Source organism: Moschus berezovskii, chromosome 14, assembly GCF_049115385.1.
Source record: "Moschus berezovskii isolate FMDL1 chromosome 14, NW_MosBer_1.0, whole genome shotgun sequence".
Taxonomy (NCBI): domain Eukaryota; kingdom Metazoa; phylum Chordata; class Mammalia; order Artiodactyla; family Moschidae; genus Moschus; species Moschus berezovskii.
In genome coordinates this window covers 62,251,303-62,373,198 of record NC_142473.1, presented here as the reverse complement: position 1 = coordinate 62,373,198, position 121,896 = coordinate 62,251,303, and the positions used below count along the sequence as shown (strand labels likewise).

Below are 121,896 nucleotides of genomic sequence, written 5' to 3'. Positions count from 1 at the left end.
CAGCACATTTTCTGTACCAAACGAACCACAGCAAACAACGTACGGGCCCTCCTGGCTGTGAGCCCGGAGCGGGGACCTCGTCTGCGAGCGAGAGCCCAGCGCGAGGTTAATTCACAAGCAGCAGCGCAGATCCAGGCTTGGAAGGAGGGAGGGCACCCAAAAGACTGCCGGGAGCACGAAGCCACTCTCTGCAGGCCGGGACAAAGCCCAGGAGGCCTCCACGCGTCGCCATGGCAACGCGAAGCCCACGCCTGCCCGGATTGGCCGCGCCGGCGCGCGCAAGGCCTGCTGGGAGAGCACGTCCCCGCCGCCGTTCCGCCGGTTTGAACTTGGCGGGCCAGATGTGGGCCGCGGGGCGGTGGGCGACTGCTTCTCCAGTCCTCGAACCCCGTTTCATGGCCGACTGCAGGTCTGGGTCTCGGCCCTCCTCGGCCTTCTTCTCTGTTCTCATGGCAGGCCCCCGGGGGCCGGGCCCGGAGGCGGTGGAGGTGTGCTCGCTGTCGCCACCGCTGAGCTGCAGCAATTCCACCCTGTCGCTGTTGTCTCCCCTCGGCCACCAGAGCTTCCCGTTTGATCACGGCGATGGTGACGGGGAGGAGGAGGAAGATGTGGACGAAGATGCTTATGACTCAGAGGCCAAGGTGGAGAGCCTGAGAGGAGTGGAGTTACAGGGGTGCACCAGGTAAATCCGAGACACAGCCCCCTCAAGATTGCTTAGACCCCACTAAGTACCTTCGTCTAGCGACCAGATACCCTCCTGTCTTCCCTCTCAAAAGGCAGCGCGGGCACTTGCAGCCGCAGGTGCTGCTCCTTTTGGCCCTGAGTCTTGGGCCGGTTCTTACTCATGACTACAGATTCTTCCGTTGTTCTTAATCCCTTTTCCTGAGTACGTGATGGTTGCTACAGTCTTCCTCCCCAGAGAAATGTACCTAAACACACAAGAAGCGAGCACTAAACACAAAATTGGTACAGTTTTAGGCATTTTACGAACACTCAAAAGTCACAGTGGGGACACTAGAACCCAAATGTGGTTTACTGCATCTTAGTCATATCTGTAGCGATTATGAAAAAATCTGGTTGTCATTCATGAAGTAGGTCGTAGTAAGCAGTATACTTTTTACGTCATAGATTAAAAGCTGAAGCTTTGAGGTTAGCAATGACTTCAGCATCCAGAGACAATGTCAGGTCTGCTCTTAGTAGTTACTAAAAGTAGAAGCCATTGAATGCTGGTATCAAAGGGATTATTAAAGTCATCTTAATTTATTTCTACAATTGTTCTTTCAGCAAACATTTAGTTTGTGCCATATGTGCTTAGTCGCTCAGTCGTCTGCCACTCTTTGCGACCCCATGGACTGTAGCCCACCAGGCTCCTCTACCCATGGGGATTCTCCAGGCAGGAATCCTGGAGTGGGTTGCCATGCCCTAGTCCAGGAGATCTTCCCAACCCAGGGATCGAACCCAGGTCTTCCGCATTGCAGGCAGATTCTTTAGTGTGTGAGCCACCAGGTAAGGGCCTATAAAAAAGACAGGCATGGCCTCTACTCTCTTGGAATTAAAGCCTAGGTCAAGCCATTCATTTTACAGATAACAAAACTGTGGCTCAGAAGACAGATAAAAAGTCTAATTCTAAGGCTTCCACCTAGTCATTAGAGGAGCTGGGCCTAGTACCAAGGTGTACTGATCATGTTTTCTCTTGCCTATGCTACATGCCTGTTGTTGGGTATATAGAAATACGAGCAAAGGGCCTATTCCTGCAGGAATATCTTTTTCTTAGAGAGGTTTGGTGATGCAGGTGCATTTGGAGGTAGACTCATTATGTCAACTTCAGAAAGCATTAACAAGGTTCTGATTGTCAGGCTGCACAAGGCACTGTACAGGAGATCTAAGAAAGACAGACCAGAGAACCCATGCTTTATGTGTAGGCAACTATTTAGCCCCTGTTGCTGTAAGGCATGCATGCCTGGGGTGAGTAAATTGAATATGAAGCCATATGAAGTGACTCACATATACAGTTATAACAGTGAGTCTCTTAAGAAGGAGAAGTAATAGTAAGTACATTGGTAGGAATGGAGATCAGTAACAGTAAGCAAGCAAGCCACTTGTCCACACAGTTTGTAGCAACAAGAAACAGTTTCAAAGGAGTCCATTTTCATGTGGGCCTTTGTACAGATTCTTCAGGACTGAGTTGGTCCCAGTGATTTTTAGGAGGATATTTATTATTTATTTGACTGCCCTGGGTCTTTGTTGTGGCCCAAAGGATCTTTGATTTTAGTTGCAGCATGTGGGATCTAGTTCCCTGATCAGGGATTGAACCTGGGTCCCTCCCCTACATTGGGAGTACAGTTTTAGCCCCTGGACCACCAGGGAAGTCCTGGTCCCAGTGATTTTTAAAATAAATTTTAAGGTTTTGGAAAACCCTGAGCTTAATCAGCAGGACTGCTGCTGCTGCTGCTGCTAAGTCACTTCAGTCGTGTCCGACTTTTTGTGACCCCATAGACGGAAGCCCACCAGGCTCCCCTGTCCCTGGGATTCTCCGGGCAAGAACACTCACTGGAGTGGGTTGCCATTTCCTTCTCCAATGTTTGAAAGTAAAAAGTGAAAGTGAAGTTGCCCAGTCGTGTCTGACCCTTAGCGACCCCACGGACTGCAGCCTACCAGGCTGCTCCATCCATGGGATTTTCCAGGCAAGAGTACTGGAGTGGCTTGCCATTGCCTTCTCCTATCAGCAGGACTAAGGTATGTAAACAATTGAGCAGCCCAGGGAATGATGGCTATCCAGAGGCCATCCACAGCTCTGCTGCTAAGACTTTGCATTAGTTTCCAAGAGCCAAAGCCCTGACCAAATGGAGCTCACTACGGGAGGAGCTAGTTGTATTTATGTCAAACCTAGCCAAAGCCCAGATGAGCTGGTAACACCCCAGGGCTCTAGCTGCCTTCCTTATCACAGTTCATCCCCTCTGATTCAAAGCAGTAGGTAGGATGTGGTCTGGAAAAAATGCAGGAGTTGTCAGGCCTGTGGGTGGCAAGTGTCAGATGCCTGTGAGGTGTTCAATAAACGTCTGCTGAAGGCATGCTTATTTCCCACTTCCTAGAGAACAGATCCATGCGGTGATTGTTCTCCAATGCTTCAGAAAATCCAGCACCTCTTTTCAGGAAAGAGAAGTGTTTAGAACTTTTCCTTATTCCACCTCTCTACCTCTTACCTTTGGTTGGGGCCCTGATAGCTGGGGCCTCCTGAAAAATCTGTATGCAGGTCAAAAAGCAACAGTTAGAACTGGACATGGAACAACAGACTGGTTCCAAATAAGGAAAGGAGTATGGCAAGGCTGTATATTGTCACCCTGCATATTTAACTTATATGCAGAGTATATCATGAGAAACGCTGAGCTGGAAGAAGCACAAGTTGGAATCAAGATTGCCCAGAGAAATAACAATAACCTGAGATACTCAGATGACACCACCCTTATGGCAGAAAGTGAAGAAGAACTAAAGAGCTTCTTAAAAGTGAAAGAGGAGAGTGAAAAAGCTGGCTTAAAGATCAACATTCAGAAAATGAAGATCATGGCCTCTGGTCCCATCACTTCATGGCAAATAGATGGAAAAGCAATGGAAACAGCGACAGACTTTATTTTCTTAGGCTCCAAAATCACTGCAGATGGTGACTGCAGCCATGAAATCAAAAGACATTTGCTCCTTAAAGAAAAGCTATGACCAACCTAAACAGCATATTAAATAGCAGAGACATTACTTTACCAACAAAGGTCCGTCTAGTCAAAACTATGGTTTTTCCAGTAGTCATGTATGGATGTGAGAGTTGGACTACAAAGAAAGCTGAGTGCCTAAGAATTGATGCTTTTGAACTGTGGTGTTGGAGAAGACTCTTGAGAGTCCCTTGGACTGCAAGGAGATCCAACCAGTCCATTCTAAAGGAGATCAATCCTGGGTGTTCATTGGCAGGACTGATGCTAAAGCTGAAACTCAAATATTTTGGCCACCTGATGGGATGGATGAACTGACTCATTGGAAAAGACCCTGATGCTGAGAAAGATTGAAGGCAGGAGGAGAAGGGGATGCCAGAGGATGAGATGGTTGGATGGCTTCACTGACTTGAAGGACATGAGTTTGAATAAGCTCCAGGAGTTAGTGATGGACAGGGAAGCCTGGTGTGCTGCAGTCCATGGGGTCGCAAAGAGTCGGATACAACTGAGTGACTGAACTGAACTGAATTGTATAGGTGTGGGAGGGAGTGGTACCAGATGTGGTAGGGGAGCAGGAGTCAAAGATCTGTGTTTCTGGCTTGGCTGACTGGGTGAGTGTTGGTACTCTTCTCTGAGGTAGGATTATGGGAGGAGGGTAGTGAGTGATTCGTAGGTGACTAGATTTGTTTTGGATTGATTGAGTTTGATATTTAAGTGAAGCCATCTATCTGATGGTAGAAAATAAAAGTTTGGAGTTCAGGAGTAAGGTCTAGCCTGAAATGCCTGGAGTGGGCCTCATCAGCACCTTCATGACCAATGAAGATATGGGAGGATGAGGTAGTGTTCTGCAAGACTGAGAAGGAAAGATATATAGGAAGTAAACAACATACCAACAGTGTTCCTTTCCCACTAGAACACAAATTCCTTAATTGCATGAATGAATGGAAAAATAGGGGGAAAAACCACCACCAACAACAAGTAAATGGAAGTTACAAAGCAGAAGAAGCTGAGCATGGCCATAGGGGAGGCAGTTGGTTACCTGAAGCAAGAATGTTAAGGAGACGAAGAGGGGCTGAATCTGTAATAACCTAGTCTTTCTCTAGCTGCCTCATGTCCTGAACAACCTTTCTTTGCATGGGCGCTAATGGTTCAACTTTTCCTATGGGGGTCTTGTACCTGGCCAAGGCCTTGTGTTCTTTATGTATATATCCACTCACAAATACTTCCCTTTCCCTTTTTCTGTTGAGCTTGAGTGAATGGTTACTTTTCCATGTACCCAGAAGAGACAGACGGACAACTCTGGGGAAACCGTGGCCACTTTGTCTGAGAACTGGCAAAATGGAGTCCACCAAACCATTAAAGAACACAAGGCCATATATTCTATGTACCTTTTTATTTCAAAACAACTTCAAACTTACAGAAAAACCGAGGGTATAAAGAACTCTGTCCACCCTTCACACCAAAACCGTAATTGTTACCACATTGGCATTACCACCCTCACTGTTTAGATATGTATTCTTTCCTTTGTGAACTACTTAAAGGAGGAAAAGGGAAAAGTCTGCACCAGGATTTGGTTAGGATCAAGTGTTGTAATTAGTTGTCCAAGCATAAGATAATAAGAATGAAAAAAATTATTGTAATTGAGGCAAATGGACGGGGTGTGATTTTAGAAGATGAGAGAATTCCGAGGCTGTCTAAAGGATAAACTAAACAATGGACTCTTTTGTTCTTAGTTTCTTAAGTGTACATTTACATATAAGAATCACAGTATTGTCAGTGTATCATGGAATTCTACTTTTATTGTGCTGCTAAATCATTTTGACTGCTAAGTCAAAGAGTTTTGAGTGCAAGGTCTATAGTATCCTCTCTTTTGTAATAGTACTGTTGGATCCGAAGATAACCAAGAAGAACAGAAGCAGGTGCACTTACCAGAAAGCAGCCTGACACCGTGGGAAGTGTGGTTTGTTGGCAAAGAAAAAGTAGAACGTGACCGTCTGCAACAGAAGGCTCTAGAGGTAAAACTAGACAGTCTTCTTTCTATTTAATCCACAAGCTCACAAAGTTGAGCTGCTGTCAAAATCAGAATGTTATTATCAGGATGTTATTATCCCTCCCAACAAAGTTTTAGCATATTTTGGTATCAGTTTGCTATATCCGTATTTATGAGCGACTGAACTGAACTGAGAGAAATGATATGTGTTCCAGATTATACGAACATTTGGAAAATACAGCTAAGCATAATTAGGAAAATTAAAATCTCCAACCTCGTTCCCTGAAAACAACTATTGTTAGTAGTATGGCATGTAGCCTTCCAGATTTTCTTCTCTGTAAATTTTTAAAAAACATATGTGCAAATGTATATTCATACAGAGTGTCACCATATGTATGTTTAAGGTACAGTCAACCTCATATATTAAAATTTTTAAGAGAGGAGAGAAATAAAAACTGAAGTAGAGGCAGGTAGTCTACTCTATACGATTCAGAGCTTGTGCCCCAGAGTGAGCTTATGCTGGGAGAAGGGAGTCTGAGGGGCTTTCAGGTTTTCTTAGTTTCTCTTTACCTCCCTGCCTCGCTTCTGGACATTTTTGTATTTTTAATTCTCTCTGAACTTTCCCTCTCCAAACTCAAAAGAATACATTTTTCCATAAATCCGTCATTCTTTCAACTCTTACTGTTGACTGTTTAGAACCTAGCAGCCAAATAGATTTGGGTAGTTTGAAATCCTCCAGTATCTAGGTTATCTGAATTCTCTCCGTCCAAACACAGAAACCAGGTAGATGCGCATGGTGAGGGATATATCTTGTTTTCAATAAATAGGATCACTCTTTTGTAACCCGTATTTTTCTGCCTGTTACATTATTAATATGTTTCTATATCATTAAATATTTTTGTATCATTTTAAAATGGCTGATTATTAAAATATATTTAAAATGTATCATATATATAATAGAACATAATTAACCAGTTCACTGCTGTTTTGTGTTTAAGTTTATTCTCATCTATTAGGGGCTCCCTGGTGGCTCATCCACCTGCCAATGCAGGAGACATGGGTTCGATTCCTAGGTTGGGAAGATCCCCTGGAGAAGGAAATGGCAATACGCACTCGAATATTATTACCTGGGAAATCCCATGGACAAAAGAACCTGGTGGGCTACAGCCCATGGGGTCGCAAAATAAAAACACAGCGATAAAAACAACAACTAATCTATTAGCATCCCTATTGCTGTAAAAATTCTTGGAATTAAAGCTTTGCCCTCCATGATCGTTTCAGAGTTAATTTCCATCTCAGTTTTGAAACTAGTTGTTCTTCCTGTGATGGCTTTCTAGCCAGGTTCTTGACATGATTCAGATAATTGTAGAAACCAATACATTCTGCTTTTTCCCTATTGCAGTATTCTTTGTATTCTAAATACAAATTTATTCCTGGAAGAGTACACTGTAGTACTTGTTTCTACTCAGAAGGGCTCGGACTTGAGAAAAACCTTATGGTTTGATGTCAGATAGGCTTATTTAAACATTTACACTTCAATTTCCTCATCTGTACAGTAAGGATAAAATAATACTACCCAGTCACAGTTTTTTAGAGAATTAAACGAGAAAAACTATAAGGATAGCTAGTGATTTTATTGGTATTGTTATTGATATCATTGCTAGTCACAGTCTTTTTATTCATCTTTTAAATTGAAATATATTTGATTTATATTGTTGTGTTAATTTCAGAAATATAACAAGCTGATTCAATTTATATATATATGCATGTGTGTGTGCTCAGTTGCTCAGTGGTATTTGACTCTTTGTGACCCCATGAGCTGTAACATACCAGGCTACTCTGTCCATGCGACTTTTCAGGCAAGAATACTGGAGTGAGTTTCCATTTCCTCAGGGTATCTTCCTGACCCAAGGATCAAACCCATGTCTCCTGCATCTCCTGCATCAGCAGACACACACACACACACGCACGCACAGTGGCTCAGTTGTGTCCAACTCTGTGTGACCCCATGGACTGCAGCACGCCAGGCTTCCCTGTCCATCACCAACTCCTGGAGCTTATTCAAACTCACGTCCATTGAGTTGGTGATGCCATCCAACCATCTCATCTGCTGTCATCCCTTTCTCTCCACGCCTTCATTCTTTCCCAGCATCAGGGTCTTTTCCAATGAGTTAGTTCTTTGCATCAGATAGCCAAAGGTTTGGAGTTTCAGCTTCAACATCAGCCCTTCCAAAGAATCTTCAGGATTGATTTCCTTTAGGATTGACTGGTTTGATCTCCTTTCAGTCCAAGGACTCTCAAGAGTCTTCTCTAATACCACAGTTCAAAAGCATCAGTTCTTCAGCTCTCAACTTTCTTTACAGTCCAGCTCTCACATCCATACATGACTCCTGGAAAAACCATAACTTTGACTAGATGAAAATTTGTTAGCAAAGTGATGTCTCTGTTTTTTAATATGCTGTCTAGGTCAGTCATAGCTTTTCTTCCAAGAAGCAAGCATCTTTTAATTTCATGGCTGCAGTCACCATCTACAGTAGGAGTCCAAGAAAATAAAGTCTGTCACTGTTTCCATTGCTTCCCCATCCATTTGCCATGAAGTGATGGGACCAGATGCTATGATCTTAATTTTCTGAATGTTGAGCTTTAAGCCAACTTTTTCAATCTCCTCTTTCACTTTCTCAAGAAGTTCTTGAGTTCTTCTTCACTTTCTGCCATAAAGATGGTGTCATCTACATATCTGTGGTTATTGATATTTCTCCTGGCAATCTTGATTCCAGCTTGTGCTTCGTCCAGCCCAGCATTTGTCATGATGTACTTTGCGTATAAGTTAAATAAACAGGGTGACAATATACAGCCTTGATGTACTTCTTTCCCGATTTGAAACCAGTCTATTGTTCCATGTTCTACCTGTTGCTTTTTGACCTGCATACAGATTTCCCAAGAGGCAGATCAAGTGGTCTGGTATTCCCATCTCTTTAAGAATTTTCCATACTGTCTTGATGCCAGTACCATACCAACCTAGATGTCCATCTGCAGATGAATGGATAAGAAAGCTTTGGTACATATACACAATGGAGTATTTCTCAGCCATCAAAAAGAATGCATTTGAATCAGTTTTAATGAGGTGGATAAAATTGGAGTCAATTATACAGAGTGAAGTAAGCCAGAAAGAAGAAATCAATACCGTATATTAACGCATATATATGGAATTTAGAAAAATGATAACCTGAACCCTGTATAAGAGACTGCAAAAGAGACATAGGCATTTAGAACAGTCTTTGGGACTCTGTGGGAGAGGGTGAAGGTGGAATGATTGGGGAGAATGGAATTATAGCATGTATATTATAAGTGACCACTCCAGGTTCGACGCATAAATTTTCCTCTGTTCAAAAAAAAAAAAAAAAGAATTTTCCACAGTTTGTTGTATTCCACACAGTCAAAGACTTTGGTGTAGTCAGTAAAGCAGAAATAGATGTTTTTCTGGAACAGTCTTCCTTTTTTGATGATCCAACGGATGTTCGCAATTTGATCTCTGGTTCCTCTCCCTTTTCTAAAATCTGCTTGAACATCTGGAAGTTCACAGTTCACAAACAGCTGAAGCCGGGCTTGGAGAATTTTGAGCATTACTTTACTAGCATGTAGGATGAGTGCAATTGTGTGGTAGTTTGAACATTCTTTGACACTGCCTTTCTTTGGGATTGGAATGGAAACTGACCTTTTCCAGTCCTGTGGCCATTGCTGAGTTTTCCAAAGTTGCTGGCATGTTGAGTGCAGCACTTTCATAGCATCATCTTTCAGGATTTGAAATAGCTCAAATGGAATTCCATCACCTACAGTAGCTTTGTTCATAGTGATGCTTTCCTAAGGCCTACTTGACTTTGCATTCCAGGATGTCTGGCTCAAGGTGAGTGATACCATTGTGGTTATCTGGGTCATGAAGATCTTTTATGTATAGTTTTTCTGTGTATTCTTGCCACCTCTTCTTAATATCTTCTGCTTCTGTTAGGTCCATACCATTTCTATCCTTTATTGTGCCCATCTTTGCATGAAATGTTCCCTTGGTATCTCTAATTTTCGTGAAGAGATCTCCAGTCTTTCCCATTCTGTTGTTTTCCTCTATTTCTTTGCATTGATCGCTGAGGAGGGCTTTCTTATTTATCTCTCTTTGCTATTCTTTGGAACTCTGCATTCAAATGCGTGTATCTTTCCCTTTCTCCTTTGCCTTTAGCTTCTCTTCTTTTCTCAGCTATTTTTAAGGCCTCCTCAGACAACCATTTTGCCTTTAGGTTATTATAAGATGTTAACTATAATTGTCTTTGTTATATAGTAAATCCTTGTTGTTTGTATATTTTATATATAGTAGTATGTATCTATTAATATTAAACTTCACATCTTTCCCTCCCCCTGCTTTTCCCTTTGGTAACTATAGATTTGTTTTCTGTGTATTTCTGTTTTGCAAATATTGTGCTGGCCAAAACATTTCATTTGGATTTTTCCATAACATTTTATGGAAAACCTGAATAAACCGTTTAATCAGACCGATACATTCATTTGTATCATTTTTCAAGATTCTGCATATAAGTGGTATCATATGATATTTGTCTTTCTCTGTCTGTCTTCACTTAGTGTAATAATCTCTGGGTCCATCCATGTTGCTAAAATGGCATTATTTCTTTTATTTTTATGACTGAGTAATATCCCTTGGTGTGTGTATATACACACACCCACCACATCTTCTTTTTCCACTCATCTGTTGATGAACAATTTAGGTTGCTTCCATGTCTTGGCTGTTGTAAATAGTGCTGCTGTGAACACTGGGATGCGTTATCTTTTCAAATTTGAGTTTTCATCTTTTCTGGATATATACTCAGGAGCAGAATTGCTGGCAACTCGATTTTTAATTAAGGAACCTCCATACTGTTATCCATAGTGGGGACACCAATTCTATTCTCCCCAACAGTGTAGAAGGTTTCCTTTTTCTCTAGCATTTATGATTTGTAGACTTTTTGATGATGGCCATTCTGATCAGTGTGAGGTTATACCTTATTGTAGTTTCAATTTTCATTTTTCTATAATTTAATGATGTTGAGCATCTTTTCATGTACCTGCTGGCCATCTGTATATCTTTGGAGAATGTCTGTTTAGATTTTCTGCCCATTTTTTGATTTGGTTGTTTCTTTTTATTTTATATTAAACTGTATGAGCTTTTTATATATTTTCGAAATGAATCCCTTATTGATTGTATCAGGTGCAAATATTTTCTCATTCTGTGGGTTGTCTTTTCATTTTGTTTATGATTTCCTTTGATGTACAAAAAGTTTTAAGTTTAAACAATTGTTTTTGCTTATTACTACATTTTGCTTAGTATTTCCATTACTGTAAAAGATGGATCTAAAAAAATATTGCTGCAATTTATATCAAAGAGTGTTCTACCTACATTTTCCTCTAAGAGTTTTTATAGTATCTTGCTTTACATTTAGGTCTTTAATCCATTGTGAGTTAATTTTTGTATATAGTGTCAGAGAATGGTCTAATTTTATTTATCTACAGATAGCTATCCAGTTTTCCCAGCACCATTTATTGAAGAAATGTCTTCTTCATTGTATATTTTTGCCTCTTGTCATAAATTAATTGACCCTAGGTATTTTGGTTTATTCCTCAGCTCTATTCTGTTCTGTTGATCTGAGTCTGTTTTTGTCCCAGTGCAATACTGTTTTGATTACTGTGGCTTTGTAGTATAGTCAGAAATCAGGTGAGCATATTCCTCGAGTGCTGTTCTTTTTTCTCAAGATTGTTTTGGCTATTCAGGGCCTTTTGTGTTTTCATATAAATTTAATTTTGTTGTTGTTCTTTGAAAAAATGCCATTGGTAATTTGATAGGGGTTGCATTGAATCTCTAGATTCCCTAAGGTAATATGGTTGCTGCTGCTGCTGCTGTCACTTCAGTCGTGTCCGACTCTGTGTGACCCCATAGACTGAAGCCCACCAGGCTCCCCCTTCCCTGGGATTCTCCAGGCAAGAACACTGGAGTGGGTTGCCATTTCCTTCTCCAATGTGTGAAAGTGAAAAGTGAAAGTGAAGTCACTCAGTCGTGTCTGACCCTTAGCGACCCCATGGACTGCAGCCTACCAGGCTCCTCCATCCATGGGATTTTCCAGGCAAGAGTACTGGAGTGGCTTGCCATTGCCTTCTCCGAGGTAATATGGTGATTTAACAATATTGATTCTTGCAATCAAAGAACACAGTATATCTTTCAATATGTTTGTGTCATTTTAGTATCTTTCATCAGTGTCGTATACTTTTTAGAATACACGTCTTTTGCCTCCTTAGGTAGGCTTATTCCTAGGTATTTTATTCTTTCTGATGTGATGGAAAGTGAGATTGTTTCCTTAATTCCACTTTCTGATAATTCCTTGTTTGTGTATAGACATGTAACAGATTTTTGTATAATGTTGTGTCCACAACTTTACTGAATTCATTGAGCTCTAGTAGTTTTCTGGTATAATAGCATCTTTAGGGTTTTCTGTGTGTAGTATCTTGTCATTTACAGTGACAGTTTATGTCTTCCTTTCCAATTCATATCCCCCTCCCCTTTTTTCTTTTCATTTTCTTGTGTGATTACTATGTCGAGGACTTCCAAACTGTGTTGAATAAAAGTGGTGAGAATGAACATCCTTGTTTTCTTCCTGATCTTCACCATTTTGTATGATGTTAACTGTGGGTTTGTCATACAGTTCAGTTCCGTCACTCAGTCGTGTCCAGCTCTGTGTGACCCCATGTACTGCAGCACACCAGACTTCCCTGTCCATCACCAACTCTCAGAGCCTGCTCAAACTCATGTCCATTGAGTCAGTGATGCCATCCAACCATCTCATCCTCTGTCGTTCCCTTCTCCTCCCACCTTCATTCTTTCCCAGCATCAGGGTCTTTTCCATTGAGTCAGTTCTTCGCATCAGGTGGCCAAAGTATTGGAGTTTCAGCTTCAGCATCAGTCCTTCCAATGAATATTCAGGACTGATTTCCTTTAGGATGGACTGGTTGGATCTCCTTGCAGTCCAGGAGACACTTGAGAGTCTTCTCCAACACCACAATTCAAAAGCATCAATTCTTTGGCATTCAGCTTTCTTTATAGTCCAACTCTCACATCCATACATGACTACTAGAAAAACCATAGCTTTGACTAGATGGATCTTTGTTGTCAAGGTAATGTCTCTGCTTTTTAATATGCTGTCTAGGTTGGTCATTGCTTTTCTTCCAGGGAGCAAGCGTCTTTTAATTTTATAGGTGCAGTCACCATTTGCAGTGATTTTGAAGCTCCCCAAAATAAAGTCTGTCACTGTTTCCATTGTTTCCCCATCTATTTGCCATGAAGTGATGGGCACAGATGCCGCCATCTTCGTTTTTTGAATGTTGAGTTTTAAGCCAACTTTTTCACTCTCCCCTTTCACTTTCATCAATAGGCTCTTGATGAAAGGGTTTGTCATACATTGCCTTTATTATGTTGAAGGTATGTTCCCTCCATGCCCAGTTTCTAGAGAGTTTTTTTTGTTTTTTTTTTGGTAAAAGGATGTTTTATTTAATCAGAAGCTTTTTCTTCATCTACTGAGATGATCATAAATCTTTTATCATTTAATTTGTTAGTGGGGTGTATCAAATTGATTTCTGGATATTAAAAAGTCCTTGGATAGCTGGGAAAAGTATTACTTGATTATGGTGTATGATCCTTAATTTTTAATTTAATCTTTATTTTTTATGGGGTGTAGTTGATTTACAATGTTGTATTAGTTTCAAGTGTACAGCAAAGTGGTTTAGTTATACTATATATCCATTCTCTTTCTGATTCTTTCCCATATAAATTATTACACAGTTTTGGGTAAATTTCCCTGTGTTATACAGTAGGTGCTTGTTTTAGCTATTTTAAATATTCTAGTGTGTATATGGGGCTTCCCTGGTGGCTCAAATGGTGAAGTGTCTGCCTGCAATGCGGGAGACCCTGGTTCGATCCCTGGGTTAGGAAGATCCCCTGGAATAAATTAGGAGACTGTTAACCCCAGTCTCCTGATTTATCCCTCCCCCTATTCTTTCCCCTTTGGTAACCATAAGTTTGTTTTCAAAAGACCGTGAATCTGTTTCTGTTTTGTAAATAAGTTCATTTGTATCATCTTTTTTATTAGATTACACATATAAGTGATATTATATATTTGTCTTTCTCTAACTTGCTTCACTTGGAGTTGTAATCTCTAGGTTCATCCATGTTGCTTCAAATGGCATTATTTCATTCTTTTATGTAGCTGAGTAATATTGTGTATATGTACTACCTCTTTTTTTAATCCATTCATTTGTCAATGACAGAGAAGGCAATGGCACACCACTCCAGTACTCTTGCCTGGAAAATCCCATGGGTGGAGGAGCCTGGTGGGCTGCAGTCCATGGGGTCACTAAGAGTCAGATACGACTGAGCGACTTCATTTTCACTTTTTCCTTTCATGCATTGGAGAAGGAAATGGCAACCCACTCCAGTGTTCTTGCCTGGAGAATCCCAGGGACGGGGGAGCCTGGTGAGCTGCCGTCTGTGGGGTTGCCCAGAGTCAGACACGACTGAAGCAACGCAGCAGCAGCAGCAGCGGCGGCAGCAGCGTTTGTCAATGGACATTTAGGTTGCTTCCGTGTCTAGGCTATTGTAAATAGTGCTGCAGAGAACATTGGGGTGCAAGTATCGTTGTAAATTATGGTTTTCTCTGATTATATGCCTAACAGTGGGATTGGCAGGTCACATGATTATATTTTTGGTTTTTTAAGAAACCTCCATACTGTTTGTGATAGTAGTTGTACCAACTTACATTTCCACCAGCAGGCTACGAGGGTTTCCTTTTCTCCGCACCCTCTCCAGCATTTACTGATGATGCTTCAGCCTGTTGACGGTGGCCATTCCAACTGGTATTAGGTGATACCTCATTGTAGCTTTGATTTTGCACTTCTCTAATAATCAGTGATGTTGAATATCTTTTCATGTGCTTTTTTGCCCTTCTCTATGTCTTTTTTGGAGAATTGTCTATTGGATCTTCCACTCATTTTTTGATTGGTTTATTTATTTAGTTTTCGTTATTGAGCTACATGAGCTATTTATATATTTTGGCAATTAATCCCTTGTTGGTCAGTTTGCTTGCAAATATTTTCTCTCATTCTGTGTGGTTTTTTGTTGTTCATGATTTCCTTTGCTGTGCAAAAGCTTTTAAGTTTAATTAGGTGCTTTTTGTTTCTTTTTGTTTTTATTTTCATTATTCTAGGACGTAGATTGAAAAAAATCTTGCTGCAGTTTATGTCAGTGAGTGTTCTGCCTTTCTTTTCCTGTAAGAGTTTTATAGTATCCAGTCTTATATTTCGGTCTTGAATCCATTTTGAGTTTATTTTTGTATATGGTGTCAGAGACTGTTGTAATTTCTTTCTTTTACATGTAGCCGTCAAGTTTTCCCACCACCACTTACTGAATAGACTTTTTCTCCATTATATATTAAAGACTTTCTTTGTCATAGATTAATTGACCATAGGTGTGTGGGTTTATTTCTTGGATTTCTGTCCTGTTCCATTAATCTGTAGTTCTATTTTTGTTCCAGTATTATACTGTTTTTATTACTGTGACTTTGTAGTATAGCCTGAAGTCAAGGAGCCTGATTGCTCTAGCCATATGTTTCTTTATCAAAATTTCGTTGACTCTTTGGGGTCTTTTGTATTTCCATACAAATTTTAAAATTATTTGATGTGATTCTGTGAACTGTGTCATTGATAATTTGATAGGGATTGAATCTGTGGATTGCTTTGGATAGTATAATCATTTGGTCAATATTGATTCTTCCAATCCAGCAACATACTTTTGATATATCTTTCCCTCCCTGTGTCATCTTCAGTTTCTTTCATCAGGTTCTTAAAGTTTTCAGAGCAAAGGTCTTTTGCCTCCTTAGGAAAATTTACTCCTAGGTATTTTATTTCATTTTTAATGGTACGGTGAATGGGACTGCTTCCTGAATTTTTCTTTCTGATAGTTCATTGTTAGTGTATAGAAGTTGAAGTGATTTCTGTGTATTAATTTTGTATCCTGCAACTTTGCTGAATTCCTTACTGAGCTCTAGTAGTTTTCTGGTAGCATCTTTAGAGTTTTCTATGTGTAGTCTTGTGTCATCTGCAGTGACAGCTTTACTACTTCTTTTCCAGTTTGGATTCATTTCTTTTTCTTCTCTGATTACTATGGCTGCTGCTGCTGTTGCTGCTAAGTTGCTTCAGTTGTGTCCGACTGTGTGACCCCATAGATGGCAGCCCACCAGGCTCCCCTGTCCCTGGGATTCTCCAGGCAAGAACACTGGAGTGGCTTGCCATTTCCTCCTCCAGTGCATGATAGTGAAAAGTGAAAGTGAAGTCGCTCAATCGTGTCCGATTCTTAGCGACCCCATGAACTGCAGCCCACCAGGCTCCTCCGTCCATGGGATTTATCAGGCAAGAGTCCTGGAATAGGGTGCCATCACCTTCTCCGGATTACTATGGCTAGGACTTCCAAAATTCTGTTTAATAAAAGTGACTAGAGTGCTCATTCTTATCTTGTTCCTAATCTTAGAGGAAATGCTTTCAGCTTTTCACTATTGAGTATGATATTAGTTGTGGGTTTAGCATATATGACCTTTAGTATGTTGAGGTAGGTTCCCTCTAAGCACATTTTCTAGAGTTTTTTTTTTTTATCATAAATGAATGTTGAATTTTATCAAATGATTTTTCTACATCTCTTAAGATGATAATATGGTTGTTAGTTTTCAATTTGTTAATGTAGTGTATCACTATTTGCAGTTATTGAAAAATTCTTGCATATCTGGGATAATCTCACTTGATCATGGTGCATGATCCTTTTAATGTATTGCTGGATTTGGTTTGCTTATATTTTGATGAGGATTTTGCATCTATGTTCATCAGTGATATTGGCCTGTAATTTTTTTTTTTGGTGGTATCTTTGTCTCGTTTTGGTGTTCGGTGGCCTCATAGAATGAGTGGGAGTGTTCCTTCCTCTTCAGTTTTTTTTTTTGGAATAGTTTGAGAAGGATTAGTTTAACTCTTTTTTTACATGTTTGCTCAGTGGTAAAGAATCAGCCTGCCCATGCTGGAGACTTGGATTTGACCCCTGTGTTGGGAAGATCCTCTGGAGAAGGAAATGGCAACCCACTCCAGTATTTTCTTGCCTGAGAAATCCCATGGATAGAGGAGCCTGGTGGACTGCAGTCCATGGGGGTCACAAAAGAGGTGGAGATGACTTAGTGACTAAACAACCACAAATGTTTAATACTAAAGAATTCACCTGTGAATTCATCTTGTCCAGACTTTTGTTTGTTGGGAGTTTTTAAATCATGGTTTCAATTTCAGTACTTGTGATTGACCTGTTCATGTTTTTTATTTCTTCTGGTTCAGACTTGCAAGATTGTACCTAAGAATTTGTCCAGTTCTTCTAGGTTGTCCATTTTATTGACATATAGTTGCTTATAGTAGTCTCCTGTGATCCTTTGTATATCTGTATTGTCAGTTGTGACTTCTTTTTCTTTTCTAATTTTATTGACTTCAGCCCTCTTTTTTTTCTGTTTTTCTTCTTAAAAAATATTTATTTATTTCAGCATCAGTTCAGTTCAGTTCAGCATGCCAGGTCTTTATTTCAGCATATAGAATCTTTACTTGTGGTATGCAGACTTTTTAGTTGTGGCATGTAAACTCGGTGTGTGGGTCCTAGTTCCCTGAGCAAGTCTGCCTGTTTTGGGAGTGCGGAGTCTGCTGCTGGACCACCTGGGAAATCCCTCTCATTTTTCTTGATGAGTCTTGCTAAATCAATTTTGTTATCTTTTCAAAGAACCAACTTTTAGTTTCATTGATCTTTTTTTAAATTGATTTCTTCATGTTTATTTCTATTCTGATCTATTTAATTTCTTTCCTTTGTGTTTTGTTTGTTGTTCTTTCTCCAGTTGCTTTAGGTGTAAGGTTAGGTTGTTTGAGATTTCTCTTGTTTCTAAGGTGCAGTTGTATTGCTATCAACTTTCCTCTTAACAACTGCTTCTGTTCCGGCAGAAAGCTTCAGAGCTTTTGGATCATCATGTTTTTGTTTTCATTTGTCTCTAGGTTTTTTTTTCTCCCTAACTTCCTCTTTTATTTATTCAGTGATTCATTAGTTGTTTAGTAGCATGTTGTTAGGCTTCACGTATTTGTGTTTTTTTACAGTTTCTTTCTTATAGTTGATTTCTAATCTCTTAGTATTGTAGCTGGAAAAAATGCTTGATATGATTTCAGTTTTCTTAAGTTTACTGAGGTTTGCTTTTTGGACTAGCATGTGATCTACCCTGGATAATATTCCGTGTGCCCTTGAGAAGAATGTGTAGTCTGATGCTCTCAATGGAATGTTTTATAATATCAGTTAAGGCTGTCTGGTCTAATATATCTTTAATGGTCTGTGTTTCTTTATTGATTTTCTGTCTGGATGATCTGTCCAGTGATATAGGTGGAGTTTCAAAGTCCCCACTATTATTGTGTTACTGTTGATTTCTCCTTTTATAGCTATTAACAGTTGCCTTATATATTAAGGTGCAACTATTTTGGGTGCATATGTATTTTCCATTGTTATATCTTACTTCTGGGATTGATCCCTTGGTCATAATGTAGTATCCTTCTTTGTCTCTTTAATTTTAAAGCCTGTTTTGTCTGATAAGAGTATTGCTACTCTGGCTCTCTTCTGATTTCCATTTGTATGGAGTATGTTTTTCCATTCCCTCACTTTCAGTCTGTGTGCATCTCTGATTCTGAAATGAGTCTTTTGTAGGCATCATATGTATGCTTCTTGTTTTTGTATCCATTCAGCCACTGTGTGTCTTTTGGTTGAAGCATTTTATCCATTTACATTTAAGGTAACTATTGACATATATGTTCTTATTGCCGTTTTGTTAATTGTTTTTGTTTTTGTAGGTCTTTTTTCCCCTTGTGATTTGATGACAGTTTTTAGTGTTTTGTTTGAATTCTATCTTATTTCTTGCATATATATCTATTATGCATTTTTGGTTTGCAGTTACCATGAAGTTTTTGTATAGCAGTCTTTTTTTAAGTTACTGATTTCTTAATTTCAAATGCATTTAAAAAACCCTGCATTTGTACTCTTCCCTCATGATTTCTGCTTTTGATGTAATATTTTACATCTAATTGTTTTTTGTATCCCTTAACTGCTTATTGTGGATACCGATGACTTTATTACTCCTGTCTTGTAACCTCACTACTGACTTTGTGAATGGATTCTTATCTTTACTGTATGTTTGTCTTTACCAATGAGCCTTTTCATTTTGTAATTTTCTTGATTCTAGTAGTGGCCTTTTTTTTTTTGCCTAGAGAAGTTTCTTTAACATGTGTTGTAATGCTGGTTTGGTAGTGCTGAATTCTCTTAACTTTTGCTTGTCTGAAAAGCTTTTGATTTTTCCATCTAATCTGAATGAGAGCTTTGCTGGGTATAGCATTCTTGGTTGTAGGTTTTCCCCTTTCATTACTTTAAACATATCATGACACTCTCTTCTGGCCTGCAGAATTTCTGCCGAAAATTCAGCTGATAGCCTTATGGGAGTTCCTTTGTATGTTATTTGCTACTTTTAATATTCTATCTTTAATATTTGACATTTTGGTTACAATGTGTTTTGGTGTGTTCCTCTAGGTTTATCCTGTGTGGGACAGCTCTGCACTTTCTGGGCTTGCATGACATTTTTCTTTCTGAGGTTAGGGAAGTTTTCAGCTCTTACATCTTCAAATATTTTCTCTTGCTCTTTCTATCTTATCCTCCAGTGACCCCTATAATATGAGTATTTGTATGCTTGATGTTGCCCAAGATGTCTGTTTAGTGGCAGTGATTTTCACTACTCAGTCTTCTAGATCCTCAGTTCATTTTCCATATCATTTAGTGTACTGTTGATTCCTTCTAGTGTATTTTTTATTTCAGTTATTGTACTCTTCATCTCTGTTCAGCTGTTCTGTATATTTTCTCTTTATTAAAAAAAAATTCTGACTTCTCTCTCTCTCTGCATCCATTTTCTTCCCAATTCTTTCCCTCATCTTTACGATCCTACTGTGAACTTTTTCTCAGGTAGATTGCCTGTCTCCTCTTAACTTAGTTCTTTTGGGGTTTTATCTTTTTCCTTCATCTGGAACATATTCCTGTGGTGTCTCATTTTGTCTGTGTTGGTCTTTGTATTTTTGTGTATGTGGCAGCTTTGTTACCTTTCTGGACTTTGGAGTAGTGACCTTCTGTAGGAGATGTCTTTCATGTTCCAGCAGTGCCCTCTCCTCTTGTTGCCTATGTCATATACCTGCAAAGGCCTTCTGTTGTGGCAGGCTGACTGTGAGTGGTCCGGTAGGCTTGGTTGGCTGCTAGTCTAGTTGGTTGCCAGGCACTGCCTTGTGTGAATGCTGCTGGCTACTCTTTAGTGTCAGCTGGTCATGAGGCAGCTGTTGCAGAACTCTAGGGAGTGCTGGGCATAGTGCTGGCTCACTGGTGGCTAGAGTTAGGATCCTGAAGACTCTGGGGCTATTTCCCACCTATTGGCAGATGAAGCCAGATCCTGGGGTTAGTGCAGGACCACTGGCAGGCAGAGCTGCATCCTAGAGCCTGGTTTCAGAGCCCAGGGATCCCAGAGCTCATTTTAGATGATTGGTGTTGGAGGATGGTTCCTGACACATTTGGATATGGGGCCTGGGTGTCCCAAAGGTTGTTGGCTTGCTAGTGGGCAGGGCCAGTGACCTGCTGTTGCTGGACTCAGTGTGCAAGCTGTGGTATTATAGTTTTTTGCTTCTGGTGTCTGCCCTCCTGGTATGTGGGGTGGTTGAGAGGCTCGTGTGAGCTTCCCAGTGCAAAGGGCCCAGACCCAGCTCTTGACACCCTGGTGAGGAAATCTGTGTTTCGGGCCTTGTCTGGTGGTGACTGAGCTCAGGAAGTCTTCAAGCAGCCTGTTGGTGGGTCAGGCTGTGTCTCTGTTCAGTTACGTGTTTGGCCTAAGGCATCCTACAGACTGTTGGGTGGGTCCAGGTCTTGGTGATAGTGAGCTAAGATGGCAGCTGCCATCAGCTCATGCAGCTGATTGTCCCCACTATGCCTGTCGCCAGTGTCCATGTCCCTCAGGTGAGTCACAGCCACCTCATGCCTGCCTAGAGGACTCTACAAGACCAGTAGGTAGGTCTGGCCCAAGCTAATTTCAGACTACTGCTTTTGCCCTGGGTTCCATTGTATGTGATATTTTATATGTGCCCTTTAAAAATGAAATCTCTTTTCCCCCAGTTCTGTGGGGCTCCTGCAAGTAAGCCCACTGACCTTGAAAGCCAAATACTCCCGGGACTTGTCTTCCTAGTGCTGGACTGCAAGGCTTACATGGGGCTCCGAACTCTCATTCCTCTGAGAGAGCCTCTGAAGTATACTTACTCTCTGCTTTGTGGATTGCCTATCCTTGGGAGTAATATGAGTCTGTCCCTCCTACCTGTCTCATTATAGTTCCTTCTTCGTGTCTTTAGGTTCCAGCCTTTTTCATCTACAGTTGTTCTGTAGATAGTTGTGGTTTTTGGTGTACTCATGAGAAAAGGTGAGCCCAGCACCTTTCTACTCCACCATCTTGGCCACTGTCTTCAGTCATAGCCTTCTTAATGCTTTTTCATTTATTTTCAGAATTCATTTGTTGTTAAGGCCCCAAACACCTAATTTTCTTACTTCAGTCTTAAGTTTTAACATTACTAATTCCATTGTTTAGTTTGTTGTTGTTCAGTTGCTAAGTCCTACTCTTTGTGACCCCATGAACTGAAGCACGCCAGGCTTCTGTCCTCACTCTCCCTGAGTGTGCTCAGACGCATGTCCACTGAGTCACTGATGCCATGCAGCCATCTCAGCCTCTCTTGCCGTCTTCTCTCTTGCCCTCAGTTGTTCCCAGCATCAGGGTCTTTTCCAATGAATTGGCTCTTCACGTCAGGTGGCCAAAGTATTGGAGTTTCAGCTTCAGCATCAGTCCTTGCAGTGAATATTTAGGACTTGATTCCCTTTGGAATTGACTAGTTTGATATCCTTGCTGTCCGAGGGACTCTCAAAAGTCTTCTCCAGCACCACAGTTCAAAAGCATCAATTCTTTGGCTCTCAGCCTTCTTTATGGTCCAACTCTCACATCCATACATCGCTACTGGAATTATTTAATTTTGTACCTTTCAAAATACTTGCTCACACTGAGAAATCTGCTTTTCTTCATTTCACACAAGTGCATACATGTATACACACTTAGGTGCATATCTGCTGCTGCTGCTGCTGCTGCTGCTGCTGCTAAGTCACTTCAGTCTTGTCCGACTCTGTGTGACCCCATAGACGGAAGCCCACCAGGCTCCCCCTTCTCTGGGATTCTCCAGGCAAGAACACTGGAGTGGGTTGCCATTTCCTTCTCCAATGTGTGAAAGTGAAAAGGGAAAGTGAAGTCGCTCAGTCGTGTCCAACCCTTAGTGACCCCACGGACTGCAGCCTACCAGGCTCCTCCATCCATGGGATTTTCTAGGCAAGAGTACTGGAGTGGCTTGCCATTGCCTTCTCCGGTACATATCTGAAATATCTTAATTTTGTGGAGAACTTGGAAACGCTCTAATTATTTTTAAAGCTAGTCATAACCCATGCATTGATTGTAGAATCACAGTTTTGCAAAACACTGATCTAGTGAATCAGTGGTATTGTGGAGCTCAGTTTATGTTATTTAGCTTTATCTCCAGCCTCACTAGAAGTCACTTATTATCCTAAGAAAAGGAGGGTCACTTCAAGCCATTTTTAGAGTCAGCATATCATAAATGAATGTAATTAAATTACAGAAATTATAAGAAACTCTGAGCTTTGGAGTAACATGGAACTAGGCTGAAATTCTAGTCTTGCTGTTCTAAATCTGTGATCTTGGAAAAGTTACTTCTCTGAGCCTCAGTCTCTTCATCTATAAGCCAGATGTTAGACAATATTAGAGTGGTTAAAAGCATAAATTCTTGAGTCGTACATCTTGGATTCAAAACTAAGATCTTGGATCTTTAGCCTCTCTCTTCTGGATTATCAGTGAAAGGAGGGAGTGACATTTACCTCATAGTGTTTTGGGAACTAAGTGAATATCAGGATGTGGCCTAACATATAGGAATCACTTTGTAAAAGTTAGTTGTTATGTGTTAAAAGAGATGATAATAACTGCTGAAGATATGAGAACAGTTTAGAATAATGAATAAAAAAAGTTCCTACCTCAGTGATTAAGCATGTAGCAGAGTATAATTGGTTGAAAGATTAAAGCCTTTTCATATATTTAGTAGCTGGACATTTCTTATGGCTACATCATTACTTAATTTTGAAGTAGTTAGAGTATGTTAGCATGAGTCTTAACTGTATCAGTCATCCCAGAGACATCATGACATACAGATAAATTACTCACTTTGGTATCAACTTATTTTGAGCTATTGTGGTATTCACATTTTTTTTCATGCCTTTCCTTTTGTTTTAATTTTCTAAGTCATGCTTTCCTTACTTTTCTGTTCTTATTTACTGTATTCTGTGATTTATTTATAAATCATATCATTAAAATCTCAGATTTTTAACCACAAGGAACAATTCATCTCCGATCCCTAGTAAAAGATGAAGGCCAGAGAGTAGCTTTGCCAACGTTTCAGTTAGTGACAAAGCTGGGACTGGATCCTGGTTCTTTTGACTTCCAACTTAATAAGTGTTTTTTCCATAATACCAAGGCACATTTTAGAATAAATGGGTCAGACTCAATATTTAATTTTAAATGTACACTGGCTTTCATATATTCTTCCTTGAAATCTTAAAATTTAAAGGTAGTTAAATCATTAAAAAGTTCATTGCCTTTCATAAATTTGATTTTAGCAACATTTTTATTTGTTTCACATGTCCCTGTAAGATTGAGTTAACGCATCAAAATTATGTTTACAGTTTTTTTTTATATTTGTAACTGTTGAAGTGATAAAAAATAGTAAATATTTAACGTTAGTATTGTGAAAAACTAGTATATTGTTTTTGTAGGGCATATAAATTTTACTTAAATTTTTATTAAAAAATTCTTTAGCAGACTGACCTAAATTCTCTATGGCCTTTGGATAATTTTTGTTTTTAACATTTGCTTTAACATTTTAGTACAAATCTATTCTAAACTATAAAAGTTATCTAATTTGTGAATAATCCAGGTTTGGTCTTTTTTTCACCATCTTGCTTTTGCCCTTTTTATTCATCAGTGCTTAATGAAGGAAAAGAGCAGGATATAGAGTTGGTGAGACTCAGAAACTCAGTTTTTCTGATTGTTACCTTAGTCGGCAAAAGTTATTGAAATAAAATCCATGTTTCGGATCCTCTTTGGATTTTGGTTTCCTGTAATCAAGTGTTTACTCTGTGGGAAGATGTATAATTCTGTTGAAATTCAGTGGTGTACCAGAAGACGACATAGGGCCTTATGAGAGAAGGCTTCAGCAGTATCTGGTAGAGACTTGCTTTGGTGGTAAACAGATGAAGGCATTTAGGGTGGGAAATTCTGAGAGGGGCCAGCCTTGGAAGGAGGGTTGTTTCTCAGAATGTGATGTGTATTCTGAGGTGGCAGATTACTTGACCAGACACCCTGAGATTAGAGTACTGTTTGAGTGAATGGCAGCATTTTCTAGATACTTTTGACCCATCCTTCATCTTTAACTCTTCTATCAGCATTAGAATTTGTGAACCATAAAATCAGAATACAAAGTCTGATTTCTTTTTCCTTAGTTTTGAGCTTAATTATATGAAGAATCTGAAAAGGTTCATAAAAGTAATCAATCCTATTTTTAGTTGTATAATAAAAATCATTACTTTTCTTGATGATAAAATTTAAGACTTTTTTTGGAAAATGTGGTTGTCAAATCTATATCTGGCCTATCATACACATAGAAGTATATCCCTCCCTTATTTTCTGACCCAAGTCCAGACTCATATATATCTCCTTCCGACTCATGTACTGTGGCAACCTCCTAAACTGTCTCCCTCAGAATAGTTCTGATCCCTTCAAATGCAGCTTTCAGCCTTCATCGTTGAGAGTTCTGAATCATTCCCTTTGCCAAGTATTCCTGCTCCACAGTGTTTACTTTACTCTGCCTGTCTCAAAAGACCTTTTCCTGTCTAGTTAGTATTAATACCACACTCTGATTTTCTAGTCTTCACTCCTCCCCCTTGTAGTCAAGCTGTTTCCTCATTGCTCCTCTCATGGTGCTTTTTTTTTTCTTTTGCTACTTTGGACCATACTCTCTCCTCTCATCTTCCTTTTCCTTTTCTGAGCTCTTCTTCTCCACAGTACCTCACAACACAGCACTTAAGTCTTTTGTGTTTACAGAATCAGATTAGGTCAGAGACTTCTGGAATTTCATCCCTGCTGTCTTTATAGTAGGTGCTCCATTAAAAAAATAATAATAAGTGCAAATAATAAATGCGTAAGATGTGTTCTTGGTGTCAGGTTTTATCTTCATTTCATTTAACACACTGGAATTGCCTGAGAGTTGAAAAATTGTCCTTCCCACTGCCACCCATTGCTGAGGTAGGTAGGTCCTTGGGAAAGGGACGCTCGGGGACAGGGAGCGGGGTCCAGTGGAAGACATGTAAAAGTATCCGATTGCTGCTATCTAAGGAGAGAGGAGAAAAATAACCGGTAATTGTGGTAGTAGAGTCCTAGGAGTCTAGTTTGAACAGCATTCTCAACTAATGCAGTAATTTAACTGATGAGTGACGGAGTGGTGGCGTTCAGCTTGTAGTTTCATTTGGCTATACTTCCCACATTCTTTCTCCTGAGGAAATGCCCAAACGTGTAGATTCGAGTGACAGCAAGGCAGTTAAATAATCTAGGATATGAATGTGGTTTTGTTTTACGCTCCAACAGCTATAAAATCAGTGAACGAAAATCTGGATCCTTTTTTTTTTTTTTTACTCCCTTTAAAAAATTGAATGGCTTCTTTACATTTCTTCTTTGGTATAACTCTGAATTAAAAGTTTAATTTAGGGATTATTTAATTCCTATCCTTTATCTTCATCAAGAATCTAGAAGCTTTTTATAACTGTAAAAAAGTTGCAATTCTCTTGAGCTTCTGCCAGTAGCATACAGTGATGCCAAAATTTATGTGTGGGAAAGTTGATTTCAATGAGGGTAATTTAGCTGAAGTTTAGTCTAAGAAACTAGTGTTTTGCTGCCAAGCAATTATTTGCATTTCTAAAAAATGACTTATACTTTTTACCAGTGCTTTCCTTTCATCATAAACTGGTTACTTAAGTAAGTTATTGTCACTAATGGCGTATCTCTATAAAGGAAACTATATTCTTGTTTAATTCGGTTAACCTCAGACTTTTATTTTTAATATGCAAGGTTGAATACTTCTATTACATGTTGCCTTTTGTTTGAATAAAATCTATAGGAATTAAATCAACAGCTGGAAAGAAAGAAAGAAGTGGAAGACCGTGAAAAGAGGAAGATAATCGCTGAAGAAAAGCACAAGGAATGGGTTCAGAAAAAGAACGAACAGGTAAGGAGGAAAGAGGGCACACACGTACTGCGTCTCATTTATGGTCTTCATCCTCTTACGCCTAGTCATTACCTACGTGTTTCTCATTTCCGCTTAGATTCTTTCTTTTCTGACCTAGTTTCTGCCCCACCCCACCCCTCTCCCCGCCAGGGACATCTGTCAGATCTTTTGTCCCTTGCTCTCTGCTCTCTCCCTTTTCAGTCATGTGGCTTCCATTTGGATGTGGTTGCAGGTAGTCATGAAGTCTGTTATCTCCAGACCTGACCTCCTAGAGCCTTGGATTTTCATCTCGTCAGTAGATAGGCACCTCTGGGCCTGCAAATCTAAAACAACCAATTTTTATCCATTCTCCTCTGATAGAACCACCTTCCTGACTCCTTAATTTCTGATCTTAGTGTAACTTCTCAGTCACCAAGACATCACTGGAATTCTCTTGTTTCTAATTGTCCATGCCTTTCCTTTATGATCGCTTCTCTCCTGTTTGTGCTTTCTTCTTGTCTGGACTCATTACATTTTTCAGCTTATTGTTTATTTGCTTCCCTGGTGGGTCAGATGGTAAAGAGTCTGCCTGCAATGCAAGAGACCTGGGTTGGATCCCTGGGTCAGGAAGATCCCCTGGAGAAGGGAACAGCTACCCACTCCAGTATTCTTGCCTGAAGATTCCATGGACAGAGGAGCCTGTGGGCTACAGTCCATGGTGTCTCAGATTCGGATATAACTGAGAGACTTTCACTTCACTTCATTGTTTATTTCCCATACTTGAATGTAAGCCCCATAAGGGCAGGGATTTGTGCCTCTTTGTTCAGTTATCCAGCAGATAAACCAGTATCTTGATGCTTAAAAGCCACCCAAGATTTGACTTCATCCTCTGTATCCTTGCCAGAGGAATCTTGCCAAAAAGCCAAATGTTAATTCCTCAGTTCAAAAATACATCTTTTGTCGTTCCCTACTCTCCTCTGAATAACATTTGAACTGTTCTGGCCTGGCTGGTTAAATACCTTCTGCTCTCTGAACCGTGTCTCCTTCACCTGTGCTATTGTTCATTCCACACTATCAGCCTCTGACTGGCATCTTTGGCGAGCACATTCAGGATAACCATGGCCCATCTTCTTGGCATATTAGTTTTGCTGGAAAATATTGAGAAGAAAAATGTTATTTTTAAGTTAAAGTAAGCACAGATATTTAATAGTCTAGAACATAAATTTTATAGTATTTTTAAAATACACAATAGAATTCAAAGAAATATTGGGCTTTGGATTGTGCTCCCAGCCCCTAGGAATATATGTGCACAAGAACTTTTGAGAACATTTCTGTTCTATTTCTCACCTTTTTTAATAATTATCTCCTCAATGTGGGATCTCATCACATTTCTCCCCCACCTTTGGTGGCTCAGATGGTAAAGAATCTGCCTGCAGTGCAGGAGACCTGTGTTCAATCCCTGGGTTGGGAAGATCCCCTGTAGAAGGAAGTGGCAACCCACTCCAGTATTCTTGCCTGGAGAATTCTGTGGACAGAGGAGCCTGGTCCATGAGGCCACAAACAGTTGGAAACGACTGAGTGATTTTCACTCACCTCCCTTTGTTATCCAACTCAAAGTATTTCCTACATAAAATATTCTCTGATCATGTGCTGGAAATTCTTTTCTTCTTGAATCCTTGTTTAATTGACATCACTTTATCATATACTGCCATGTATTATGTATATATTTTGTGGCTGCTTTGTATTATGCATATGTCTTCACTTCTCATGTAATTTTAAGACTCTTCAGGATAGGAGTTATTTTTTAGGTGGTTCCCTCTCTTTTTAACTTTCTGTTTTGTATTAGGGTATAGCTGATTAACAATGTTGTGGTAGTTTCTGGTGAACAGCGAAGGGACTCAACCATACATATTTATGTATCCATTCTCCCCCAAACTCCCCTCACATCCAGTCTGCCACATAACATTGAGCAGAGTTCCCTGTTCCCTATACAGTAGGTCCTTGTTGGCTATCCATTTAAAATATAGCAGTGTGTACATGTCCATCCCAAACTTCCTAACATCCCTTCCCCCCATTCTTCCCCTCCGGCAACCATAAGTTCGTTCTCTGTCTGTGAGTCTCTGTTTTGTAACTAAGGAGTTATTTTTGTATTACTTTTTATCTATTATAGGATCTGACATAGTGCTTTTTCTGCCATACATCAACATGAATCAGCCACAGGTATACATATGTCACCTCCCTCGTGAACCTCCCTCCCATTTCCTACCCCATCCCACCCCTCTAGGTTGTCACAGAGCACTGGGTTGAGCTCCCTGTGTCACATAGCAAATTCCCACTGTCTGTCTAATATATAGAGAACAGACTTGTGGACACAGTTGGGGAAGGGCAGGGTGGGTCGAATTGAGAGAGTACCACGCAAACATACACATAGCATTTTATAGGTGATAAATTATAGAATGAATAAGTGTATCATTTTCCTTTGGATTTTAATACATTCTTGTATTGGATCACAAGTTAGAAATTTAAAAAATGTTTATCTTGTCACTTTGTTTCCTGTTGTGAGTTTTGTCATATTTGTAATGGTACTGCTTTTTTTTTATTAATGTCCAGCTTCATGAATGCAGTTAGATGTTGAAATTGTAAACCAAAAGTTTTAAATTATTTCTAATTTTTGGTTCCTAGCTATTGTTGAATGTAATGCCTAGTGGTATTAATAAGAGTCCCTAGTAAATACTTCCCCAGTAAATTGAAGGTTGCATAGCTTTCTTCATCCAAATATTGTAAGAAGAAATTGGCTAGACATGTGTGTGTTATAACCATAAATATATTTGTTATTTACTTAAGTAAATTATTTTTTAAAGTTTGCTACATCCCATAATACAGTAAGAGAGTTCTTTGTAAATAAATGCCAAAATCAAAATAAGCCTGTGTGACCACTACTAAGCCTTGAGTGATACTTTTTTGAAGTGTATAATTATAAAACAGTTTTGGGTGTATTGTATAAGTATATTCTCTCCTCTAAAAAGCTTCTCTTATCTTCTGACTCCATTAAGCTCCTTTTACCATGCCAGTCAAACATAGTTGTTGTTTGTCTAAGAATGTAGAGATGATACATTCCCTGTTTTAATTAGTGGTGGTAGAGCTAATCTAATTATTTGAGAAAAAAATTTCTTTCTTTTGGAGGAAAGTGGCTTGTCCTGACATAAATCACTAATTAGCAAAAGCAAGATTCCATAAGGTTGAGAAGAGTTTAAAAATGAACCTTAAGAAATTAAAATTAAATTTACTTATTCTGCAGAATTCTTTTGCATGCTAAGGAATAGTTAGGATACTCGTGTTTTTTTTCTTTAAGAACTCTCAGATTTCTTATTTCAGTCTTGGTTACATATACCTCTATTTGTAAAGACTGCTCTTCTGGTTCTTCTCTTCCTGTCTGGCATCTAGCTTTTTCCTCCTCTGTTTACATTTCATGGTGTGTGGTCCTCTGCTGCCTCCAGCCTCATTCACATTTTAGCTATATCTGTGGCATTATTTTCTCTAAGTCATTTTCACTGTGTTCTATCAAAAAATCAGACAAAAAGAATTTATGTATCCATTAGCAAAGCTGGTTTCTTTTGTTGTGACTGGTTTCTTTTATTGTAAATCTTTTTTCAAATAAAGGACTTATCTCATCTGGTACTCTGATATTTGTGTTACCATACTAATTTGTTTTTTAGATTGTTTTTTACTGTGTGTTACCACATATTTTGTAAAAGGGTATTTGCTTTCATTGAGAATTAAAAGTAAATTTATTTTTAAAGTTTTATTTAAACCAAGGAACTGCTTTTTAATGTAAAAAATTAATTGAAGCCAACAAGCATATGATTGATAACTGTCATCAGTTCTCATTCATGCCTTCAACACTTTTATTATGTACCAGGTACTATTGAAGGAATCAAATTAGAAATTCAGGTTTGTTATTTTCCTTTAGTTGGAAGAAACAGACGTTCTCTCAAGGCACCATCTTAAAAAAAAAAAAAGATTTATTGTCATTCTCTGTGTGGTATAGAACTGGAGTGCCAGAAAATCTGAAGCCACTTAGTGGCTGGCTGTTCCCTCTCTGTACTTCTCTCTGAGTGCCTGTTCTGGTATCCTTTTGCTAACTAAAGACATTCCATCCCCTCTTCTGTAGTTTAAATGCTGCAGAGAGCCTGTCTGATGTTTTAAAATCTACTTCATTGAGCTATAATTTACATACAATAAAATATACCTATTTTAAGTTTGATGAGGTGTGACAAGATATATACCTGTAAAACCGGCACCTCAGTCAAAAGAGAGAACTCTTATCTTCACTCCAGAAAGCTCCCTTGTGCTCTTTTGCATTTAACCCCTGCTTCCTAACCCCCCAGCTAACCCCCACTCCAAGGAAGCCATCGGTCTGCTTTCTGTTCCTATAGATAAGATTTGCCTTTTCTAGAATTTCAGATAGAATCACTAAATGTATATTCCTTAGCCATTAGGCTACTTAAAAAAAAATTTTTTTTTTTGGTTGTGTTCTGTCACCGTTGCTGTGCACAAGCTTTCTCTAGTTGTGGCAAGCAGGGGCTACTGTCTGTTGCAGTGCATGAGCTTCTTGATTGTGGTGGCTTCTCTTATTGCAGAGCATGAGCTTTAGGGCGAGGGGGCTCAGTAGTTGTGGCTCATGGGCCTTAGAGCTCAGGCTCGGCAGTTGTGGCACATGGGCTTAGTTACTTCTCTGCAAGTGGAATCCTCCTGGACCAGGGATCAAACCTGTGTCCCCTGCATTGGCAGGTAGATTCTTATCCACCGTACCACCAGGGTAGTCCCAGGCTACTTTTGTTTTTAAAAATTGCTGATATTTCTTGTATTAAGATTGTTCCTTTTTATTGCTCAGTATCACAAATTATGTATGCATTCACTAGTTGATGGATAATTAGGTTGTTTCCAGTTTGGAGATATGAGTAAAATTCTGTGACCACTTATGTACAAGTCTTTTTGTTGATATTTGCTTTCATTTCTCTTGGGTAGATGCCTAGGAACTGAATCGCTGGATTGTATGGTAGGTTTTTAGCTTTAAAAAAACATTGACAATTTCTTATAAAGTGCTTCTGCCATTTTATATTCCTGCAACTAATAATATTTGACAGTTCCAAGTATACCATATCCTTGCCAGATTCTCAGTCTTTCTCATTTTAAATCATTCTGTTACATGTAGTATGTCATTGGTCGTCCCAGGAGGCACTAGTGGTAAAGAATCTGTTTGCAAGTGCTGCAGGAAATGCGGGTTCAATCCCTGGGTCGGGAAGATCCCCTGGTGTAAGAAATGGCACTCCACTCCAGTGTTCTTACCTGGAAAATTCCATGGGCAGAGGAGCCTGGTGGGCTACAGTCCATAGGATCACAGAGAGTCAGATGTGACTGGCTAAGTAGCAGCAGTATGTCATTGTTTTAATTTCCATTTTCCTGAGATCTAACGATATTTAGCATCTTTTCATGAGTTTATTCTATTACTGGGGCTGTCATAACAAAATACCACAGATTGAGTGACTTAAAAGTCCTATCTCAAAATACAACATCAGGCCAGGGGATCAAGATTGTGGAGGAGTAGTAGGGGAGCTCACCTGCTCACAAAAACATTAACATATCAGTAAGTGGAATGATTTACCCAGAACATCTAGTGAATGCCAGCAGAAGACCTCAGACATCCAAAAGGACAAGCAAACCTACACATGACTAGGTGTAGGACAAAGGTAAAAAAAAAAGGAAAGGAATCAGGACAGACTTGTGCCCCAGGAAGGGAGGTATGAATGAGGAAAGATTCCCATACCCTGGGGAGAGCCTTCACTGGCGGGGGATCAGCCTAGATGGAGAGGGACATTCAAAGCCTAGGAGGAGAGCGCAGCAGCTGGTTTGTAGAAAGCAAAATGGAGAGTAACCTGCACAGAAGGTCAGCATCACTGCCCTGTGTTCCGCAGCCTAATATGCTGCTCTGTTAGTACAGGAGAGGGCTGGGGGCTGAAGCTCAGGCTTCAGAGATCAGATCCAGGAAAAGATCAGGGTTGGCTGTGTGGAGACAGCCTGAAGAGGGTGGACTGTGGTAACTGAGGGTGTGCTCAGTAGCAGCCAGCACCTGCCAGAGAGGCAAGGTGCCATTACTAGGGGCACACAAGGTCGGGGGGCGGGGCACCATGAAAGCTTTATGCCCTATAAGTGCTCCCGGGCAACAGGATACCACCTTACAGAAGCTCTGGGAGTGGGCACAATTATCACCGCCATGGTAGGCTTCAGAGGCAGGCTTGGGCAACCACTATGAGATCCACAGGTTGGTGCCAGGCACTGCCCCTGCTGTCCTGGGAGTGTGCAAGGGCTGCTACACCTGTACCCTCCACGTCAAGGGGGTAACAGCCAGCTCATCCTGAGGAGAGAGACGGCAGATACCCAAACTAAAAGCAGCCCCTTGATTCTGGAAAAGATGGCCAAGCAGAAGGACTTGAGCTCACCTACTCTCATGAAAACACCAAAAGCACAATAAACTGCTGAACAACCATTGACAAAGAAGACTGGAAACTATCAAAAAAGATATTTTACATTCAAAGACATGGAAGAAGCCAAAAGAGACAATAAGAGAGATGCTTTAGTGACGTCACGAGTGGGAGACCCACAGACTGCAAAATAATTATATTTCAGAGGTTCTCTTGCCAGAGTGAAAGTTCTAAGCCCCATCTTAGGCTCCTGAGACAGAGGATCTGGCATCAGGAGGTGGAACCCCCCCCCCCCCCCGCCCCGAGAGCACTTGGCTTTGAAGACCAGCAGGCTTGAGTGCAAGAGCTCCTCAGGACTGGGTGAAACAGAGAGTCCACTCTTGGAGGGCTCACATACACTGGAATCCAACACAAAGCAGAAGAGGTTGGGCTAGACCTACCTGTGAGTTATAGAGTGTCTCCTGGGGAGGTGAGGGTTAGCTGTGGATCACTGAGCTGCGGGCAAGGACACTGGAGGCAGTGGCCCGAGAGAGTATTGATTGGTATGAGCTCTCACAGAGGTCACCATTTTGACATCAAGACTTGGCCCTGTCCAACAACCTACAGGCTCCAGTGCTGGAATGCCTCAGGCCAGACAGCCAGCAGGATAGGAACACATTGCTACCCATCAGCAGATAGGTTGTCTAAAGCTGTACTCAGCTCACAGCTCCCTCTAAACACACTGTTTGACATGGCTTTGCTCACCAGAGAGACACAACCAGCTCTTCCCACCAGTGGGCAGGCACCAGAAGTAAGAGGAGCTAAAATCCTGCAGCCAGCAGAATGGAGACCACAAACACAGAAAGTTAGACAAAAATGAGACAGCAGAGAAATATGTTCCAGATGAAGGACCAAGATAAAAACCCATAAGACATCTAGATGGAGATAGGCAACCTACCTGAAAGAGAATTTAGTGTAATGATAGTAAAGATGGTCCCAGAATTTGGAAAAAGATTGGAGGCACAGATTAAGAAGATACAAAAAGATATTTAACAAAGAGCAAGAAGATTTAAAGAACAGAGATGAAAAATAGAATAACTAGAATGAAAAATACAAGAGAAGGAATCAGTAGCACAATAATTGAGGCAGAAAAATGAATTTAGTGAGCTGGAAGATGGAGTGCTGGAAATCACTCCTGTGGAACAGAGCAAAGGAAAAAAGAATGAAAGGAAGGACAGTCTCAGAGACCACTGGGCCAACATTAAAAGCGTGAATATTTGCATCATAAGGGTCCCAGATGGAGAAGAGAAAAAGGGCTTGAGAAAATATTTGAAGAGATAATAAATGAAAACTTCCCTAACGTGGGAAGGAAACAGCCACTCAAATCCAGGAAGCACAGAGAGTCCCAGGCAACTTATACCAAGGAGGAACATGCCAAGACACCTGTTAATCAAACTGACATAAATTAAAGCCAAAGTGAAAATATTTGAAGAAACAAGGGAAAAGCAACAAGGGAATCCTGATAAGGTTGTCAGCTGATTTTTCAGCAGAAACTCTGCAGGCCAGAAGGAAATGCCATGGTATATTTAAATTGATGAACGGGAAAAACCTACAACCGAGAATACTCTACCCAGCAAGGCTGTCATTCAGATTTGATGGAGAGATCAAAAGTTTTACAGACAACCAAAATTTAAGAGAAGTCAGTACCACCAAACCAGCTTTACAACAAATGCTAAGAAACTTCTCTAGGTGAAAAATAAAAGGCAACAACTAGAAACAAAATTATGAATGGGAAAACTCACCAGTAAAGGCAAACTACAGTAAAGATAGGAAATCATCCACACACAAATATGATATCATAAGCAGCAGTTGTGAGGACAGTACAAATGGAGGATATTGGAAATGCATTTTGAAATTAAAAGACCAGCAACATAAAACAATCTTGTATATGTATAGACTGTTCTATCAAAATCTCATGGGAATCAAAAACTGAAAATTTACAAGAGATATACAAAAAAGAAAAAGGAATCCAAATACAACACTAAAGTTAGTCATCAGATCACAAGAGAACGAAAGAGGAAGGAAAGGAAAAAGACCTACAAAAAACTAATCTAAAACAATTAACAAAATGGCAATAAGAACATATTAATACATATTGATAAATTACCTTAAATGTAAATGGATTAAATGCTCCAACCAAAAGACAGGCAGAATCGACACAAAAATTAAGACCCTTATATATGCTATCTATAAGAGATCTGCTTCAGATCTAGGGACACATACAGACTGAAAAAAGATATATGGATGTCCCCAAGTGTGGGGCACAGACCTGAGAATCACCTGTGCCAGCCACATTTCTCCCAAGAAGATACACACATTGTGAAAAAGCACAGGAAAAGATGCTTAACATCACTAATTATCAGAGAAATGCGAATCCAAACTACAAATGAGATATCACCTCACACCAGTCACAGTGGCCATCATCAAAAAGTCTACAAATAGTAAATACTAAAGAGGGTGTGGAGAAAAGAGAATCCTTCTACACTGTTGGTAGGGCTGTAAATTGGTACAACCACTATGGAGAACAGTATGGGAGGTTCCTTAAAAAAACAATAGTAATAGAACTACTATATGATACAACAATCCCACTCCTGGATATATCTGAATCAAGTCATAATTTGAAATGATACATGCACCCCAGTGTTCATTGCAGCACTATTTACAAGAGCCAAGATGTGGAAGCAACCTAAGTGTCGATTGACAGATGAATGGATAAAGAAGATGTGGTATATATTTACAATGGAATGTTACTCAGTCGTAAAAAAGAATAAAATAATGCTGTTTGAAACAACATGCTTGGCCCTAGAGATTTACATATTTTCATATGTTGAATCAGAAAATTTTTAAAAGATACAAATGAACTTATTATTACTAAACAGAAACAGATTTTGAAAACAAAGTTATGGTTATCAAAGGTAAAACCTGGGGGTTGGGACAGTAAATCAGCAGCTTAGAATTAACATACACATGCTACTATATATAACAAGGACCTACTGTATAACACAGAGAACTATACTCAAATTTTGTGATAACCTATATGACAAAAGAGTCTAAAAAACTATGCATGTACATGTATAGCTGAATCACTTAGCAGTACACCTGAAACTGAACAACATTGTAAATCCCTTATACTCCAATTAAAACAAAGCCAGTACACTGAGGATTAGAGCTTTAATATATGAATTTTGGCAGGGCAGATTTCAATCCATAACACTGTTGACTATTTCTATGTCTCTTGTGGAGTTTCTGTTTGTTTTGTGTTTAAACTTTTGCCCATTTTGTGTGTCTTAATAGTAAGTTGTAAGAGTTCTTCTTATATTCCTTTAAGTCCTGTAACATGAATTGTAAATATCTCCTCCATTTAATTTTTAATGGAAACTTTTTTAAAGAGCCAAAATTTAAAATTTTGGGTAGGTTCTGTATTTTTGTTTTTTCTTTCATAGTTTGTGGGTTTTGCTTTCTGTTGAAGAAATGTTTGCCTATGCCAAGGTTGTGACAATATTCTCCATTGTTTTCTTCTAGAGGTTTTATAACCTCAGCATTTGCCTGTGACTATATTTTGAGTTAATTTTAATGATAGCATGCATTAAGGGTCAAGGTTCATCATTTTGGAGTATGGATATCCAGTTATTCTAACACTGTTGAAAGATAATCTTTTTCCCTATTCAGTTATCTTGGTACTTTCATTTAAAATTAATTGAGCAAATATGTTTGGGTCTATTTCTAGACTTTATTCTGTTCCTTTGATCTATGCCAGTACTACACTGTCTGGTTACTGTAGCTTTATAGAGTAATTTTTAATTTAAAATTCTTCTAATCAAATACTATAAGTCTTCCATCTTTTTTTCTCTATTTCAGAATTGTTTTATTTGATCTGCAACCTTTCCATATACAATTTAGAATTAGCTTATCAATTTCCCTAATCATGCTTGCTTGAATAGTGACTGATACTTATTGGGATTGCATTGAACACATAGATCATTCTGGAGAAAATTAGTCTTAATAATATACACTTATAAGCATGATTTTTCTTTTCTGTTTATTTAGGTCATATTTATCTCAATCAGCTTTTTTTTTAAGTTCATTGTACAGGTGTATTAAATGTCTTTTGTTAAATGTATTCCTAAGTATTTCATGTTTTGATGAAAGGAGTTATTTTGCCTTATTCCTAATATTTTCTTATTTCATATTTGGTTTTGATATTAGAGAAATGCTGGGTTCTTAAAATGAGCTTGGTTGTGTTCTTTTTTTTGTTTTTTAAAATAGTTTGTGTGGTAATTGGTACTGTTTCTTCCTTAAATGTGTGATAAAATCTACCAGTGAAGCTGTTGGAAGCTGGAGTTCTCTTTATATGAAAGTTTTTAATTCTGAATTATTTTTAGTAAGTAGAATTACTTAAAACAGTTACTTCAGTTACTCTGTTTCTTTTTGAATCAGTTTTGAAAAGTGGTGTATTTTTAATAAATTTTAATGTCTCATTTAAATTGGATTTACTGGCCAAAAAAAAATTGTTTTCAGTGTTTTCTCATATGTATATGAGAGATCTGTAGTGATCTTTCATTTACCATTTGTGTGACCTTGGGCATATTACTTAACTTCTTTGTGCCTTAGTTTCCTCATTTATAAAATGAGATCTTAATATATCTTTCTAATATTATGGTTTTCAGAATTAACTGACATAGTGTATATGTATACAGTGTACAGAATAGTAACAGGCAGAGTTAGCACTGAATAAATGTTAGCTGTCAAAAATTCAAAATAGTGTAGAGATTGGATGACTCTTTTTTTCTTCTGATGGATGACTCCTTGTTGATGAGCTTGTGGAGGAGTCTTATGAGTCAGATGGAGCTGCAAGATCCTTTTTAATCTTGTGGATTTTCTGACTGTAGGAAGTAGTTAAATTCCAGTGTTATTTTAATGGATATTGAGTTCTCAGCAAGAAAGGATTTCCTTTTACAGGTATTGGCTGCCCAACAATAAGGAAATATAGCAACTTGGGGAATGATGGGCTTTGATTTTCTTTTCTTTTTTTTGGGCCTTGCCACGAGGTTTGGGGGATCTTTAGTGCCCCAACCAGGGATTAAACCTGCACCCTCAGCAGTGAAAGCTCAAAGCCCTAACCACTGAACTGCCAGGGGATTCCTGGGCTTTCATTTTTAACCCCTGTCTTTCTTGCCCAGGGGCTTCCCTGATAGCTCAGTTGGTAAAGGATCTGACTGCAATGCAGGAGACCCTGGTTTGATTCCTGGGTCGGGAAGATCACTGGCGAAGGGATAGGCTACCCATTCCAGTATACTTGGGCTTCCCTTGTGGCTCAGCTGGTAAAGAATCTGCCTGCAATGCGGGAGACCTGGGTTCAGTTCCTGGGTTGGGAAGATCCCCTGTAGAAGGGAAAGGCTACCCACTCCAGTATTCTGGCCTGGAGAATTCCCTGGATTGTATAGTTCTTGGAGTCGCAAAGAGTCAGACCTGACTGACTGACTTTCACTTTTTCTTGCACAGTACTGCACATATGTTGAATATAACTGATGTTTGTTACTTGGATCTTATTTGAATTGCTTGTATTGAAGTATTCTACAAGATGTTTTCAAGGGAAGAATTTCTTGGTTCATATTTCTTTGCTCCATGAAGGGTGATATATATGGCATTTATATCATACACTTTATACCTTGCAGATTATTTTCTAAGCCTTTGATATAGAGAGCTAGCCATGTTATTGGTTATTTAGAATTTCACTGTGTTGGTAGATTATCTTTTGAGTGAGAAAAGGAAAACATATTCAGTTAGAATCTGTGTCAGGTTTTTTTCTGCAAAGGGTCAAATAAACTTTTAGACTGTGTGCACCATACAGTCTCTGTTGTAACTGTTCTAACTCTACTGTTTGGTGCAGCAGCAGCCATAGACAATAAATATGTAAACAAATATGTGTGGCCACATTTCAATAAAACTTTTTTATAAATACAGGTGGTAATGGACCATATTTGGCCTGCAGGCCATAATTTGCCAACCTTTGATCTATGTAAGACTTACAAGAATTGCATAGCCAGAGATTTGTCTGTATGTGCCCTTATAATAGTATTTAATGGGCTAAAGTTTGTCCTCTGTAACTCTTCTTTGGTGAAGATTTATCCAAGTATTCATATTGGCAAATTGTCTGGGAAATATGTACCTATGTGGCTCCTATTTTAGAGTGAGGGTAAACATCCATTAAGAAACAGTAAGATTCAGGTTTCTAGTTCAAGATGGCAGAGTAGAAGAATGTGCACTCATCTTCTCCTGCAAGAGCCCCAGAATTACAACTAGCTGTCGAACAACCATCTACAGGAGGATGCTGGAACCACCAAAACCAGATAAAGACAAAGACAAAAGACAAAGAAGAAGCCACAGCAAGTGGTAGGAAGGGCACAATCACAGTAAAATCAAATCCCATACCTGCCGGGTGGGTGATCCACAAACTTGAGAACAATAATACCAAAGAAGTTCTCCCACTGTTGTGAAGGTTCTGAACTCCACACCAGGCTTCCCAGCCTGAGGATCTGACAAAGGGACTGAGAATCCCTAGGGAATCTGGCCTTGAAGGTCAGCGGGATTTGATTATGGGATTTCCACAGGATTGGGAGAAACAGACTCCAGTCTTGGAAGGCATGAACGAAACCTTGCATGCACCAAGAGCCAGAGGAAAAGAGCAGTGACCCCACAGGAGACTAAACCAAAACTCCCTGCTTAGTGTGGGAGGGCCTCCTGTAGAGACATGGGTCAGCAGGGTCTCACCCTAGGGACAGGGGTACTGGCAGCAGCAGGTCAGGAAGGTCCCCCTTGGTGTAAACTCTGATGGACTTCTCCATTAACCCTACCTTAGAGCCCGTAGACCCCAGAACTGAGTCGCCTCAGGCCAAACAACTAACAGAAAGGGAGTGCAACCCTACCCATCAGCAGATAATTGGATTAAAGCTTTACTGAGCAAGGTCCTGCTCAGCAGAGCAAGACCCAGTTTTTCCCCACTGCCAGTCCCTCCCATCAGGAAGCTTACACAAGTCTCTTAGCCTCATCCATCAGAGGGCAGACAGAAGAAGCAAGAAGCAGCACAGTCCCACAGTAGCTGAAACAAAAACCATATTACAGAAAGTTAATCCATAACTATGAAAAAGCAGAAAGTTATGTCCCAGGTGAAGGGACAGGATAAAACCCCAGAAAAGCAACTAAATGAAGTGGAGATAGGCAACCTTCCAGAAAAATAATTCAGAATAATGATAGTGAAGATGATCCAGGATCTCAGGAAAACAATGAAGAAGATGCAAGACATGTTTACCGAAGACCTATAACAACTGAAAAACAAACAGAGGTGAATAATACACTAGAAGAAATCAACAGCAAAGTAACTGAGGCAGAAGAATGGATGAATGGCCTGGAGGACAGAATGATGGAAATCACAGCCACGGAACAGAATATAAAAAAAAGAATGAAAAGAAATGAAGACAGCCTAAGAGACCTCTGGGACAGCCTTAAACACACCAACATTCACGTTTTAAGGGTCCCAGAAGTAGAAGAGAGAAAAAGTTCCTGAGAAAATATTTGAAGGAGGTAATAGCTGAAAAATTCAGTAATGTGGGAAAGGAAATAGTCAACCAAATCCAGGAAGCACAGGGAGGCCCAGGCAGGATAAACCCAAGGAGGAACACACCAAGACACATAGTAATCAAACTGACAAAAGACAAAGATAAAATGTTAAAAGCAACAAAGGAAAAACGGCAAGTAATATACAAGGGAATTCTCATCAGGCTATCAGCTGATTTCTCAACAGAAATGCTACAAGCCAGAAAGGAATAGCATGATATATTTAAAGTGATGAAAGGGTTGCCATTGCCTTCTCCGTCAAGGGCATTATACTAAGTGAAATAAGCCAGGCAGAGAAAAAATATGATCTCTCTTATGTATGGAATCTAAAAGCAACTAGACTATGTGATGATCTTTTACTTTTATCTAGTTTGTTCACTTTTTGTATTTCATATTCAGTGCTCCCGTTTCATTTAGTTTATGTTTTCCAATTTCTCCATCTCTTCTTTTTTCTTTGATGTTCTTTCTCAAGCATAGTAGGAAAGCTTTTTTATACATATATATATATATATAATATGCATAATATATATATTTTGGAAAACTTACAAATTTTTGCTGAACTGAAAAATTATGACATTTTGATTCTACTTGTTTGACTTAGTATGACTAGAATGCTAGGTTTCTAATTTTAAAAAATATATATGCAACAAGCAACAAAGGTTTACAGTATAGCACAGGGAACTGTAGTCATTATCTTGTAATAACCTACAATGGAAAATAATTTCAAAAATAATATATATGAATATGTATAGCTGAATCGCCGTGCTGTGCACTTGAAACATGTAAGTCAACTATACTTTAATAAAATATATATATTAAGAAAAAAACACTAAGATTCAAGACAGCCTAACAGGTTGTCATTTCTGTTCACTAATTTATTCAGCAAATCTTTACAGAACACCTACTATTTACTTAACACTGTTCCAGGTTCTGAATATACTTTGTTGAACAAGATTTTTGTTAGGCCATCATGAAATACATACTTAAGCTGGTACACTAAAATTGGTCAGGTAAGTTCATGCATGTTATATATTTTCATAAGCCACATTGTGTTAACCACTATGTTACCACCTGTTTTTAGAAAATTACTGTCTATAACACTTTCCTTGTATGAGAATGATTACAGATTCCAATGAAAATTCCTTTATTTTTATTTAAGAAAAGAAAAGAAAGGGAACAAAAAATTAATAAGGAAATGAAAGAAAAAGCAGCAAAGGAACTGGAGAAAGAACATTTACAAGAAAAAGCAAAGGAAAAATATCAAGAATGGTTAAAGAAAAAAAATGCTGAAGAATGTGAAAAGAAGAAGAAAGAAAAGGTATTTTCACTAAGGTGATCAGTTAGAATACATGACTTGGTGTTTATATGTGCCAACTATATTGTGTAAAGAATTTCTAATGGAAAATTGGCATTATCTTAGCATAATATAAATACATGTAGCTATCCCTACTTGTTATATTATGATTAAGCTTCATAAATGAATATGCATTTGTGATTTTCTTAGACTGAAAAATATTAATAAACCTATTGATACTCCTGCAGTGAGGTGCAAGCTTTTTACTGGTGTTTATGCTTTTAAATATTATTCAGTGTACTTTTATGGAAAGTTTTATTACATTATTGTAAATTACTGTTCTATTTTAAAACAACAAATTGCTTTTTTCTTCTTGGATTTAATATCATTGTTTAGAGGCAGCCACTTTCATATCACATCCCTGATCATGTTAAATTTTGCTCTCTAATTATAGAAATATGATTCAGTGTTTCTGATCAGTAAGCCGTTGGGATGGGGAGCTACTGGGGAGCAAGTCAGTAGACTCTGAACAGAACTTTTAGTTACAGAATATCCCTGGAGATTCTTTGGTCTTGTCATTTTAAGGAAAAAGAAAAACAACGGCAGGCTGAATTACAGGAAAAAAAGGAAATAGCAGAAAAAAAGTTTAAGGAATGGTTGGAAAATGCAAAAAATAAACCTCGTCCAGCTGCGAAGAGCTATGGTTATGCCAATGGAAAACTCACAGGTTGGTTTTTATGTTATGTGGCTTACATAAATATGGCTTGCAGGAGCGAATATTATATATTATGTTTCCTTTTGACAGAAATAGAAGTGTGTAAAAATCATTTTCTTTCAAATTACTATTTTCTGGAAGATTATAACATACTGTGTTCCTGTGGAGATACTACAAATTTGTTGTCATTCTCTAAAATCAGATACATTTTAAAGGCAACAGTGGCAAAACTGCAAAGTAATGATTTCTAACGTTAAGAAATAAGTAAAATTTTTACATTCCTTGGATCTTAAGGCCTTAATCAGGATATATTTAAGGGGTCATTTTCTTTCCCTTTTCTAACCCTCTCTGAGGCAGAGTTCCCAGTGTCTTTGGCTCATTATTTTTGCAGGGTGGAATACTAGATGGCACAGGAACCAGACACAGACTTGGTGGCTCTTTTGGCTTGGTCTGATTTTAAATGGCAAGGTGTGTTTTCCTTTGTACTTCCACGTTGGAAGCTCATACCTTGCTGACAGCTGCCTTCACTTGTTTAAGTGATTTATTATTAAATATACTCCCATTCTGTTTTGTTCACACAATAGAACATATTCCAGACTTTGTTTTGACCATCGTGGTGAAGTGTGTGTTGACATATGTATGCAGTCAAAGTGGGTTGCCAGTGTCTGAATGACACATTCCTTCTGTCAGGATTTAGGGCTCTCCTGCATGTCACAAAGGTCATCCATTACAGCTACCGAGCAGAGTCTGCTCCTTTATTTTGCTCTCTTGTTTGAAATAAGTAATGGTTTCAACAAAACGATTGGATAGTAAAATTAAAACTTAGATGGAATATATGTATTGACTAGAACTTAATTGCTAAATAATGGATTATTTTACCAAATTTGTGTTTAAATAAGTGTTATAATAAACATCGTAGTTTGCAAATGCCCTATTGCTCTTAATTACAAAACTAGAGTGCATGAAATCTGCTTAATTTGAGTGACAGTGATTTAGAATTTCAGTGGTTCTGAACCACAATCTTGATTCACTTTAGCTACATGTGCAACATACTTTTTTTTCCTGCAAGCTTTAGTGTCCAACTAGGGAAAACTAGTACATAATCAGAAATTTCCCAGGCTGAAATAAGAAAATGAAGATTTTGTTCAATTTAAGGGTTCTAAAATTCAATTCTTAGAAGAAATTTTGTATGAGATTTTAGTTTTGAACATTAACGTTCTTTGAATATTCAGAATTATCGTTTATATTTTAACTTTTACTACAGTATTTACTGTATTTAAAAAGTATTTTTTGAAAATATTTGAGTTCAGGTTTTAAATGAGTAAGGTTTGTCAGTGATATTTTTGCCCTTTTAACATTTTAACATTTTTCTATGAATTTTCAAATAGTTTCTTTGATCTCAAAAAGTTTTTCTTGTTTTATTCTGATTTTTAAATAATTTTAGGTTTTTACAGTGGGAATTCTTATCCAGAACCAGCCTTTTATAACCCAATTCCATGGAAACCAATTCCTGTGCCTCCTTCCAAAGAAGTGAGGGATCTATCAGGAAAGAAGACTAAAAGGCCTGTGATAAGCCAGCCACACAGGGCATCCTCTCTGGTAATGCATAAAGCTAGAAGCAACCTTTGCCTTGGAACTCTATGCAGAATACAAAGATAGTAGATGTGGGAAATTGCATGCTTTTATCTGGAGCTATTTAACATCAGAAATTGTTGTTTTGTTGCTCTACTATTAGTAGCTCAACATTTGATGTATTATTATTAAGTTCACATTTTTGCATTTGTATGTGGAGTCCTTAGAGTTAATTGAGGAAGATATTTTATTCATTTTCATTTTTATAAATGCTTCAAGGTTGATCTTGGAATATTGTTTTGCAAGATAAGTGACAGAATATCTAACAATTGTGTTTATATTTAGCTTATATTAAAACTACCCTCTAAATACCAATAAAACAATTTTCTGTGCATTTTTTCATACACACATGTTAGGTGTTTGTGTTTATGAACACAGTAAGAATAAGTCATTGAAACAAGCATTTCTAAACTGTATGCTCAAAATAATTCTTAGAAGAATCTAAAATGAGTTAGAATCCCGGAGTAATCAAAAACAGCCTTTGTTGATGACTTTTAGTATGTTTTTCCCTGTATAAATATTTGTAAATCATTAACTGGAATCATGTTTGGTAATGGAGAAATAAAGGTTGGGTTTTGAAAGGACAATTTATAAACATTGTTTTGGGCTCTCAATCTTCATTGATTATAGTAATCTTTGGACACTAATATATTTTGCTATACTCTGTACATATACTTACACATTATAATTAGGTTGTTAATTTTGAAATTAGAAATGTCTGCTTTATTTTTTAATGTAAAATGTTAAGTCATGTTTTACTAAAGTTGAAATAAAAAATCTTTGTTAATAAATACTTGTTAAGGAAAGTAGATCAAAAGATTACTAAAATAGCACTCAGCCCTTCTTATTAAATTTTAAAAGTCTGTATCTTTTTTTAGGGGGCCATCAAGAAATGAAAATTTGTGGTGGCAATATAAAAGTTCAGTAAGTTCATTTAAAAGTGATTCCTATTTAGAATACATTCCATGTTTCTGCGAGGTTAGTCATCTACCAAGTTTTTGGTGATTAACCTGCAATGGTATTGGTCAATGCCAGGAAACAGCAATAGGATCTTCTGAAGGGTGTTCGTATCATCAGAAATCTAAAAATGCACTTTTTAAAAAATTTCTTGCTCATGGAGGTCTGTGAGCCCCATAAGGATTGAGCACTCAGCCTGAATGCTCATTCAATTCAGCCATCTTCATTTGTTTTTGTTTTATTTTTTTCACTTCTAAGTGGAGAACAGTTAGGAGGGATCAGTCGAGTTTGTTGTGTCAAAATGTTGCTGAAATTTAGAGACCTGACCATCCTTCTCATAACCTCTTAGATACAGTGCAACTTCCAGGTGATCATCCTACTCAGCCAAATTCACCTATGTACTGAGAATGTAGAATTTGCCAGGGTAGCATTAAACTTGCATGTGAAAAGTAGCATACATAGGCCAGTTTTCCTGGGGGTTTTAGGTATAGTTGTTCTATCTTAAAAAAAATCTTTATTTTTCACACAGCAGATTAAGTTGTTTAGGCTATTTTTAGATATAACCCTAATCCTACTAGCACTTTTCATTCCGTCAGTATTAGTTTGACCAGTATTACTTGAACATGTGAGGCAGATGTTTGCATATTTATTTAGCAATTGGAATGATATATTTTATCCAGCAAACATTTATAACCTAGCCAGGAAAACAGAGAAAATGCTGTAATACAGTTTACTTAAAATCATGCTTAGACTTCAACTGAAAACACAGGTAGAAGATAGTTCAGCTTGAGAAGGGATTAAGAAAAACTACAGAGAGAAGGTGACATTTGAGTTGGTGAAAGATAAGCAGGAATTTTTAGATGGTTATGAGGCTGACCACATTCATGAATATGTGATGAGAAGTAGCTGGAGAAGAAGCAGGGGTCAGAGTAAAAAGACTCTGTATACTGAAGAATTTGGACTTGATCCTGTGGACTTGTGATAACCTATTTTACTACCCGAATGGTTCATTTTTAAAAGGTGTTTGACTGCCAAACATTTCTTACTGAAAGTCCATATTTGTTCATCAAAGATTTCTTCAGTCAACACACCAATTAGTAGATTAGTGTTTTTAAACGAAATCAATTTTTCTTAAAGTCAAGATACTTGGTATAATAGACATTATAAACTATATTAACAATATTTCAAAGTTCTCTTGAGGTTTTTAAACTGTCTCTTTGACTTCTACTACTACTATGATTGCAACTGCTCTAAAATATCTAGATAACCTATAGCATCAGCAAATTCGTGATCTGATAGAAAAGAATACAGGCATTACAGACCTGGCTTTATGTTTACTTATCTAAAAGGTACCTTATTTTTTTCAATGTTCAATACCTTATCTAATTTATAGAAGCTTACTGTGGGAATATAAAATAAGTGGAAGTAGCAAAAAATGCAAGTTTGTTTCTTTTTTGTATGGTGACAATTCTGATAAGATGTACCAGTAGTCTTTCTTTAGTGATAATTGATTTACTAGATCATTCAGATATGACCTAAATCAAATCCCTTATGATTATACAGTGGAAGTGAGAAATAGATTCAAGGGACTAGATCTGATAGAGTGCCTGAAGAACTATGAATGGAAGTTCGTAACGTACAGCAGGCAGTGACAAAACTATCCCCAAGAAAAAGAAACCCAAGGCAAAATGGTTGTCTGAGGAGGCCTTACAAATAAATAGCTGTGAAAAGAACAGAAGTGAAAGGCAAAGGAGAAAATGAAAGATATACCCATTTGAATGCAGAGTTCCAAAGAATAGCAAGGAGAGATAAGAAAGACTTCTTAAATGACCAATCCAAAGAAATCGAGGAAAACAATAGACTGGAAAAGACAGGAGATGTCTGTAAGAGAATTAGAGATACCCAGGGAACATTTCATGCAAAGATGGGCACAGTAAAGGACAGAAATGGTATGGACCTAAAGGAAGCAGAAGAGATTAAGAAGAGGTGGCAAGAATACACAGAAGAACAGTGCATAAAACGTCTTATTGACCCAGATAACCATGATGGTGTGATCACTCACCTAGACCATACCTGCAGTGTGATCAAGTGGGCCTTAAGGAGGCATCACTATGAACAAAGCTAGTGGAGGTGTAGGAATTCCAGCTAAGCTATTTCAGATCCTAAAAAATGATGCTGGGAAAGTGCTCTACTTGGTATGCCAGCAAATTTGGAAAACTCAGCAATGGTCACAGGACTGGAAAAAGTCAGTTTTCATTCCAGTCCCAAAGAAAGGCAGTGCCAAAGTGTGTTCAAATTACCACATAATTGCACTCATTTCACATGCTAGTAAGGTAATGCTCAAAATCCTTTCAAGCTAGGCTTCAACAGTACTTAAACCAAGAACTTCTAGATGTACAAGCTGGATTTAGAGGAACCAGAGATCAAATTGCTAAAAATCATTGGATCATAGAAAAAGCTTGCAAGAGAATTCCAGAAAAACATCTGCTTCATTGACTATGCTTAAGCCTTTGACTGTGTGAATCACAAGAAACTGGAAGATTCTTAAAGAGATGGGAATACCAGACCACCTTACCTGCCTCCTGAGAAATCTGTATATATATCAAGAAGCAACAGTTAGAACTGGACGTGGAACAACAGAGTGGTTCCAAGTTGGGAAAGGAGTACATCAAGGCTGTATATTGTCATCCTGTTTATTTAACTTCTATGCAGAGTGCATCTTGAGGAATGCTGGGTTGGATGACTCACAAGCTGGAATCAAGATTGCTGGGAGAAATATCAATAACCTCTTCTCCAACACCACAGTTCAAAAGAATCTATTCTTCAACACTCCGCCTTCTTTATGGTCTAACTCACATCTATACATGATTAGGAAAAAACCATAGCTTTGACAATATGGACCTTTGTTGGCAAAGTAATGTCTCTGCTTTTTAATATGCTGTCTAGGTTGGTAAAAGCTTTTTTTCCCAAGGAGCAAACGTCTTTTAATTTCAGTCACTGAAATTAAAAGTGGCTTCAGTCACTGTCTGCAGTGATTTTGGAGCTCAAGAAAATAAAATCTGTCACTGTTTCCATGTTTTCCTGTCTATTTGCCATGAAGTGATGGGACCAGATGCCATGATCTTTGTTTTTTGAATGTTGAGTTTTAAGCCAGCTTTTTCACTCTCCTCTTTGACCTTCATCAAGAGGCTCTTTAGTTCCTCTTTGCTTTCTGTTGTAAGGGTGGTGTCATCTGCATATCTGAGGTTATTGATATTTCTCCTAGGTATTTTGGTTTCAGCTTGTGTTTCATCCAGCCTGGCATTTCACATGATGTACTCTACATGTAGGTTAAATAGGCAGGGTGACAATATACAGCCTTGACATATTCCTTTCCCAACATTGCAGGAAAGTGTAGATCAAAACCACAGTAAAATATCACATCACATCAGAATGGCTGCTATCAAAAAGAACACAAATAACAAATACTGGTGAGGATATGGACTAAAGGGAACCCTAGGACAATGTTTTGGGGAAGGTAAATTGATGCAGCCACTATAGAAAACTGGAGGGCCCTCTAAATACAATTAATTTCTAAATATACCCAACAATTCCACTCCTTTGTATATATTTTTGAAAAGACACTAATTAAAAAATAAACATGCACCCCAGTGTTCATGGCAGAATTATTTTCAGTTGCCAAGATATGGAAGCAACCTAAGTGTCCACCAAGCAATGATTGGATAAAAATATGGTATACATACACATATAAAAATGTGTGTTTTTTATTACCCATAAAAAATGAATGAAATTTTGTCACCTGTAGCAACATGAATGAAATTGGGGGCACTGTATGCAGGTCAGAAAGCAACAGAACTGTACATGGAACAACAGACTGGTTCCAAATAGGAAAAGGAGTATGTCGAGGTTGTATATTGTCACCCTGCTTATTTAACTTATATGCAGAGTACATCGTGAGGAACGCTGGGCTGGATGAAGCACAAACTGGAATCAAGATTGCCAGGAGAAATATCAATAACCTCAGATATGCAGATGACACCACCCTTATGGCAGAAAGTGAAGAGGAACTCAAAAGCCTCTTGATGAAAGTGAAAGAGGAGAGTGAAAATGTTGGCTTGAAGCTCAAAATTCAGAAAACAAAGATCATGGCCTCTGGTCCCATCACTTCATGGGAAATAGATGGGGAAACAGTGTCAGACTTTATTTTTTGGGGCTCCAAAATCACTGCGGATGCTGATTGCAGCCATGAAATTAAAAGACGCTTACTCCTTGGAAGGAAAGTTATGACCAACCTTGATAGTATATTAAAAAGCAGAGAGTTTACTTTGCCAACCAAGGTCCGTCTAGTCAAGGCTATGGTTTTTCCCGTGGTCATGTATGAATGTGAGAGTTGGACTGTGAAGAAAGCTGATCGCCAAAGAATTGATGCTTTTGAATTGTGGTGTTGGAGAAGACTGTTGAGAGTCCCTTGGACTGCAAGGAGATCCAACCAGTCCATTCTAAAGGAGATCAGTCCTGGGTGTTCATTGGAAGGACTGATGCTAAAGCTGAAACTCCAATACTTTGGCCACCTCATGTGACGAGTTGACTCACTGGAAAAAGACTCTGATGCTGGGAGGGTTTAGGGGCGGGAGGAGAAGGGGACGACAGAGAATGAGATGGCTGGATGGCATCACCAACTCGATGGACATGAGTTTGAGTGAACTCTGGGAGTTGGCGATAGGGGGCCTTGGCGTGCTGTGATTCATGGGGTCGCAAAGAGTCGGACACGACTGAGTGACTGAACTGAACTGATACTGTAAAATTACAGAAAGGCACACATTATATGATATCACTTACGTGTAGAAGCTAAAATATACAGCAAACTAGGAACTATTAACAAAAAAGACTCAGAGATATAGAGAACAAATTAGTGGTTACCAGTCAAGAGAGGGAAGCGAGGAGAAGAGAAAGAGGAATAAACTATTAGGTATAAAATAAGCTACAAGGATATATTGTACAGTATTCAGGATATACATTTTATAATAACTGTAAGTGAAATATAAACTTTAAAAATTTTGAATCACCATATTGCATACCTATAACATTATGCATCAACTATACTTCAATTTTGAAAGTGTAGGGATTTGGATATAAAGAGGAAGAGAAGCCACTGGGAAATCAATGGGGAAGGTGGGAAGAGGGTACCAGGAGGTGATCTCACTGTGAGACAGGGAAGTTTTAAGGCAGAGTTCATGGTTCTATAATACCAAATTCTGTGGGGCTTCCCTGGTGGCTCAGTGGCAAAGAATCCACCTGCCAGTGCAGGACAAAGGTTCAAACCCTGATCCAGGAAGATCCCACATGCCCTGGAACAGCTAAGCCTGTGCACTGTAACTCTTTAGCCTGTGCTCTAGAGCCCAGGAACCACAGCTATTGAACCCATGTGCCACAACTACTGAAGCCCAAATGCCATGGAGCCCCTGATCCACGACAAGAGACGCCACTGCAATGAGAAACTGCAGAGAATAGCCCCCACTTGCCACAACTAGAGAAAAGCCCATGTGGCAATGAAGACCCAGCACAGCGATAATATAAAATTATTTTAAAAATAATTATTTTTAAATAATTATAAAATTATTTATAAGGGTTTGGATGGAATGTGGGAAGCCTTCTATTTGCTTACTCTATGAGTGTTTATTGCATTTCTAGCACTGCTAGTTTCTGGGATGCAGTGGTCAACACCTAATTCAAGGCCTAATCTTGAATCTGTCAGAGCTTACAGTTCAGTGGAGATGACCAGTAAACCAGTCCTTATCCTAAAGCACAAGCTATGAGGCTACCTCAGGAGGAAGCTAACCTTTATTGGGGTCAGGAAAAACTACCAGAGGAAGTGATTAAGCTGAGACTCAGTTTTGACTGTGGTCTCAAATAAATAGCCCAAATAAACAAGGCCCAGCATTTAATCATGTTGGCACTGGAGGGTAAGAAATGGGCTTAGAACAATGTGATTCCATGTGTAAACTTTCTCTCCAAGACCAAGGACAGGTGATATGAGAGCTTTTGAACATCAAAGGGACTTTCAGATGGCTCATATACATGAAAACACAGCTACAAGGTTACAAGGGAAATTTCTAAAATCTTACTCATTTCTAAAGAAAATCTTTATACTTCCATGGGAAAGTAAACCTTAAAGTTTGATGATGAAAATTCACCCTCTGTGGCCTCAGCATCTGAATACAGATGGGGCTGTTTATTTAAAAAATAAATCGCTGGTGATCTCATTAGCAATTCAAAGACTGGACTTTCAGACTTTCTTCTCCTGCTACCCATGGCCCAGGTGCATAACAAAGCTTCAAGTAGTTTATGCTCATAAATTATACTTTATGTCTTAAACTAAATTTTTTTTGATCCAAAAAAGAAAACAACATATATTCAAGTGTTTACCATGCCCATTAATATTCTAAATTAAATTCATATGTTGGCGTGAGAAAAAAAAACATACAAAGTAGCTTTATAGTGAATATTTACCTACTACTGTTGATAATGGCAGCCTTCCTGAGAAAGAAAAATTTTCAGAAAGGGCGGTGGTATCTTGAATTTCCTCTTAAAATTGGAAGGGGCGGTAGGAGCACTGGAGAAGGGAAAATACTCAATTATCTGTCAGTAGGGAGAAAGCTCGTGGGCAGGAGAAAAAAGTCAGCAAGGAACACTGCCCTTTTCTTTCCCTGAAACCACAGAGCCACCTCCCTTCCTCTTCTCACTCCTATGCTCTAAGCTGATAGAAGTAGCATAGGAACCTGGAAAAAAGGAGGAGCTTGTCCCCTGCCACCAACTCCAGAGTCCTGAGACCCACCCAAGGGCCAGAAGGAGATTGGAGCCATCTTTGTTTCTCTTTGGTGGCTGCCATACAGGTTAGCATGGGAGCAGAATGTTTCCTTAGTTTGAATAAATTTACCAAAACAGCCATCCAGCGCCTACCGGTTTGTACCTCCCACTCCATCAGTCAAGGGCTTTCCCCTCTGGGTGCAGGCTGAGATGCAAAGTGCTCACAGAGGTAAATCTAAAAGATGTCTGTCTCATAATCTAGAGGAAATTCTCAGATTCTTTCACTGTCTAACATTTGATGATCTTGAAGGCTCTTTTCTGCTTCAGGCTTCTATTAGTCTGTGTGGTTCCTTTTTGTGTTTTTAGAGTGTGGACCTAGATCACTGCTTATTCCCTGGTAAGGATGATGAGGGCAACGTCCCTTCCCTCTTAGAATGTGACCTAGAAGCAACTGCTTTCAGGAAGCCTTCCTATGGGCTATGTCCAACTTCTGCCAGAAAGCAGCCTGACTGCAGGGAGCAATAGAGATTCTCCTGAGTTTGAATATATGCTCTGCTACCTAGGCCATGGGAACTAGACGGAGCTCTACCTCTCTAAGCCTCAGTTTTTTCTTCTTAAAAAAAAAAAGGACTTAATAATCCTTTCTCCATAAGTTGGTTGCTAAGATTAGTATACCATGTAAAGTACCTTGTACAATGTTTGACACATGGAAGATGCTTCATATATCATTTACTTATATCTGAACTGAACTGACTTACTTATGGGTAGAAGTAACATTATACTTCCCGGCAGTATATGATGCTACAAATTTTCCAACAAGTTGCATAATTAAGGAGAATTCTTCATGGAATTCTCCCTTTGATGTTTTCTGCATTGTGGTGCCATTTTTCGCAAATGCTTTATGAAACATTTGGTCTTTGAAAGTTGCAGAAGTACTTTCAGATACGTGTATGTTTTATGGGATGTCAGTAGTTTCAAGATGTGGAGACTTTAATGTAATTGGTTTCTTTGTTAAGACTTTGCAGAAATCTTCCATGTGACTCTAATGAGGGAAAGTCTTGGTATGTCTTGGCTTTTTTCTGGCTAGGTTGGTTTGCCTAATTAAATTTGAAGTGCTGCCAACATACTCCTTGGAAACTTGTTTAGGTTGTCTTTGGCCGAAATGAGGGAGAGTTGTTTCCCATATTTCATAAGATTCAAAGAGAAAAATTAAAATTTAATAAAGTTATAATCTTATGTTAGTTTGGATTCTGAGAAATAGACACCAGGACATAATTAGGCAAGGGATTACTTGAGTAATAGCCTATGAGAGAAAACAGGGAAGGATTCAGAGCTGGCCAGGACAGCTATCACACCATGATGTAGGTCTGACCGCTGTGGAGGAGAGAGGGAAGGAAGGATCTTAGGTTGCACTGCAGTTCTAAGAAAAGTTTAGTGAGGACAATGAATCCCCCACTCCAAACTGCAGAGAAGTCCACAACTGTGGTTACTGATCTGCCTTAGAACCCCTGCCATGCTCGGTCAGGAGGGACCAGCATGTGGGAAGAGTGGCCTTGGCAGTTAATGTTTTCCCAAGTGTTAGAGTCACAACAATTGAAAAGGAACATACATTGCTGTATTGTGACATGCTTGACCATATTCTAAAAGTACTGTCAATTTCGAACTGAGGCTTGGGTAGGGATCAGGCCTTGGTCCTATTCTCCCAGCTCTGCCAGGTGTCCAGTGCTAGAATCCCAGGCTTCAGCCTTCTTTCACATGCCTCTCCCACATTCTCAACTCTGTCTAATCGGTCACTGATTTCTGCTGATTTTACTCCGTGAATCAACAATTCCCATCTTGTGTCTGTACATCAGAAACATCCAGGGAGCTTTTAAAAATTCCAAAGTCCATGCCACATCCCAGACCAATGAAATCATTTTCTGAAGCTCCCCAAAATATTCCAATATGTAGAAAAGTTTGGAAACCACTGTCTCGAATATTTTTCCAATCTGATGTCTCTCATCCCTCTCCCAGTCATTTCTAACGTGGATGACTGCACCGACCAGTTTCCTATCTGGTCACAGTGCTTGTAATCTTATCCCCTCCTGTTTATCTTATCCTCAGTGACTGTTGACCTCTCAGAAATACAAACCTGACCATGTCATAGGTCTGCTTCTAGCTCTCCCATGGGCCACATAAGTCCAGCATTGCCTTTAACTCCCCCCGACGCCCACCATCACCACTGCCTCCATGGTGTTCATTGCATGAGACGTGTCCTTCTGTGAGCAGTGTACGTGGTGATTTGCAACCTATTTGGACATATTGCCCTTGGAAGAAGAGTGTCAGAGTATTGGAAAAGCACTCCATGTGGGCAATTTGGGGAATACTTTCACCACACCACTGCTTTTTCTCCCTATCCTCTTCCCATTTGACTTTTAAAGTCAAGTGGGCCTTAGGAAGCATTGCTGTCAATAAAACTAGTGGAGGTGATGGAATGCCAGCTGAGTTATTTAAAATCCTAAAAGATGATACTGTTAGTGTTGCACTCAATATGTCAGCAAATTTGGGAAACCCAACAGTGGCCACAAGACTGAAAAAAGTCAGTTTTTCATTCCCATCCTAAAGAAGGGCAGTGCTCGAGAATGTTCAGACTACCAGACAATTGTGCTCATTTCCCATGCTAGTAAGGTAATGGTCAGAACACTTCAAGGTGCTTCAACAGTACTTGAATCAAAAACCTCCAAATGGTTTCAAATTGTGGTACTGGAGAAGTCTCTTGAGAGTCCCTTGGACAGCAAGGAAGTCAAACCAGTCAGTCCTAAAGGAAATCAACCCTGAATACCCTTTGGAAGGACTGATGCTAAAGCTGAAGCTCCAATACTTTGGCCACCTGATGCAAAGAGCCAACCCATTGAAAAATCTTTCCCTGATGCTGGGAAAGATTGAGGACAGGAGGAGAAGAGGACAACAGAGGAAGATATGGTTGGATGGCATCACCAACTCAATGGACATGAACTTGGGTAAACTCCAGGAGACAGTGAGGGACAGGGAGGCCTGACGTGCTGCAATTCATGGCATTGCAAAGAGTCGGACATGACTTAGCGACTAAACAACAAGAACAACCCTTTCAGCCATCCTGATGTGTGTTTTCCATCCAAGAGGTTTAACCCTTAATACAGACTACAGGACTATCTTTTCATCTCGCCCTGTCTCCCTAATCTCATCTTTGACTTTCATACTTTTACTCTTTATACTCCCAACTTCTAAAAGTTCCCAGTATAAACCATGTTGTTCCCATCTTTTATGCCTTTGCTTATTTCATCACCCCCACCCTTTTTTTTTTTTTTAAGAACGCCTCACCTTTTACTTTCCCCTGCAATGCTGTACCTTAAACTGACTTCAAGTTTTGAAAGCAGCCATTAAATCTCAACTCTGGGGTTATAGCAGCAAAGCCTCCCATAACCCCCAATTTGGCTGAGTTGGGACCCTTCCTTCATCATCCAGGACCCTGTGTACTTATCTCAATCTTGCAGTGTTTTGCTGTCATTAAATGTTTTAAGGGGTCTCAATTCACCATTCCGTATGTTTTCTAGATTTAAAACCTTAAAATACTTGGATGTCATTTACTCAGATTGAACCCAAGTCATTCAGAATAGGGCATTATAATTAACAGAAACTAGAATAATAAAATATCAATATTGGGAGACTTTTACAGAATATTAAAAAGCAGAGACATTACTTTGCCAACAAAGGTCCGTCTAGTCAAGGCTATGGTTTTTCCAGTAGTCATGTAGGGAGGTGAGAGTTGGACTATAAAGAAAGCTGAGCTTTTGAACTGTGGTGTTGGAGAAGACTCTTGAGAGTCCCTTGGACTGCAAGGAGATCCAACCAGTCCATCCTAATGGAGATCAGTTCTAAGTGTTCATTGGAAGTACTGATGTTGAAGCTGAAACTCCAATACTTTTGCCACCTGATGCGAAAAGCTGACTCATTTGAAAAGACCCTGATGCTGGGAAAGATTGAAGGCAGGAGGAGAAGGGGATTACAGAGGATGAGATGCTTAGATGGTGTCACTGACTCAATGGATATGAGTTTGGGTAAACTCTGGGTGTTGGTGATGGACAGGGAGGTCTGGTGTACTGCAGTCCATGGGGTCGCAAAGAGTTGGACACAACTGAGCTAACTGAACTGACTGAAAGGTAGTTTTATTCAGTCACAGAATTTTATTGTTATACATTTAGTGAACTTAAGGAAGGTACAGTGTATCCAGATGGAAATATCCCAGCAGGGAAATACAAAATTACACCACATGCTGGAGAAAGATGGATAAGAGAAGGATGGATAAATGCTCCAAGGGAAAAAGTGTAGAAAGAGAAAGGTTAGATAACCTGTTACTAGACAACATTGGGCTTCCCAGGTGGCTGGTGCTAGTGGTAAAGAACCCATCTGCAAATGCAGGAAACATGAGAGATGTGGGTTTGATCCCTTAGTTGGGAAGATCCCCTGGAGAAGGAAATGGCAACCCACTTCAGTATACTTACCTGGAGAATCCCAAGGACAGAGGAGCTAGAGGGATACAGTCCATAGGGTTGCAAACAATTTGACGCTACTGAAGTGACTTAACGGACAACTTCAGCCTTCAGGAAACATGAAGTGGTTAAGAGATGCCAGTTCAGGAGACAGAAGGTTTGCAGAAGGAATGTTACAAAAATCAGAGTCAGGAGTGTTTTAAGAAGCAGGGAGTGACTGTGGGGCCAGTTCTCCAGGGAGGCTCAGGCTATAGTGGTCCTGGGATGTTCCTGTGAGTTCAGGCGGCACACCTGCTCCTGGGAAGCAGCATCCCAGGAAGAATCAGACTGGACACATTTATGGAGATCCCAACCTCTCCAGCCAGAACCTAAACCCATATATTTCTTAACATTTTTTACACAACTCAGAAACTTTTGATAATCTGATGAATCCATCAGATCTAATGAGTCCTCAGAAAAATGCACACAGGAATACACAGTTTTATATACAGCCTCTCCTAATCCACTCTACCACCCTGTACACGCATCCCCACTCAAGTGTATACATGAATTCCCAGATAAGCATGCATAGTTCCACTGTCAATTACCACAGCTTGCTCAGGCAGTGAGGACAAGTGATATACTTGAGGACTAAGAATTATTCCTCCCCTTACTCATATCTTAGCTGGTCTTTCTAGTAGAAATATTCTACTTTACCCATCTTAGGAGCAATACGTTGAGTAGAAGTATTCCTTGGTGCTTTTAATTTGCCCATTCTAAACAATTGAATATTTTCTGGATTCCTGTCCATTGACTAACAAAAAGTCACTAATTCAGGCCATCTCGTCACTGTACTTCTCTGTGCCTTGGCCTCTGAAAAGTCGTCTTATAGAGTTTTAACCAGCAAGCATGACTTAACCTCATTTCTAGCTGTCTGGCTTCTGACTTCTACCTCTTTTAAATGACTCACCCTCATTTATTTCTTTTTCAAATTAAAGAATGTAGGAAAGCAATGAAAACACTTCAGCTTTTAGAAATAGAAGCATGGTTGTTAAAATTTTATGAGAAAAGGGAGCAGTGTTAAAGTCAGCTTTTGTCAATCTCAGCCCAAAAGAAGAGCAGCAATATGAAAACTTCAAAAAATACTGGAGAACTTTAAAAAAATACTGTATTTGTAATTTATAAAGTTATTTCTGTACCTATTTTTCTGATTTTCTTTGGCTCACCATGGAAAGGTTTTTACAGCGACTCTATGGAGAATGGATGAGGTACATTGGGAAATGGACTTGGGTTATAGAATGTACTTTGGTTAATCCTTATGTGTCATTAGCAATTGAGGTTTAATATTTCTTCAAGAGAGAATTTTAGAGGTTGATAAATAATGGAGATTTCTTAAAGTATAACATCAACTTTGGGTAGAAAAACCTGAATATTAGTTTGAAAAAATATTAAATCTAAAAATGATTTTAGTCACTTGCATATTTGATTTTTAAAGAGGTATGAGTCTAAATAAATAATTAAAAATGCTGCCCCCATAGCACAACAGAATTTTTAGGATGATGGGCCTGGTCTGTATAGTACTATGGTATTAGGTAATATCACTGTGCACATTTTTCAAAACTCATAAAATTATATACCACAAGAAAAATTTTTACTGCATGCAATAAAAATAGAAAAACTCAGAATACCAGGGGAATCCAGGATGGAATGCAGACTGTGACAAATGAATCTAACTATGTTACAAATACAGGACAGAGTCTCTCTGAAGTGGAAGGAAAGAAAGGAGTTGGCCTAAATAACTGGAAAACAGTGTTTTGTGTAGATCCTGTAAGGATGAAGACAAAAAGAACTGTACAAAAACACTAGTAAAATTTTCTTCTTTTGGGGGTAGAGCTTGGCAATTCTGACACTTTACATATTTGCCAGGGTTAGAACAGTAATTGTAGATAATGGGAGCCAGGTGCCAGGTTATGTTTTGTTTTTTTTAAAGAGAAAGAAGTAGAGAAGGAAATGATAAATAAGTGGGATGAAGGTGAGAATTAGAGTTTACTATACAAATAGGTATAGATATAAATGTAGATAGGTGTGTTTGCATTGGTTAGTACAGTAGATGTAATTCCCAACCCTGTTTCTTGAGAGTGCTGAGAAGCACTGGCACCCAGTAGCAATGAACACACCCAATATCTTGGTTTCTAAATGCCATTCAACAATTTTAAAAAGCCAGAATTCCTTGGAGAAATGGCTGTTTGATTCTCGGGCTAGGGCAAGAAACATACTAGAGAAGCCTGGAACACCATATAGTATTAGAAAGTAAAAGGGTGAGGAAGAGATGAGAGCATATCACAAGGACACAGGGGCCAACCTTAAAGGGCTGCTGCTGCTGAGTCACTTCAGTCGTGTCCGACTCTGTGTGACCCCATAGACGGAAGCCCACCAGGCTCCCCTGTCCCTGGGATTCTCCAGGCAAGAACACTGGAGTGGGTTGCCATTTCCTTCTCCAATGTGTGAAAGTGAAAAGTGAAAGTGAAGTCGCTCAGTCGTGTCCGACCCTTAGCGACCCCACAGACTGCAGCCTAGCAGGCTCCTCCATCCTTGGGATTTTCTAGGCAAGAGTACTGGAGTGGCTTGCCATTTCCTTCTCCACCTTAAAGGGCTGCTGACGGCCAAAACTGGAACAATGTGAATGACAAAGTAAACGAAAATAACATTGAATTATAATCTAGAGAATAAAGTAAATATCCATGGATCCATACACATAACAGATTACTAAGTAAATAAATAAATGTGCAGGGTGGAGAAATCTTCCTATGAAAGAATTCCAGTTACAAATAAATAGTAACGGACATAAAGGGGAAATCAACAGTAATACAACAATAGTAGGGGACTTTAACATATACCAATGGACATGTGATCATCCAGATAGAAAATCAATGAGACTCTGGTCTTAAATGATGCACTAGATCAGGTAAGCTTAATTGATATAGAATAGAACATTCTATCCCAGAGCAGCAGAATACATATTCTTATCAAGTGCATATGGAACATTCTCCAGGAGAGAACACATGCTAGGCCACAAAACAAACCTCCATAAATTTACAAAAACTGAAATCATATCAAGCATTTCTAACCCACAATGCTATGAGACAGGAAATAAACTACAAGAAAATCACTGCAAAAAACACCAACACATGAAGGCTAAACAATATGCTACTAAACAACTAATGGATCACTGAAGAAATCAAAGAGGAAATTAAAAAAATACCTAGAGACAAATGAAAACAAAAACACAATGATTCAAAACATATAGGATGCAACTAAAGCAGTTCTAAGAGGGAAGATTAGCTCGGGAAACAAGAAAATCTCAAACAACCTAATCTTATACCTAAAGAAACTGAAGAAAGATGACCAAACAAAATCCAAAGTTAGTAGATGGAAAGAAATTATGATGATAAGAGCAGAAATAAATGAAATAGAGGCTAAAAATACACAGAAAAGATCAATGAAACTAAAAGCCAGTTCTTTGAAAAGATAAAATTGATAAATATTTAGCCAGAATCAAGAAAAGAGGGAGGGCCCAAATCAATGAAATCAGAAATGAAAAAGAAGTTACAACAAATGCCACAGAAATACAAAGGATCATAAGACAATGTTATGAACAACTATAAGCCAATAAAATGGACAGCCTAGAAGAGATGGACAAGTTCTTCAAAAGGTACAATATCCCAAGACTGTACCAGAAAGAAATAGAAAATATGAATAAACCAATTACCAGTAATGAAATTGAATCAGTACTTTAAAAACTCCTAACAAAAGTCCAGGACCAGATTCACAGGTGAATTCTACCAAACATTTAGAAAAGAGTTAAAACCTATCCTCCTCACACCATTCCAAAAAACTACAGAGGAAGAAACACTTCTAAACTCATTTTATGACATCTGTATCCCACTTATCCAAAAAAAGAGAAAATTATAGGCAAATATAACTGAGGAATGTATATGCTGAGATCCTTAACAAAATATTAGAAAACCGAATCAAACAATACATTAAGAGCTCATGCACTGTGACTGAGTAGGATTTATCCCAAGGATCCAAGGAATTTTCAGTGTCTGCAAATAATATGATACACCACATTAACAAGCTGAAGAATACAACCCATATGATCATTTCAATAGATGCAAAAATCTAAAAAAAAATCAACACCTGTTTATGATAAAAATTCCAGAAAGTGGGCATAGAGGGAATACACCTCAACATAATAAAAGCCATATATGATGAACCCACAACTAACATCATATTCACTATTGAAAAGCTGAAAATGTTCCCTCTAAGATCAGCAGCAAGACAAAGATGCCACTCACCACTTTTCAACATATTTTTGGAAGTCCTAGTCACAGCAATCAGATAAGTGAAAGAAATAAAACGAATCCAAATTGGAAAGAGAGTAAAACTTCCCTTTTGTGAGATGGCAGATACTATACTTAGAAATTCCTAAGAGGTCAACAGAAAACTGTTAGAACTCAATGAATTCAGTAAAGTTCAGTAAAGCTCTGTTAATATACAGAAATGTGTTGCATTTCTACACATTAATAAAAATCTCTCAGAGAAATTAAGAAGACAGTCCCATTTACCATCACATCAAAATAAATAAAATACCTAGGAACAAGCCTACCTAAGCAAGTAAAAGTCCTATACTCAGAAAACTGTAAGATACCAATGAAGGAAATTGAAGATGACACAAACACATGGAAAGCTATACAATGTTCTTAGATTACAAGAATTGATATTGTTAAAATAACCATACTACCCAGAAAAATCTACAGATTCAGTGTAATCCTTATCAAAATACTAATGGCATTTTTCACAGAACCAGAAAAAATAATTTTAAAATTTGTATGGTAACACATAAAGCCCTAAATAGCTTAGTCAATCTTGAGAAAGAAGAACAAAGCTGTAGGAATCAAGTTCCCTGATTTCAAACTATACTACAAAGCTATAGTAATCAAAACAGTATGGTACTGACACAAAAACAGACACAAATTAATTGATCAACAGAACAGAATAGAGAGCCTGGAAATAAACCCACACACTTATAGTTAAATTAATCTATGACAAAGGAAGTAACAATATACAATGGATAAAACACAATCTCTTCAATAAGAGGTGCTGGGAAAACTGGACAGTTACATGTAAAAGAATGAAATTAGAACATTCTCTAACACTATATACAAAAATAAACTCAACATGGATTAAAGACCTAACTGTAAGACTAGAATTATAAAACTCCCAGGGAAAAGCATAGGCAGGATACTCTTTCACATAAGTTGTAGCAATATTTTTTGGATCCATATCCTGAAACGAAATAAAAGCAAAAGTAAACAAATGGGACCTAATTAACTTTTGCACAGCAACAATCACCAAATGAAAACACAACCAATGAAGAAAATATTTGCAAATGATATGACAAATAAGGGGTTAATATCAAAAAATATGTAAATAGTCCATACAACTTAAAAAAAAAAAAACCTGATTAAAACATGGGCAAAAGAAATGAACAAACATTTTTCCAAAGAGGACATACAGCCAGCCAGCAGAACCATGAAAAGATGCTCAACACTAGTCATCATCAGGGAAATGCAAATTAAAATCACAATGATATGTCACCTCATATCTGTCCAAATAGCTATCTTCAGAAGAACACAAATAACAAATGTCGGTGACGATGTTGAGAAAGGAGAACCCTCATACACTGTTGGTGGGAATGTAAATTGATGTAGCAACTGTGGAAAGCAGTACAGAGGTCTCTCAAAAAACTTAAAACAGGACTGCCATTAACACCCAACAATTCCGTTCCTGGGTATAGATCTGTAGCAAGCAAAAATACTAATTAAAAAGGTATATGCATCCCAGTATTTACAACAGCATTATTTATAATTGCCAAGATATGGAAGCAACCTAAGTGTCCATGGATGGATTTGGAGAGCATTATGCCAAGTGAAATAAGTCAGACAGAGAAAGACAAATACTGTATGGTATCACATACATGTGGAATTTAAAAATACAACAAACTAGTGAATATAACAAAAAAGCAGACTCAGATATAGAGAACAAATACTGGTTACCAGTGAGGAGAGGGTAGTGGGAGGGGCATTATAAGGGGGAGGGAAGTAAGAGGTACAAACTATTATATATAAAATAAGCTGTGTGCTATGCTTAGTCGCTCAGTCATATCTCAGTCATATCTCTTTGCAACTACATGGACTGTAGCCCACCAGGCTCCATGTCCATGGGGAATTCTCCAGGCAAGAATATTGGAGTGGGTTGCCATGCCCTCCTCCAGGGTATCTTTCCAACCCAGGAATCAAATCCCGGTCCTCTGTATTGCAGGGAGATTTTTTACCATCTGAGCCACCAGTAAAAGTGAAAGTTGCTCAGTCATATCCAGCTGTTTGCGACCCCATGGAATACACAGTCCATGGAATTCTCCAGACCAGAATACTGGAGTGGGTAGCTGTTCGCTTTTCCATGAGCCACCAGGGAAGCCCATAAAATAAACTACAAGGATACAACATGGGACAACAAGGGAAATATATCATATTAGCTGCATCTGGGTTTTACTATATTGCTTGTTTATAATTAATTATTTATAATAACTAAAAATGGAATATAACCTTTAAAAATTATCAATCACTATACTGCACACCTATAACTTATTTATCAAATATACTTCAATTTTAAAAAGTGGCTAGCAAGCAAACAATCTGCATGCAATGCAGGAGACGCAGGAGGCATGGGTTCAACCCCTGGATCAGAAAGATTCCCTGAGGGAAGGAAAAATAGCAACCCACTCCAGTGTTCTCACCTGAAAAATCCCAGGGACAGAGGAACCTGGTGGGCTACAGTCCAAAGGGTTGCAAAGTATTGGACACAACTGATCACATATGCACAGAAAAAGAATGCCAATTAATAAATGTAGAAGGAATAAGGGAAACAGAAAATCCCCATTAGAACACCTGTTGCAATTGCTACAGGCAAGATCCACTGCTGAGTGCTAATTTCAGCAGATGAACTTTTAGGTGAAACAGGATATTTGCATAGTTTTACACTATCTCCCCACAAAGCGTCATTCATTACTGTAGTAGTTATGAATATTTTAATACTCTTCCGTCCAGAAGGTAGAGTTTAATTCCTCTCCCACTGAGTGTGAGCAGGACTTGGCATCTCACTTTTGAGGAAGAGAATATAAAGACATCTGACCGCACCTTAATCAAGTGATCAAGGTTAAAATCACCAGTAATGACATAAATCGACATCATAGACTCCTCAGTAATGATACAACTAGACAACTGGAAGGGCACTTCATCTCTATGGCATTTTCCCCTCACATCGGTAACTATAGTCTACTCATGAGAAAATGTCGGACAGACCTGAATAGAGGGACATGATACAAAAACCTTACCACTTCTCAAAACAGTCAAAGTTATAAAACACAAGGAAAGACAGAGGAGCCTAAACACAATTGCTGTATCTTGGATTAGACCTTGGAACAAAAATCTGAATAAAATCTATAGCTGAGTTCCTGAGTTCATGTTATTGTACCATGATATTGTACTGAGCATGGCACCATCAGAACAAGAAACAGTTTCCCCCTCAGTCAGTCTCCCATCAGGAAGCTTCTGTAAGCCTCTTATCCTTCTCATAAGGGCAGACAGACTGAAAACCACAATCACAGAAAACTATCCAAACTAATCACATGGACCACAGCCTTATCTAACTCAATGCAACTATGAGCCATGCCATGTAGGGCCACCTAAGATGGATGGGTCATGGCGGAGTGTTCTGACAAAATGTGGTCTGCTGGAGGAGGGAATGGCAAACCACTTCAGTATTCTTGCCTTGAGAAGCCCATGGACAGTAATGAAAAGGCAAAAATGTAGGACACTGAAAGATGAACTCCCCAGGGTGGTAGGTGCTCAATATGCCACTGGAGATCAGTGGAGAAATAACCCCCAAAAGAACGAAGAAACGGAGGCAAAGCAAAAACAACACCCAGTTGTGGATGAGACTGGTGATGGAAGCAAGGTCCAATGCTGTAAAGAGGAATATTGCACAGGAACCTGGATTGTTAGATCCATGAATCAAGGCAAATTGGAAGTGGTCAAACGGGAGATGGCAAGAGTGAACGTTGACATTTTAGGATTAAGTGAACTAAAATGGACTGGAATGGGTGAATTTAACTCAGATGACCATTATATCTACTACTGTGGGCAAGAATCCCTTAGAAGAAATGGAGTAGCCCTCATAGTCAATAAGAGTCTGAAATGCAGTACTTGGATACAATCTCAAAAACGACAGAATGATCTCTGTTCATTTCCAAGGCAAACCATTCAATATCATGGTAATCCAAGGCTATGTATGCACTGACAATTAATGCTGAAGAAGCTGATGTGGAATGATTCTATGAAGACCTACGAGACCTTCTAGAACTAACACCCAAAAAAGATGTCCTTTTCATTATAGGGGACTGAAATGCAAAAGTAGGAAGTGAAGAAACACCTTGAGTAACAGGCAAATTTGGCCTTGGAATACAGAATGAAGCAGGGCAACGGCCTGGTCTTAGCCAGCACCCTCTTCCAACTACACAAGAGAAGACTCTACACATGGACATCACCAGATTGTCAATACCAAAACCCATGCCAAAGATGGAGAAGCTCTATACAGTCAGCAAAAACAAGACCAGGAGCTGACTATGGCTCAGATCATGAATTCCTTATTGCCAAATTCGTACTGAAATTGAAAAAAGTAGGGAAAACCACTGGACCATTCATGTATGACCTAAATCAAATCCCTTATGATTATACAGTGGAAGTGAGAAATAGATTTAAGTGACTAGATTTGATAGAGTGCCTGATGAACTATGGGCGGAGGTTAGTGACATTGTACAGGAGACAGGGATCAAGACCATCCCCAAGAAAAAGAAATGCAAAAAAGCAAAATGGCTGTCTGAGGAGGCCTTACAAATAGCTGTGAAAAGAAGAGACGTGAAAAGCAAGGGAGAAAAGGAAAGATATATGCATTTGAATTTGAATAAGAAAGCCTTCCTCAGTGATCAGTGCAAAGAAATAGAGGGAAACAATAGAATGGGAAAGACTAGATATCTCTTCAAGAAAATTAGAGATACCAAGGGAACATTTCATGCAAAGATGGGCTCGATAAAGGACAGAAATGGTAGGGACCTAACAGAAGCAGAAGATATTAAGAAGAGGTGGCAAGAATACACAGAAGAACTGTACAAAAAAGATCTTCATGACCCAGATAATCACAATGGCATGATCACTGACCTAGAGCCAGACATCTTGGAATGTGAAGTCAAGTGGGCCTTAGAAAGCATCACTACAAACAAAACTAATGGAGGTGATGGAATTCCAGTTGAGCTATTTCAAATCCTGAAAGATGATGCTGTGAAAGTGCTGCACTGAATATGCCAGCAAATTTGGGAAACTGAGCAGTGGCCACGGGACTAGAAAAGGTCAGTTTTCATTCCAATCCCAAAGAAACACAATACCAAACAATGCTCAAACTATTGCACAATTGCACTCATCTCACACGCTAGTAAAGTAATGCTCAAAATTCTCCAAGCCAGACCTCAGCAGTACGTGAACTGTGAACTTCCACATGTTCTAACTGGTTTTAGAAAAGGCAGAGGAACCAGAGATCAAATTGTCAACATCTGCTAGATCATTGAAAAAGCAAGAGAGTTCCAGAAAAACATCTGTTTCTGCTTTATTGACTATGCCAAAGCCTTTGCCTATGTGGATTATAATAAACTGTGGAAAATTCTGAAAGAGATGGGAATAACAGACCACCTGACCTGCCTCTTGGGAAACCTGTATGCAGGTCAGGAAGCAACAGTTAGCACTGGACGTGGAACCACAGACTGGTTTCAAATAGGAAAAGGAGTATGTCAAGGCTCTATATTGTCACCCTGCTTATTTAACTTATATGCAGAGTACATCATGAGAAATGTTGGGCTGGATGAAGCTCAAGCTGGAATCAAGATTGCCAGGAGAAATATCAATAACCTCAGATATGCAGATGACACCACCCTTACAGCAGAAATTGAAGAAGAACTAAAGAGCCTGTTAATGAAAGTGGAAGAGGAAAGTGAAAAAGTTGGCTTGAAGCTCAACATTCAGAAAACTAAGATCATGGCATCCGGTTCCATCACTTCATGGCAAATAGATGGGGAAACAGTGGAAACAGTGGCAGACTTTGTTTTTTGGGCTCCAAAATCACTGCAGATGGTGATGGCAGTCATGAAATTAAAAGATGCTTGCTCCTTGGAAGGAAAGTTATGACCAACCTAGACAGCATATTAAAAAGCAAAGACATTACTCTGCCAGCAAAGATCCATCTAGTCAAGGCTCTGGTTTTTCCAGTATTCATGAATGGAGCTGAGAGTTGGACTATAAAGAAAACTGAATGCTGAAGAATTGATGCTTTTGAACTGTGGTGTTGGAGAAGACTCTTGAGAGTCCCTTGGAGTGCAAGGAGATCCAGCCAGTCCATCCTAAAGGAGATAAGTCCTGAGTGTTCATCGGAAGGACTGATGTTGAAGCTGAAACTCCAATACTTTGGCCACCTGATGTGAAGAGCTGACTCATTTGAAAAGACCCTGATGGTGGGGACAATGAAGGCGAGAGGAGAAGGGGATGACAGAGGATGAGATGATTGGATGGCATCACCTACTCAATGAACTTGAGTTTAATTAAAGTTCAGAAGTTGATGATGGACAGGGAGGCCTGGCATGCTGTAGTCCATACAGTTGCAAAGAGTCAGACACAACTGAGCGACTGAAGTGAACTGGATTAGATCTTGGAACAAAATGTGAATAAAATCTATAGCTGATTTCCTGAGTTCATGGGATTGTACCAAGGTTAATATTTTTGTTTTGGTAAATGTACCATGGTTATATAAATGTTTAAAATAGTTGGATAAATATACTGTGGTTATATCTAAGGAAAAGATGGGTGAAGTGTATATAGAAAAGCTCACCTGAAATTGTTTTAACATAAAAAGTTAAAATATATGTGGCCTCTGAAATTCATACTTATAAATTCAGAGCTTTTGAAATTTTTGGTTTATTCTTATAAATATTGTATGCTTTGTTATTCTTACATTTTAACATGATAGCTTGTCATTTGGTAGGAGAACATTTAAACATAGTTATAAATACCTGGGCCAGAGGAATCTGGTGGGCTACAGTCCAGGGGGTTGCAAAGAGTTAGACAGAACTGAGCACACACACATATATACCTGTAATTTATTTAAAATAAGGGCTTTACTCTATTTGTATGTCAAACAGAACTAAGATCAAACTGAATAATGATCAAGGTTAAGAAGTCAGTTTTTAAGTGCACATGGATGGTTGCATTTCATTCAGCATAATGCTTTTGTTGAGCAGAGAAGAACTTGTGTTTGGAATATTTCCAACACAATATCATCCACAGGAAAAAAAATGCATAATTTCAGATTAAAGACATGAAAGTGCACTGTAATTTCATGGTGTCATTGGGATAAAAAAAAGTCCATTTTTTTATATTATAGTATCTCCTATTAAAAAAGTCCACATACATTTTTATATATATTCAGGAAACCCAATTTTTAAAAAATTAACCCATCTCTAATAATTAAATATACAATATTTAATTGTATATTGAAACAATATAGTGAGTTTATAGACTATTAAAAATATCCAGATTTAAATTGGAGTGGGCAATGCCAGAATTTACAAATTGGTGGTCCGTGGACTGCATTTAGCCCTGGGGTATGTTTTCATTGGTTGGCACAGTTCAAATTTTTTGAATTGGTTGCCAATATTTAAAATAGTGAGTTTTTATATAATAGTCTCAGTTTCTATTCTTTTTCAAATAGTAAGATCTGACAACACCAAGAAGACTTTGTGACATGGCAGCACTTGGCAAGGACTAAGCATTAGATGCCATTATGAGATATGCCGCTGTTCCTGGGTTGTTGTTGTGGTTGTATACTGTGCTGTGCTTAGTCGCTCAGTCATGTCCGTCTCCTTGCGACCCCATGGACTGTAGCCCACCAGGCTCCTCTGTCCATGGGGATTCTCCAGGCAAGAATACTTGAGTGGGTTGCCATGCCCTCCTCCAGGAGATCTTTCCAACCCAGGGATCGAACCCAGGTCTCCTGCATTGCAGGTGGATTCTTTACCATCTGAGTCACCAGGGAAGGCTGTGGTTATATACTAGTCTTTCAAAATTGAGATGAAACTCACATGACAAAAGTAACCATTTCAAAGTGAACAATTCAGTTGCTTTTAGTATATTTACAGTGTGCCAAATTCATAATGGTGGAACCACCACCTCTATTTCCAAAAGAACTTTTTATTCCCCCCATAGTATAACTTTTCCAGTTAAGCAGTCACTCCCCATCACTTGCTTCCCCAAGCATCTGCAAATCTGCTTTCTGTCCACTTGGATTTACCTGTTCTGGACATTTCATATAAATGGCATCATATTTGGCCTTTTATGTCTGGCTTTTTTCACATAGTATACTATGTGAAAGGGTCCTCAATGTTGCAGCATACAGCAGTGCTTCTTTCCTTTTTCTGGCTCAATAATGCTCCATTGTGCGGACCTACCAGGTTTTGTTTATCCATTCATATGTTGTTATGGACATTTGCTTGTTTCTAACCTTTTGACTACAATATTATGAGTAATGCTGCCAAGAACATTTGTGTCTAGGGTTTTGTTCAAATGAATATATTTTTTTGATATTTTCTATGGACACTAGAAATGGTGAGCCACTCCAGTACTCTTGCCTAGAAAATCCCATGGATGGAGGAGCCTGGTAGGCTGCCGTCCGTGGGGTCGCTAAGGGTCGGACACGACTGAGCGACTTCACTTTCATGTTTCACTTTCACACATTGGAGAAGGAAATGGCAACCCACTCCAGTGTTCTTGCCTGGAGAATCCCATGGACGGGAGAGCCTGGTGGGCTTCCGTCTGTGGGGTCACACAGAGTCGGACACGACTGAAGTGACTTAGCAGTAGCAGCAGTAGCAGTAGTAGCAGCATGGACACTAGGGTTATTTCAGCCAAAGGTCTTAACACTGCCTGTTGCTTCCCACCCTGGCCTGCTTCACTGATTTGCTTTCTCACATTGCCCCCACTGACTTCTGCATTTACCTTTTCGGGTCTATATCCTGGGGCTGGATATACTCATCTCTCCTCTCCATTCTTACACATTCTTTGCACAAAACCTGAATTAATGAAAACTTTGAATTTTTCTTAAAAACTTGCCTTTACGCTGAACTTCTTGGCCTTTTCTTCCTCAGTTTTGTTCATTCTCTGATAAATATTGATTAATGATGAGGGTTTTTATTTTCTTCTTTGACATTAAAAAATCGGGCAGTTTGAGAAAATTTAAAATTGGCCTAGAGCTTTTCCCCTTTTATAGTAAGCAGCAACTGGATGTATGCATCTGGGTTTAATTATGGTTGGCATCTCTAAACTCTGAAGCAAAATATGCATTGCAGATATGTCATGTGTTTCTAGCAGTGCAAGAGTATAATCACTCCAATGTATAGTCACTCCTCTGACTTTCTTTAACCTCAAGGTCTGTGTTACCACCCTATCTCCTCCCTGCTACTCATGGGAAGGCCTTTTTTTCCCCCACTTCAATCCCTCCCAGTGCCCCTCTGAATTCCCCTTATTTGCCATTTAATCATGCACTCTAAGTAATTTATGGGTGTTTCTCACCTCCCTAACTAGATTATAAAGCCCTGCTGAACAGAATCTAGTTTGTTTATTTTTTATATGCTTCAGTGCAGAGCATATGTAATAAATATTTGAAGTAGTGACTCACGAGGTAAAAAAGTCTCTTGAAGCATGGCTAACTTCTCAGTATTAAGTTGAACAAGTTTAAAAGTGTTTAAATTCATTTCAGTGTATACTTACCCTTAGGATTAATAAACAGTAAGTTGAAAAACAGTTTTGTATTATAGGTATGGCAACTAAGTTCCTTTTCACAAGTAATAGATGTATCAGTATAAGTTGGTGATTCTAAAAATGTGTTGCAAACCATCTTAATGAGAATTGTCTATGGTGTTGGTTAAAAACAGAGACCCTTAATCCCCACCCCTGACTGTATATACCAATGTAGTCTGATGGTTGAACCCAGGAATCTGCATTTTAAAAAAGCTCTCCTAGAGTGTTATGTACTGTAAATTTTGAAAACCTCTGGGAATGTTTGGTAAGAAGCTAATACCTTCATTTGGAATAATTCAGGTTGATTTTGAAGTTGAACTTAAGTTGGATACAGGGATGGTACACAATGAAACCACATTGTTAATGAATGATCATTTTAATTTGATACTTGGAAAGTTAATCTTTTGGCATGAATCTACAAATGAATATTACAGATGTTGTATAGTTTTAATGGCGTGGAATAAATATCCTAGAAGCATAACAAATCCCGACTAACCTGAGAATTACTGAGGTGAAACAATAAAATCATCAAAAAATACCACTGTCTATGATCAACACAAGTTACTGCCTAGGACATAATTAGATTATTAAATGCTACTTTCTCTTCCAAAAGCAGAAAATGCAATTGAAGAATTACTGCATGACACCTTCCAATTTATTTATTTTTAAAACTCTACATCATTTATTGCTATTGTGAATAATTTCTGGGATGACTTAAGGAGAGGTCTTGCATTCAGATAATGCAGACGTTTATGTCAGGGAATTAATAAACAAACCATTAATAAGTAATCCAGCAGTATAATGAAATGATCATCAAACAAAAGTGACACAGTACATTGCTTGCTGTAGCAAGTAATTAAAATGTAACAAGTTTGTTACATTTAGGATAATAAAAGGAAATAACTACAAGCAGTAGAGAGGGCTTTTTGTTTGAAAAACCAGGAGTTTTCTGGTGTTTTTCATCTGCATTACAATGTTTTCCTCCCTAGTGACCTTTTGACATCTTGCAGTTTTAAAATACATCACTTGTAAATGTTTCACTTGGGTAGTGGAGCAATGGTGCCTTTCATTTATTCTGCAAAAATGTTTACATTTTTCCTGTAGGATTATATTTAATTCTTCTCTTATGGATTGATAATTCACCATATGATTTAGCAGAAGTAAGGCTTCCTTCAACCTCAAGTCAATAAAATGAAGCTGTCATTTATACAGAACTAAATAAGTACTAAAGACTAGGCTAAGGGCTTTGTCCCTGGATCGCATTTCACCTTCATTAGAATCAGCTTGTGCAGGAAGAAAAGTGAGGGAACAGAATGCAGTAGCTCATTTAAGATCATTCAGTACCTTTTTTTTTTCTTATTTCTTACATCGTATGATCTTCCTATTAGCACTAGAAAGGGAAGTTTTTCCACTCCTAAACATTATTTTCTCCTTCACTTAACGAAAGATATAAGCCAGAAACATTGCAGGTTGGAAAAGGGAAAGTTGGTAGTCTGGCAAAGAAATCTTAACTTCTGGTAGAACTGAAAGCAAAGCTGGAGACAAGTTCAAGGTCGAGAATCTGGGTGGCTTTTCCTGGTTCCTTGAGTCAAACACTGTGACCTCCTCATTTGTTTCCATTTCTAATCCTGAGAACTCCAGATATACCGAAGATTGAAAAAAAAAAAAAGAGAAAAAAAAAGGCACCACATTCCAAAATCAAATAAATGATTTCCTGATTATCTGGGTCACTGGTCCCCTCCACTAACATGTATAATCAAGAGATGATGATGTCATATATGATAAGTAATTCTTTGATGAAAAATTTGATACTTAATTTCTTATAGCAGTTTCATTTTTGTTTTTACAAGTTTTAGTTCTGACAAGCATATTTCTGAAGAATGCCCTGTTTGGTCCTCTGGGTTTTAGAATGTCGTTTGAAATACTTGAAGCCATTGAAGAAAAGGGAAGACAAAGTCATGTTTCAGGGCGAGGAAAAAAGAATCCAACAAGGAGTAACAGCTTAATCCAGACTAGACAGCAGAACGCATGAACTCTGGCTGTTGAAATAACAAGTTAGAAATCATAAACTAGGCTCCCATCAAAACGAAGCTTTTACTCATTCCCTGGCCCCTCACTGTCCTCTTTTCTCTTTCATACAGCTTTTATAATGCACTTGTCAAACTAGTCGTTAAATTCACATTTGTATGCTGACCATGAGGTGTTTGGGCTTCCAAGCTGGTCAAAATGAACTGCTTTGAAGCTAGTAATCTGCTGAATTAGCTGCCTTCTTTCATGGTATTCCAGAACAAACAGATCCCCTTTAAAAAAGTCTCCACTTTTGTTGTTTCAGGTGGTTCGAGTCTGTTATTCTTACATAAAGATGTTAGGGTTCTTCCAAGAGAGGTTCAAAGAGAAATTTAGGAATAAAATGTTAAGCAGATTAAAAGGACTTTTAGTATAATGATCATGTCACTGAGTAAAAGATGAGGTTAAAATTGGCCATCACTTTACTGTGTAACCAATTATGTGTTTTTCCTTAACTAGCATAGAAAGTCTCAAGTTAGCCCTAAGTTTTATAGAGGAATGTTATCACCAGGACAAATGTCAGAGTAGTAATATTCACTGAGGGCTTAATCTAAAACCCTGGGAAGCAGGCACTATTATGTCTGCCATTCCTCAGATGAGGGAACTAAGGCACAGAAGGGCTATGACTGTACGCCAAAGGGAAGAATAAAATGTTAGATTGAGGAAGCAAGGTGGCATAATGTGAAACACGGGCTTCAAAGGAATGCAGAAATGATTTCAAATTCCAGGTTTGAGTCTTATCAGTTGAGTTAATTTGAGCACATTTCTTAGCTTCTGAGCCTCAATGTATTTATCTGTAAAACGGGATTACACTTTCTACTTCTAAAGGTGGTTTTAAGGATGAATTTAAATAGTAGTAAGTAATAATGAACATTTACTGAATGTTTACCACATACCAGGCTTTATTCTAAGCACTTTATGTTAATTTATACAACTCCTTATGTAAGCACTTTTATTATCTCCAATTTTATGCTCAAGAAAGCATTAGTGAAGAGAAACTATCTTGCTAGTTAATAGTTGAATTGGGTTTCAAAATGCCTATCATAACACTTAACATAATGATAGGCATTGAAATACTATGTTATTGGTTGCTAGAGAAAGGGAAATGTTGGCTGTAAATCAGAATATCAGTAATGTTTCCCATTTATCATGATGTCTTTATATTGGAGAAGGACAAGAATAAAAAAACCTACAAGATTCATGGGGCCTATTTAGGGTAGTCTAAACCTATGCATCAGAATGAAATTAAAAAAGACTAAATTAATTTTGAGCAAATTCTATTTCAATCCTGTTGCAAACGATACATTGAAACAATTGCTGCTACTTTTTCCTCATAGGAGACAGTCAATTGAATAAACCTAGGCAAAGTAGGGGGAATAACAGTCAGACCTACACAGGCATCCACATGTTTGTGTGTAACTAGATTTTGTTGTCATCTAAATGAATGTAATAAGTATCTTAAAATTATCTTTGGGGACTGTTTTTCTTTTGTATGTTTTTTTTTTAAATCTTTTTTGACCATGAATGACTGCCGTGTGAGTTGCTTTTTAAAATATAGTCAGTCCTCTGAAACCCATTTTCTCTTTTCCTTTTCTGTCTCCTCAGCCAACACACACACACACAAAGCTATACAAAGTATAGCTTTTAAAACTCCATCATTAAGCATAAAAAGTCCAAGGAATGTTTGGAACTGGTACACTGGAGCCAAAAAGGTTTATCACATTCTAAAAAAGAATCTTTGGCATTAATGGAAAAACCAGAACCAATTGTAAAGCATAATTACTGCACAAACAGGCAGAATGTGTGAAGCCATGATCATTCCTTTAATCTCTCATACCAGAAAAAACCTAGACAATGTGTCTGTTGTTTAAATTCCCACACACACTACTCCCATATCCTGCTAAAACATTGCTTTGTTTATACATACATTTATATAAAACTCAAGCAAACACCCAAGCTCGACTTCCTGGAAATATGATTTGAGTTTTTAAAGTCGATTCAGTGTTTTGGCTTCTCATGCAGGTTGAAAAATAAAGGTGGGTCACAGAACTAGTTTTAGGGCTTCGATTTCAACAACAAAATGGTCTCATGCAAATAGATGGTTCCTTCCTATTTCCACGCAATAACTACCACTTCAAGAAGCTATGTCATGTACTCTCTTTAGGAAGGAAAGTCCCTATTTTTTACATTTTTGAAACTAATTTCCCAACAGTCAAATTAAGTGTCTTAATTGTCTCCCTAACCAATGATGATTTCTCTAACATTGACAATTTTTTTGGTGCCCTATGACAAAATCGCACATCAAAAATAATCACAATCATGATAGCTAAAGCCAATGGACATTTACTGTGTTCCAAGCACCTTGCTAATCTTTTATGATCATAGCTCACAGAATTCATTCAACACCTCCTCTAGGTAGATGCTTTTACCGTACTAATCTTACTGCTGTTATTTGCTAAGTTGTGTCCAACTCTTTTGCAACCCCATAGACCATAGCCCACCAGCTTCCTCTGCCCATGGGATTTTCCAGGCAAGAATACTGAAGTAGGTTTCCATTTCTTCTTCCAGGGGATTTTCCTGATCCAGGGATTAAACCCATGTCTCCTGCAATGCTGGCGGATTCTTTACCAGGGAAGCCCCATACTCAACTTACTGGTGATTTTTGTCTGTATTAAATTCATTAAAAACACCATGACCCAGCTCTTCATTTTTTAGAGAAAACATCTCTTCTTGAGAATTCATCATAATTATCATGCTTCAATTATCAATTCCTATGAATTTTCATAAAACACTTTCATTTCTTTAGCGTGTAGATTTAGACAAATATTATAAGCTTGGAATTTTACTATTCTGTTTGTTGGGCTTACAGAGATCAGTAGGGTATTTTTCCTATCCTCAGGACTCCTTGTATAGGAGAGAAGGTAAAAACACAAGCAAAAAATTATTGCATAATAATGCAGTGACAGAAATATGTGCAAGATGTAGAGACAGCGGGAGGAAGAAACAGGGGAGAAGGATGCAAGCATCAAAGAATAGCAGCTGAATGAGCTTATATACAGATTGGAAATTAAAGGAAAAAAAGGTAGGCAGGTGAGGAAAAGAGGAAAGACAATCCCACGTGTACAATGTGGACAAAGGCATAAAGGCATGGAGCCACTCGGTATATTTAACAAACAAGAATCCATCATAGAATATATTATTGGCAGTCAAGTCTGAAGGGGAAGGGGAGTAAAAGAAGGTAGGTGTCTGACTGTGAAGGGCTAAGGAAGCAATGCTAAGGGGGTTAGACTTTATTTCACAGATGACCAACTTGTGTAGGTTTTAAATGGTTCTGAGACAACAGGCTTATTTTTTGGAAAATTTATTTCAATTGTCACTGTGTGTGCACTATTGACACTATGTATAAAAGAGATAACTAATGAGAACATACTATACAGTCCAGAGAGCTCTACCTCATGCTCTGTGGTGACCTGAATGGGAAGGAAGTCCAAAGGGGGGGGCTATGTGTATATGCATGGCTGATTCATTTTGCTGTACAGTAGAAACTAACACAATTGTAAAGCACCTATATTGCAATAAGAATTAATTTAAAAAAATAGTCACCGTGTAAGCATTGAGACTTTAGAAGTTAGACTTGGGTAGTATAAAAGGAAACATAAGGGAAGATTTGGGAGATATTTAGGGGTCAGAATCAGCAGACTGTGTCTGATGTGAAAGTCAAGAAAAGAATTTAGGGTGACTGAGATTTCAGAGCTGGCAGAAGTATCACTTAGTACTTTTGTAGTACAAGTAACAATCCCCTCATGCTCCAGGACACAGAGGTTTACTTCTCTCCTCTAGAAGGAGTCCAGAGGTGGATGGTTTATACTAGTATGGCTCCACGGGGCCAGTAGGGACCTAGGCCCCTATCTTTCCACTCTATTCTCTTGCTATATAGCTTCCAACTTCAAAGTCAACTCTTGTTCCAAGATGGATGCTGGCCTCTAGTCATCATTCTGCACGTGTTTCAAGACTGAAGATGGAGAAAAGACCAAAGCCCAGAGATGAGCCCCTACATTGGTTTCCTTTAAGAAATACAGACAATACTATACATCATGGGTCATCACTTAGCCTCATGGCTCTGTTTAAATGCTAGGAAGACTGATAAATAAGTCATTCTGAGCAGTATGGAACCAGATGAAAATGGGAGTTTTACTTACAAGGGAGGAAGAGAGGAAGTGTGGTTCTGGGTTGACACCTGGTATATGGCATATGGTTCATGAGGCTTGGCAAAAGATGATGCCACAAGGAGAAAAACCAGGGAAAAAAAACCTTTGCAGGGTAGTAAATAAATAGAAGATTAAATAAACAATGATTAATAAAATAATAATTAATAAAAAAAGATTAAATAAATAATGAGAAGGAATGATTGGGAGGCAGAAGCAGAATTAGGAGAAATGACATAAAAGAAGCCAAAGAAAAGAGAACGATCCAAGGACGATCAGAAGTGCCATCTATTACAGATTGGTTAAGTAAGATCATAAATCAAAATGTCTACTGGATTTGGTAGGTGGAGGTCATCGTTTAGTTGGTTTGCTAAAGATCAGTTTTACTGGAGATGTCGGGGCAGATACAGTGGGTTAGAGCATGAATTGAGGATTAGAAAAAAGCTGACTGTAGACACTTCAAAAGTTTGGTGGGTGTGAGAGAAGGCTGTAGTTATGAGAGCGGCTCCTTTGTTGACCCAGTGCTTTAGAAGAGTGATCAATACTTGCATGTGTTATTGGCTGATGAGAAGGAGCTTGTAGGAAGAGAAAAAAGAGGTTGAAGACACAAGTTAGAGTCCTGAGTCCATCGGCATGTCAGAACAGACATTCTGAAACTGAAATAGCTAAAATTCAAGAGTGAAAATTTTCAAAAGAAACTGCTGAACTGACATGAAATTGGGGAACCTACAGGGACCTGAAGCAACATGAAAGGAGGAACTCTGGCTGATAAACCCGCCCCGATTCTGGCTTTTGTCTTGAGGTTTTCTGAACCTTGCTGATACCAGGATTTCTCTTTTGATGGCTGCGTGGGGTGGGGGGCACTGGAGAGGTCACCTAGGTGCTGCCCATGCATCTTTCCCAGTAGAAGAAACATGTGTACAGGTGGGACACCAAAGGCTAACATTCTGTATGCGTGAACAAAAGATGAATCTTGCCGTGCACAAAGAGGTATTTTCTTTCTTCTCTCAACAGTTGCATTGAGTGAAAGTAGATAATACCACCCCGAGAATTTATGAGTACATACCTGTTTGTACAACTCGAAAAAGTTAATTTTAAAATAGTCCTTGTAGTGTTTTCCGAGTTGCTGACAAAAGCAATGCAACTCCTTTCTGAAGGAAATCAGCCCTAAATCAACTCCCAAAGTTCTAGGGAAAATTTGCAGCTTACAATTACAAGTCATAAAATACATAAGGACACCAATTCAAGACTTTTGCTTCTAGTCAAGAGGGAGTAATGGGGGCCTGAGATAGTCTCCCATCTGAATAACTGAAAAAATAGAAGAAAAAAAAAGAACAGTTTTCCAAAATTTGGAATTAGTCAATGAAAGACAGTGATCTCCAACAAATGGGGGAAACAAGCTAGTTGAGCCCTATGTTTGCTTCAATTACTGCTGGAAAAGAACACCCAGCCCAGGTACATGGATGTGAACCCAGGTTGAGGGCAGTGGTTAGCTTGAGGTGAGGAGGTAGAACTGGAGGTCTGGGGAGGTCAAGGTGATGGGCATCACATGGCAGCATACTAGAGAGGGGAGTGCTTAGTCGCTCAGTCATGTCCAACTCTTTGCAACTCCTCGGACTGTAGCCCACCAGGCTCCTCTGGGACTGTCCAGGCAAGAATACAGGAGTGGGTTGCCATTTCCTTCAGGGTATCTTCCTGACCCAGTGATCAAACCTGCATCTCCTGTGTTGCAGGCCGATTCTTTACCCACTGAGCCATCAGGGAAGCCCAGAAGAGGGGAGAGCTGTGCAGAAGGAGGACCCTGGAGGTCTGCAGAGAGTCATCCTAAAGTTTTCAGGTAAGTACTGATCAGTGTGTACCTGTGAGCAAACTACCTGATACTGGGGAAAGAGCCACCTACAAGGATGAGAGGATACAGTCCCCAAGGCTCACGTAGTGCTGATAATAGTTCCTGATTCCACCAGAGTCCAGGCCTTGTAATCCTAGCCATCTGGGAAGGTACTCAGAAGAGTTTTGCTTCTGTAAAACTGGACACAATTAATCCAAAAACTTGGACACAATTAGTCCAAGAATGAATGCTTTTGTAGTCTCACATGCTGCTGCTGCTGCTAAGTCAAAAGCAAGGCCAACAGAATCAAATAGTTTCTAAGTAACTTATTATAATTGCACCCCAGAAGAAGACTGAGGAAGATTTAATAATCAAAATCTGGAAATAAATCAATGTCCATCATTGTATAATAAATAAATGTGGTCTATCATACAATGGAACACTACTCAGTAATAAAAAGAGAATGCATTATAGATGTACACTGTGGGTGTGTCACAATATACCGAGCGAAAGGAGCCAGACCCAAAAGAATACACACTGTACAATCTCATTCATGTAAACGTCTAGGAAATGCAAGCTAATCATTACTGACAAAAATAAGTGGTTGCTTGGAGATAGGGGTGTGAATTGGCAGGGAAGATTTTTTTTTTTATAATTTATTTTAAAAATTTTTGGTTGCATTGTGTCTTCATTGCTGCCCAAGGGCTACTCTGTATTTGCAGTGCATGGGCTTCTCATTGCAGTTGCTTCTCTTGTTAGAAAGCACAGGCTCTAGGCCTGTGGGCTTCAGTAGTTGCAGCACATGGGCTCTAGAGCACAGGTTCAGTAGTTGTGGCGTACAGGCTTTGTTTTTCCATGGCATGTGAGATCTTCCTGGACCAGGGATCCAACCCATGTCCCCTCCACTGGCAGGTGGATTCTTATCCACTGTGCCACCAGGGAAGCCTGGCAGGGAAGTTTTGAGGGAGGATTCACAAAGATCCAGAAGAAAATCTGGGGCTGGAGGTAATGGATGTGTTCACCATTTTGATTGTGGTGATGCTTCACAGATGTATACAGTGGACCCTTGAATAATACTGGGTTTGAACCTGCATGGGTCCATTTGCTTTTTCAACAGTAAATTCTGTAGTACTACACTGATGCCTGATTGGTTAAATCTACAGATGGGGGACCATGGACATGGAGAGTCAACTATAAGTTACTGGTGTTTTTCAACTGAGTGGAAGGTCAGCACATGAACCCCTGTGCTGTTCAGGGTCAGCTTATACATATGTCAAAATCGATCAAATTGTACATCTTAAATATGTGCAGTTTATTTGATCTCAACCATGCTTCAGTAGGATCTTAAGATAAAACACACACACGCAAGGAAAGGATGAACCACAAATAAGGATCATCAGAAATGACAGCTGAAAGAATAACTCTTACTACAGAAAGAAACTTAATTTGATAAGGGCAACTACAAAAACATAACGCAAAAGCATTTTATGATGAAATGTTAAAAGTATTTCCTTTAAGATTAGGAAGAAAACCGAGGTTGCCTAGCACCTGAATACACTGCATATCCAGGCCAGTAGGGTAAAATAGGAAAAAGAAATAAAAATTATAAAGACTAGAAAGAAAAAGGATCATTATTGATTTTAAATAATTCTAAAAGTTTCTACGGAAATCATTTTACTTCATGAGAATAAGGCAAAGTGGCTGAATATGGTGTCAATATAGGAAAGCCAGATGCATTGCTCATTACTCAGCAGTGATCGGTTAGTTGCCTTTTTATAATGTCAACATAAAGTATAAACTTCTAAGGAATATAAATCCTTTCATGAAGGAAATGATAAAACACTATCAAATATCATTAAAGACAACCTATCTGAAGGGAGAGATATACCACAATCTTGAATAGAAAAACTCAGAGCTGTAAAGTTGCCAGCTTACTCCAAATTTATTGATAGATTCAATATAATTCCAATCAAAATCCAAATGGGTTTTATGAGAAAGTTGAAAAAGCAAGTCTAAAATCATGTGGAAGAGAAACAAGTTCCAAAATAGATTGGAAACTTATAAAGAACAAGATGTGGTGGGGCTTGCCTTACCAGATTTAGGACTAAAGCTCTAATGATCAAGATACTGTATAAATAGATCTGTGGATCAGAATAGACTCTAGAAACAAACCAATCATGCATGCAAGTTTGATTCTTGATGAAATCATTGCAGACTGCTGAATAAAAGATCAACAATTCAATGCATGTTGATGGTACAATTCATGTAGATTAAGAAATTAAAATTGGTTCACTACCTTGTACCATGCTGAAAATCAGCTTTTAGTGATAAAAGACTTAATTGTGAAAGCACAAGCATAGAATGTTCAGAAGACTATGTAATTTAATACAATTTCTTGATATAGAAGGAAATCTTAAAACATTAAACAAAAATGCAGACCATAGAGGAAAAGATTGATAGATTCAAGTATATCACATAACTTTGGTTCAACAAAAAGCACACATTAAAGAAAGTCCAAAGACAAGCCATGGAGTGGGAGATGATATTTGGAACTCATCTCCAATAAATGATCAGCACCTCAAAAATACAGGGACTCTATAAGTTGTAGGAATCCTAATAGATACCCTCTAAAACATCTACTTCTGCTTCGTTTGCTACACTAAAGCCTTTGACTATGTGGATCACAACAAACTGTGGAAAATTCTTAAAGAGATGGAAATACCAGACCACTCTACCTGTCTCCTGAGACTTCTGTATGTAGGTCAAGAAGCAACAGTTAGAACTGGACATGCAACAACAGACTTGTTCCAAATTGGGAAAGGCGTATGTCAAGGCTATATATTGTCACCCTGCTTATTTAACTTAGATGCAGAGTACATCAATGGGAAATGCTGGGCTGGATGAAGCACACGCTGGAATCAAGATTGTGGGAGAACTATCAATAATCTCAGATATGCAGATGATACCACCCTTATAGAAGAGAGCAAAGAGGAACTAAAGAGCCTCTTGATGAAGGTGAAAGAGGAGAGTGAGAAAGCTGGCTTAAAACTCAACATTCAAAAAACTAAGATCATGGCATCCAGTCCCATCTCTTCATGACAAATGGATGAGGAAATAATGGACACAGTGACAGACTATTTTCTTGGGCTCCAAAAGGACTGCAGATGGTGACTGCACCTATGAAATTAAAAGACGCTTGCTCCTTGGAAGAAAAGCTGTGAACAACCTAGACAGCATATTAAAAAGCAAAGATATTACTTTGCTAATAAAGGTCCATCTAGTCAAAGCTATAGTTTTTCCAGTAGTCATGTATGGATGTGGGAGTTGGACCTTAAAAAGGCTGAGTGGAGAAGAATTGATGCTTTTGAACTGTGGTGTTGTAGAAGACTGTTGAAAATCCCTCAGACTGCAAGGAAATTAACCCTGGATATTCACTTGCCTGGAGAATCCCAGGGATGGGGGAGTCTGGTGGGCTTCCGTCTATGGGGTCACACAGAGTTGGACACGACTGAAGTGACTTAGCAGCAGCAGCATTCACTGGAAGTACTGATGCTGAAGCTACAATATTCTGGCCACCTGATGAGAAGAGTTGACTCATTAGAAAAGACCCTCATGCTGGGAAAGATTGAAGGCAGGAGGAAAAGGGGACACCAGAGGACAAGATGGTTGGATGGTGTCACTGACTCAATGGACATGAGTTTGAGCAAGCTCTGGGAGACTGTGAAGGACAGTGAAGCCTGGTGTGCTGCAGTTCATGGGGTTGCAAAAAGTTAGACATGACTGAGTGACTACAAAAAATCCTAATAGAAAAGTCACCAAAATATATAAACTGGCATTTCATGGAAGAAGAAACACAAATTGTCAACTGGTATAGGAAAATATGCTGTGTCTCATTAGTTACCTTGGAAATGCAAATTAAAACCACAATGAGCTATCATGAAGTTAGAAAACATTTCAAAAATACACTTGTCACTAAATTAGGAAGGGCAGGGAACAATGTAATTTACATGGCCTACTAGTCAATAAACTGAGAAAGTGCCATTGGAACATGATTTATCATTACATAGGAAAGTTGAAACATGTACATGCTTTGCAACCCAGCAGTTACTCCTAGGTATATGTCATAATACAGTTTTAATTTTTCTTGATCAAGCTCAGATCACATTGGTGGGTGAACCAGTTCTTTTAAAACAAACAAACAGAAACCTAGAGAATATGACAGAATTAAACAGAACGGAGTAGAAATAATCAGAATGCATTGCTGATAGGTTATGGATAGTTTTGTGGATTTCTTGGATTGCTCACAGTAGGGATTTTTATCCTATTAATTATTTCAGAGTATGTTATAAAATGTCTTTTTTAGGAGTTGTGTTAAAATTTCTTGAAAGCCACTAAAAAGATACTTAATATGTGATAGGACGCAATCACAAGAATGTCTAAATAGTATTGCTTATAATAACACAATAAAAACAATATCTGAAAACAGCTCAGATATCCAACAACAGTACCACAATAAACTGTAGATTAGTCATGTAATGGAATATTCTACAGAAATAAAAACGAAGGAACCTTGAAGATTAGTCATGAAATAAACAAGAAGCAAAAATAAATAGCTATTACTGTGCACACCAAAATGGGTAAATCTCAACAGAATATTGAATACAAGAAGTGAGTCACAGAATATAAATTAGTATGGTTCTATTTACATAAAATTTAAACCTAAGCAAAACTTAAGTAATACCTTGATTAAGTCTACATATATATGTACATACATACATATGTAGGCATTAAAACCACAAAAAGAAAAGCCAGAGTGGACTCTTAAATGGGAGAGAGAGACAATGGAGACAGCGTATGTTTGAAGGTACTAGGTACTCTGTTAACCCGAGTGATAAAGCACACACATTCTTGTATTTTACTATTTAACCCGAAGAGATATGCTTATGTGCTTCTGAACGCATGCTGCATTTCACAAATTATAATAATTTAGATATTAGCAAAAGTGAAGTTAATTTGTGGGTAAGATCCTTGAGGCAATGCAGTGGGATGGGCTTCTGCACACAAGTGGGCAGAAAGAAGGGTAACTCCTCTTCTGGGAGCAAAGCAGGAAGAAGCAAGGATGAGAGCAGTTGCAGTGTGATCTCAGGGGTGTGTGTGGAGTGGGAAGGTCCGAGGAGATGCTTGATGGAATTCAAGTCCGATGGACCCTTTTTAAGAAAGTAGGAGGTGGGGGAGCCTTCTGGGAATGAAAGGGGAGGTTTGTGTAGAAGGCCTGGGGAGGGCAGTGAAGGTTTAGGATGGTCTCGCACAAAGTGGAGCAGCTATGGAACTGATGACACTTGGAGGCAATTTTCTTGAGTACAAAGGGAGAGTCATTTTTAAGACTGTAACAGTTATGAGTTTGTTTTAATGCAAAGGTTTTTTCATTTTAATAGTGTTGCTTTTGTTTTAATGCTTATTAATAAAAAGCAATTAGCACATCAAACCTAATATTTTATGGATGTTACATATAGAAGTGCTGATTAAAAACTGTGACACCCTTTCTAGAAGGGTTAAGGTGGGAAGCTGTTGTTATTGCTTAGGTTTGTCTGTCTCCCAGTCCAGCCTGTGGTAGGTCCCAGAATAGAGAACAGAATTTTCCTAAGAGCAGCCAAGTATCTGGAACCTGAGGTTGCCTGTGTGGAGTGTTCTAGGGAATGTCTCAGGAAACCAGAGGCCACTGATTCATTAGGGAGGGAAATGAGCAGTTTCCAAGAGGGACTGACTCAATGAGGACCATCCATATATTCATTCATTAACTATCTGCTGAGTGTGTATTAGGGTTGGGGGCCATGTTGGATGCTGGGAATATGATCAATAGACACATGGTCCCCACCCTCCTGGAGCTTAAGTGGAAGAGACTTAAGTGAACACAGAAACCATTACTGTTCATTCAGCCTTCTCCAAAGTCATTAGAAATGCCAGGATGAAAAGAGTTAATAATTTGGAGGCAGTACTGGTTTTTGTTTCACTGACAAAAGCTCTTCATGTATTTACCATGTTGCTTGTTTAGACTCTCCGCAGAGCCAGCCGGTGAGACTGTGGTATGCTCTTATATTAAAAAAAAAAAAAATGCTTTCAAATTGCTACTTTCCTAGAAACATCTCAGTTTGCCACTAATCCCAGGCATGCCTGTGGGAATGTTAGAATGCCTTGATGGCAGCATCCACAGGCTTTTCCTTAAATGTTAGCAAATTTTTTTCAATCCTCTTAAATACTCTGAACAGTGCTAAAGTGATAACTGGATGAGCCTGGAAAACAGGGAAGGGAAAGAGTCAAGAACTTCAAAGTTCATACTCCTTGAGTTCTTGACAGCTCAAGATTATACCCTGGTGATGTCGATAGCTTCTTAATGTGGGGTCCTTGGGGTCCTTGAAAGTTAGTGGATCCCCTTCAGGGTGGTCCAAGGATTTCTTGATGTTGTATGGAAAAATGTGTAGGTATGGGCCCACAGTGCACATCAGGTTCTCAAAGGACCTAGGCAGTCTAGAATCACTGCTATAAATCCTTGAAAGTGTTTCCGTGAGTGCTTTCTAGGAGAATATTCATTGATAAGTTTACACAATTGGCCCAGAACGCGAGGAAAGCAGCAGAACCCAGGAAACTGGAACTGGAGCCCAGGTCCTCTAATTATCAGCCAAGTGACCTTGTACAAGTCTTGAGCCTCAGTTTACTTATCTATTAAACGGGAGGAAAGAACAGTATAGTTCCTCCTTCCTACAGTTTTCATGGCAAATGATGAGACACATGTGTAAACTGCCATAGAAACTTCCAGGTGAAATCAAGAACAAGCAAGAGGCTTTAGAGAAACATTTATTCTCCCCACCTGTAGACAGTGTTGAGTTCTTCGTCACTAGAGGGAGCTTTAGGATTCAGGGGAAAGAAAAACCAGTGATGTGTCTCCAGGAAAGCCTGAGACCTCTATGAGGAATTCCAAAAGCTTTTGCCCTTAGCCACTTAGATTTTTCCTTTCCTTTTTAAAAATGCAGATAAATGCCTATAAAAGCAAATGTGACCAGGGCTTATGGTGACAGATTTTTTTTTTTTGATGTGGAACTTCTAAGTTTTTATTGGATTTGTTACAATATTGCTTCTATTTTATGTTTTGCTTTTTTGGCCAAGAGGCATGTGGGGTCTTAGCTCCCCGACCAGGAACTGAACCCATACCCCCTGCATTGGGCGGCGAAGTCTTAACCAGCAGACTGCCATGAAGTCCCTCAGTTCAGTTCAGTCGCTCAGTTGTGTCCGACTCTTTGTGACCCCACGTATCACAGCACGCCAGGCCTCCCTCTCCATCACCAACCCCTGGAGTTCACTCAAACTCATGTCCATCGAGTTGGTGATGCCATCCAGCCATCTCATTCTCTGTCGTCCCCGTCTCCTCCCACCCCCAATCCCTCCTAGCATCAGACTCTTTTCCATTGAGTCAACTCTCATTTCTTTAGGTGTATAAATTGTTTATTTGAGATTTTTTTTGTTTCTTGAGGTAAGCCTTTATTGCTGTGAACGTCTCTCTCAGAATTGCTCTTGCAGGAAGTCCCTACTCAGCATTAAAGATTCTTCCTTCTGACATCGTCTTTTGTAAATTTAGTTTTTACATAAACACAAAGGTTTTCCACAATTAATTGGAAAGTTAAAAAAAAAAAAGGTAGAACACTTTCAAGAGGGCCATAGGAAGAAAGTGCTTTTCCCTCAGCAGCAAAGTGACTCATTGTACATTCTGTGCCATGTGGTGGTGGCTGGTTGAGGATTTTGTACCCAGGCAGGATGGGGAAGTGCATTGTCTAACTTTGGCAGCACTGAGAACTCTGACTCTGGATTTCCTGATGGTACTCCCTGCAGTTCTTAATTGGTGTGCTTTTCTCCAGGCTGGGGCTAGTGAGAGAGAGAGGACTCTTACTCATTTAAGGAATTTGAGTGTTGGACCCCAGAAAACCTAGGGTGGCTTGAAGGAGGAGGTATGATAGAGGGAAAGACACTGACCTTACACCTTAAAGGAATCAGAATTTCATTGACTCACTGTGTTTGCGGGACAATTTTTGTCCCCTTTTAGGACCTCAGTTTCTCTGCTTCTGACCACCCCCACACATGCACACCCATGGTCAGACGGTCTTTCTTTATCAAGGTGACCAGACTCAGGCCCTAGTTCACAAAAAGCAAAGTTTTGCAGGAGCGTGAAACTCAGACTTACTGACTTTTTAATTGAGATTTCTTTGGAGAAAGTAGAGTCTTGATATTTCTCTTTCTTGGCAGTTCTTTGGGTTGTATTTCAGTCTCACAGCAAAACAGATGCCTGCACAAAACGGTGAACATCATATACACTTGCAGCTGCTGCTAAGTCACTTCAGTCGTGTCCGACTCTGTGTGACCCGATAGACTGAAGCCCACCAGGTTTCCCCATCCCTGGGATTCTCCAGGCAAGAACACTAGAGTGGGTTGCCATTTCCTTCTCCAATGTGTGAAAGTGAAAAGTGAAAGTGAAGTCGCTCAGTCGTGTCTGACCCTTAGCGACCCCACGGACTGCAGCCTACCAGGCTCCTCCATCCATGGGATTTTCTAGGCAAGAGTACTGGAGTGGCTTGCCATTGCCTTCTCCGATACACTTGCAGGGAGCCATCTAAAGACTGAATTACTAATATCCATGAGAAAACCTGGCCAATCAAATTGTTGAGCACTGGTCTACTGAATCCTCTGGATTCTGAGATGTAGTCCTACAAATTCTGACTTCCCCAACTTTACATTTTCAAAACGGGGGCATGTCTGTGACTTACATAAGGAATATTCATCATTCCTCCTGAAAAGCTTCTGTTAGATCCTCTGTTAGATCTTCTGTTAGACCTAAAGGCTGTGATCTGAGGCCTTTTGGAATTGAGGAAGGGTTCTAAGAAACACTTTACTTTTGTTTTGTATATTTCTATTACCTGGAGGCTTAAAAAGCTCCCCTCCACTGGCACATCCAAGCCCTCACTGTGACTCTTGACATCTCAGGGGTGACCCTCGCCGGAAGGCATCCCTCTCTGCTGACAGGGAAGCAGGAGACTGCAGGTTATAAAGGATGAATCCTGTTATAGGCTCATTCATTGCAGAATGAATGAGAAACAGCTGCCTTTCCTTGTTGAGGCCCTTGTTGGAGGTTTTTCTATCCTTTCCACTGAAGTCTAATAACAAGCTGAGACTAATCAGCTGATTTGGGTCAGAACAAACCAGAGTTTCTGCCAGCCCACTTCAAGCACAACTGTACCATGTTAGCAGTGTAGGAAATTTACTATAACAATATAAGTGGCTTGATCAATGATTCCATTAATGATTACAATAGGAGTAATTTTCTCCCGTTTTGTTTTCCAGAGGCCACTGTTTCTTCTTAAAGCTTTCAGATAGTGAAGGTCAGAAAGTGGGAAACAGGATCACTGTTTCCTAGTTGCATGAGTACATGCTAAGTCACTTCAGTCATGTCTGTGCAAACCCATGGACTGTAGTCTGCCAGGCTCCTCTGTTCGTGGGATCCTCCAGGCAAGAATACTGCGGTGGGTTGCTGTGCCCTCTTCCAGGGGATCTTCCTGACCCAGGGATTGAACCCGCATCTCTTCTGTCTCCCTGCACTGACAGGCACTTTAGCACTAGGGCCACCTGGGAAGCTGCTGTTCCTTAGTTGAGGGCTTCTCAAATTTCAAGGTCCACACAAATCACCTGAACTGTGGTTCAAGGCAGATTCTGATTCAGCAGACCTGGAGGTGGGGTTGTGAGTGGGAGGAGCTGGTGATACCAAGGCTGCTGGTCTGTGGACCATGCTAAGTAACAAGGCCCTAGTTAACTCTTATCTCCAGCTCCTGTTTCAAGCTGATGCATCTTAGGAGGAAGAAGAATGCTTTTTCTACTCCTCAGACACTGTCAGAAATAAAGAATGAATGATTTTAACCCCCCTGAGAAATCATGAGGTCACAGATTCCATCTTCTGATCTAAAAGTTAAGTTTGGAAAGCCACGACTTGGAATTCTAATTTCTTGCAAAGCAAAATATTGACAATAGATTCATAGGGTGTACAAACACAGAAAACAGAATCCAAGCAGATCAACCTACTGTTTATTTGAGGTTATTATTATTTTTTTTATTGGCAAGCATTAGGCTCTGCACTTCGTTTAAGTAAGAATCTGGTGGGCACTGCCTGAGGGTTTGTAGACTAATTTCTCTGACTCTGAATCAAATGTGTACTTCATCTTTATCCTCACTACCAGGAATCCAGTCTAATTATTGCTTCTGTAGGTGGGAAGGAATTTCAGGTTTGTCTTGAATATTCCCTGGAGAGCTCCTTTTAGGAATTACTGTCCTGAGTTTTTAGAGCTTCAGTCTGGATCTGCTAACATTTCCACAATTTCGCCTTTCTTGGCTAAACTGTAAGTTTGTTGTAATTGGAGGCCATACCATCTATTTTATAGGGCTGGGAAATTGGAAGGAAACTTTAATTTCATTGATTCCAATTTCCACTTTAAAGTCTGAATTTCTACAAGCCAGCCTCTGCTTGAGACACATTTGATGATGGGAATCATAATACTTTGTAGCCTATACTTTGAACATTTCTTACTGTTAAGATGCCTCTGCTGATATTGGATCAAGTCACCTCCCAATGGCTTTTATCTACTAATCCAGTTTTACTCACTGGGAATAATTCCTTTGTCTTGAATAGAATATGAACACAATACATATTGTTGGGCAGCTGAATTGTTCAGGCCTTGGGCTTGGTGGTTCTCTTTTCCTGTGGTAGTTCTTCCTGCAGAAGAGTAACCTCCAGCTCCTGACTTGAGGAATAAACTTGGGGCAAGGTCCAGAGATTGGATGGGCTGCGGTATACCAGGGCAGTCATCAGGACGTTAGTTCATTTCACTACAGGGGCTTAAGATTTCCTGCATTTCTTTCTTATATGTAGCCTGACTTAAGCCTAAAATGAAATACAGGATGAGGATTCATGATTACTCATGAATTTTTGCTCAGTCAGATCATTCAATAGGAATCTTAGAAATGGCTCCAGTTTCCGAAATATTTGTCTTTTCTTGAGTTCTCACCTAAAGCAAAGTTTTTATATTGGCAAAGTTGGACTCCAGTCTTCTCTTCCGAGCCCCCTTTCAGCACCATTCTGCGCTTTAAATTGTATGGTCCACAGGTGACTTAATCTCCAGCGTTTCCCTTTGCAGCGTTTTCTGTGCCTTGAGCCATTCATGACCTCTTTCTGGCCCTTTTCCCTCATCGAAACTTACCCATCCTCTGTCTGGGTCTCTCAGCAGCCAGCTCTATCCAGTGTGACCCTGGCCGTTAAGGAGTTTTGGTCCCCTTAAGAAATCCTTTATAATGTGTAAAATAGCTCTTGCTTTATCTGCCTGTCTCAGCGTCACAATTTTTTTTTAATATTTATTTCTTTGGCTGTTTTGGGTCTTAGGTGTGGCACATGGGCTCGGTAGTTGTGGTACACAGGCTTAGTTGCCCTGTGGCTTGTAGGATCTTAGTTCTCTGACCAGAGATCACATTGGAAGGCAGATTCTTAACCACTGCACCACAGGAAAGTCCTCATAATTTCTTAATCTAGTCAAACATATGTCTTGAAAAGGCCCTTAGGTGGTGGCTTTTTCATGGGGAGGGATAGGCATCAGGATAAGACCATGGATGAGAAACTATTTTGGTCTGTGGGCTCCGAAGTGCAAATTCACTTTGTGTGAATTTGTGCAGATTCACAAAATCGTCCATGTCCTCTTTATATGGAACTGGTTCTGTTTTCCTTAAATAATAATAACAATAGCTCTTATTGCATGGGATGATTAATTATAGTTACTATGTTTCAACTACTGTGCCTATTGTTGGCATAAGCACTGTGCCGACTGTTGTTCAGTCACCAAGTCGTGCCTGACTCTTTGCAACCCCATCAACTGCAGCACGCCAGGCTTCCCTGTCCTTCCCTATCTCCCTCAGTTTGCTCAAACTCATGTTCGTTGAGTCAGTGATACCATCCAACCATCTCATCCTCTGTTTCTCCCCTCTCCTCCTGCCCTCAATCTTTCCCAACATCAGGGTCTTTTCCAATGAGTCTGCTCTTTGCATGAGGTGGCCAAAGTACTGGAGCTTCAGCTTCAGCATCCGTCCTTCCAATGAATATTCAGGGTTGATTTCTTTTAGGATTGACTGGCTTGATCTCCTTGCTGTCCAAGGGACTCTCAAGAATCTTCTCCAGCTCTACAGTTCAAAGAATTGATGCTTTTGAATTGTGGTACTGGAGAAGACTGTGCCTATGGCCTAATGGATTTCTCATTTAATGTTTATAACAACCCTGTGATGTAGGAAGAATTATTTTCATCACTCTGTTGATGAGCAGACTGATGTTCAGAGAGGTTAGGTGGTTTGCCTCACCTCACACAGCAACTACATGGTGGCAGAGATAGGGTTCAAAGCAAGATCTGTCTGACCAAGGTCCATGCTCTTAACCATGCAGCTTTCTTTTCTCTGATCAACCAACAGAGCAGAAACTTAATATCAGTGAGCTTCCTCAGACAAGCCTGCTGTGCTCACCTTAACCTTTCTACTTCAGCTGAGTGTGAAAAAACTACCACTTTGCTCATCCCTATCTTCTCAGCTCCCACCCCTTGCTTTTCTATGCTGAGAAAAGCTGCTTCTGGCTTCTGCGTGCGCAAGAGTAATAAGTATTTGTTATTTAATTACAAGGATTTATGATGGAATGAGAGGAGGGATACTAACACATCCCATCTGGGGCCAATTAAGAAGAACTGAGTTCCTGAGTATATGTGGTTTTTCTTTTCTTTTTTTTTTTTTCAGAAGAGGAATGGTTCCAGCCAGGCTTTGGCGCACGAAGCATGGCATGGTTTAATAGAAGTCGGGTGACTGAGACATCTTGATGCGATTTCTGAGAAAGCCAGACGGTTCATCACCTTTAATGAGCGGGAAACCTTTAATGAGTGGGAAGCAAGCCTGCAGGGTCAGCCATGGGCAGGTGGATTTATACCTGTGCCTGGGTTTGTTCCGTTTTTTTTAAAGAAGGGCATTCGTGTGAAAGTTGCCTTTTGGAACAGAGAGAATACAAACATGCCAAAACACTGCTTTCAGGATAAATGCATCAGTTTGCAAAAACTCCCAGGGTTTCCTGGAGTGGCCACCCACAGAGGAAGCACCATCTGGTTGTCATGCTGTCACAATGGGGAGAGCAATCCTTGGGCACAGGGCGAAACAGAACGTTCCTCAGAACTGGATGGGAGACACGTAGTAAGAACTGAAGCCAGGAGGCAGCAGACCACCCCAGGCCCGGGAAAACACTGCGCAGGGTAAGGTCATAGACTCTAGGTACATCCACACTTGTCTTGTGACAGCTTAGCAATTTTGAAACAGACTTAACATATAAATCAGAAAAATATGCATCTCTAGAGAGATTGTTGAATGTTTTCAGGACATGAGGAGAATAAATTTTTTTTTAAAGAATAATAAACATCTACATCTTTGGAAATATATTTCAGTCAGTTTAGTTCAGTTCAGTCGCTCAGTCGTGTCCGACTCTTCGCGACCCCATGAATCACAGCATGCCAGGCCTCCCTGTCCATCACCAACTCCAGCTGAAATATAAATATATATACATTTCTCTGAAAGATAATTTTCAGTCATTCACTCATCAAGTGTTTACCAAGTGTCTCCTATGTGCCAGGACCTGTGCTATGTGCTTGAGATACAAAAAAGAGCAGGTGACTGTCTCAACAGTCAGGATGATCAAAGACCAATAGGAAAGGCTCACAGAAACTGTAGTTTGCATGCTTACAGGAACCCCAGAAAGGTTACTGAACTACCCTGCAGGCAACCACGGAAACCTCCTGGAGGAGGTGTCACCTGAATTGGGGTCTTGCAGTGCAGTCAAGAGTTATCCTCCAGAATCCTGTATTTGCATCATATTCCTTTGCCTTTCTAACAAGGGAAGGAGTGAAAAGGTTGAGCAGATGTTGTGTTGGGGTAAGAAGATAAAGGGGTATTAAGTAAAGAATAGCAATTTCAACATTCAAATTGGAACGCTGGAGGAAGAGTGCAGGCCATGGCAGCCTCTGGCTTCAGATGACTAAAACTGGGATCTTTACCACATCCTAAGTGTGTGGACCTGAGCAGATTGCTTAGCATCTTCAGGTCCAGTCGCTCATAAGGTTTCTAGGTTCAATGAAAGAACGTGTGTAAAGCATTTGTTCAGGCCCTGGCTTATTTAAATCTGTAGCCAGCCAGGCTCCTCTGGGCATGGAATTCTCCAGGCAAGAATACTGGAGTGGGTAGCCATTCCTTTCTCCAGGGGATCTTCCTGACCCAGGGATCAGACATGCAACTCCTGCCTTGGCAGGCATGTTCATTACCACTGAGCCACCATGAAAGCCTTATTTAAATATTAATAAATGTCAATTCATTATTAATTCTGTTGTTATCATCAGCAGTATTCTTTCACTGATTAACCTTCTGAGCTTTCTGAAGCTCCTATTTCTAGTTTTTGCCTCCAGGGAAAAACAGAGGGACAGGGAAAACATAAAGAGAAAAAAAATTAGGGTGTGATAGTAATTATTATCCTCTTTTTTGGAGATGATAGACTAAAAAGATCCTCCAAATGACAGGAATACAGTTCTCTTTTCTCTGTCCTATCAGAAATCCTGCTTTCAGCCTACTGATCTTAGAAAGGCAAAAATGTTATCGACATGCAGTTATAAAATATAATTAAGACAACTTCTAGTTCTGCTGGCACTAGTAGATAACCTAACATCCTCCTAATGGAAAACTCTTAAAAGTACTAGTTACAGTAAATAAAGTCCTAAGGGGGAGAAGAGAGCAGGGCTGTGAAAACCAAAGGAGAAAGATTATGGGCTGCTGCTGTGGCTACATGTGGGGATGTAGGGATGGGAGAGGAGCCCATGGTGAGCCTGCCTGAGCTGAAGAATTGGAACTAATTCCCCTTCCTAAAGCTGAAACTGCCAAAGAGTTATACTGTCACTCACGGGAAGTAGAGAAAAATCAACCCTCAGTACAGAAAGATGACAAGGAAGAGAGGCCTATCGCACATGGGTTTAGAACTTGAATTTATCAATATGAGTGGTCCTGGATGTGCCTGCCACACATGCCCAGCTGAGACATCACTATATGAAGGGACCTCAAGCCAGTGATATCCTAGGCAGTGATAACTTCAGAAGCAACCACTTTTACAACTAGATTTTAAGACAAAATGCATTATTAAAGAAGTTAACTTTATGTTCAAACATAAATAATTCACCCTTTGTTTACACATAATTTAATGCAGAAAGCAATTGATTTATAAAGGAAAACTTGAAAATTTATAGGTTTTAGGTTTATAAAAACATCTCTCGGTAATTGATAGATTTAAAGTCAGAAACTAGTAAAAATATTGAAGGTTTGAACAACTGCTGTGTCACTTCAGTCGTGTCCAACTCTGTGCAACTCTATGGACTATAGCCTGTCAGGCTCCTCTGTCCATGGGATTCTCCAGACAAGAATACTGCGGTGGGTTGCTGTGCCCTCCTCCAGGGGATCTTCCAGAGCCAGGGATCGAACCCTCAACTCTTAACGTCTACCTGCACTGGCAGGTGGGTTCTTTACCACTAGAGCCACCTGGGAAGCTGCTGTTCCCTAGTTGAGGGCTTCTCAAATTTCAAGGTCCATACAAATCACCTGGACTGTGTTACAAGGCAGATTCTGATTCTGACCCAGCGATCGAACCCGTATCTCTTATGTCTCCTGCATTGGCAGGCAGGATCTTTACCACTAGCACCACATATATACGACCCCAGAACTGACGGTTTTCTAGCCCACAAAGGAAATCTCATCAAATACCAAAGACTTAGTATCATATAGGATATATTCTCTGACCATTCTCCAATAAGGTATAAACTTGAAAAAAAAGGATGCTTTATACATTTGAAAATTAGAGAGAAGGAAAAACACTTCTGTAGACTGTGGTAGTTGCAAGAGTCAGATTAGTGCAAATTATGCCACAATAATGCACAGACCTAAAATATCTCAAGATCTTAAAACAATGGAGGTTTACTTCCCATTTATGGTACATTTCTAGTGTAAGTCAGCTGGGAGCTCTGTTTCCCATTTTCCTCACTCTGAGACCCAAGCTGATTGAGCTTCTGCCACCTGGCATAGAATCAGTTGCTGCAGTGGAGGGGAGGGTTGCTGCTGCCAAGTCACTTCAGTCGTGTCCGACTCTGTGCAACCCCACAGACAGCAGCCCACCAGGCTCCCCCGTCCCTGGGATTCTCCAGGCAAGAACACTGGAGTGGGTTGCCATTTCCTTCTCCAGTGCATGCAAGTGAAAAGGGAAAGTGAAGTTGCTCAGTTGTGTCCGACTCTTAGAGGCCCCACGGACTGCAGCCTACCAGGCTCCTCTGTCCATGGGATTTCCCAGGCAAGAGTACTGGAGTGGGTTGCCATTGCCTTCTCCGGGAGGGGAGGGTATGTGACTATTAAAATTTTCTGCCCCAACATGACACCCATTACTTCCACTCATGTTGGCCAAAGGACCTCCATTGCCATGGCTGACTTTGGGATAGGGACCTGACCAAAGAGGAGAGCTGGACATGTCAGTAACCAGCACTAATGATTTCACAAAGAGGAAATAATCATGACAATGAGGAACATTTGCACCTAAAAAACTGAAAATGTAACCATATGAAAGCTTCTGGGATGTAGCTAAAGCAGTGCTTAGAGTGAAATTTATAACCTGAAAGGATCATATTAGAAAAAGAGGCTAACAATGAAGGAGCTAAGCATCCATTCAAGAAAATACCTTCTGCCAAGAACAATGGAAAAAAGTAATAAAGAGGAAATGCATTAATGAAAGTCACAGAAAACAAAACACAATACAGAGAACTTAAACTCTATCTTATTGTGTTCCTTCAAAGCAAACCCTGAGTTGAAGACAAGTGTGTCCTTGATTTACTACGGAAATGCACCCAGAGAAGAATGTGAGGGAGCAGTGAAAATCAGTCAGGGGAAAAGAAGCTAAACAAGGGTGCAACCTCAGTCCAGGTTCCACAGAAAACAGCTTCAGCCTTATCCCACAGTGGGCTTCAGAAGTATGAGTTATGCTCCAGAGCCACTTCTCTTGATTGTGGGTGAAGGTGGGGTTGTGTTTCCATATTCCCACAACTGTCGGTTATTGGCTAAGGGTTAACTGGAGTGGATTTGGGTTCCCAGACACTTTGGTTGCTCTGCATAGGTTGGCAAAGTGGCTTCAGCAGCCTGAAGACAGTCCTCTGTGGAAGAGTTTTAGCTGCTGGTCTGGTAGCTCAGATGGTAAAGAATACGTCTGCAGTGTAGGAGACTCAGGTTCTATCCCTGCTCAGGAAGATCTCCTGGAGAAGGAAATGGCAATGGCAACCCACTCCAGTATTCTTGCCTGGAGGATTCCATGGACAGAAGCACCTGGTGGGCTATAGTCCATGGGGTTGCAGAGTTGAACATGACTGAGCATTGGAAGCAAAACCACCCTGAATCTAGAAGGGTTAAAGGACCCTACTGAATCTGGGTGGAGCACAGTGTTCAGTCCAACTGTTGCTTTGAAATAAAAACTAATTTAGCAAAACTTAAAAAAAAATTCACCAACAATATTAGAAATGAAAAAGGAGTTATAACTACAGATATCATAAAGATAAAAAGAGGATATTATGCCCATAAATTTGAAAAGACAGAAATTTCAAATAGAAAAATATGACATCAAATTTCAGATAGAAAATGACATCAAAACTATCTCAAGAAAAAATGGAAACAGGAGTACAAACTTCACAAGTAAAGAAATGGAACTAGTCGTTGAAAATTAACCCACTAACCCTCCATAAGACCAGATGAGTTGGACTAATCATTCAAGGAACAGATAATTGCAGACTAATAACCATTTTACCAAAAAATAGAAGAAAAGGGAACATTTTCCAACTCAAACAAAGTATAAGAAAAGAAGATTATAAACCAGCTACATTTGCAAATATTTTATTGGTCAAAAAGTTCATTTGGGTTTTCCCATAACTTATGGAAAAGCCAAATGACATTTTTGGCCAGTCCACTAAATGTGCTTATAAGCAGAATACTAGAATATTAATAATATTAAAATAAAAGTGGATCAATGCAAAGAAATAGAAGAAAACAACAGAAGAGGAAAAACAAGAGAGCTCTTCAAGAAAATTAGAGATTCCAAGGGAACATTTCATGCAAAGACGGGCTCGATAAAGGACAGAAATGGTATGGACCTAACAGAAGCAGAAGATATTAAGAAGAGGTGGCAGGAATACACAGAAGAACTGTACAAAAAAGATCTTCACGACCAAGATAGTCACGATAACGTGATCACTGACCTAGAGCCAGACATCTTGGAATGTGAAGTCAAGTGGGCCTTAGAAAGCATCACTACTAACAAAGCTAGTGGAGGTGATGGAATTCCAGTTGAGCTATTTCAAGTCTTGAAAGATGATGCTGTGAAAGTGCTGCACTCAATATGCCAGCAGATTTGGAAAACTCAGCAGTGGCCACAGGACTGGAAGAGGTCAGTCTTCATTCCAATCCCAAAGAAAGGCAATGCCAAAGAATGCTCAAACTACCGCACAATTGCACTCATCTCACACGCTAGTAAAGTCATGCTCAAAATTCTCCAAGCCAGGCTTCAGCAGTATGTAAACCGTGAACTCCCAGATGTTCAAGCAGGTTTTAGAAAAGGCAGAGGCACCAGAGATCAAATTGCCAACATCCGCTGGATCATGGAGAAAGCAAGAGAGTTCCAGAAAAACATCTATTTCTGCTTCATTGACTATGCCAAAGCCTTTGACTGTGTGGATCACAATAAACTGTGGAACATTCTGAAAGAGATGGGAATCCCAGACCACCTGACCTGCCTCTTGAGAAACTTGTATGCAGGTCAGGAAGCAACAGTTAGAACTGGACATGGAACAACAGACTGGTTCCAAATAGGAAAAGGTGTACGTCAAGGTTGTATATTGTCACTTTGCTTATTTAACTTATATGCAGAGTACATCATGAGGAACGCTGGGCTGGAAGAAGCACAAGCTGGAATCAAGATTGCTGGGAGAAATATCAATAACCTCAGATATGCAGATGACACTACCCTTATGGCAGAAAGTGAAGAGGAACTCAAAAGCCTCTTGATGAAAGTGAAAGAGGAGAGTGAAAAGGTTGGCTTGAAGCTCAACATTCAGAAAACAAAGATCATGGCATCTGGTCCCATCACTTCATGGGAAATAGATGGAAAAACAGTGGAAACAGTGTCAGACTTTGTTTTTTTGGGCTCCAAAATCACTGCAGATGCTGATTGCAGCCATGAAATTAAAAGACGCTTGCTCCTTGGAAGGAAAGTTATGACCAACCTTGATAGTATATTAAAAAGCAGAGACATTACTTTGCCAACCAAAGTCCGTCTAGTCAAGGCAATGGTTTTTCCCGTGGTCATGTATGGATGTGAGAGTTGGACTGTGAAGAAGGCTGACCGCCGAAGAATCGATGCTTTTGAACTGTGGTGTTGGAGAAGACTCTTGAGAGTCCCTTATACTGCAAGGAGATCCAACCAGTCCATTCTAGAGGAGATCAATCCTGGATGTTCATTGGAGGGACTGATGCTAAAGCTGAAACTGCAATACTTTGGCCACCTCATGCGACGAGTTGACTCACTGGAAAAGACTCTGATGCTGGGAAAGGTTGGGGGTGGGAGGAGAAGGGGACGACGGAGAATGAGATGGCTGGATGGCATCACCGACTCTGTGGACATGAGTTTGAGTGAACTCCGGGAGTTGGTGATGGACAGGGAGGCCTGGCGTGCTGTGATTCATGGGGTCGCAGAGAGTCGGACACGACTGAGCGACTGAACTGAACTGATCATAGAAATGCAAAGATGAGTTGATATTAAAAAGATGAAAGGAGAAAAATATCAACAGGGTTTGATAAAATTCAATACCTAGCCATGATTAAAAACTTAGGAACATAGAAGTAGAAGGAAACTTGCTCAGTTAATAAGGGCATGTACTAAAAATCTACAGCAAACATTTTTTAAGGATGACATGTTAAAATCTTTTGCTTTAAAATCAGGTATAGGACAAAGGCTCTTTCTGTTAATCAGGGGTAAAAAGGCAACAGAAGTGGAGAAACATACCTTGTTCATTGATGTGATAACTCAGTATCAAGAAGATATCAATTCCCCCAAATTAACTTGCAAATTATAGCGAAAACCTCAATACAGTTTTTCCTGGAACTTAATCAAGTCATCCTAAAAGTGATATAAATTTTGGTATCAAATAAAATAGACAAGATTGGTGAGGAGGGTGTTGGAATTCTTCTATCGGATGTAAACTTGCTATAAAGCTATAGCTATTAAGATTGTATAGTGTCATGACAGGAATAAACAGAACAGAGCCCAGAAGCCAACCCACACTGATAGGTAAACCTGACATATAAGGAATGTGACATTATTCATGTGGAAAGGATGGTGGTACCAGGAATAAATGCTACTAGAAAAATTGGTTTATCCTTTCGGGAAAAATATATTTGATTCCTACCCCACATGTTCCAAAGTAAATTCATGATAAATTATAAACCTAAATATGAAAAATGAACACTGGAACTTTGTAGAAGAAAATACAGGAGAAATGTTTTTTTAGGGGGATTTTTAAAATTCTTGAACAATGCTTTGATTTTTTGATTTCCTAGCAAGAGAAAGAACAGGTGAAAAGATTGATAAATATGGTTCCATTTAAATAAAAATGTCAATAGAATTTCTGGCCGTTAATAGCTATCTCTATTTGTGAGGATTAAATATATTAACACGAAAAGTAATTACACTTGAACATACAGCACCACAAAATATTTGTATTACTTCTTTTATAGGGTGTTTTCCCCATGATAATTACAATAAAGCTAGCTTTACCATGTATTTTTTTCTCTTTAAGACACATCTGGATATGTAGCAAATGATGTAACTAAAGGAAGAGAATATTACCCAAAAAACTACGTGAAAATGTGTATTTCATTCTTAGGCAAGCTTGGCAATTGTTTTAATCTCTTCCATGGGAACCAGTCTTCATTTGCATGAACTCTGTAGCTTGTGGTCTTTTCTTGGTAACGTTAACATGGAGCAAATTCCTCTGGGTAACTTGCTTTGTGTGCCCAGAATACAACTACTGAGAATGTAACTGTTGGCAGCCTTTTAGTGGGTCTGAGACTGCTTTACTACTGGAGCCTGAACTGGTTAATGTGGGATCCAGGAGCCTTCTGTGTATTCACTTTTGACCCCAAGTCATCATTTTATATTCCCATCTGGGCCCTTCCACATTTATCTCTTGCAGGCTGCTGAAATCAACAAGTGAACTTGCATTCCTGCTTCTATGTTAGACTGCACCAAAATATTGCCATAATCAGAAGAGAAACATTTGTAGAAGCTCTGGGAGTCTTAGATATTAATCATTTGACAGATAAAAATCAGGAGATTCTGGGCTTGTGTTGATTCCAGAGGTGAAGGGTGGTCTTTTTTTTTAAGAAAAAACAAAACAGTCATTCCTCAAAAGGATATTATTTCTGGCCCCTTGGCCGAGTCCAAGTTTCAAAAGGCAATCTCGCTAAACCGAAGTTCTTCTGCATTACAAATAAACTAGCATTACCATGCACCCCATAAGCGGCAGCAAGAGCTGTTTTTGCTTCAACCCGTAGCACAGTTCAGAAGGTCAGACGTGACCACAGTATCTCCTGTTATTTCAGGGCTCACATGTGTTTGCCTTGGCGCCATTTCCCTGGCATTCGGTTTCCGTTATTTTTCCATGGGTTTGGCTTGCAGAAATCAAAGAAGCATATTTTTGAAAATAAGTGAAGTTCGGACAGATGAAGGATTCTGAACTGGTGGTGACTGGACCCAATGGGAGGCAATACATGCCTCCCTGTTCACATCCAGTAGCAGGGTCCTGACCCTGCATCTGGCAAATGGGAGCGATGGTGAAGGTGGAGGCTGCCGCACTCCGCGGGACTGGCCAGAGCTGCCTCCTCACTCCCCAGCCAGACTACAGTGATGCTCAGCTGTCTCCCTTCAGGGTACCTGTTGAGGCTGGAGCTAAATACTCAGGAGAGTGGAAGGTCTCCCTCGATGAACCATTGTCTGTTTTAGCCTCAGTGACAGCTGATTGTTGTTAGTGGGAAGATAATGAGATTGGCCCATTGCTTTGGCTTGTTTTTGTTGCTGCTGGGAGCTCTCTGCAGAATGTGTCTGTGACACAGACACTCATGCTGTATAAAACACGATTAAGATCACGACTGTGGGGTTAAACTGATAGCAGAGTCTTCAGGGCCTGTAGCCACCATAGAGTAGAAGATGCAATAAGTGGGTGGGGATGGTTGGAGCCTGGGTAGTACAGCAGCTCCCAAGCTTGTTTGCCCACTGAGGTCACTTGGAAAGTTTCAAAAACTATACATTCATGTGTTTTACTTCAAGTGTGTGTAAATGCTCAGTCGTGTTGGGCTGACCCCATGGACCATAGCCCACCAGACTCCTCTGTCCATGGGATTTTCCAGGTGAGAATGCTGGAGTTGGGTGCCATTTCCTCCTCCAGGGGATCTTACCGACCCAGGGATCTAACCCATCTTTCCTGTGATTTCTGCATTGGCTGGAGGATTACTTTACCACTTGAGCCACCTTGGGAAGAGGTTGTCATTTAACTTGTTTGCAGACTCACTGGGATTTTGGCAGTTTTTAAAGGTCCCCAGGAGACTTGGGAAGCACTGATGTGATGGCAAGAGTCCAAATGTTGAAGTTGCACAGCCTTGGTTTGAGTCTCAACTCCAAAATTTAAGGGCTGTTTGACTTTGGCCAAGCCATGAAACTGTTCCAAGTCTCAGCTTTCTCATTTTCAATATGGGGATGATCTTTTCTCCCTTATGGAGCTGTTACAGAGAGTGACTATGAATATGTTATGTTTTTAATACTAAAAATGTTACATTAATAGTCAGAGATTCGGTTAGCAGTGCAAGTCCTGTCATTTCCTAGGCCATACAGTGGAGTTGTTAATAGTTTGGGCTCTGAACTCTGGCTCCACTGTTTGACCTTGGGCAAATGTCTTTGCCTCTAAATCTTTATTCCCTTTGTTGATAAAATGGGGAGTTGTTCTTACTTTATAGGGTTGATATGAGGTTTAAATGACAGATACACTTAGTATTTATGTTCAGTTCACTTCAGTCACTCAGTTGTGTCCGACTCTTTGTGATCCCATGAATCACAGCACGCCAGGCCTCCCTGTCCATCACCAACTCCCGGAGTTCACTCAAACTCATGTCCACAGAGTCGGTGATGCCATCCAGCCATCTCATTCTCTGTCGTCCCCTTCTCCTCCCGCCCCCAACCTTTCCCAACATCAGAGTCATTTCCAGCGAGTCAACTCGTCGCATGAGGTGGCCAAAGTATTGCAGTTTCAGCTTTAGCATCAGTCCATTTATGTTAGACAATATGAAATTACTATTTTGAAGCTTTAAAGTGGTAGAATATAGCATTTTCTTGTGTTTAACCTAATACTGGGTTTTCAAAAATGTTAGCAGTTATTAATACTATTAATCAATATGACGTGGAGACAATTATTTCAGAGTATCTCAGTTTCCCCATCCACAAAATGAACACATTTAGAGTTGCTTCTTCACAGAATTGATATTAGATTTCAGTGAAATGATGTTTGTGAAATCACTTTGAAGATTATAAAATATGAAGAAATCATGGTAACAAAAACATTCTTGGAAACTGGACATCTCATGTATATAATGATAAGTATTTAGTTAAAGGGATATGACTGAACAGTATGAAACTTAGGAAGGGAATTGAGTCATATGGAGAATCCCTTGACCTTTGGGATTCAGACAAAATTACTTTTAAAGCCTACTCCAAGTTTACTGCCACTCCAGCCTTGTGGGGAACAGAGAGCAGTGAACCCCATGGCTCCTACCACGGACAAACTTGCCTTATTGTAGAGGAGATGTGTGACCCTATCTGTGCGGGAATAACTGCCACGTGATATCTACCACACGCCAGACTCTGCTAAAGTTCCTTACACACATGACCTCATTTCATTCTTGGTGAGATCCCCAGTTTTCTCAAGGGAGGATTATCCCAGTTTTTCACAGGTGAGGAAATGGGGGCACAGAGAGATTAAATAACATGCCCAAAGTCACACAGGTGTAATAGTAAAAGACATTCGAGAAATGGGGATTGTGGAAAACATTTGTGGTGATGAATACATTCAAAATCACATCAAATTATAACAACAGAATATTTTATCTAGAGCTCTTCTGTGCTTTTCTACTTTTCACTTTTTTTTGGCTGTGCCATGTGGCATGCGAAGTCTGAGTTCCCTGACGAGATATCGAACCCATGTCCCCTGCATTGCGAGTGTAGGATCTTAAACTCCTCAGCGTAAGCCATACAATATTTTCTGCAAGAAATATATCTAGGCACTGATTAAAAAGCTTTCTTTAACATTCCTTGTAGAAAATGTCTCCTGGCTTCTGATGAGTATGGTTTGCTCCTAGTTTTTGGTTTTTGACCTCATTTTCATCCCTGACACTGGGTGGCCTTGGGTGGGAAAAATAGCTTCTTCGTGTCTAGTTTCTCCACCTATAATATGGGTCTAATAAGGCCTCCCTTGAAAGCATGTTGTGGAGACTAATTATCATAATGTCAGTTTTTTTGTGAGTGCCTCTGATGCAGACTGGAAACCCAAAGGGCCACCCAGACTTCAGCCCTGTGGTAAAACCTTGGTTTCTCTTGGATGGAGACAAGAGTACTGCTTCTTGGTGGGCTTCCAGACCCTCTCTTGCTGTCTTCTCTTTGCATAGGGCAGTGCAGGGTCTCTTTTTTCACACATAGCATTACTTGGAGTAAGTTACCATAAATACCCTGTGGTCAAGGAGTAAGTGATACTGCTTATTACAAAGTTATGTGAGAAACGGTTTCAACTAGTAGGGATCATGGAGGCAGTGACGATGTCACTTGATGTGCTCACTCGTGATCCAGTGAGGAGAATTCTGTTCCACTGAGGAAATGCTTACAAAGGATCAGCTTTCTTTCATGGCAGCAACAGTGGCTCCTGTGATGCATGGTCTGGCAGCATAGGTATTACTTGGGAGTGTGTCAGAAAAGCAGAATCTCGGGCCCCCACACCAAGACTACTGCCTCGGATTCTGCATTCTAACAGAATCCACAGGTGGCTGCAAGGCTCATTAAAGCCTGAGAAGTACCTCTCTCCTCTTGGAACTGTAATACTGATGACACGCTTTGTGGTGGAGCTGGGAATCCATCCAGTCAAGGTTGATTAGGCTCCAAAGCTCATGTTCTACTCTCTCCACTGCTCTGCCTCCTCTCAAGTGATACAGATAGGGTTTGATTTATTGCTGAAATGCAATCTGACCTTCCAGGAAGAGGTCTGGCCATGGCTACTACAGTGGGGTACATACTCCTCAGTTCAGGAAACTTCCAGATAAAAGCAGCTTTTATCACAGTGTTTATAATTTTGTTACATGTGTGATTGGCTGCCTTTTTTTTTTTTAAGCTCAAGATATTTCCTTCCTGAAAAATAAAATTGAGAAAGCAATTTGGGAAAGGGGAGGAAGGGAGGAAGTAGAGAAAAAAGAGGAGAAAGGAAAGAAAAAGTAATCTTTGAGGGAACCCAATTTTTAAGACTACAGTTATCCATCCTGACTGTGGGGATGAATGAAATTTTTGTTAACCTTTAAGGGCTGAGGTTTTAATTAAAATTTTTTTTAAATGAGGATTTTTTTGAAATAATTGAACAGTATCAGTGAAAGAGTATGCCAAAACAGTGTTTTCTTTTTTTTTTTCCTTCCCTTTGAGCTCATTTTTAGACTATTAAAATGACCAAACCAGGATACTGCTGCTGCTGCTAGTCACTTCAGTCGTGTCTGACTCTGTGTAACCCCATAGACAGCAGCCCACCAGGCTCCCCCGTCCCTGGAATTCTCCAGGCAAGAACACTGGAGTGGGTTGCCATTACCTTCTCCAATGCATGAAAGTGAAAAGTGAAAGTGAAGTCCCTCAGTCGTGTCTGACTCTTAGCGACCCCGTGGACTGTAGCCCACCAGGCTCCTCCGTCCATGGGATTTTCCAGGCAAGAGTACTGGAGTGGGTTGCCATTGCCTTCTCCCCAAACCAGGATGAAGTACCAGTAAATCTTTATATCATTGTGACTTGATTTTGATTGCCATTTTCAAGTAGTTGCCCGTAACTGTGGCATTTATTCCTTTTTTAAGATAACATACTATGGCCAGAATGATCTCTGAAAAGTGCAAATTCGAACTCCTGATGAATTACTTTATCTAGGCTTTTGATCATCAACTGTTGTTGTTGTTGTTCAGTTGCGAAGTTGGGTCTGACTCTTTACAACCCCATGAACTGCCACACCCCAGGCATCCCTGTCCTTCACTACCTCCTGGAATTTGCTCAAACTCATGGTGATGCCATACAACCATCTCATCCTCTGTCACCCTCTTCTCCTTCCCTCTATCTTTTCAGCATCAGAGTCTTTTCTAATGAATTGGCTCTTTGTGTCAGGTGGCCAATGTATTGAAGCTTCAGCTTCAGCATCAGTTCTTCCAATGAATATTCAGTGTTGATTTCCTTTAGGATGGACTGGTTTGATCTCCTTGCAGTCCAAGGGACTCTCAAGAGTCTTCTCCAGCACCATAATTTATCAATGGATGTTATTATAAAAAGATAAGAAACCAGAAATTATATTCCTTCCACTGGTAGTATAGAACCACCTAAGAAATATTCTTACCAAAAGATAGGAGATGAATCTCATCAAGATTTTGTATCTAATTACCAGCGTACAGGTAATACAGAGGCCACAACTGTCACCTGGGTCTTTTGGAACGCTTGTTCTTGGGTTGATCTGTCTTGGAATCCAGCTGCCATGCAGCAAGAAGCTCCAGACACACAGAGAAGCTACGCATAGTCACTTTGGTTGACAGCCCCAGCTGAGCTCCCAGCTGGTAGTTGTCACTTGCTGTCAGCACATGACTGTTCAGACATCTTGGACAACCAGCTGACACAGGACCACAATTGCATGAAAGACCCCTGACGTGCACTACTCAACTGATCCCTGTTAACACACAGAACCAAGAGAGTTAATCATAACTGTCTTGAGGCACTGAGTTTTGGAATGATTTGTTAAGTAGTGTTAGGGATGGAATGTCTCCCCTGCCCAGATTCCTATGTTGAAGCCCTATGCCCCAATGTGATGGTATAGGAGATGGGGCCTTTGGGCTATAAATAGGTTTAGATGAATTCATGAAAGGTGGGGTCCTCATGAGGGGACTGGTGTTCTCATAAGAGAAAGAAGAGAAACAACAAAGTTCTATTGTATAGCACAGCAAACTATATTTAATATCCTGTGATAAACTGTATGGAAAAGAATATATACAAAAAGAATGTATATATATATATGTGTGTGTGTGTGTGTGTGTGTGTGTGTGTGACTGAATCACTTTGCCGTGTAGCAGAAATTAACACAACATTGAAAATCAATTATGCTTCAATAGAAAAAAGAAAAGAGACCGGACTCCTTCTTTCTCTCTGCCATCTGAAGACACAGCAAGAAGGCAACTATCTGCAAGCCAGGAGGGAGGTCTCAGGAACCAAATTTGCTGACACCTTGACCTTGGACTTTCTAGCCTCCAGAATTCTGAGAAATAAATATCTGTTTAAACACCCCATCTACAATATTTTGTTAGATAGCAGCCCCATCTGAGTTATGAAAATGGCAGTAATCATATCAGTACTCAGTGCTCCATTGGCTGTGGAAGATGAGGCAAAATGAGGAAATTAAGATCACCCCAGATTTTGGTCTTGGGAGAGTGTGTGACCCATGGTCCTATTCACTGAGCTAGCAAACCTGGGAGGAGGAACAAATTGGGAATGGAAAGTGTTAGTCACTCAGTTGTGTCTGACTCTGTGTGACCCCATGGACTGTAGTCCACCAGGCTGTCTGTCCATGGAATTCTCCAGGAAAGAATACTGGAGTGGGTTGCTATTTCCTTCTCCGGGGATCTTCCCAACCGAGGGGTCAAACCCAGGTCTCTTGCATTGCAGACAGATACTTTACCAGGATGGGAGGGGAGGAAGAAATAAATGATTTTCATCATTATTTTAATAATAGATATTAGTTTTAGAATTAATAAATAATAAAAAAGCATTATAAATCTCTTGAGGCACTAAGTTTTGGAATGATTTGTTAAGTAGTGTTAGGGACTGAATGTCCCCCCTGCCCAGATTCTCTGTTTATTGTAGTTTCCTTTAGTCTTGTTTGCTCTTTGTTTTTTACAAAATTGCAGGGGCAATTTCCCCCCCACTATCCTAAAACATACCAATCTGACAACCTTTTTGGAGATTTATTTAACTCAAGATCTTGGACAAAAAATCCAACATGAACTTCTAATAGCAACTCTGGCTACCTTCTGTAAAATTTCAAATAAAAATAAATAAAATAAATGTTGCTGTTGGGAATTATTTGTTTTGGTAAAACAGCTTACTGTTTTCACCAGGGCTAAGTCTTCAGGGAAATCCTAGACATTCATCCCCATGATAGAGTTCCTGGTCTGTGACTCAAGGGGCAGATGAGGTTATGCTTTCAGTGCTTCTAAGAAACAAAATTCACTGGGTAATTATTTGTCTATGCAGTCCAAATGGAAAAACTAAAATGAACATAGAGATGCTCAGAGAAATGGCATGAACTTCTGGTTGTGCAATGGTCTACTTATTCATTCATTTATTATCTTATTATTCAGAAAATACTTGTTGAGGGACTTACTTCCCTGGTGGTCCAGTAGCTAAGACTCCATGCTCCCTATGCAGGGGACCAGGCTTGATCCCTAATCAGGGAAGGAAGAGCACACACGCCACAACGAAAGATCTTGCATGACACAATGATGATTGAAGATACTACGTGTTGCAACCAAGACCCAGAACAGCCAAATAAATACATATCTAAAAATATATTTATTGAGCACCTCCCATGTATCAGATCCAAAGATAAGTGCCAGGGATCCAATGGTAAGCAAAAGGAAAAAGAAAGTTAGTCACTCTGAGTGACACAGAAAGTTAGTCACTTTATGACCCCATGGACTGTGTAGCCTGCCAGACTTCTCTGTCCATGGGGTCTCCAGGCAAGAATACTGGAGTGAGTTGCCATTCCCTTCTCCAGGGGATCTTCCTGACTCAGGGATCAAACCCTGCTGGCAAAGCAGTCATTAATTCTCTAATTTGTCCAGTGAGAGAGACAAATCATTAAGCAAATAGTTTTGCAAATATATACATATGTGTTATTACAAAAGTCCCCCACCAAGTAGCTATTGAATGCCTATTCTATGCTCACCCTTGTGTTCAGTGCTGTGGGAACTGTCAGGGGGGTTTAGGTGACATTTGTTTTCGACAGCATTACCATCCAACTGAAGAAGTGGTGAAGGATCAGAAGTGTTCCCTTGTGTAGTGCAGACTTAGTATGGTGGGAAGAAGGCAGTGTTGGAGCAAACAAAAGTTTTTTTAATTTGGAAAAATAACATATATATATAACATGTATAACGTGGTAAAACACATTCAAATAGTACATAAATAGTACTATTAAGTCTCTTTCCTACCATCAACTTCTTGGCCCAACAGGTGTTAGCTGTTTCTCGTGCATTCTTCAAAATATTTTCATGCATTCTTGAGACTATATATATCCCATACATATTACCCTTCTATTTTAAATTCCAATTTTAATACATGATTTCTACTGTTTACATTAACCACGGAAGATATTAAAAATCACAAAGCTAAGACTTGAACATATATAAAAATGAAAATGATAAAAAATGTTTTTAAGGAAAGTCAAACCAGTCCATTCTAAAGGAGATCGATCCTGGGTGTTCATTGGAAGGACTGATGCTAAAGCTGAAACTGCAATACTTTGGCCACCTCATGCGATGAGTTGACTCATTGGAAAAGACTCTGATGCTGGGAAGGATTGGGGGTGGGAGGAGAAGGGGACGACAGAGAATGAGATGGCTGGATGGCATCACCGACTCGATGGACATGAGTTTGAGTGAACTCCGGGAGTTGGTGATGGACAGGGAGGCCTGGCGTGCTGTGATTCATGGGGTCGCGGAGAGTCGGACATGACTGAGCGACTGAACTGAACTGAACTGAAAGCCTCTTCAGGAGTAACTGTTGTTTATTGTGTTTCTTTCTTGAAAAAACTATCCGTATGCCATCACAGAAGTAGGAAGAAAAGATTCTTGGTTCAACAACTCATATATTGAAGAAAGAAGACTTTCTTAGTTGCTGCTCATCACTAAAGATTAAAAAAGATACCCTGGGAATATCAAATATTTTCATCACTTGTGACTGGGGGTTGGGTGATCTCTCTTCAAATACTCTTTCTGGTTAAACTTATATCTTCCCTTATTGGCTTAAGCTTTTAGAAACTAAAACCGAGAAGACACCTAAAGATGATTTCTAATTTTCTGCACTATCTTATCCCTTTTCAAAGACAAGGATCTTGGAGACGGATATTATTTAAGTGGTAAGGGCTAGGGATAATAAAACATAAAAGGAGAAAAAATGATCGATTAAAAAAATCTTATCGTAACACATAGCTGAAATGTAAACTTGCTAACTTGTGTTCAAGTCCATATCTGGAGTTTGTGTTGTCAGCAGGCCCAGTGACTGTGAAATGGGTGGAAAGTGAGGTTGGCACGTTGGGTTCCAGTCTCTGCCTTGCTCTCAACCAGCCCCTATGACCTTAGGTTTGTGTCTCCCTCTATCAGACTGTAATTTGGTCAAATTAAAGATGAATAGGTTAGCGTATGGGATTGAATTGAATAGGAAATATCCTTTTGCTAATATTAATGGTAAGTATTATTCTGTAAGGCATTTGTAGAGTGAGAGTGTGTGTGTGTGTGTGTGTGTGTGTTTGGTAGGTCACTGCATATTTCTTAGGGGAACCATGATCGGAAAGTCTGGAAGTCCCTGGACTAGAGGACACTACGCTACAGATCTGAAAGTAACTGGTCAACAATCGTGAACATAAAAGAATCTGAGATTTTTATAGCAGTGGTCTGCTGGCACTATAGGCTATGAGGATGGAGACACGTCTTTCCATTTAGGCCAAAGGAACCCACCTAACACTCAGTGATTTCTTCTTTCCTAGCCTCACACATTGGCCACCTCATGCGAAGAGTTGACTCACTGGAAAAGACTCTGATGCTGGGAGGGATTGGGGACAGGAGGAGAAGGGGACGACGGAGAATGAGATGGCTGGATGGCATCACCAACTCGATGGACATGAGTTTGAGTGAACTCCAGGAATCGGTGATGGACAGGGAGGCCTGGCGTGCTGTGATTCATGGGGTCGCAAAGAGTCGGACACGACTGAGTGACTGAACTAAACTGAACTGAGCCTCATTCAATTTCATGTATTTTTATTCTCTTCTTTTCTTTCATTCTCTTCTTTCTCCCTTGTTCCCCTCTTCCCCTTCTTCCTTCTTTTTCTCCCTCTCTATTTCTCCTCTATCCTCCATTTCCCCCTTTCCTTCCACCATGTTGCCTTGTGAGTACAGATTTCATTGACATGCTTCCCCTCACATCACCACTAAGGACACCTAAGATATTGTAAAGTCTTTACATTAAATACTGCAGACCCTTTCTACTCAGTGTGGTCCACTGGTCAGCAGCCACAGCATCACCTGGGAGCTGATTAGAAGACAGTATCTCAGGCCCTGTCCCAGACTTCTTGAAATAGAATCTGCATTCTCACAAAATATTATGTGAGTCTCATGAACATTCAAGATGAGAAGCACTGCCATAGCACTGACGTTCTTCCTAAATCAAACAAACCTTTGAAAATCTGTCATTGAATCCTTAAACACAATTATCCACAGATGCTTCCCATCAGCACAGTCATGGAAGGCGCTCCACTCCCTTCGAAATTAGATGGGTTTAGGGGTGGGGAAGATGTGGAGAAGTGATGGTTTGGATATCTACGTGTTGGAGGGGTTGGCTTTCCCTGGGGCTCTGGACAAAGGATGTTTAGTCAGGGAGGCACATGTCTGGCTGTCCTGATAAATATCAAGTCTTTGCTTGTTTGTCAAGGCATGGTGGGTGATGTGGTTTGTGGTTTCAGGACCTGTTGTATGTTGTCAGACACCAGCCTGAGGACATGTAGTTAGTTTCAGTTGGCTCAGAAAGGGACATCATTCTCCTTGCTTTCCTTCCCTGGGAAACATGGAATGATTTGGAGGTCATCCACTGAGATGTGGATGTAACATGCATCTGTAACAAGAAGGGTGGCAAAGCCTGGATTTCCTGGGACAGTCCCAAGTTGACACCCGCTTCCCAGAAAAAATTATTAATAGTGGCCACTTTTATATTCAAATGTGTCTCCAATAAACTGTGGTCACACCAGTCGTAATAGATTCCAGAAGGAAGCAGACCTCTCTAAGGAACTGGGTAAAAATGAATCTAACAAATGGGAGGGAGAGATACCCCTGATTCTTTTGGCTGCCAAGGCCCAAGGCCAGAAAAAAGATTTCCTCTCAGTCAATGGCCCTGCTGCTAGATATCTGAGGATGTTTTGGTTAGCTAGAGTGTTTTGAGTAATTCCCAGATTAACGCTGGTTCTAAGATTTTACTTTATCATTTTGGTCTAACTTCTGACTTCTCCAGGGTTGGCTGTCTTTCCGGTTATACTGCCTCCACCCAGGACCAGACCGTGTTTCTGACTGCCTTGAACTTCTGCTGTTACAGTGAGGATTGAGTTTATGCGAATCTCAGTCTTTAGTCTTTATGTCTCCCGAGTCATACTTACAATCAACGAGATAGTGGTTGAACATGTAGTCTCCTTGTATGATTATTGTCACCCACTAGGTTCTGCAAAACTGTAGCTGCCTCTGGGGAAAAAGCATCCTCCAGCTAAGATAAGGATCAGTTCTGAGCCCTGAATCCAATGGTGGGGTCCCTTCCTATGTGCAGGCTCCATAGTCTCTGGGCTGTGGTCCAGGCCAAGTGACAAATCAGATTGGTCCAGATTCTTACATGGGCTTCCTGCAGGGCCACTGGGCTGGACCCAGTCCCCCCAACCCCATCTCCTCTGGTCGCTGCCTCTAGCCATTGAGTTGAGTCTCCAAACCCTGCCTCCACACCCCCCGCCACAATTCTTAGTAGTGAGGAGAGTTAAATAACTCCCATCCTCCAACTCTTGCCCCAGAAATAATCAAGGCTCTACAACAAGTGTCCTTGAAGACTTAAACAGAAAAAGGTAACATCCACATCTTTCAAATGGTTATGAGTGGAAGACAGAGAGCCCTCAAGACACAAGCTTCCCAAGATTCCCAGCATATTCTTTTTCAATTTTTCCTGGTGCATTTGAAGGGCCATAAAGCAGATCACATGATCCAATGCTCTGGGCTCTGAAGCTCCTGTTCGCACTTTGTTGTCCTTGCACTTGGCTCCTGCATATTTAAGGTGGGGCTCAGAAAATACTTTGTCTCTTCTGGTCCCACCAACAAGCCACTAGATGAACATTCTGGTGGAGCTAGTGGAATTTCAGAATCGAGTTTCATTTGTTAATGCTGGGGCAGGCCTCGGCAGATCAGGGATGAGGAAGCACAAACAGGTGGGCTCTGAGGAACGTCTGCGTTTGGCTGGAACACACTGTGGTGCTGTCTCCGGGAGTTGGCGTTTATTTTTCCAGTCATGCTTAGTCCTAGGAGGTGTTAGATTTCACTAAAGCCTTCGTGACTCATGACTCCAGGAAAGCTCGGATTCCATTCCCCTTCCTCCTCAACCCCATGTGTCTTGCTCTTCAAAATGAAAACAGCAAAATCTCTTAGAGCAGGCCCTTGTGGAAAAGGACCACCTCTTGATTGATTGGAGGGAAGTCCTTTACAAACTCAAAGCACCCCCTCGTTGGAAGATGCGGTTGTCATTCTGAGGGGTTTGTTTTCAAATAACCAAACCAAGCTTATCTTTCGAAATAGTCCCTCTGGAGTCTTGTCTCCATCCCCACATTTGCTGCCAGGATTCAGAGTGTGCTGGAATTACCTTTAGAGACAGTGTTGGAGGCAGAGGAGAGATTTGGCCCCCGTTAAGTTTTACCTCATTTTTGACCTGAACGCCCCTGTCTGGCTTGTTCCCTGTGCTCATTCATCAGACTTGGTACAAAATGTCAGTTGGCTTTTCCAGAAATCAAAACTTCTCTCCCCAGATTGGAGTCTTGCCATTATTGACAGGATTTAATGGAATATACCAAGACTTTTCAGGCAGGTTCCAAAGGGAAGTTTTGGAAATTCACTGAATTATAAACTGTGTCTTTAGGACAAGGCTCCAACTTTAAGAGGTGACCACTGTGGAAGCCAATGCTTATTTGGAACACAGACACTCACAGACCAATTAATATACTACAGTAATCTTAATCATGTTATCCCTTACCACTTCCCTAGTGCATTAACAGACAATTTTTTGTTATTTATTTTGTTTTGGCAAGAGTAGTAAATAATCAGTAAATTTTTTCATTAGCTCATTTATTATTTATTTGTTGATTCAGTCAGTCAGTCAAAATCTGTTTGGCATTCGACTTTCAATGACAAAAAAAAACACAACATGGTCAATGACCTGATTCCAATAGGGAAGACAGTTGAATGTTAATCAAAGAAACACCCAAATAAATGTAAATAAAACAAGACCCACTGTGATAAGTGCCATGGAGGAGAGAAGAACATATATGGAGCTAAGAGGCAGTCTAAAAGAGAGCACTCTGGGTCAGCAAGGATCTGGAGGAGGAGGGGCACTGATTAGGTGAAGGCGAGGGTAGTGCAGGAGCTTTTCTGCGAGAGGACAGCGTAGGTAAAGCCTAGGTAAAGCCCCTATAACCAGAGAGATGACAGAGAGTTGGAAGAATAAAGAAGTCCGGTGTGGCTGCTGCTCAGAGCATGGCAGGGAATGAGGAAGGGGACAGTGGCAATGGAAGACCACCTGGGACCCTATAGATATGGGGACCCCATGCTTTATTGTCCAGACTGAAACACTTGAGAATGTAAAATGAAGGGCTATTGGTAATGACCCTAAAAGGCGCTGTTGTTGTTCAGTCACTCAGTCGTGTCTGACTCTTTGAGACCCCAGGGACTGCAGCTTGCCAAGCTTCCCTGTCCATTACCAACTCCTGGAACTTGCTCAAACTCATGTCCATCAAGTGGGTGATGCCATCCAACCATTTCATCCTCTGTCTGTCACCCCTTTCTCCTCCTGCTATCACTCTTTCCCAGCACGAGGGTTTTTTTCCAATAAGTCAGTTCTTCACATTAGGTGGCCAAAGTATTGGAGCTTCAGCTTCAACACCAGTCCTTCCAATGTATATTCAAGGTTGATTTCCTTTAGGATTGAATGGTTTGATCTCCTTGCAGTCCAAGGGGCTCAAGTCTTCTCCAGCACCATGGTTTGAAAGTACCAGTTCTTTGGTGCTCAGCCTTCTTTATGGTCCAACTCTCACATCTGTACTGGAAAACAAATCACAACTATTCTGAGCAAACCAGGACATGTGCTCCTCTTACCTATATATAGATCATGCTAGTGATTTTGGTCTTCATCCTAAAAACAATCTTAAACAGGATTAAGCTTGGTAATGAGAATGAGGGCTGCAATTTGAAAAGATCTTCCAGGTTACAGTCAGGACAGGCATGGTGATCATTTCCTTTAAATACTCAGAGTCGTAGCTTGGTTTGGATAAATTGTCTTTGTGCGCCAGCCTCCCTTCTCTGCTCCCATCCCAGTGCTCAGCACACATCTGGGCAGCAGCTGCAGAGCTGGGATTCCAGAGGCTCTGGCTAATTTGTAGAATGATGGGGAAGATGCCTGGCAATGGAGCGCTCCCATTAGTGCTGCTCATGTTTGAGTTGTAAGCTTGATGCCTTCCACATGCTTCTGTTTCATTCTGACCCTCCTGGGGTCAGGCCAGCAATGAACTCTTTGGAGGAATTTGGTTCAACCTAATGTCTTTCATCAGAGAAGGCAATGGCAAGCCACTCCAGTACTCTTGCCTAGAAAATCCCATGGACGGAGGAGCCTGGTAGGCTGCAGTCCATGGGGTAGCTACGAGTCAGACATGACTGAGTGACTTCACTTTCACACATTGGAGAAGGAAATGGCAACCCACTCCAGTGTTCTTGCCTGGAGAATCCCAGGGATGGGGGAGCCTGGTGGGCTGCCGTCTATGGGGTCACACAGAGTCAGACACGACTGAAGTGACTTAGCATAGCATAGCAATGTCTTTCATGGCTAAAATTTTTAGAAAAATGGGCCTTTGAATGTAAATCATTGGGAACAATGTCTTGAAGCTGCAAAGGGCTTTATTCATGTGCTGATGTCGCTTGCTGAATTTCTTCTCTGTTTTTGGTAGAGTCACAAAGTTAAAGGGGGCTGTAAGAGATCTGAATTCATTCTTGGGCCCACTGGGGAGTGGTTGTCCCAGCTATGACTGAGCTCTTCTGGGGACTTGGAACACTCTCCCTCCTAGGATTCTGTCTTTGCTGACTCCCCTCTGTTTCCATTTCCATCCTTCCAGCCAGAGACACCGTCTTCTAGCACCTGGACCACTGCAGTGGCCTTCACTGGTCTCCCTGCTTCTGCTGCAGCCTCTCTCCTATCCTTGTACGTATCACAGCCAGAGTGCTCTTTTAAAATCAAGAATCAGGGACTTCCCAGGTGGTCCAGTGGTTAAGAATCTACCTTGAAATTCAGGGGACATGTGTTCGATCCCTGGTCGGGGAACTGAGATCCCACATGCCTCGGTGGAACTAATCCAACACTCTGTAGCAAAAGATCCTGCATGATACAGTGTAGATCCTGCGTGCCACAACTAAGACCCGATGCAGTCAAATAACATTTAAAAATAAAAATGAAAAATAAAAGCAAGAATCAGTCCGCCTTAAGCCTTGGAACAGCTTCTCATTGCCTTTTGATTTAAATCTACTCTCCTTACTATACTCACAAAGCCCTGCTTCCCACCTGTTTCTCCAACCCTCTGTCTTACCCTTGTCGCCATCACACACTGTGTTCCAGCCCCAGTGCCTTCTTGTTTTTCTCAGACACACAAACTCACTTTTTGCCCTAGAGCTGTTGCCGGGAACACTCTTTCCATGACTATTTGTGAAATTGGCTCCTTATTTGTTAGGCCTCCATGAAATGACACCTACATAGAAAGGCTTTTCCTATCTGTTTTGCATACAGTGGGTCCATCTTATTCATCTTGACCTCAGGTCCTTTTATTGTTTATGACAAACAACTCGTAATTCTTATTAGTTTCATTGTTTTGGTTCAACCTGTCTCCGAGGGCTGGGCCACGTCTGCCTCATTCATGGCTGTGTCCTCTGTACCAGGCACAGAGCTAGTGTGTAGTAGGTGTCCTCAATAAATGAGCGAACAACAGTGGATTACTTTTTGTTTAACAGCTCCGTTTACTATGAAGTAATTTCTTTTTTTTAAAAAAATGAAGTCATTTCTTATTGAAACCTTATATCCACGGTCATTTTTTATTACAGTCCTGTTTGGAATTCTTTTTTCATAACAAAGCCCCTCCCCACCCCCATACTTGAAGACCATTCTCTTGTCCATTCTAAGGTTTCTTTTCTCTCTTTAAAAAATCTCTAGCTCTGTAGTTACCATAGGATCCAGCAATCCCACTCCTGGGCATATATCCAGAAAAGACGAAAAGACTACATGCACTGCAGTGTTCACAGAAGCACTATTCACAATAGCCAAGACATGGACACAACTTAAAGGTCCGTCAACAGAAGAATGGATAAAGATGTGGTGCATATATACCATGCAGTATTACTCAGCCATGAGAAAAAATGAAATAATGCCATTTGTAGCAACAAGGATGGACCTAGAGATTATCAAATGAAGTCAGACAGAGACAATTATATGGTATTACTTGTATGTGGAATCTAAAAAATAGTATGAATGAACTTATTTACAAAACAGAAATAGACTCAGAGACATAGAAAACAGACTTCCGGTTACCAAAAGGGAAGTGGGGGAGGGATAAATTGACAGCATGGGATTAACAGGTGCACTCTACCATAAAAAAATCCCTAGTTTTTTCATCTCATATTATAATGTGTTTTCTTCGATGAATCTTATTATTCTTTCAGCCTATCACATTCTTTTTGGATTCAGAATCTGTCATCTACCATAGTGGCTATGCCTCCCAACTTCTGGGCAAATCACACATTTGATAAATATGTGAAGTCCTCATCAAGAAAATACATTGACTGTCCTGAGGGAGAGTGCTTTCTTCAGGACATTAATAACTTAATGATCCCATGGGAAAAAAATTAAACTTTCCTTTAAATAAAAAGCCAAGAGTTGAATGCTTCAACTAAGAAACATTATCTATTGCTGTCTAGATAACATTTCCAACTGGATGCATTGCCTGCTTCACACACTGAACGTATTTGAAAGGAAAGTTATAATTTATGATGCACAGCAGTAAGTGGTCATTTATTAAAAACTTTAAAAAATCATTTATTTTATTTGGCTGAACTGAGTCTTAGACGTGGCATGGGGGATCTAGTTCCCTGACCAGGGATCAAACCAGGAACCCCTACATTGGGAGTGTGGAGCCTTAGCCACTGGGCTGCCAGGGTAGTCTGTCAGTGGTTATTTAAATGGTGGTTTTGCAGACTAAGTCACAGCATGGAATAATGATTCTGCTGTGTGAAATATGGTAAATGGAAAAAGCACAATGCAAAATTCTGTTCAGTTCAGTCGCTCAGTCGTGTCCTTCTGTCCCATGAATCACAGCACGCCAGGCCTCCCTGTCCATCACCAACTCCCGGAGTTCACCCAAACTCATGTCCATAGAGTCGGTGGTGCCATCCAGCCATCTCATTCTCTGTAGTCCCCGTCTCCTCCTGCCCCCAATCCCTCCCAGCATCAGACTCTTTTCCAGTGAGTCAACTCGTTGCATGAGGTGGCCAAAATATTGGAGTTTCAGTTTTAGCATCAGTCCTTCCAATGAACACCCAGGCTTGATCTCCTTTAGGATGGACTGGTTGGATCTCCTTGCAGTCCAAGGGACTCTCAAGAGTCTTCTCCAGCATCACAATTCAAAAGCATCAATTCTTCGGCGATCAGCTTTCTTCACAGTCCAACTCTCACATCCATACATGACCACGGGAAAAACCATAGCCTTGACTAGACGGACCTTGGTTGGCAAAGTAATGTCTCTGCTTTTCAATATGCTATCTAGGTTGGTCATAAATTTCCTTCCAAGAAGCAAGCGTCTTTTAATTTCCTGGCTGCAATCAGCATCTGCAGTGATTTTGGAGCCCAAAAAAATAAAGTCTGACACTGTTTCCACTGTTTCCCCATCTATTTCCCATGAAGTGATGGGACCAGATGCCATGATCTTTGTTTTCTGAATGTTGAGCTTCAAGCCAACCTTTTCACTCTTATGTCGAGCTAATTTTCTTCTCTATCTTGAAATATGTAGCTTTCACATTTATAATGAAAAACATACATTGATACCAAGGCTTTCCTTACATTTGTCTTATAAAATTCAGGGTTTTATGTTAAAGAACCTAACTTTCTCACAGACATAGGGATTAGGAGTTGTTCTTTACGTACAACCTCCCCTCCTATCTTATCACTCAGAGGGCTTAAAAATATGTTTGTGTCTCGTTCTCTAAGTTTGTGGTTTCTTTCTTTAGAATGGTACTGACACTTTATGTGGTGTATTTTTAAGAAAAAGATGTGGAACAGATAAAGGTTTTTTTTTAAATTCCCCCTTTCCTTTGACCTTTTTTTCTGGCCTCAGGTGAAGACGTCACACCATCCCTATCACAGCCACTGATTTCATTTCCAGGCTTCCTCCTCCTTCTCCTGATCTGCAGGAAAGCTTAACCTGTCCCCCCAGTGCCATTTCCTCACAGCAACTGTCTCTATCACATTATACATATTTCCTCGACTCCAAAAGAGTATTGATCATTATAAAAGTCTATAAAGTTCAGAAAAATATAAAGAAAGAAGGCATCACTCATCGCATAATCACCCAGAAAGACTCCCTCTATTAAAAAGTAATCTTTAAATTCCTGTTGTTGGCAGCCATTTAGTTCACTGTCGTGGGGTTGCTGGTGCATTTTCTTAGGAAGAAGGGCTATTTTCCTTCTTTAAATGAAACCAAAAAGGCAGCCACTTACTCCATCTTCTTGGAAGTCCATCCCTTCTCTTCAAGACCCCATGTGGAGAAGATGCAACTTAATGATCTTCCCCTATTTGTTCATTAAATTATCCATCTAGATCCTCACTTCTCATTCCAAGGCAGCTCTCCAACTCCCAGCGATGTTTACTGGGGACAGGCCACCCAGCTAGTCTAAGTATTCTCTGGATTCCTTTTATACTTTATTGTCTCTTTCACTAGCCTTTTTTCCAGCCTTACATTTTCCTTGAGTTGTTTCTAATAAAGAAGGCCTGCCTTTCATCCAGACATGACTCCAAGGGCCAAATCTGTGCCTGACACAGGAAAATCTCATTTAATCCAAATGCTTGAGGCCAGAGGGTTGGTGGATTTTACTGTAAATGTGCACTCAAAACTAATTGAAAAATTTCTCCCCAGAATGTATCCAAGATAACTAATTCTTCTTTCATGCTTTCACAGTAAGGACTAGAGAATGTCATGAAATTTTCCACATTTTTAAAGTACTTGCAGTTTCAGCATTCTGGAAAGGGTTCTTATTGCCTACATTTGGCTGTTGAAGCAAGAATATGGGATCCAGATTTGCATCATTTCTCTTATTTTTTATTTGTAAGACCTTTAGTCATCAACAGGACTTCACCTGTTCAAGCTGATGATGAAAGTGATGATGAAAGATGGTATCAGTGAAGCAAGAACATCTCAGGACCTACTTCCATGCAGGAGGAATAGCAGGGCAGAAATAGGATGCATCTCTCAATTCACAGCTGAAGGCAGCACTTGTATGACCACTACACTCTACTCTCTAGGAGCAGATAAACCTCCCAGCTAAGCCCAGTCAACCCACAGACTTGTGGAATAAAATCATACACTGTTATTTTAAGCAGTTAAACTTGGGGTGGCTTTTATGTAACAATATACAGTAGATACACAGTTTCTTCCCTCCCTTCCTTCAGAACCTGTGGGCAGACCCAATAGAAGCATCCCCTAATATATCTAAAAAAAAATACACTGGTGTTCACATTAGTCAGTATCATTGGTCTAGAAAGACATTATTCATTTCCAGGTGCCTTCATCCTATGCATGCAAATCTTGAGGTTCACAGAGGAGAAATAACCAAAATCACATGTCTAGGTCTCCTGATCCGGCAGTCAATGTTCATTCCTTGAAGAGCCATCAGAATATCTTCAGTTTCAAAGGGAATTTCAAACCGAAATCATGTCATAACATCCAGTTTTTATACTTTTTATTTACTCACAGAACAATCTCTGTTGACTGGACATGACTCTAATTTTAAAAATCATAATCTAAATACTTCATGAGAATCATGTCCATGGAAACACATAGTTCATTTAACACAGGGAATAAAGTGTGGGCAAAAATTCAAATGGGAATCTTCAGAAGGAATAGAGAAATAATTCATACCAATTCATATTAAAAGTTATACTAGGCCTTTAAGAGTACAAATTATGCCTCTGCAAAGACTTTATTTTTCTGGGCTCCAAAATCACTGCAGATGGTGACTGCAGCCATGAAATTAAAAGACGCTTACTCTTTGGAAGGAAAATTATGACCAACCCAGATAGCATATTAAAAAGCAGAGACATTATTTTGCCAACAAAGGTCTGTCTAGTCAAGGCTATGGTTTTTCCAGTGGTCATGTAAGGATGTGAGAATTGGACTGTGAAGAAAACTGAGCACTGAAGAATTGATGCTTTTGAACTGTGGTGTTGGAGAAGACTCTTGAGAGTCCCTTGTACTGCACAGAGATCCAACTAGTCCGTCCTAAAAGAGATCAGTCCTGGGTGTTCACTGGAAGGACTGATGTTGAAGCTGAAACTCCAATACTTTGGCCACCTGATGTGAAGAGCTGACTCATTGGAAAAGACCCTGACGCTGGGAAAGATTGAGGGCAGGAGGAGAAGGGGATGACAGAGGATGAGATGGCAGGATGGCATCATTGACTCGATGGACATGGGTTTGGGTGGACTCCGGGAGTTGGTGATGGACAGGGAGGCCTGGTGTGCTGCGGTTCATGGGTTTGCAAAGAGTCGGACACAACTGAGTGACTGAACTGAACTGAAAGTTCTGCAAAACTCACTGTACAAATTATGCCTCTATATGTTCTGCAAACCCACTGTCTATCAAGTACTTCCTTTGTGCCAGGCACTTGGTAGATGCTGGATCGACAGTGAGTGAGATAGTGTGAGTCCTCAAGAGCATTTGAGACAAAAGTAACATTTTCAGGTTCACAGAGCTAGTTAGTGTCAGACCTGGGGCTGCACCTGAGGTCCGGGTACCACAGTGCCTGCCAACCAAAGGATGGCCTGCTGGAGTTGTCGGCCATGTACAGTTTTGGTAATTATGGCCTTAACAGGGGACATTCCCCACAGCCCTCTCTCTCCTTTTAGGGTTATAGTAGTGATTTCTGAGGGCTGTGCCACAGTTTAAGACTTCCTTTTATGTGTCAAGAAAAGCTGTCTTATAGATTAGACTCAGCTCTTCTCTTTCTCATTTATTAGGGCAGGGATATGATCTGTGCTATACTGTTATAGTTACTTTCCTGAAAAGCTTCTTTATTAAAAAATCATCTTAAAAATAACTATTTCAAAGAGAAAATATGGGATTTGAGGTTGGAGCATTCAGACTCACAACAATAGGGTAATTCTGCCTGCAGGCATTTCAATAATACTGGTGTTTTTATAGTTTTAAGTCTATAGTTATAAAGCTAAATATCCCTGGGCAAATCCACCGTTGATTACATCTAGCTTTTGATCAAGAGGAATGGCCTTTGTTTTTCAATCCTCATCAAGACCATCACTGACACAACACTTCTTAGCCATTTTTATCACATTTCACCCATTGTTGGATAAACATATCCCAAAGTCACTCAAATAAAGAAATATAAAGCAGCTGACAGCAAGTTTTTTTCCTCTTTGTCTGATATAATTTAAGTTCTAGCATTACAGCCATGTGCATAATGAAAATCATGTGTCCCATTATTTATTTGACAAATAGTTTTTGATGCCTACATAGTCAGGCACTGGGAGAGGCATGGGGGATATGGTGGTAAGCAAGCTAGACAAATCCCTGTTGTCATGGAGCTTGCATTCCACTAGAGGAGATGATCCATAAACAAAAAATACACAATATAATGTCATGTGGTGTAAGTGGTA

General features: G+C 39.8%; 1 protein-coding gene across 1 annotated transcript; it reads left to right on the top strand.

Annotated features, from left to right (window-relative positions):
- Positions 1 to 300: 300 nt before the first annotated feature.
- CCDC34 (coiled-coil domain containing 34) lies at positions 301 to 44,758 on the top strand. The gene is made up of 6 exons (XM_055422434.2): positions 301 to 682; positions 5,578 to 5,713; positions 26,161 to 26,268; positions 41,542 to 41,700; positions 42,262 to 42,403; positions 43,836 to 44,758. Exons 1-6 carry the CDS (start codon positions 342 to 344, stop codon positions 44,048 to 44,050), a joined length of 1,101 nt encoding a protein of 366 aa, XP_055278409.2. The 5' UTR covers positions 301 to 341; the 3' UTR covers positions 44,051 to 44,758.
- Positions 44,759 to 121,896: the final 77,138 nt, after the last annotated feature.

Excerpts from the sequence above, each read along its gene's own strand:
- CCDC34 (XM_055422434.2), top strand. The coding sequence starts at position 342 with ATGTGGGCCGCGGGGCGGTGGGCGACTGCTTCTCCAGTCCTCGAACCC. Across the intron at positions 5,714-26,160 it reads TGCAACAGAAGGCTCTAGAG|GAATTAAATCAACAGCTGGA; the intron begins GTAAAACTAGAC and ends TAAAATCTATAG. Across the intron at positions 26,269-41,541 it reads TTCAGAAAAAGAACGAACAG|AAAAGAAAAGAAAGGGAACA; the intron begins GTAAGGAGGAAA and ends TTTTTATTTAAG.